The following is a 125,480-nucleotide window of genomic DNA, read 5'->3' as shown; positions in this document are numbered from 1 at the left end:
ATTTATTGATACAAACTAACATATACAAAAACAACAATGATTATATAGAAAAAAGGAATATACAAAATTGGAACCATTAAAAACAACGGTATGACATGGTAGTGATGCTTAGAAGATCTTCAGCACAGCGGCCTGTTATGGGCGGACGTCTGTGCTGGGAGCCTAGGCTGGTGACCCGGCCGATGCTCACCCGCGCGGCCGCATTCCTGCGTCGGTGGGCTCCTGCTGCATGACGCCCCCGAAGACTCTTTTTTGTGCTGTGGTGGGCGCTGTGCAGTGGGGGCTCAGGGTCCCCCCCTTTTTTGCGCCGTCGTCCTTTTTTATTGATACTTTGTATCTAATTTTCACTGTTTTCCACTGGGTGCTAACACCCACATTTAGATCGCACAGTGGCTAGGCTTGTTATCCTGCTCTTGCCCTGCTCCTGTCTGGGCGGAGTCCTCCTGGTCTTAGGCTACGCTCGCTGTTTCCCCCGCTGGGTTACGGCGGGGCGACGCTGCGAGCATTGTCACGCCGCATCATGGCTATTGTGGATACCATGGGTGACGACTCCTCCTCCCCAGGTGGTGACGTAGTGGTGCTGTGACGCCGCTCGTTTGGCGGCGACCCGTCCTATCACGCCGCCTCTCAGCCTTTTTAAATCCCTATCAGATGCATGACTTGTGTCACTGCACTGGACGGCATACCACTGGATGTCTCGAGGACCCCTACTCCTAGACTTTACCGCATTAAGGTGGGTTCTGAGTGATTTTTAGGGACTTTTCCTATTTTTTTGTAAGACTATAATCTATACTGTTAAGGTAGGTTCTTTTGTTTGGAGACATCCTCACCCTGCCTCTGTCTGCAGAACTTACTTATGTGGAAGTTGATAGTGGAAGTACTCAAAAGGGCATAGTGATTTTTCATACGCTACATTCCATATTGCGCATCCCTGGCTTGATCTCCTTTCTTCCTCTGGGATTTAATTCCATTGGGTATGACAGTATGGGGGGTATCTGATGCTTTGGGATGCTCTGGTTCATATTGTGTTTTTTTTTGTTTATCCAAATGGCTCAGTATGATTATGTGGTAATTCTATTTTCTAGATCTAATTTGATCTTTACTTGGTGGATTTACTGCCTCGGAGGGGCTCCCGGGTCAGTGCTGCTTGGGTGGACCAGTGTGGATCGGGGGGGACCACCTCGGTCTCCGTTTGGACATTTGGGGTGATGTGTGTCCGCCACCACGATTCCAGCGTTAGGACTCTTAATTTGATATGTTTGGGTATGTGTTCCCTTTATGTAATTACTATGCCGAATGCTCTGTAATGCTACAGTAACTGTTTAATGTATTTATATAATGAGTTATTTATATACTTTCTTTAATTTTGACTTCATTATACAGTGTGACTATTCTGTCTACAAATTGCCCCTGATGAAGGGACGTGTTGCTGAGTCTCAAAACGCGTAGGGCTGTGCTGAAGATCTTCTAAGCATCACTACCATGTCATACCGTTGTTTTTAATGGTTCCAATTTTTCTATATTCCTTTTTTCTATATAATCATTGTTGTTTTTGTATATGTTAGTTTGTATCAATAAATTTTTCTTTTAATGTACTGGTGTTGCCATTAAAGTCCCATTTTCTTTTGAGGGTACCTTTATTTTTTCCTTCCTAGGGATGTTGGTCTAGTTTGATGGTCTCTCTCTTTAGTCATTGAAGAAGAAAACTTACTTATTTACAAAAAATTTTAACAGAAACAAAGAAAATTTTTTTTTTTTTTTAATTTTCGGTCTTTTTTTATTTGTTGCGCAAAAAATAAAAATCGCAGAGATGATCAAATAGATCCAAAAGAAATCTCTATTTGTGGGAACAAAATGATAAAAAAATTGTTTGGGTACAGTGTAGCATGACCGCGCAATTGTCATTCAATTTGCGACAGCGCTGAAAGCTGAAAATTGGCTTGGGCAGGAAGGTGTATAAGTGCCTGGTATTGAAGTGGTTAAAAACAAACAAAAATTCCCAGCTCATATACAAGCTAGCCTGCAACAAAACTAAATTGACCCTGTCTAACAGTTCACGTTAAAAACAAGGGGTTTAGTCACACACATTTGCAAATATGTGTCAGCTGCAGTGGCCATGTTAAGGTACCCCAGTGTACTGCATTATTAACTGTATGATTTTGAGAGTTTCCCAAATCGGAGCACATATAGCAGTGGTTAGATTAAGGGCAGGTATACCTGGAGACCACCCCTTGAAAGTACAGAGATGCATGGGACACCCAGCAAGGGCACAATGGCAGCTGAAGGTATGCCGTGCGTCTCCATGCGAATTCACCTACTATGCAAACAAATGGCAACCACCCCAACCTATAACTAGCCTTTGCAGCAAGGAGCACGTGGAAGGACAATGCAAATCAAAAACAAACAAAAATTGCCAGCTCACTTACCAGCTAGCCTGCAACAAAACTGAATTGACCCTGTCTAACAGTTCATGTTAAAAACAAGGCTGGACAATGTACCTGTACATCGCCATCTTGCTTCTGGGTTTGAACATTTAGGAAAGAGTCCCACACTTTTTTAAAACAAACTACTGAGCTGGCCAGAACCAGCTTTTGAGGAAGTATATTCCACATTTCCAGAGCTCTTACTGTGAAGTAACCTTTCTGTATTTGGAGATTAAATCTCTTTTCCTCCAGACATAAAGAATACCCCCTTGTCCTCTGTGATGACCTTAAAGTGAATAACTTAACACCAACACCAAAAGAAAGCTCCATTTGTGCGAAAAAAAGAATAAAAATTTAATTTGTGCACAGCTTTGCATGACCGCACAATTGCCAGTTCAAGTAGCGCAGTGCTGAATAGCAAAAAATACTCTGGTCATTAAGGGGGTAAAACCTTCCAGAGCTTAAGTGGTAATAAAAACTTGTTTTTTGTCATATAACACCATGTGGGGCATTTTTTTTTTTTTTTTTACGCTGCACTAGATGAACTTAGGTTGTGAGTGACTAGTGCCAGGGGAAAGGGTTAACTGATAACAAAGTGCTTTTTGAGCTGAATCTGCAGGAAGGTCACATATTGTCCGGTGAGTTTGTTTGGCGCACAGGTTTTGGGCAGCTTTTTTTCTAACATAGACACGGGTGTATGAAGACATAAGTAAAAGAATTTGGATGCTTTGGGCTTTATTTTGTCTCAAGAGATCTTCATTTCGATACACGCAGGGCCGTCTTTAATATTGATTGGACCCTGGGCAAAAAGTCTCTTGCCCCCCCCTCCCCTCCATGCAATTTCACTCTCCACCTGCCTGCAAACCATGGACTGTGGTGGTGAGGGGACCCATCAATAGACAGAAAACTCCTAGGGATCAGTGGCGGCTGGTGAAGTTTTAGGATGGGGGGGCGCCAGACTCCGCCCTTCCTTTTTGACCCCTCCCACTTGGTGAAAATGGGCATGGTTTGAGCGAAATAGTAGGCGTGGCTCTAAGGTGGTGTGGTTAGCATCTGAGATGAACGAGGGATGGAGGGAGAGAGGGATGGAGGACAGCAGGCCCAGATCCTACACAACAATAGAAATATGTGTATTCTAGAAAGTTTAACAATCAGCAGATAAAGATACTCCAAACACCTGGTGTTAGCACTTCAATCATCCCGGCACCATGGTTGTTATGGTGTCAGGATGATTGAAGCGCATTATTTCTATTATTACATTGTAAAATAAAATCATTCAACTCACCATAATGCAGAATCAGTGGGAGCCCTGAGCGTGTCACTAGCCACGTCGCCTGCCACCAGATGCCATCAGGCGACCTAGCAGAGTTTGTCCTTACATCAGGTGCCCGCAGTGGAGTCCCTCCTTACATGCAGCCTGTGTCCCATCAAATGCAGCCTGTGTCCCATCAAATGCAGCCACGTCCCACCAAATGCAGCCACGCCCCACCAAATGCAGCCTGCGCCCCCCCCAATGCAGCTTCTGTCCCCCCCTAATGCAGCCTCTGTCCCCCCAAATGCAGCCTGCGTCCCCCTAATGCAGCCTGCGTCCCACCAAATGCAGCCTCTGTCCCACCAAATGCAGCCTCTGTCCCACCAAATGCAGCCTCTGTCCAATGCAGCCTCTGTCCCCCCAAATGCAGACTCTGTCTCCCCTAATGCAGAATCTGCCCCCCCAAATGCAGACTCTGTCCCCCCTAATGCAGCATCTGTCCCCCCAAATGCAGCATCTGTCCCCCCAAATGCAGACTTTGTCCCCCCAAATGCAGCCTGCCTGTGTCCCATTAAATGCAGCATCTGTCCCCCCTAATGCAGCATCTGTCCCCCCAAATACAGCCTGCCTGTGTCCCATTAAATGCAGCCTCTATTACTTCAACCCCCCCCGTCCCAGTTTATGCACAGTGGTACTTACCTTGCTGTTGTCCTCTCCTGCGGTGTCTTCTTCCACTAGCAGCGACGATGGAGCGGCATACTTCTGTTTCCTCTCTCTCGGGCGCAATGGGAGAGAGAATCAGGACGTTACATCAAACTCAGATGTCAATCAAATCTGAAGCACCGAGTAGCTTCCGCCCGTCGCCTGTAGTATATACTACTATAGGCGCCGGTCGGATGCTCCTGGGATGAGTGGCAGTGCCGGGGGGGGGGGAGGGGGTGGGGAGGGGTGTGATCAATGGCAATGCTGATTTTTTTTACCAACTACCAATATAAAGAGGAGTTTCAACCATGGCCACTAATGTAATAGGGGTTTACATTGACCACTAATGTCACAGTAACCACCAATGTAAGGAGGGATTTACACTGACCACTAATGTAAGGGGGACTTTCACACTGGCCGCTAGTGTGAATAAATGGATTGTACCCCAAGCCCCAATGTAATGAGAAGATTTACAATGACCACCAATGTAACTGTGACATTTAGTCTGCGTTCACATTTGTGTGTCGGGAAGGCATGCAAATCCGCTTTCCTGACACAACACGTCTTGCCCTTTAGCGGATACACAGCAGTGCCATTAATTGTTAATGACACCCTCACGCATCTGCTGACATGTGCTGTGCAACCGTGTGACTTTGAAAAAACATTAGGGACTTTCTTCCGCATTTCTAGCGCATAGAGCAGCCCATTGAAATAATTGGGCTGCCCTACACGCAACCTACATCTTTATCCACCCTGTCAATACACCTTTGCATCCTAAAACACCTGCTAACCTCTGCACCCCAAACCTCCCCCATTCTCTCCACTCCAAACCTCTACCCCTTTAACTCTACCTGCCTCCTCTGCTCATCTTTGCACCCATCTTCCTTATCATGTCACCTGTGCACCCAAACTGTAATTCCTTCTCAGCCTATCTCTGCACACCCCACACTACCTCCCCCCTACCAATTTGCTTACCTTTGCAGAACAGGCTGATGTTAGGTTGAATGACCACAATTGCAGGCAGGACTTTCAAGCATGCCCCTTTATCTCCCCAGTGGGCAGCATTTAGTATAGGTGATGGTGGATATGACCTCAGGGGCATGATATACATATGAATGCTGCCTCTATTTACATATGTATGCTGCCGATCCGCGGCATACATATGCCGCAGTCCACGGCATATCCGCGGTCATTTTCATAGTGGGCACCTCCCAGAGGGATCCAGAGGCACCACCCACATTAGTGGGTGGTGCCTCTGGATCCCTCTGGGAGGTGCCTTTTTGAATGCATATTGGTGCATATGTGTATATATATATATATACAGTATATATAAATATATATATATATATATATATATATATATATATATATATATATATATATATATATATATATATATATATATATATATAAAGCTGAAGGAGGCAACACTGCTGGGCTCTGAGGAAGAAGGTAATCCTTTGAAACGCGTCAGCCGGCAGTGGCCCCTGAAATCTCCTCTGTTACCATCTGGAGTCTGTTGTCATTTAGACCAATTGCTGTCATCTGGAAATTATTTGTATTGCGAGTTTTCTTCCATACGTTTGTGAGTAGTTTTTTTACTTAATTTTTAATATAATAAAATATATCCAAGGATAATGCACAAGATTAGTGCGCCCTTTTTTTTCTTTCTATTCTCTTTGATTGCTAGAATACCCCTATCCCTGAGGGCAGCAAGGCCTAAGGCATTATCCACTACAAAATTTAGTCCACCTGGTAACTCACTTGTGCGCAGGAGTGTTTGTTTTCTGCTATCAAAAATTCTGTTGGGGACTCCAGCTGCAGAGTGTGACTTTTTACCAGTGGTGCTATCGTTTAGATCTTAGCTGTTTGATGAGACAATGGTTAAATCAATTGAAGAAAGGCAGCTGAGAAGATCTTCATTGGCCAATGAAGCTTATGTTGCAATTGTAATCGACAAACTGACTCCATTGAGAGGGACAAAATGGTATCATTATTTTTTCAATTGAAGGATTTACTAGAGAAAGAGATGCTACAGTGGTGGAACATTCTGCTACTGCAAAAATATTTGGCATTTAAGCGAGTACCAAGAGGTCTAAGAATAACTAAATTATGCTCCTTGATGAAGATCTCAAAGAGAAGTGGATCTCTTGTCTGCATGCATGCAACCGATTATGGCTACAATACACCATTGCCCAGAGAGAACGTAATCTCATTGGCATTCGTGCAGACATTGGTTCCCTGCAAAAGGAATTATCCCTATTCGCAGATGTCACAACATTTGATAGTTGGGATCAGAAAACTAAAGAGCAAATGATGGAATATGAAACAAATCTCATTAGTAAAAAGTCAGGGAAATTCGAGCAAGATTGGTTGGACTACCTAAACAACTGGGAGTTCAACTGGAAAAAGTCTAAGAATCTAACCAGTAGTGCTAACGATCACAACAATTATAAACAAAAGAAAGGTTGAGGGTATCATCCCGTAGTACATCAGCCTATACATCCCTATACATCCCAGTATTCAACCCCAAGAACCCTGTCTGCCCCAGTTCCAGAGCGATCCCCAAAAGAATGGCTTTAATCAACCAAAGAATGGTAGATCTAAGAACAACTCCAAATATAGAGAGAACTATAAAGGCGGGCAAAATAGACATCGGCACCACTCCCACAGTAGAGGTCACCATGAAAATTACCACAATCCCCATCAACAACACTTCACAAAAGATAAGAGTTTGACAAAAAATTCTCAATCTTTGTCATTTAGTAATAATAACAATAAAGGTAAGAGTAGTAACAATTCATCTCAAATAAATAGAGCAGAGGAATATAAGGTCCTAGTACTAGGGATAAGGGGGATAATAGTTCACCATCTTTAGGGGGGGTCCAAGGAACATCCCTCGATGGCCCTATAGGAAACATATCTTCCCCCACGGCCGGGACTTCTATTACATCTACTGATATAAAAATAGGCTTCGAACTATCTAGTGGAGTAAAGACCCATAATCCCTTTACAATCCTTGAGAATCTAGAGTCTGATCTCAATAATGGCAGTCTAGCCGATGTTACACCTCTCCTGATTTTTTTAGAGATGGATGTTGCAAAAATAGAGGGTTCTGCAACGGAGAATGAGAATGCGAACCCTCTACTGTCCACTCCTTCAATAAAGAAAACAAGTAAAAGAGAGGAGGGACAAGACAAGGAAAAAGAAGAGGAAAGAGATGTAAAAAGAGGCAGGCTGTAGAAAGTGCCCATTCGACAATTAAAATGTATAACTTGTCCAGTTCTGTGTTTACTGACTGAATTGGACCTCCTCAGAATGGGTCTCAATTACGCTCCGCCTAGTACACCTAATTTGTTTGAGTTATTTATAGATTTTAATAAATATATAAGGAAGCTCACTATCCAACGGTACTATATACTTAAGGAAGCCGGAAATGAAACTACGGCTACTAATGGAACCGAGACATTAACGCCTATGTCTCCTGAAATTAATATGGAAGATGACTCCATCCCTAATATCCTTGAAGAACTCTATATATAGGCCCAACAAGGTGAATTGACACTGCCACAATCAAACCCTGGGTCCCTTAGTGGAAGGTAGAATTATTTCCACCTTTTATGATGTGGTCTTTGAGTCATTCAAAACCAAGTTTCATCATGGTAATAGGAACAAGTATAATAAACATCTTGACCCTCTAGCTATGTCTATTGACAGCCTGAAGCAAAACCAGGACGTCATTATAAGGAAGGCGGATAAGGGTGGGAGCTTAGTTATCCAAAACAAAAAGGACTACATAGCTGAAGCAAAAAGATTGTTGGGAGACACAGATACATACATGAAATTGGGAAGAGATCCCACGATAGAGTACACAAAAGAACGGAAAATACTCTTAGATCAAGCTCTAGTGGATGCAGTTCTCACAAAAAACGAGTATTATTTCCCCTTACAATAGACATACAGTAACCCTGCACTTTTATCACATCCCTAAAGTGCACAAAAATTAGGTAGATCCCCAGGAAGACCGATCATTGCTGGGATCGACAGTATCTCCAGCAATTTGGGATGCTATATCGACCATTTCCTGCAGGAGATGGTGATTGGCCTCCCATCATTTGTAAGAGACTCTAGCCATATGCTGGAAATTCTATTTCATTATGAATGGCAGCCCAGCTATAGATGGCTCTTTTTGGATGTGGTCTCTCTCTATACATCTATTGATCACATACATGGTTTAAGAGCAATCAACTATTATTTGTTAGAAGATGGCAAATTGAACTCTCTGCAGGCTAAATTTTTGTTGGATTGTGTTGAGTACTCCCTTACACATAACTATTTCTCTTTCCTTGGGGAACACTACCTGCAGATCAAGGGCAAGGCTATGGGGGCCAGGTTTTCCCCTAGTTATGCGAATCAGTTTATGGGTTATTGGGAGAAATCGTTCATATGGAAAAATAACCCGTTTGGGGCAAACCTGGTCCTCTTCGCTAGGTACATCGATGATATTCTTATTATTTGGGATGGGATATCCTCTCCAAGACCCACTTTAAACCAAGTGGGGGTAACTCCTTTTTGCATGCTGGAAGTAACCATCACCCTAGATGGATCAAAAATGTCCCATATGGACAGTTTTGCCGTGTGAGGCGCACATGCACCAGGAAGGAAGATTACCTTCAACAAAATGAGCTTCTTAGAAAGAAGTTCTAGGGTATGATGCCACTCTCTTAGAGACTGCTTTAATAAGTATGTAGCTCTATATGACAACCCATTAGAGTGTGCTCAACAATCAGTCTCTATTACCAACTCTGATACCAATCAAGTCTGTTTTTCCACCCAATATACAAATAAGGCCTTCGAGATACAAAGTATATTAAAGAAAACCCAGAGCATCCTTAAACATGATCCTGTGTTAAGTAGTCCCGATAGACCTAACATCATGTTTAGAAAGCCTTGCAATTTGAGGAGCCTGGTAGCCCAGAGTATGGTGAAAAAAATCTTCCAGCAAATCTATAAGCATATGGCCAACAATTTTCAACCAAAAGGGAGCTATAAGTGTAGTGTCAAAAACTGTTGCACAAGTATGTTCATGTGGCACAGGAAGAAGATTGTAGAAGGCAAAGATGGAAGGATCCACCAGTTAAAGCAATTCATTAACTGTGGAACGGAATATGTTGTGTATGGCATTATCTGTCCGTGTGGTCGTCTTTATGTAGGCCGGACATCTCATCCTATGAGAGTAAGGATAGCGAACATAAATGTGACATTACTAATACAAGAGTTAAATACCCTGTTCCTCAGCACTTCCAGGAAGCCCACCCCAACAGGGAGACCCATCAGGTATGAGGGTTTTTTGGGATAGAGTCAATTGGAGGTGACCTTGATAAAGGGAGGAGGCATCAGAAGTTATGCAAACGTGAAGCCTAGACATGTGCAATTAGTTTCGTAACAAATCGAAATTCGGCCGAATTTTGCTTCTGTCGGACATTCAGATGCATCCGAATAAAAAAATAACGAATTTCAACTAATACGAAAGAAGTTATAGCGGATATAACGAATTAATTCGACATGATTTGGTAATTCCTTAAAGATCTAATGAAGCTAAAAGTTAAATCAAAGTAAATCTTACAGTCCAATCAGCTGATTAATTTTGTGCTGGAGGTTGGATTACTGGCAAAGTGCATTCCTGAGAACTGAGTGGGAAGGGTGTTATATTGTATTTGAGCAAAAGAGAAGAGATCTTGTCATTAAGCATGTTAATAGATTCAATAAACAAACGATTTTCCAAACTACGAATCATTATCTAGAATCAATATACATACATAAATTTCAAATTTCAACTAATTTGAAAGAAATTATGTATATATAACGAATGAATTGGACATGATTTGAGATTCAGTATAACGAATATTGACACTCTACGAATAATAACGAATTATCTGAAAACGAATTAACGTAACATAATGAATATAACAGAACGAAATTATGTATTTTACGAATGAAAACGAAACTAAACAAAATTTTCTGTTGTGCACAAGTCTAGTACTGGATCTTCACCCTTAGGAGTCCTGGAGGGCTTAACGAAGATCCAGAAATACATAAAATTGGGTAATAACACGAATAAAGACTGGGGCGAAATGGTAAAAAAAAAATTTTTTTTTTTTTTCTGGGAAAAGTGTACTTCTTGTCCCTCCTTTAGTAATAAATATCATTATTCTATGTGTCACCTAGTAGTCAGGAGAGATTCCCCAACCTCCTCCCCTGAACCCCAAAGAATTTTCTTTTTCTCTCCCCCCCCCCCTTGTGGCTAAGTATGGTCACATACTCTGATACCTGCCATGGCTTAATGTATGTGTGTACATATATATTTTTTTCTCTTAACATCATCATCTCTCTAGTAATCACTAATTTTTAATGAAGATATCGCCATTATTATTATTACTTTAGATATCGATAAGATATTTATACCATTTGATTAATTTAATATTTTATCAATTTACGTGTCTTGTTTGCCTTGTTCTGCACATATTATATGTATGCACGCACGTTCTGTGTTTTTTAATGTATATACATCGATTTTTTATATGGGTCTGTGCAGCCCGTGTATTTATATTGTGCAAAATTAGTCTTGCTCCTTCGGCTACGGTTTGGGCACATGCACATAGTTTGTGCATGTGCGCATACATGTACATATATGTTCACCGCTGTGTATGCCTCTATGCCCTCCTGATCTAGATTAAGGAGTGTGCTCTGAATACTGTCTAGATGGCAGGTGGATCCCAGAGGGGCCCAGAGACCCCCTTCCTTTTGATTGCTTTACTGGGGGCAGTATGTGTTTTGACAAGGGGAACTGTGTGTTCCCTCCTCTGGCTCGTTTTCTGTGATCTATAATGGTTGAAGTGTCTGCTATTGCCCTCTATGTTATTTCTTTCAATAAAATGGCTGTGGCCGACTGCTGCCGGTGACGTCAGCGGTGTGTGACGGTGGACACGCAGGAAAGTACGTTTGGCCCGCACTTCCGGTCGTTTGGATCGCAAACAACATGGCGTGCGTTACAGACATAGGAACAGGCCACGAGCATAGCTGTTAAACAGCGACACGGAGGAGAAATCCTCCATATTCAGGGGTGTATAGAGCTGCCAACCAGCATTGTGGTGGGACAGTGCTTCTGGTCTCCCCTGGTGGTGGCGTGTGGCGGTGACCACCAATACAGTGACAGGATGAGCCTCATGCATTAATAATCAGGGAACTACTGTGACCATCTGGCCCCTTACCTTTCCACAATACAGGTCTGTACACTTACTATATATAGATGGACATATGCAGGGGGCGCTATGGGAGGGGAGAGGGGGGTCTATACTGATAGGGGGGTGTCTATACTGATGGGGGGTCTGCACTGAGGGGGGTGTGTCTATACTAATGGGAGGGTCTGCACTGAGGGGGGTGTCTATATTGATGGGGGGTCTGCACTGGGGGGTCTATACTGATGGGAGGTACTGCACTGAGGGGGGTGTCTATACTGATGGGGGGTCTGCACTGAGGGGGTGTGTCTATACTGATGGGGGATCTGCACTGAGGGGGGTGTCTATACTTCTGGGGGTCTGCACTGAGGGGGGTGTCTATACTGATGGGTGGGTCTGCACTGAGGGGAGGTGTCTATATTGATGGGGGGTCTGCACTGAGTGGGGTATCTATACTGATGGGTGGGTCCTCACTGAGGGTGGGTGTCTGTACTGAGAGGGGTGTCTATACTGATGAGGGGTCTGCACTGAGGGCGGGTGTCTATACTGATGGGGGGTCTGCACTGAGGGGGGTGTCTATACTGATGGGGGGTCTGCACTGAGGGTGTTGTCTATACTGATGGGTGGGTCTGCACTGAGGGTGAGTGTCTGTACTGAGGGGGGTTTCTATACTGATAAGGGGGTCTGCACTGAGGGGGGTGTCTATACTGATGGGGGTCTGCACTGAGGGGGGTGTCTATACTGATGGGTGGGTCTGCACTGAGGGTGGGTGTCTGTACTGAGGGGGGTGTTTATACTGATGGGGGTCTGCACTGAGGGGGGTGTCTATACTGATGGGGGGGTCTGCACTGAGGGGGTGTCTATACTGATGGGGGGGGTCTGCACTGAGGGTGGGTGTCTGTACTGAGTGGGAGGTCTATATCGAGGGGGGTCTGTACTGAGGGGGGAGGTCTATCCTGATGGGCGGTTCTGTACTGAGGGAGGGGGGTCTGTACTTAGCGGGGGGTCTATACTGAGGAAGGGGGGTCTGTACTGAGGGAGGGGCGTCTGCACTGAGGGGGGTTTCTATACTGATGGGGGGTCTGCACTGAGGGGGGTGTCTATACTGATGGGGGTCTGCACTGAGGGGGGTGTCTATACTGATGGGGGTCTGCACTGAGGGGGGTCTATACTGATGGGGGGTCTGCACTGAGAGGGGTGTCTATACTGATGGGGGTCTGGGCAGAGAGTGGGTGTCTGTACTGAGTGGAGAGGTCCCTACTGAGGGGGGTCTGTACTGAGGGGGGAGGTCTATACTGATGGGGGTTCTGTACTGAGGGAGGAGGTCTGTAATTAGCGGGTGGTCTATACTGAGGAAGGGGGGTCTGTACTTAGAAAGGGGAGTATGTACTGAGGGAGTGGGATCTGTACTTAATGGGGGGTCTACACTGAGGAAGGGGTGTCTGTACTGAGGGAGGGGGGTCTATACTGAGGAATAGGGGTCTGTACTTAGTGAGGGGGGTCATTGAGAGGAACTTGCCCTGATCTGATTAAAGTGGGGCATTGTGGGGAGTGGGCAAGAAGCTGGTAAGTCAGTGATTAAAATGGTTGTAAAGCCACTTTTCTTCCTACAACTGTCTTCCGCTGTCTCTCCTCTCCTGCCTGCCTGCCTGTCAGCTGATTGCTTTCCTCCTGCTGCAAAAAATATAGTTTTCTTTCTACAATTCCCTGTGTTATATTACAGTATGTGCCTCTGTCCCTGTGTTATTTTTTTTTAAAAATGCCGATTCATACCTAATTTCAGAGTGTCGCTTACGTGACCACCCACCGCTGAACCAACAGCTACAGCGGGCGAGGCTGAGAATGCCCGGCTGACTTCAGCCAGGAAGAGAACTGTGGGTGGTCACGTGAGCACCAATCGGTGCCAACATTATGTATGAAACTGCATTTTTTTTTAATAATAACATGCACAGGGGCACATACTGTAATATAACACTCAGGATTGTAGGAAGTAAAACTATATTTTTTGCAGCAGGAGAGAAGTGATCCGCTGACAGGCAGGCAGGGAAGAGAGACGGAGTAAGGTGACACAGCAGATAACACAGGCACATAAACTGACCACGGTGTCAGGGCTCAGCAGCCATGATAAACCATGGTCAGTTTACAGGGGGGGGCTGAACCAGGCAGGATCAGCCAGGTATTTTAGGTAATACAGAGGGGCAAATTACACAGCACAAGCACTGTGCTGTATAACATGCTTTAACCCTTTAAGGACCGCCCCACGCAGACTGCGGCAGGGCAGCCCTCCTGCGTGAAATACAGTACAGGTGCGTGATTTCCTGCACAGGGTCGTGGGCATGCATGCACGCCGCAGGCAACTTACTCCCATTGTGATTGGACACAGCAGGAGCCAATCAGTGGGTCCGGCGGAAGCGATGTCTGCCGGGACCCACCCATCGTTCTCTGGAGAGGGGAAGATGGAGATCTTGTTTTTCTGCTAAGCAGGAACACGGATCTCTGTCTTCCCCCAGTCAAAGCACCTCCCCCACAGTTAGTAAGCACTCCCTAGGAGCACACTTAACTCTTTGATAGCCCCTGATGTGAACCCCTTCCCTGCCAGTGTCATTAGTACAGTGACATTGTATATTTTTAGCACTGATCACTGTATTGCTGTGTACACACGATCGGACATTCCGACAGCGAAATCCTGAGATTTATTTCCAATGGATGTTGGCTCAAACTTGTTTTGCATACACACAGTCGCACAAATGTTGTTGGAAATTCCGATCGTCAAGAACGTGCTGACATACAACACATATGACAGCACTATAAAGAGGAAGTTCAATAGCCAGTGCGCCACCCTTTGGGCTCCTTCTGCTAATCTCGTGTTAGTAGAAGTTTGGTGAGAGACGATTCGTGCTTTTCAGCCTCGTGCTTTTCAGATCATTACTGCTCTTCAGTTTGTGCTTGTGGGTTCGTATATGGTTTTCAGTGCGTGTAGTCAGTTCGTATCTGGTTTTCAGTGCGTATTTTTATATTATGTATTTGATTCTCAGTGCGTTCTTGTCCGCTTGTTTCTGATTTTCAGCCTGCTGTTCTCAGGCCTTTCTGATTTTCAGTGCGTTCTGTTAGTTCGTTCTGACCAGCCGACCGTGTTGGGGTTCTTACTTTGACCCAAGCCCAGTCCATGAACAGGGCGAGGAGGAGTTCATGGACAAAGAATTGGTTGCTTCAGTGTGACCAATTCTCTCATATGCTTTTGTTGCGGGAGATCCGGGAGAATAATCCTGATGATTTCAGGAATTATCTCCGGATGACGGACCCTGTTTTTCATTGTTTGTTGGCTTTGCTGTCCCCTTATATTACGAAGCAGGACACCTGCATGCGGCAAGCCATCACTCCTGAACAGAGGCTAGTCACCACGCTGCGGTACTTGGCGACGGGGAGAAGTCTGCAGGACATCAAGTTCTCGACAGGCATCCCCCCCAGGCTCTGGGGATCATTATTCCAGAGACCTGTTCTGCCATCATACAGGTCCTGCAGAAGGACTATATTAAGGTAAGATTTCTCCTTTAACATCACATTCTATGTATTTAATGTTTGCTAATGTATTGTATTTCTTTCATCATCCGCTAATTACCATGATTGTAATATGCTGTGAATGTCCTCTTTATGCATGCTGGAAGTTTTTCCAGTTCCTTTTTTGTCCTTCATGCATATTTGCCTTCACTAACCTCCCCAGCATGCTATCCTGGGCCCACACACACCTAGCCTAGTCACTTAACAATGTATTTTGTCAGCTCCATAGTAGTGCTTTACCCTAAACACCCCCTAAAATGTGTACAAATGTTATTTGTGACCTTAAATTCAGGCAGAGTGCCAGAGGTCACTTGGAACCCTCCCTCCAACCGCTAAGTCAACTGATACCAATCCTCTATCTGCTGACTTTGCCAAACCCATACACACTATACCTACCTCTTTTGTGGTTATATTTATGGATGATTTCACCAAAGAATGTAGTGAAAGGGCCTGCCTGAATACTTTCAAATGGTACTGTTTAAAGTTTTATTCTCCTATTAGGTAGTTGCAGAATGTAAAAATGTGCTTCAATTTGTACAGTGTGTATTTATATTTTTGTATTATGACACTTCCTACCTGTCCAGTGGGCTGCCAATAGTGTAAGTAAGGAGGGGCTGGCCAAAATAACACACATTATTTGTGCATTCAGCTCTTCAGCTCTCAATGAAGTGGAGAGGGTTACCTGTCCAACCCCCCCCCTAAAATGTTTACAATGGGCCAGCAGAGGGGGGTGAGGAATCTAATAAGTGAACCTTAGATTTTTTTCTTTAAATACTCCTTAATATCAATGTTATACTGATGTTGGCCAAGAATGTTTGTGTCTAATCTGTTTGCAATGTTATGTGCAAAAGTACTAATTTTAATTTTCTTGTTTCACTCCACAGTTTCCTTCAACGCCACAGGAATGGCAGACTGTGGCTTCCCAATTTGCCCAGTGGTGGGACTCTCCCAACTGCGGAGGGGCAATAGATGGGAAACACGTCCACACCCCCCAACTCGGGGTCATACTATTACAACTATAAGGGGTTTAATAGCATAGTGATGTTGGCGGTGGTGTCGGCGACATATGAGTTTCTCTATGTGGACGTGGGGAAGAATGGCCGGATGTCGGATGGTGGAGTCATCGCCCAGACCGAGTTCTAGGGACGGCTCCAGAGTGGTGGCTTGGGATTGCCACCTCCAGAAGACAACGTGGCTGGTCTGCCATTCGTCTTTGTCGCTGATGAAGCGTTTGGGCTGGGTGATCACCTGATGCAGCCGTTCCCCATGAGGACCCTCACCCCAGGCCAGAGGGTTTTTAAATACCGGCTGGCCAGAGCTAGAAGAGTGGTGGAGAATGCTTTCGGGACAATGGCCAGCCGGTTCCACCTATTCCTTACGCCAATCAACATGGCGGAATATAAACGTAACCATATAATCCTTGCATTCTCCGCAACTTTTTAAGGAGAAATTCTATGAACTATGTGGCCTCAGTTGGGCCTGAGGCCGGATTTCAAGACCAAACCCTGACGGCGCTTGAAGCTGGCCGTCCTGGCTTGCCCCCCCAAAGCGCACGTGAGGTCCGTCTAAAATATATGGAGTACTTTGCGGGTAGGGGGGCCATTGATATGCCAAAAAATGTTTAACCACTTCCCGCCCAGCCTATAGCAGATTGACAGCCAGGCGGTGGTTCAGTTATCCTGACTGGGCATCATATGACGTCCTTCAAGATAACAGCCGCCGCGCGCCCGTGGTAAAGAGCCTCCATTGATCGGCTTTTCCTCACTCGCGTCTGACAGACGCGAGTAGAGGACAGCGGATCGGCGGCTCTCCTGACAGGGGGTGTCTGCGCTGATTGTTTATCAGCACAGTCCCCCCTCGGATGTCCGCACTAGATTACCAGGGAAGCCGCCAGGACCACCAGGGAAGCGGGCAACATGTGGATGGCAAGGTATGTACCCCATGGCCATCCACATGTGCCCAATGTGCCCAGTCTGTGCTCAATCTGTGCCAATCAGTGCCCACAAATGGGCACTGACTGGCACCATTATAAATCAGTGATGCCCAGCAATGCCACCCATCAATGTCATCAGTGCCACCCATCAGTGTCCATCTGTGCCACCTATCAGTGCCCATCCATGCCCATCAGTGCCCACCTATCAGTGCCCATCAGTTCCCATCTGTGCCACCTATCAGTGCCATCAGTGCCACCCATAAGTGCCCATCAGTGCCGCCTATGAGTGCCCATCAGTGCCCCCTATGAGTGCCCATCAGTGCCGCCTATGAGTGCTCATCAGTGCCGCATACCAGTGCCACCTATCAGTGCCCATCAGTACCATCTATCAGTGTCCATCAGTGCCGCCTATCAGTGCCCATCATCAGTGCCTGTCAGTGCCACCTCATCAGTGCCACCTCATTGGTGCCACCTCATAGGTGCCCATCAGTGCTGCCTTATCAGTGCCCGTCAGTGCAGCCATATCAGTGCCCATCATTGAAGAAGAAAATGTACTTATTTACAAAAAATTTTAACAGAAACAAAGAACAACTTTTTTTCAGAATTTTCGGTCTTTTTTTATTTGTTGCGCAAAAAATAAAAACCGCAGAGGTGATCAAATACCACCAAAAGAAAGCTCTATTTGTGGGAACAAAATGATAAAAAATTTGTTTGAGTACAGTGTTGTATGATCGTGCAATTGACATTCAAATTGCAACGGCGCTGAAAGCTGAAAATTGGCTTGGGCAGGAAGGTGCCTAAGTGCCTGGTATTGAAGTGATTAAGAAACATTTATTTAAAAAAATTGTATTTTAAACTGAAAAATATTTCCTTTGATTTACTGCTTATGTTTCTTTTAGCTGTCTCTTAGGTTACCCAATGGGCTTTTCTTTTTGGCAATTTTATTCAATATTGCAAACGTAATTTATTTGAGACATGAGATGACAATCTCTTCTTCAGCTAACTATTAAGTTGTGGGTCTGCTACACATACACCTTGTTTTTGTTGTTAATGTATGTAATGCATTAAGGATAAAGATATTCATCATTTTCAGCACCATGAATTAATTTTTTGGAGTGACGAAAATGGCCTGATGCAAATTCTAAAGCACCGTGGGTGTTATTTACTAAAGGAAAATCCACTTTGCACTACAAGTGCACTGCAAAAGTGCACTTGAAAGTGCAATGAAACTGCACTGAAAGTGCACTTGTAGTGCAAAGTGGATTTGCCTTTAGTAAATAACCCCCACTGTAAACATCTACTTAAGCAAAAAACTGCTATTGAGCATTGAAAGAAGAAGCCACACATTGTTGAGTTCAAACATTTTTACTCTGTGCACATTCACATGTGCGTTTAGAAAAGGGTTTTTGAACAAACCAACATATTTTTGGAATTCATTTTTTTTTTGGACAGTAGAAATATCCTTTTTTGTGGTAAACAGGCATGTTTTTAAAACCATAAAACAATACACAAATCAGGAACTTACAAAGTTCAACTTTGATAAATTGAATTCAATATCATACATTAGTATGTCCAAACTGTGTTGATATTGCCTTCATCAGATGAGGTTATGTCACCCCTGTGAAAGCCAAATTTTGAAGATGCACACAAATTGAGAGTCAAAATGGGGAGTTTCCTCCTGATCCCATGCCTAAGGTCAACATGTGCTAGCTCCCATCATGGGGGATCAATGGACGTGTTTTGGGGGTACAACCCCTTCCTCTCATCTACTTTAGTTGCGAGGAAAGGGGTTTCACCCACAAAACGCGTACATTGATATCCCGTGATGACAGATGGCACATGTTGACCCACTGTGTGCATCTTCAAAATTTGGCTTTCCAATTTTTTTAGAAAAGTTTGCTAAATAAAAACGTTGGTGTGTTTTAGATTCTGCCTAAAACATCAATGATGTTTTTCAGTCTTTTTTCCACATCATTGATGTCTTCATTGATCTTCTGTAAATCCCTATTGCACACCATGATCTCCCCGATGAGGACGTGTGCACTTGCACTTGTGAAATGTGTTTCTTCTTCCACAACATCCACATCACCTAAAATAAAAAAACACACCATGTATTATAAATAAGCAGGCATACATTTATTACCTGAAGCTGTGGTCTCAGACACTCACCTGTTGTGGTCACTATTTCGCACACTTCATAAACTTCTCCTTCCTCCACATCCTCTGGTTGTGGTGTGGGGATTTCCCCTTCTTTAGGAGGTGGGGGGTCCCTGGTGTCCTCTGATGTCCCGAGTCTTTTCTCCCCTATGTGAATAAAAAAAAGGTATACTTTGCACACAGAGATTTGAGGGCAGAAATAGTAATATGAAACATTGCTTGGAAGTGTCGTACAATTGTCTGTTTTGGCAGAGTTCCAAGCTGAAGACATGATTTTTTCCCTTTCTTCAAGCTGGAATACTTACCTTTTTTGGTAAAGTTTCACACATGGAGACACCCCTAGTATCCACTGTTTGATCTGGTGTCCCACACTAGTGCTCCTGCGTCCAGATGTGTAAACAGCTGCTTAGTGTCCTCTCCTTACACTAAATCAAGTTTGCATTTCATTCTATTTACAAACCTATCTAGACAACAATGTAATAAACTTCTTTGAATACAAACAGGCCTGAACAAATGTAGTTAACCTGTATTTGCCAAAAACATCGTATTAGTGGGCGAACGAACTATGTTTACTACGAACGATTACTGTGCTCACAAACCTGAAAGTTGCCATTTTAAAATGTACAACAGTAAAGAAAAGCTCATGGAGCAGCACTAAAGTAATAATAATAATAATAATAGGAACACACGACAACTACTTACTTTTTTGAAGAACTTTCATGATCCTTCTGTACTGATCCTGCTCCCTCAATTTCAGGTCTGACCAGCGTTTCCTCAGTTGATCCTTGGATCGTCGTACCCCAAAATTCCTGTGCAGACTTTTCACAACTTTAGGCATGATCTTGGCCTTTCTCTCATTTGGGTTTGGGTGAGGTCCATGCTTCCCACCTCTTCAAGATGTCCACCATCTCCGCCATCTCTACCATCTCTACAAAGGACAATTTTAACTTGGGCCTATACTGCTTATAGATTGAGGCCTATATTGGGACAAGATTAGGAGAGTTTAGCCTAACATTAGGGTTTTTGTCTTGTGTTATGTCTTGCAGAGAAAATGGATCTATTGAATGATCAGAACTTTATCCCCATATTTATTAATATGTACAGGGAGCTGCCCTGTCTGTGGCAGGTAAACCACCCCTTTTATACCAATCAAAGAAAGAGGAAAGCAGCGCTGGATCAATTGTTGGAATTAGTGAAGCCGCAGATCCCCACAGCAACCATCAACTATTTGAAGGCCACAATTGGTGGCATGAAGAGCACTTATAATAGGGAGCGCAAGAAGGTCCAGGATTCCCAGAGATCAGGAACAGCAGCAGATGACATTTATGTCCCCAGGCTGTGGTATTATGACAGACTGCATTTTCTGGCAGACCAGAGGGAACCCAGGCCAACACTCTCCAGTCTTCCTTTAACACTTCCTTCCACCCCAGCTGAGGCTTCCGACGTTCAACCTGGGCCTTCCAGCCAGGAAGATGTGGAGGAGCCCAGCTTGAGCCAGGTATAGCATTGTAAAACATATTTCTTGTCAAAAAATTAATGATGTTAACTAGATGTTATTATTGATCACTAATTTCTGATTTAACAAAGTGTTTTACATATCAATAGATAGTAGTAGCCACAAATGATTGGGACAAGAATGAAAAATGCTGGGGTCAGAAGGATAGTCTTTTCTATTTATTAACACTCAATTTGCAACAGTCATGAGCTGAAAATTGTGTGTGATTGATGAACGATAAACTAAAACTATGTCCCTTTTTCATACACAGGAAAGCCTCAGCCAGGAGGAGGCTGTGGAAAGTGGCAACCAGGAGGTGGTGGGGGAAAGTGGCAGCCAGGAAGTGGCGGGGGTAGGTGGCAGCCAGGAGGTGGCCGGGCCCAGTAGCCTGACCAAATCCCAGGTCCCTCCCCTCGGCCTTCAAAAAAAAAAAAAGACCCAGGAAGGGGAGGAACCTGGAGGAGGCAGCACTTGGGCTATTTCGACAGGCTACTGCAGCCCCCAGAATCCCCCCAATCTTCAAGAGGACTATGGCAGCCTGCAAAATGCTGGAAATGGAGGAGGGCCAACGCCTCTTGTGTGAGGAAGTTACCTTACAAGCCCTAAATAAGGGGTTGAGGGGCAAACTCACAAGCCAAAGCCAGGTTTGTGAGTTCGACCATCATCCTCCTCCTCCTCCACCTGCTGCCACCACTCTCACTAAATTATCGCATTTTGCCAAAGGAATAATTATCTTCGCAGGTGACATAAACATGCCACTTGACCCCACACTAGACACATCCCAGGGTCGCTCCAATATCTCATTTAAACGTCTGGCATTTGTCAAAAAGAGGCTCCTAGACCTTCATTTACTAGACGTCTGGCGCCTACTCCACCCTAAAGAAAAGGATTTCTCACATTTTACCAAAATGCATCAATCCTACTCCAGAATAGACAATATATTTTTAGATCACTTCCATCTCCCTCTCCTGCAATCTACTCATATAGGCACTGCGACTATATCAGACCATGCACCTGTATCAATGCGCTTGACCATGCCCACCTTAACACATCAAACTAATAACTGGAAACTTAATGACTCTCTTCTTTCTAACCAAACTGAGGTTTCCATGTTATCCTTCCATCTGACACAATATTTTAAGGAGAATAAACCCTCAGAGACTTCTCCCTCAATTATATGGGAAGCTCATAAAGCCACTAAGAGAGGTTGACTTATTGAACTTGGAGCGAGGAAAAAAGGAGCATGTTCAGCAGATTGAACAGGTTTTGCAACAAATAACCAACCTCGACAACACAAACTGACTCTTCATATCACACAACCTCAAAGCCCTCACACTTAAACGTGAGGAACTAAAGAACCTCCTTGATCTAGACACTAAAAGAAAATTCTAGTACTTATCACAAAAGCTTTATGAATGGGGGAATAACCAAGCAAACAACTTTCTAGATCCCTTAAGGCTAAACAGTCTAAGTCATTTATCCCTAAAATTAAACTCCCAACAGGAGAGCTTGCACATGCAACCCCACACATTGCCAAAGCTTTTAGAGAATTCTGTGCAGATCTTTACAATGCTACGAACGGTCTATCCTCTCTATCTCAAAAAGAGGAACGAAGTCGCATGCTCTCCTACCTGAAAGAAGCTAATCTACCTAAATTATCTAGATCAGTTTTTGGGGAAATGGAAGCAGATTTTTCAGTAGAAGAATTTCAGACCGCCTTGAAATCCTCTTCCTCAGGAAAAGCCCCTGGACCTGATGGGTTCACCATTTTTTTTTTTTTTCCAGACTAGTGTTTATTGTAAATAAAAGTCATGTTATACATTAGCTTTACATAATGATGATGCATAAGGAATAGTATAGTGTTTTGGTATAGAATATGCGATACAATGAGCATCTATTCAGTACTATACATTATGTTTAACTTTTATAATGATGAATAGAAATATGATATAACCATAAGTAATCAAAAACAAGTATTAAACTTTCAAACAAGGGTGTCTATGCCTAGAATCGATTTAGTGAGTATATTTTGTTGTTGGGACCCCGTTAGGTCTTCGTATGTTTTGTGGGGTATCCTATTGATGTGTTTTACTGAGCCTGTCTGGGTTACTGTGAGCTATCGTGTTTCTCAAGAAGGCACCGTTTGAATATTGTAGGTAATGAGAAGAGGCCTTCAGGTCTGATTAGGGATATGTGCAGGCTCGATCAATCGTGAGCTCAACTGATATTTATTTGTTTGGGATCTTAGAGATATCTGTGTATGTAATATTACTGGTTATTGTATGTTGCCTCTGGATGGGTTAATGTGTGTTAGGATTGCGGTCACCGGACCACTAGCAATCCTACGATTAGTTGGTCAGGAAGGTTGGAAGTTCTGTATCAAGGGGCATGGGGATCACAGATTTGGGTACAATAGGTCTAAGGAGAAGGTGTAGCGTGGGTGTGTGAGAATGGTTATGTCTTCTTCATCATCATGTAGTGTCCCTCTAGGAGGGGGAGTATAGTAAAGAAGGGTAGGACCTAAGGGGGGGCGAGAATAGATGAGTTAGATGAGTAGAATAGATTTTAACGAGTCCTCCTCCGACTAGATCTCAAATGTCAGTGTAAGACCTTAGGACAATAGACCAGCATATTCGTCTGTCGTTTGGAAATGTTGCCAGCAAGACCAAATAGTCTTGAATTTGGATGGCGTATCTTTATCTTGGTGAATCAGTTCCTCCATTTCTGCTACTTTAGTGATTCGTTTGAGCCAGTCAGCTATAGTAGGGGGCTTGGAGGACTTCCAGAGAGTCGGAATGCACATTTTTGCCACGTTTATCATGTGTAAGGCAAGAGAGCTATGGTAGTCTTTTTTTGGGATGGAGGAGTGATGTAGCAGCATTTGGGCGGGGGTGAGTTCAATCTGGTAGGTGGTAATGTTAGTGGTAATACGATGGACTTCTTTCCAGAAGGGTTGGATGAGCGGACAGGACCACCATATATGAACCAGAGAGCCTTTTCCCTCTAAGCATCTCCAACAGGTGGAGAGGATAGAAGGAGAGATTTTGTGGAGTTTAAGCGGAGTTTTGTACCATTAAGAGAAGATCTTAAAGCCATTTTCTTGTGTTGACACGTTAATTGAACCTTTGTGGATATAGGAGTATATATTTTCCCATTCTTGTTCTGATAGGTCTAGTGATAATTCTCTTTCCCATCCACGAGTGGCTATATTGGATTTGGGATTGTGTTCAGAAAAAAGGAGAGCGTATATTTCTGAGATCACATGTCTCTGTGGTTCCGTCTTGGAACACAGTACTTCAAAAGGTGTGAGTTGTCGGGAGTATTCGGGGCTCTTGTGGGGGTGGTTAAGGAAGTGACGTATTTGAATGTATGTCCATAGTGGAAAGGGCCTTCCGGACGCATGTGTGGGTAAATTAGTAATAGTTAGGAAGGTGTTTCCGGAGAAGAAATGTTCTGCGCGTAAATCAGTGTGGGGCCAGTAGTCCTCAAGAAATGTAGTGGATAGACCCCGTGGAAAATCTGGGTTATTTCGGATTGGTGTTATTGGGCCTGGGGTAGAAGAAATGTGATGTTTTTGGCACATTGATTTAAATGAGTTAAGTGTAGAGGAGATCAAGGGATGTTGTGTGCAAGTCAGAGGGATCTGTTTTGAGGAAATCCAAGGTAATTGTCGAATTGGGATCGAGGAAAATTCATTTTCAATTCGTGTCCAGGCTTTAGAGTGGGAATGGACATTCCAGTCAACGATTCTTGACAATTGGCATGCCCTGTGGTATTTGGCAATGTCTGGGAGAGCTATGCCTCCTTTTAATTTGGGTAGAGATAGTCTATCAAAGCTAAGTCTAGGGCGATTCTTGCCCATATGAATTCGTTGCATGCCCTGCGATACGATTTAAAGAAGGCTTGCGGTAATCTTATGGGGACTGTTTGCAGGACATATAGTATTCTTGGAAGGATGTTCATTTTAATTATCGATGCCCTCCCAAACCAAGAAAAGAGTCCTGATGACCAGGACTTTAGGTCTTTTTGAATTTGTTGGAGGATCAGTAGATAGTTTTTGAGGTATAGGTCAGATAGGCGGGTCGGTAGGTGGATCCCGAGGTATGTAATCACATCTCAGGTCCACTTGAAGGGGAAATTAGATTGACAGGATGCAAGGGTCTCCTTCTTTAAGGAGATGTTTAGGGCTTATTCATAGAATATTTTTTGGGAGAGTATATAGTTTCGTTTCGTTTGCTTGTTTAGAGCCTCTAGGAGGTCGTTTCTGGCTTGGAGCAGTTCTGGGAGGGATGTCAATGCTTGGGAAGATTTGTGTGCTCTTTCCAATGTTTGTATACGGGAAGTCAGTGTAGTTATGTGTTCCTGTCTGTCCTTCCTTCGTTTAGCCGAGAGTGCTATTAGTTCTCCCCGTATGGTGCTTTTGTGGGCTTCCCATCGCATCATAGGTGAGACATCAGGGGAGTCATTTTCCTTGAAGTAAAGCAAGAGGCGTTCGTGTATGGCAGACATTGTGGTTGTATCTGTGAGAAGCGAGGGGTCCAGTCGCCAAATTTGGGGTCGGGGATTGGTGCCTGTGAATACTAATGTCAAGGATATTGGGTGGTGATCCGAAAGATATATGGGGTCAATGGTGGCTGTGACTAACATCGGTAGGTCCCTTTGTGAGAGGAATAAATAATCTAGTCTAGAGTATCGATTATGGGGAGTCGAATAAAATGTGAAATCCTTCTCGTTCGGGTGAAGTGTACGCCAGGAATCATGTAACGACAGCTCCTTTAGTTGTGATTTAATTGCACGTAACGCGTTATATGGCAGGGTTGAGGTACCAGTCGAGGTATCATGTAAGGGATTCAGAGGAACGTTGAAGTCTCCTCCTAGAACAAGAAGGCCTTCTTGGAACGTAGTGAGTTTTTGTAAGGTGGACCTGAAAAAGGGGACCTGTTTCGTGTTAGGCGCGTATATGTTGGCTAGGGTGATTCGTTTTCCATGCAGCGTACCTTTGACAAAAAGTTAGCGTGCTTCTTTGTCTATGCAAGTGTCTTTAATGTGAAATGGGCAATTTTTAGCGAATAGGATAGAGACTCCTTTGGATTTTGTAGAGTTATTAGTTGCGTGAATGAAGGTTGGAAAGTGATAGTTGGAGAGTTTTGGGGTGGAGCCTGTTCTAAAATGGGTCTCTTGAAGAAAGATAATGTCCGCTTTATTTTTTTGTAAGGAAAGTAGTTATTGAGAACGTCTTTCGGGAATGTTAAGGCCCCGTACGTTTAGGGATATTACTTTGATTGTTTTGTTTTTAGTGTGTGACATTTGCGGCATATTGGGGGAGTGGTTTAGGTTTGGAGGTGCTGGCAAAGGAAGATAGGTGGTTTGTGTAGTACTATGAGTACCCGTCGGAGGAGGAGGAGGGGAGATTGACTAAGGAATTTGAAACGGTAGAGCAGAGAGTCTGTGTCTTATGGAGGGAGATGTTAGTGAAGGTTAGGGGGAGAAAGCGGGGATGGGAGTTAGGAGAATACGATACGTTTGTATTTCAAACGGGTGCGTCTTTGGGCGAAGATATTAGGAGAGCTCGTGTGAGTGTGTGATCGTTTCCGGTGAATAGCGAGAGCCTGCTCGCTAATCCGTAGAAAGTATATACCTGTATTTAGGTATGACCGGAGTGATTCAGTGGTGGAAGGTGAAGTCTGATATGTATACCAGAAGTTGTGATGTGAAACGCCACTGAGGGGAGGAGCAACTGAGGTCGGTATGAAGAGTTGAGGTTCGGAGAGAAATAGCTGTCCGCTAAACAAGGAGGAAGGAAATGTGTGCTAGATGAGGAGGTTGAAAAGGGTAACAAACTAGTGTTGAGGTGCAACCTGGAGATCGTATGATTGGGTAATTGGTATATAGATCGCGTGGGTATGAATGGGTAGTGTTAAGAGAGAGGAAGGTAATCTACGTACAGCCTGTAATTCGGAGTAAAAGGGTATTCTGTGTGTTTAGTCAGTGAACCCCTAATGTGTGGGAATATATTCAGGGTGCCTTATAGGCACTTGTTCAACTGAATATGATCTTGTATGCAAAACAAAGTGTTTAGTAACAAGGTGTAATAAAGAGTCATAAACAATCCTTAAGATTAACAAGTGACTAATAAACTATGCAATACAAAACTTGATACATCGATATCCCATACAGGTCAAGCTTTCAGCGTTGTCTTATCCATTATGGGTTGAAGTAGTTACTGCCTTGTTCATGGGATAATTGAGTCAGGGCCCTGCGACCTATCTTGCCGTGGGTCAAAAAGGTGTGTACGGTATCTGAGGCTGAGTGAGCCTTTGGTCCGGTTGATTATTGGGGAGGTAGGAGCTGGAGCCTTGAGGCATGAGGGTGTGAGTTCAACCTACCAAGTTTGCCCGGTACTTCACATGGATTGTTAATTTCAACTGGTAGGTTTAGGGGGGGCTGGTTGGAGGTCAGTTTTCTTGTTGACCATGGGGATATTAGATACTGGCAGATGGTGCTGCAGCAGTTGTCTTAAATATGCGGTGGGGTCGTCAATTTGTAATATCTACCTTTCGTAGCAATAAACACATGCCTTGCGTTGTTAAAAAGTAGCTACGTAAAGTAAGAGAGGTGTCTGGGGGGTCGCTCTGTCAGAGGAGGTGAATCTCTTATTAGAGAGGTAAGAGAAGCCCAACTCAGATGGGGTATATTTTGTATGGTGTGAACATCGAGCCCTTCAGTCACCCATGGAGAGTATTGTCCTGGGGTGAGGATCTCTAGTATAATTGGGCAATGTTCAGGAAGCTTTAGATAAACAGGGGATGATCCAGTTGTATCATAAGGGTGTATACCCATTTGCGTTTAATTAGTGTAGCGGTGAATGCGGGCACTATGTTGCACTCAGAGCGGCCCCCAGCGCGTGTGGATGTTGATATAATTGGGTAATTAAGATTCGGTATAGTAGTTAACTTAATGATTCTGAATTTTAATAGAAGGACCCCAGCAATTAAATCTCTTCACTGCAATGAGCTACATATTACCGTAGGTGGTGATGATCCGTAGGGGTCAAGCCTCTCCTATTATAAAGCAGGGAGTGGGGTGACATGAGTAGTTGTTGAGTTTAGTGAATCATTGGGGTGTATAGTCTCGCAGATCGAGAGCTGTGTGTTAGGCATCAACCATGTACCATTGGTCTGTACCTGTATTGCCAGAAATGGACATGTCTGATGGAGACGTCGGTTATAGTCTGCATATGTGTGTCAATGCTTTGTGTAATGTATTTTTATCTAGTCCCACGGATCATCACCTCCATCTGCACTGTACATTCAAGTTTAGAGCAGTGATAATAAAAAGGAAAAGAAAAAAAGTAAATAAAAGTTTTAAGACATCGGAAAAGCAACAACCGGGTATATAGATAAGAGTATACCATCGCCTCCCCTGCCCCCATTCTAATGCGAGGGGGAGTAGGGTGTTAGGACAAGGAAGGATACGTGGTTAGCTTGCTCAAATCCGTTGTACCTGACCTGTGCCTTGTAAGCGGATATGTCAGATCTTATCATCGTGTTCAGTACCTCCTGTGGTGTAGAGAGCGTTGAACCGTATCTTTTTCTCTTGTATGTCAGCGGCGTTTAGTTCTGTATCGCTCTGCAAGGGGGGAGGGCTTACCGTCCGTGCTGTGGTATCCGGTGTAGAAGAAAATAGGCAGGTTTAAAATCCTAGGGTTTAGGGGTGATTTGCTGATGATGTATGGGATAAACGAAGCATGCCATGAACCAGGAACAACTCTGAAAACAGTAGAGGGAACCAGGGGAATAAAGGGTACTGAAGAGTCAAGTTCTCCGAGTGTTACGAGATCTGTTATTGCAGCTCAGCGGTCTCGACGCGCTCTCCTGGATTGTGGGGTGTTCAGCGGGCTGGGGCCGCGGTCCGTACTTGGAGCTTGTTGACGAAGTCTGGATTCGGATGGGGAACGCTGCCTCCTGTAGCGGTGTGGTTGAGTTTCCATGGGTTCGTTGTCCGGCGGGATCTTTCTGGAAGCCGGAGGACGGAATTCCGCGTACCACTCGGGGACTTCTGTGAAAGGTATGTCCAGGGTGTCACAGAAGTAGCGCAGATCCTCTGGCACTCTGAGGAGCGCGGAGCGTCCCTGTGAGGAGGCTGACAGGCAGAAGGGGAACTTCCACCTGTATGGAATTCCCTTGGCACGCAGCACTTCCAAGAGGGGGCGCAATTCTCTGCGGCGTTGCAGTGTTATTGTAGAGAGATCTTGGAATAGGCGGATGTCCGCACCATTATGTGATATCTGTGTACTGGTGCGGGCCTTACGCAGGAGCTCTTCTTTTAGTTGGTAGTCAATAATATGACAAATCACATCCCTAGGTGGGTCTGTATCTCTCCTCCGTGGACGCAAGGCGCAGTGGATGCATTCCATTCCTATTGGAGTAGTGGGGGGCTTTTCCAGGAGGCTGTTAAATAAGCAGGACACTTCTGCCTGAAGCCTGTCTGCCGCGATTGATTCCGGCAGGCCGCGCACACGTAGATTATGGCGCCTGCCGCAGTTGAGGTCCCGTAGCTGTAGGGTGTGGGTATCTAGGACCTGACAAGTACGTCTTAGCACAGTAGAGTGGGTTGTGGTCGTCTTTTCTATTTCTTGAACCCTGCCTGCAATCGCTTGTATGTCAATCCTGAGATCCGTGATTGCGGCTGTTAGTGCTGCCGTGAGGGTGTTTTTTATATCCATTGCCACGGAATGGAGGTCTTGAAGGCTGGGTTGTGAGTGCGGTGTGAGAATTACTGCTCCATTATCTGGGGATGAGATTGTCTCTGCCGCCAGGCCTGCTGTCTGAGGAGAGCCTCGTGTGGGCGCCATGTTGCCAAAATGAGACCGGAACATTTCTGGAATATTCTGGCTAATCCTGCCAGTCAGGTCTCGGGGGGACCTGGAGCGGGATGCGGAGGAGCTGCGGGAAGAAGTCCCCATGTTTTCCAGGTGCTCAGGCGGGTAGGAAACCTCCGTTGTAGTCAGATTATCCTCTCTGTCAGCGGGAGCAAAGGAATCAAGCTGCCATCTTCTCCCGAGGTCAGGCCACGCCCCCCGGGTTCACCATTTTATATTACAAAACATTCAGTGACATTTTACTCCCCCGTCTCACAGCTTACGCCAATTCAATTTCCCATACCTCAGGTTTACGCCCAGAATCCCTCTCAGCCCACTGATGCTGAAAAAGCTTTTGATAGGGTGGATTGGGACTATCTTAAGATGACCCTATGTCACTTTGGATTAGGCCCTAAGATGTATCATCGTATTTCCTCCCTCTATTCCAATCTCACTGCACAAATTTGCATAAATGGTACGCTGAATGACCCCTTTACCCTACATAATGGTACCAGGCAGGAATGCCCCCTATCCCAATCCTCCTCTTTGCCATTACCTTAGAACCCTTCTTGGCCACAATTAGACATAATGTTAATATACATGGCATCCACATGACATTCTATTCTTTATTCAGCAACCACGCATCTCACTATTTAACTTAATGTCATCATTCTCTACCTTTCAAACGGTATCCAACTTCAAAATAAATCTCTCCAAGTCTGAAATCCTGAACATCAATCTCCTTAGATCAGAGATGGTTTAATTGAAACCCCTTTTCCGCCTTTAGATGGGAACAAAAAAACATGAAATACCTAGGTGTATATATATATATATATATATATATATATATATATATTTTACTTCTAACCTCCACTCCCTTTTCAAACATAACTACATTCCCCTATTAAACAGTGTCAGAGAAGATCTAAGAAAATGGGCTAGCCTATCACATTCCTGGTTAGGCAAAGTAAACATTATTAAAATTAACATACTGCCCCGTATTCTCTTTATTTTTCAAATGATCCCACTGGGTGTTCCTATAGGGTTCTTTACCATTCTGCAAACCATGATCTCCCGCTTTATTTGGAAGAACAGCCACCTCAGAGTATCTAGGGAGGTATTATTTAGCGCCAAATGCTCCGGGGGACTGGCCCTCCCAAATTTTAAGACTTATTTCCACGCTGTTGTATTGCCCAGATTAGCAGATTGAAAATATGCTATTGACTCTAAATTATGCGTACAAATAGAACACTCCTTCTGTGGCATAGATCTTTCGGTTGCCCCCTGGATACCCTGCTCCTGCAGGAATCTTGCCCAAACGGCTTCATCACTCACTACATCCTCCCTGGATATATGGGATGCTCTACACAAGAAATTCTCCTGGGCATATGACTCCCCCCTGATGCCTCTCCTCAATCATAATTACTTTCTACCAGGCTTAATGGATCAAGGATTTAAATCCTGGGAATCAGAAGAACCCCTTTTGCTGCATCACGTCCTCCGCGTCAATGCACTTAAGCCGCTATCTGAGATTCTTTGCTCTAAACCAATCATATTTTTGGATAAGTGGAGATTCAACCAATTGCAACACTTCCTCCAGACCCTCCCTCAACCGCTAAGAGGACTACAAGACCTAAATAGCATCAAAGAAATGTTTAACCCAAAGGACCCACCTCTGCACTGCATTTTGTTATTCTACAAAGCCCTTATCGAACTTCAAAACCCCTCACACCTGTCCTTCCTGGCTAAATGGGAAATCGACCTGGATTCTACCCTCACAAGCAATCAAAAAGATAAAGTCTTACAACTAGCTCATGACTCCTCTCTTGCTTCGAAAATGGCAGAAGTCAACTACAAGTTACTCACCAGGTGGCATTACACCCCATCCAAACTACATCAAATCTTCCCCGCCAGTTCCCCATTGTGCTGGAGGAACTATGGGAACAAAGCTACTCATGCACACATTTGGTGGACTTGCCTATTCATCCACCCCTTCTGGACCAACATCCTCAATCTAATACTACAGATTACAGATGTTAACCTCCCCAACGACCCATGGACCATCCTCTTCCACGCTACTCAAGAGCCCACTGGCACTTATCAACGCTCACTCATCCCTCATCTGCTGAACACGGCCAAGGCCCAAATACCCAATCTTTGGGGTCAACCAACAACTCCGTCCATGAAAAATTGGCTACAAAAGGTCCCCGAAGTCCATCTCATGGAAGACATTACCCACAACATCAAAGACACATCTAAAGGGTCGGGAGGGAGGAGCCGGATGTGGGCGTCCGGCTGGATACGATGCTAAGCCCGGGATGCCTCGAGATTCCCTCCCTGTGATGCCGGCTCTTGCTTAGACAGAGCTGCTGCATCCTGGTCTCCTCTCCTTTCCTTCTTCGCCCCCCCCCCGGTTTATCGCTGCTGCCTTCGCTGCTGTTTCCTCCGCCGTCCGCCCGTCTCTCCACTGTCCCTCCACCCCCCCCCCGCTCCCCCGCTGTGAGGGCTGTAGCCATGGAGAGGCTGTGCGGCACACCGGAGTAGAATAGGGTGGCTTCGTTAAGAGAAACCTGCCGTCCTTCATCCACTCGTTCACCCGTTCAGCCCTGCCCTGCCCTCCCTCCCTGCTCGGTATGGATAAGACCGCCCAAGCCTAATTGAGGTCTGAATTAACTAGCTACTAGGCATCGGGAGCTTGTGAAGTCAGGAGAAGCTAAGAAGTAAGCGGGGAGAGCCTGGAAAACGTATCTAAGGAAGGAAGGGGTAAGTGCACTACATCTGGACAGTGGAAAATTTGGAGACACTGGATGAAAAAAACAGCAAAACGGACGGACGACAGATGAAGACTGAAGACTGGCAAGTAGTATAAACTTAAAACTACTTTTTGTCTAGCATTACATGCTTATACCCCAGAATTGATGCTTGCTTGATGGGGAAGGTGAATGTACAGGGGAAGGCTTTTTTTTTTTAGAAATAGCTGCCCAATGCACCTGGGAATTTACGGTCCGCATAGCGCCAATGTGACTGGTTGCCATTTTTTTTCTTGGGTAATACCCATAGGAGAAACCTTAGGCTCTATGTAGCGACTTTATAGGCAGCAATATATGTGAAAAATAGATGGGAAAGCCCTGACAAGCAAGTGCAATTTCAGGAATTTTAAACATTGATTGTTTTGAATGAGACTTTTTGTTTATGGTAAAAGTGCCTCTTTATAAATGCAAGCTTACTAAAAGTTAAAAACCGAGCGTATTACACACCAAGGGATTTGTGAGAAGCCTCTGCCCTGAAAAGCCACCGCCATCTTAAGATCTTTTGGTTTTTCAAGTTTGTCCATTATTATAGCTGCTACTCCTGCCATGTACGGGTCATAATCATGTAGGCTGTTCGCATATCCACTTGCCACAATTAGCAAAAATAAACACAGCCAGTGGAGGCAAGTTGATTAGAGTGGGCCTTATTTGGGGGTGGTAATACTATGGGGATGTGCATCGTTATGATCAAAGTTAAACCCATGGCTTACCTTTAGTAGTACTAAAAAGCAGTGGAAAAAAGGTCTGCCGCGCCATTGCATTGATAACTGTGGGATTGAGGGACTGGTGCATGTACTGTGCGGCACCTGCTGCGGAAAGTTAGGCTACACAATATAGCACGGTTCCACGTTGTGCCACACAGACAGGCTAGCAGGCGAGTATATAAGGTACAAAAAGTACTTATCAGGGATCTGAGGGTCTTTTGCCTATGTTAATTTAACTATCTAACGCATGGAAGCCGTCCGCTAAAACACGCGGAAGCGATTTAAGTAAACTAATCACAGTGGTTCTAGGGTGTCATTAGCAGCCAGATTGGGTTCCCACCGTACAGTTAGTCACAGGTTTCCTGCTTATAAGTGGCCTAGAATCTGGACCCCCCAACCTGTCAAAAGTAGGGCCCCCCTGGAAATTCTCTGGATATCCTCCATAAGCTCCCATAAGCTCTCCCCATTAACCTCCCAAAATCTACTCCAGATGAGGTAAACTCAGAAGGAGCCTTTCTTGGGATCAAGATAGGTGGTCTTGGAGAATAAGAAGGGAGGATAAGGAAGAGTATGGTGGCGCATGCGCTCTTACCAAGTGCAACAATTAGGAAGAAGTGAGAGGTAAATCAACAAAGGGGGCGACTGCTAACCCTGCCAATCCACCCAGGACAAGTGCAAGCCCGGGAACCATCAGAAAATACATGGTGCAGGATACTGGGAAAGATAGTCCGGGCAAACAAAAAGAGACTAAAAGCAAAACCCCTGAGTGCATTCCAAGGACAGGGACGAGACGACAGATAGTCGAGGCCAATATTCACACAGGAAGCAGTGAATCATTAGAGGATACAACAATGGAACCCCAACAAAAAAAACTGCTCCCAACTAAAGGCGAAATGGCAGAAATGTTTGCGAAGCTTGAAGTAACTATAAAGGGGGAAATAGGCTCTCTCCGTGAAGACATGAATCATATCTTACAAAGAGTTGAAGAGGCAGAAACAAGGATGGATAAGCAAGAAGACGAGATAAAAGATCTCAAATCTCAGATGGAAGAGTTACAGAGAGAACAGAGAAATCTACAGTACAGATTGGAAGATCAAGAAAAATAAAAAAGGGGAGGTCCCAAGGGATGTCATTGCAAGATTCCACAATTTTAATGACAAAGAGAAGATTAAGGATAATTTGAAAAAGAACCACCCAGTGAAGTTTGGAGAGATAAACCTGCAGATCTTTCCGGACCTGGCAGCTGAGACGCTGGCCAGGAGAAGAACACTGAAACCACTATTAGAACAGTTAAAAGCATATGAAGTTCAATACTCCTGGGGCTTCCCAGCTTGCCTAATAGGACGCAAAGAAGGCCGTTCGGCTACCCTAAGATTCCCGGAAGAAACAGCAAAATTCTGTAACCGCTTAGACGTGCCTATGGTGGAAATCCCGGGTTGGTGGGAAAAGACTGGAGACATAGAAATCTCTGGGGAACAGCACGCTTGGAAACCAATATTCAAAATGAAAAGATCTTAAGCTGAGAAGAAACATGTGCTAGTGAAACATGTGCTAGTGAAACTAAAAATAAGTAGGATTTTCTGATTTATAGGATGGCGAGGGGTGGAGGGGGAGGGGGTGGAGGGGGGGATAGGCACAGGTACCCCACTATTGTAGGGGGGAGTGTTGGGTCCAGGGTCGCCCAGTCCGAGCTCAACCTCTAGGAGGACAACCGAAGGGCCGGGAGGTGTCGGAGGGGCCACGTTTTTTTTTAGGTCATAGGATGGCCTGGTTCCCTCACGGGGGATGGAGAAGGGGGGGAAGGGTGGGAGGATGGGTGGGAAGAAGGGGGAGGGAGGGAAAGGGAGGTGGGATTGGGAAGGGGTTGAAGTCCGGTAAGAATTTCCAACGAATATACTTGTGGTACAAGTGTCCTGGACACCACTCTGTTGATGGGCCTAGGAAAGTTATCCCGAAGTATAGATGAGTAATATAAAAATAATTTCATATAACGTATGTGGTATGAATTCCCCCATAAAGTGTGCCAACATCCTGCAGGAATTAAAATTCCTTGGAGCAGACGTGGTTTTTCTTCAGGAAACGCATCTTTTCCTGGGAAGAAACCAAAAAATCTTCTCCAGGGAGTTTCCAGTCTGGTTATACGGAGATTCACCCACAATACACGCAAAAGGAGTAGCCATAGGGTTTGCCAGTGGAATAAGGTTTGACTTACATGAGAGAAGGACGGACCCGGAGGGACGGTTCCTGTTCCTGAAAGGGAAATTAAACGGAACCGAATGTTCGCTGGCAAACATATATGGCCCGAATAAAAACCCAAATAGATTTATGATAGCGAGGTTGGCCGAATTTATGGAATTCAAGGAAGGCCTGGCCATAATGGCTGGCGATTTCAATCTTTGCCTGGAGCCAGGAAAGGACAAATCGTCCGATGTACGGGGGACGAGCTTGACCTGGAACAACAGGGTGAGACAGAAATTGCATCAGTCTCAATTTGTGGATGTATGGAGGGCGCAGCATGCTAATTGTATGGATTATACGTTCTACTCCCCCGTGCATGGGACTTATTCCAGACTGGATTTTTTCCTGATTGAACATCGCTGGCTAGAGGCAGCCGTTGGTTCAAATATTGGGGTAATGACCTTTTCCGATCATGCGCCTGTAAGCTTAATAGTAAACATAGGACAGATTCATAATAAAAGTACTAGCTGGAAGTTAAATGAAGAACTACTAAGCGATAAAGAGATAGGCAAGCTGATAACAAGTGAACTAGAGTTCTACTTTAAAACCAATGAAACAGCGGAGGTATTGGAGTCCATAGTGTGGGAGGCTCACAAAGCCTATATCAGGGGGATTCTGATTAAGGCAGGCGCGGAAAAAAAGAGAAAGACAAAGGAAGATAAACTCGCAATCAACAATGAAAGAGATATCTGAACTCGAGCAATTGCATAAATCAGATGGGAGGAAGGAGGTGCTCCTAAGACTCCACTATAAAAGAGAGGCCATGAGAGATTTAATAGAACAAGAAACACGTGTAGCCTACAACCTATTAATGAAAGAGAGGTACATGGGGGGAAACAAACCGGGGAAGTACTTAGCTAAGACCCTAAAAAAAAAGAAGACCAATAACTATATCGAGAAAATCAAGACTACAGATGGGGACGTGAGATATAGAACTAGTGAAATTGCCAAAACCTTCCAAAACTATTACGAAGGACTGTATTCCATCAATAACAAGATCTCAGCGAGCGAGGCAGATAAGAAAAGGGAGAGAACCAAAGTTTTTTTTCAGGAGCTGGGACTAAAAAAAATTGAAGAAGATGAATATAACTTACTAGAGACCCCTATTACAGAGGATGAAATAAAAAAACACTGAGTGAGACGTCGGTGGGGAAAAGCCCTGGGCCAGATGGTTTCACCGTACTTTAATATAAAAAATTCCAAGACTTACTAATTCCTAAATTATGTTCGTACATGAATGGAATAGGAGTAAATTGGGAGATAGGGAAAGAAGCGTTAGAAGCCATTATCACCATTATATTGAAGGAGGGCAAGGACAGCACACTCTGTTCTAGCTACAGACCCATAGCGCTCCTTAACGCAGGCACACAATTGTTTGTGAAAATATTGGCCGGAAGAGTGAAGAACATATTGAACAACATGGTCCATCCAGATCAGGTTGGGTTCACCCCCGTTAGGGAGGGACGGGATAACGGGATAAAAACACTCTTGGTAACCCAAAGGATTAGGGACAGTGGAGCCCCAGGGCTACTCCTGTCAATCGATGCTGAGAAAGCCTTTGACGTTGTAGACTGGGGCTTTATGTTCTGTATGTTGAAGGAGATAGGATTTGGGCCAAACATGATCAGATGGATAAAGGCATTATATGCCCGCCCTTCCGCAAGGGTCAAAGTCAACAGAACTCTTTCTGAGTCGTTTGTAATGACCAACGGAACTAGACAGGGGTGCCCACTTTCCCCCCTTCTGTTTGTGCTTGCGCTCGAACCACTGCTAACAAGGATAAGGCAGAACCCGGATATCATGGGAGTATTCGACGGAGATGAAGTACACAAGTTGGCTGCCTTTGCAGACGACATTCTTTTTTATATCACCAGACCTAGGATAACTCTCCCTAATCTGCTTAAAACTCTGAAAGAATACGGTGAAATTTCAAATTTTAAAATCAACCCGGCCAAATCAGAAATACTAGAAATCAATAAGATGGAAAAAAAAGATCGTATGGTCCATAAGGAGTTCCCATTTGCGTGGGGAAAAAAAGAGATAAATTACCTTGGGGTAAAGATAAACAATTTTGTGTCTGCGTTAAGGAGCGCTATGGGTCTGTAGCTAGAACAGAGTGTGCTGCCTTGCCCTCCTTCAATATAATGGTGATAATGGCTTCTAACGCTTCTTTCCCCATCTCCTAATTTACTCCTATTCCATTCATGTACGAACATAATTTAGGAATTAGTAAGTCTTGTAATTTTTTATAGTAAAGTACGGTGAAACCATCCGGCCCAGGGCTTTTTCCCACCGACGTCTCACTCACTTTTTATTTCATCCTCTGTAATAGGGGCCTCTAGTAAGTTATATTTATCTTCTTCTATTTTTTTTAGTCCCAGCTCCTGAAAAAAAACTTTGGTTCTTTCCCTTTTCTTATCTGCCTCGCTCGCTGAGATCTTGTTATTGATGGAATACAGTCCTTAGTAATAGTTTTGGAAGGTTTTGGCAATTTCACTAGTTCTATATCTCACGTCCCCATCTGTAGTCGTGATTTTCTCGATATAGTTATTGGTCTTCTTTTTTTTTAGGGTCTTAGCTAAGTACTTCCCCTGTTTGTTTCCCCCCACGTACCTCTCTATCTTTAATAGGTTGTAGGCTACACGTGTTTCTTGTTCTATTAAATCTCTCATGGCCTCTCTTTTATAGTGGATTCTTAGGAGCACCTCCTTCCTCCCATCTGATTTATGCAATTGCTCGAGTTCAGATATCTCTTTCATTGTTGATTGCGAGTTTATCTTCCTTTGTCTTTGTCTTTTTTTCCGCGCCTGCCTTAATCAGAATCCCCCTGACATAGGCTTTTTGAGCCTCCCACACTATGGGCTCCGATACCTCCGCTGTTTCATTGGTTTTAAAGTAGAACTCTAGTTCATTTGTTATGAGCTTGCCTATCTCTTTATCGCTTAGTAGTTCTTCATTTAACTTCCAGCTAGGACTTTTATTATGACTCTGTCCTATGTTTACTATTAGGCTTACAGGCACATGATCGGAAAAGATCATTACCCCAATATTTGAACGGCCGCCTCTAGCCAGCGATGTTCAAGCAGGAAAAAATCCAGTCTGGAATAAGTCCCATGCACGGGGGGTAGAACGTATAGTCCCTACAATTAGCATGCTGCGCCCTCCATACATCCACACATTGAGACTGATGCAATTTCTATCTCACCCTGTTGTTCCAGGCCAAGCTCGTCCCCCGTACATCGGACGATTTGTCCTTTCCTGGCTCCAGGCAAAAATTGAAAACGCCAGCCATTATGGCCAGGCCTTCCTTGAATTCCATAAATTCGGCCAACCTCGCTATCATAAATCTATTTGGGTTTTTATTCGGGCCATATATGTTTGCCAGCGAACATTCGGTTCCGTTTAATTTCCCTTTCAGGAACAGGAACCGTCCCTCCGGGTCCGTCCTTCTCTCATGTAAGTCAAACCTTATTCCACTGGCAAACCCTATGGCTACTCCTTTTGCGCGTATTGTGGGTGAATCTCCGTATAACCAGACTGGAAACTCCCTGGAGAAGATTTTTTGGTTTCTTCCCAGGAAAAGATGCGTTTCCTGAAGAAAAACCACGTCCGCTCCAAGGAATTTTAATTCCTGCAGGATGTTGGCACACTTTATGGGGGAATTCATACCGCGTACGTTATATGAAATTATTTTTATATTACTCATCTATACTTCAGGATAACTTTCCTAGGCCCTTCAACAGAGTGGTGTCCAGGACACTTGTACCACAAGTATATTAGTTGGAAATTCTTACCGGACTTCAACCCCTTCCCAATCCCACCTCCCTTTCCCTCCCTCCCCCTTCTTCCCACCCATCCTCCCACCCTTCTCCCCCCCTCCATCCCCCGTGAGGGAACCAGGCCATCCCATGACCTAAAAAACAACGTGGCCCCTCCGACACCTCCTGGCCCTTCGGTTGCCCCCCTAGAGGTTGAGCTTGGACTGGGCGACCCTGGACCCAACACTCCCCCCTACAATAGTGGGGTACCTGTGCCTATCCCCCCCCCCGGATTCGCCATACTATAAATCAGAAAATCCTACTTATTTTTAGTTTCACTAGCACATGTTTCACTAGCACATGTTTCTTCTCAGCTTAAGATCTTTTCATTTTGAATATTGGTTTCCAAGCGTGCTGTTCCCCAGAGATTTCTATGTCTCCAGTCTTTTCCCACCAACCCGGGATTTCCACCATAGGCACGTCTAAGCGGTTACAGAATTTTGCTGTTTCTTCCGGGAATCTTAGGGTAGCCGAACGGCCTTCTTTGCGTCCTATTAGGCAAGCTGGGAAGCCCCAGGAGTATTGAACTTCATATGCTTTTAACTGTTCTAATAGTGGTTTCAGTGTTCTTCTCCTGGCCAGCGTCTCAGCTGCCAGGTCCGGAAAGATCTGCAGGTTTATCTCTCCAAACTTCACTGGGTGGTTCTTTTTCAAATTATCCTTAATCTTCTCTTTGTCATTAAAATTGTGGAATCTTGCAATGACATCCCTTGGGACCTCCCCTTTTATTTCCACAGGTTTTCTAATCCTATGGATTCTTTCAAACTTTATTTTACTACTTGTGTCTAGGGGGTTAACCATACCGCCAAAGATTTCATCCAATTTTTTGCACCAGGCATGGAGATTTTGAGTGGGAGATGGATTCTGCAAGACGGAGCACAGCTTAAGGATGTTATGGAGAGGGGCAAACTTCGTTCATTTCAGGACTTAAAAAATAAAAGCGATCTTATAGCCATCAATAGATGGCGATACTCCCAATTAAAACACTTCATTGAAACACTTCCCCAACCTATTAGATCAGAGGATAACTTACAGCCGTTAGAGAAACTGTGTGTCAATAAGGTAGGGAAGAAGGGGATTTCTAAGATCTATAGGGTGTTGATTGATTTGAAGGGAACAGACACTCCGGTATTCATCAAAAAGTGGGAGACAGAATTAAAATCAAAACTCACAGACGTGGAAGCTACGATTTTATTAAAGTGAGCTCATAATACATCAGTTAACTATAAGGTGTCCGAGTTAAACTATAAATGTTTGGCAAGATGGTACATTACCCCAGACAGAGCATCTAAGTACCAAAGCGAAACCTTGCAATATTGCTGGAGGGGATGCAAAGAGCTGGGTACAATGGCGCACATCTGATGGCAATGCCCAGAAATGAAAAAATATTGGGGTGAGATAAGGAAAATTATTAGTGCGATAACCCAAATAGTAGTCCCTGATGATCCATGGGCATGTTTATTTCATGGCTTTAGAATGTCAACTGAGTCATATCTGGGAACACTTATACCACAATTTTTGAATGCAGCCAAAAGCCTCATAGTGAGACATTGGCAGGAAAGGAACGGTCCAACAATACAAGAATGGTTCGACAAAACAAGTGAAACCCAGAATTTAGAATATCTGAGATATACCGAGGGAGTGGAAATGGACGAGTATGAGGAAAAATGGAGGGGTTGGCAAAAATTTAAAAGTTCAATAAGATCTGCAGAGGTATTGGGAATCTAATAGGTCTAACCAAGTCAGTCCTCGTGCAGTCAGTTAGAGATCGGTAAAACGCAGTAGGAGCGGAGTCCACTAGAGGTGTTGTATTAGTTGGCTCTGAGGCCTATGGTTGAAGGAGATATAGGACTTCAGGGGGTTGGGGGGTTTCCGGGGCGGTTAGGAGGGAAAGGGAAAGGGGCTTAGATAAGTGCGGTACTAGATTTACTTTACTAGCCATTTTTTGAAGAGGGCTACTGCTGTGTTGCGGACAGTAAGCGATTGTAAATTTCATCTAAGCGACATTTGTAAAAATAGGCAAAAAGGGTAAAAAAAAAAAAAAAAAGTAATAAACACCACTATGATGTGAATAGCGAGTCGGGTAAATATTGAACCGTAAAGTTGAAATTTACTTCCCCGAAAATGAACACTGACATGGCAAAAAAAAAAAAAAGACACATCTAAACGTCATATGTTAACTTGGCCCCTTGGATAAAATTTACGTCCACTTCCTGCTATAAGGAAATCATAACACAAACCCCTTAAGAATGCCATTCAAACATTGTTAATAGACTCCTTCACCTAATAGATGAATCTTTTGCTGACTACGATTTATCTTTTTCTCACATGACCCTAAAGGTTTAGTCATAGATATTCTAAATGTGACGACATGCATGCCAACAACCCTTTCTACCCCACCATATACCCTTCCCCTAATCCCCCCCCATCCCCCCTCTTCTTTCACACCTAATCCCTCCTTACCCCCCCCCCCCCCCATTTTGTATTTCTTACTTTTCTCTCTAATTGGATAAGCTCCTTTATCTGGATTGATTCAAATGTTCACATAGTTGTATGCCTAGCTTGGCCAATTGTTATATTTGTCTGTTCTAACCCCTCCATACTTTCAGAGGTCATTGCTTGATTCCTGCTATCTCCATTACGAACGCTAGTTTTACCAGACCGAGCGCTTCCGTCTCGTACTTGATTCAGAGCATGCGTGGAATTTGGTGCGCCAGAATTGTCTACACACGCTCGGAATTTCAGAGAACGGATTTTGTTGTCGGAAAATTTGAGAACCAGCTCTCAAATTTTTGTTATCGGAAATTCCGACAAAAAATGTCCGATGGAGCCTACACACGGTCGGAATTTCCGACAACAAGCTCCCATGGAACATTTGTTGTCGCAAATACTGATTGTGTGTACGTGGCATATTAGTGTCACTGGTCCTCAAAAAGTGTCTGATTTGTCCGCTGCAATATCGCAGTCAGTCCCGCTAAAAATCACTGATTGCTGCCATTACTAGTAAAAAAAATATAATGATTTTATATAACTTTTGCTCAAATCGATCAATATACGCTTATTGCAATTTTTACCAACAGTATGTAGCAGCATACATATTGGCCTAAATTGATGGGTAAATTTTTTTTTTTTTTTACATTTTTTTATTTGGGTATGTTTTATAGTATAAAGTAAAAAAAAAATATTTTTTTTTTTAATCAAAATTGGCGTTCTTTTTTGATACCACCAAAAGAAAGCTCTATTTGTGGGAAAAAAAGGACACGAATTATACTGGAGTTTGTGGTTTCGATTTGGCCTTTTGGTGGGCGTAATTTTTTTTTTTTTCGGGGGGGCGGGGGGAGCAGCATTTTATGTTATATTCTATCTTATCTTAGACCAAGGCAGCACAATGTCTTGGGACAGTCCTGATCACATCCATGCCCATTTGGTTTCTGCCCAGCGGACACAGGTGGCCCTCTGTCAGCTCTATGGGCGGCCAGGTGTAAATGGACTCTGCTGTTTGTTTATATCATGGTACCTCTGATCTGGTCTGCAAAAGCGAAAAAGGACTTGGTCCCAGTTAGGGGAGTTAGGCCAGTGTAAATGGACATAAATTTGTTTATATCCACCTGCCCAAATGGCTCATTGACCCTTCCAATCACGTCCAACTGAGAAACTGACAGGCGGAACTGATCGAATCGCCCATGTGAAAGAGGTCTAATACACTTTTATAATCACAATTGCACAGTTTGTACACAATTAAGTTAAATAATGGATATATTTTATTGGCACATTTAAAGTTGTGAATATTTTATTTATTTATTTATTTCAGGTACTTATATAGTGCTGTTAATTTACGCAGCGCTTTACATATACATTATATATTCACATCAGTCCCTACACCCTCAAGGAGCTTACAATCTAAGGTCCCTAACTCACATTTATACATACTAGGGCCAATTTAGACAGGATCCAATTAAGCTACCAGCATGTCTTTGGAGTGTGGGAGGAAACCGGAGTACCCGGAGGACACCCACGCAGACACAGGGAGAACATGCAAACTCCAGGCAGGTAGTGTCGTGGTCGGGATTCGAACCAGCGACCCTTCTTACTGCTAGGCGAGAGTGCTACCCACTACACCACTGTGCCGCCCCACTACAGCACTGTGCCGCCATGTTATAGACACTTTTTATTATGTGCAGTGTGCCTGTATTCTATAGTCTGTTCAGCCTGAGGCAAGATACAGGCTGTGCTTGAACAGGGGGGCATGTTCAAGAGGCATGTCATGATTGGGGGGGGGGTTGGCTGAACGAACTACCTAATACAGTCATGCTGTGGGTCTGCACAGTGTACTGTACCTCTGAATGACCAGCCAAAGGACGCAAACTGACTACACAATCATAGATGAGCTTCTGTAGTTTGTGTGGTCAGTTTAGAGCAAGAATGAAAGATGACTGGCAGAATCAACCAGGAGCTTCAGGTGGAAGATGTACATGAAAATGGTAGAGGCTATTATTTATAAAATACACATATGTGAACGCACACAGATCGCTGAGTCAGCTGTCAGACCAGGCATCTGGGTGGATCCTGACCATACAGACTGGATCTTTTCAGAGCCTGGACTGTCTCAGTGACGTCAGCTGAAAATCATGTCAGAGGAGTGCAGAACTAAGTGCACTCTGGTGACCTACAGGAGAAGTACAGCCAATATAGCTTTGACTATACTTCTCCTTTAAAGCGGCACTTTGCTAGAAATTAAGTCTGCCACTTAGATGGTTCCCCTCCCCCAATCCCTGGACACTCATATTATGGTGCATGCTCAGATGTACACTATTGTGCAAAAGTTTTAGGCAGGTGTGAAAAAATGCTGTAAATTAAGAATGCTTTCAGAAATAGAAGTGTTGATAGTTTATTTTTTTTATCAAATAACAAAATGAAAAGTGAATGAACAGAGGAGAAATCCAAATCAAACCAATATTGTAACCACCCTTCAGTTCTTCTAGGTACACCTGCACACAGTTTTTGAAGGAACTCGGGTAGGGTGTTCCAAACATCTGGGAACAATTACATTTGGGGCCAATCACACGTCTACCTGATGGTATGGCATGGCATGATGGATAAGTACCTGTATTTCTCTACATTGAGGACACCATTAATCCTGACCAAATCTCCAACTCTTTTTGCAGAAATGCAGCCCCAAACTTGAAAGGAACCTCCACTATGCTTCACAGTTGCCTGCAGACACTCACAGTTGCTCTGCACCCCAAGCCCACCCTTTTTTTAAAGTCAATTAGAGCCTCAGGCTCTAGTCATGTGCGTAAAAAGCCCCCCCCAAAAAAACCCTATTGAAATCCATGCGTCCAGCGACCTGCATGCAGATTAGGGACCGGACGCATGGATAGGGAGGTGGCGCCCGTGTGCCCCCTATGGACAGGCCACCACTGCTCATTATTGTAACAATCTACAGCCCTTCAGAGAACAAACTGCCTCCTGCTACAGCCAAATATTTCACATTTTGACTCATCAGTCCAGAGCACCTGCTGCCATTTTTCTGCACCCCCAGTTTCTATGTTTTCATGCATAGTTGAGTTGCTTATCCTTGTTTCCTTGTTGGAGGTATGGCTTTTTGCCCACAATTCTTCCATGAGGACCACTTCTGGCCAGACATATCTGAACAGTAGATGGATTGAAATCTTCCAATGTCTAAAGGCATGTGTCTTTCATCTGCTGTATTAAGTTTCCTTGGCATCGACCAAGTTTATGTCGATGGTCCTTAATGTTGCCCATTTCTTTGTGCTTCTTCAAAAGAACTTGAACAGCACATCTTGAAACACGGGTCTGCTTTGAAATATTTGCCTGGGAGAGACCTTGCTGATGCAGTATAACAACTTTGTGTCTTGTTGCTATGCTTGCCATGGTGTATGACCTGTGTAATGAAATTGTCTTCCACAACCTCACCTTATTAGCAGAGTTTGGCTGTTGCACACCCAGCTTGAATCCTCCTACACGGCTGTTTCTTTCAGTTAAACTGGTTGTAAACCCTCAGAGTCAACTTAATCTTATCAGATACTAGATAACACAGGCAGCTAATCACTGCCTGTGAAAGTGCACTTACTTGTGTATTTTCCATGAAAATCGTCAGTTTATCTTCGATGACGTCATGCACGATTGTGCAGTGTGTACTTTCATTAACGGCATGTATATAGTGCCGTTTGTTTATTTCCGGCATGTCTCAAATTGACTGTGTGTGAGCCTCCCCTCTGAACGGTACAGAGGAGAAGTCTTGCGATGCAGGAATGATTCTAGTCTTCCTGATACTCCCCCTTGTGACTAAATAAACGATGCTACGGCGCATGCGCGAGATTTCGGTAGGGGTACGAACTAAAGGTGGAAATGACATCCGCATCAGCTTTGGAAAACAGAACAAAGAATGGCGCGGGCGATACCCGGAAGAGACTCCACAATCAAACAACAAAAAAGGTACTTCTAACACTTGTTTTGGAGTGATTTATATATCTCTTGATTGGCAATGTAAAAGAACATTGTAGTATTAGAAAATTAAGATTTTTTTGGCGGGGTTTATTTCCTCTTTAATGATTGTGTTTCAACCTATATATGCAACTTAAGATCAATCACACCTGCTTGGTATATATGGTTAATCATACATCTGACTTATCCTACAAAATCCCTCACTTTGTGCAAGTGCACAAAGTGTTCAAGTGTAATTGATGCTGGTTTGAAGCCGAAGAGTAGTCACATCAAATATTGATTCTTCTGTGTGCACTTTACATTTTGTAAATTGATAAAAAATAAACAATTAAAATATATATTTTAGCATTCTTACTTTACAGAATTTTTTCACACCTGCCTAAAACTTTTGCACCATACTGTACCCACAGGCTCTGCCTGGCCTTCGGGTCTTGCTAGTGCCTGTAGTTACATCTGTACATGCACAAAGACAGGAGCGTTTTCAGGCATCCCAGGTTGCAATTTTTGCTTGACTGCAGGAAACCCTGTACCTGTGCAGATACCCAGCATGTTCACAGATCTGCTGCAGGGCTCTTGGTACCCAAGCTCTATGGCACTCCCACGTGCAAGGGGCAGGGAGCAATTCTTGCCTGGGCAAGAATTGTGGAGGTGCTGCTTTGCAGCGCAAATGAAGCCGTTTAAAAAAATAATTAGGAGAGGGTGGCAGGTCAGCCCAATTTGCCCTTTAGGGTGAAGAGCCACTTTAAATCGATGGGTGTAGTTGCACTTTAAAGTGGTTGTAAAGTCAGAAGGTTTTTATCTTAATGCATTCTATGCATTAGGATAAAAAGCCTTCTGTGTGCAGCAGCCCCCTAACACTCACCTGAGGTCCCTCTCTGTCCAACGATGCCCACAAGCTTCTCAGCTATCCGAGATTCTCTCTCCTGATTGGCTGAGACACAGCTGCGGTGCCTTTGGCTGCCGCTGCTGTCAATCGAAGTCTGCTGGCCAATCAGGGGAGAGAGGGGGCCGAGTCAGGGCTCCATGTCTGAATGGACACAGGGAGCTGTGACTCCACTCGAATGCCCCCACAGCAAGCTGCTTGCTGTAGTGGCACTGAACAGGATGGAGAGGCCAGGTTCACAGAGGAGGGAATTGAGAAGGAGGAGGATCTGGGCTGCTCTGTGCAAATCCACCGCAACAGAGCAGGTAAGTATAAAATGTTTGTTATTTTTTTAGGGAAAAAAATGAGACTTTACAATCACTTTAAGATAAAAAGCCTTTGACCCCTGTAATACTTACCTGAGCCCCCTCTCTGTCCAGCGATGTCCACGAGTGTCTCGGCCGCCTGGGACTCTCCCTCCTTATTTGCTGAAACACAGCAGTGCTGCCATTGGCTCCCACTGCTGTCAATCAAAGTCAGTTAGCCAATCAGGAGAGAGAATGGTGGGGCTGAACCGCAGCTCCGTGTCTGAAGGGATACACGGAGGTGCAGCGCGGCTCGGGTGTCCCCATAGTAAGCTGCTTGCTGTGGGGGTATTCAACAGGAGGGAGGGGCCAGGAGCACAGACATCGGGCGGCTCTGTGCAAATCCCTTTCAACAGAGCAGGTAAGTACACGCAGGGGCGGGACCAGCTCACAGAGGTACATGGATAGGGAGGACATGGGGCTGGGAGGCGGTGTCATTGTAAGCAAGAGAACGGCCCCTTAGCAGATGACCTGCCTCCTGTTCCAACGGCACCTGTGTGCAGGGAAGGGGAGTGGTCTGTTCTATAACATACTGACCTCCTCATGTGAGCCCACTGCCCACACACAGCAGCATAAAACATAATGTAAGAGGGAGCCACACGGCCCCCTGAAGCATGGATGGGGTTGCAGTTGCGACTCCTGACACTATGCCTATAGGTAAGTATAACATGTTTATTATTTTTATAGTAAAATAAATGAGACTTTACAATCACTTTAACTGAACATGCTGGAGAAACTGATTAGTTATTCTGCATATCTGCTCCAGATGTAGTAGATCAGATTTGTAGTTCCATATTAATGAGAGTACAATGTTCTCCCTATCTCCGGGACCGTATCACATGCAGCCCAAAGGATGCAAAGCTCAGCATACTCATGGTGACATGTAAACATTGACGGTGTCATGGAAGGCTCGCTCGTCATCTGACACGAATTGCCCCTTTAAAAGCAGGCAGGCAGGCCACGGAATGACATCACTGTTCCCATCATGTGACAGCCCGGCCCCGCCTCCACAATGACGTCAGTGCATGACTGTGTTTTTATGAATGAAAGGAATCCGTGAGTGAGTAATTCCAGGAAACTGTAACATTACAACTCAGCAGATCTGAGCGCTCCGTGCGGCCAGCGGCACCCGCCATTCCCCCGGGCCCCCCTACAGTCAGCAAAGCAGGTAAGGGGCCCCTCGGCGCCCATGTGCGTGCCCTTCCTCACCCTGGGTGGGACCGCGATCACTCTGACAACAAGGAAATCGAGCGCGGATCGCCCGACTGGAGGGAGGGAACGGGGAAGATCGCTGGGCGGAGGACACCCGGTGTACGATCGCAATTGTTATCACAGCCGGAGGGATCGCTGCCACCTGCCCGGGGACGGTGATGGGCTGTGGGTGGTCTGTGGGGGGTTATCAGAGGCCCCCCGGGGTGGAACTTCCTCCTCCGGACAGTGCGATCAGTGTGTGTGTACATGGGGGGGGGGGGGGGGTGTCCATACTCGGTGCTGATTGCTCCCAGATGAAGTCATGTTGTTGGTTTCCTCTCCGAGCGGAGAGTGTGTAACATTCCTTACGTAACATCGCCGCTGTGCCCTGGGTGTTGTCTGCGTAAAACTGACAGGAGGGAGGAACATGGAGGAGAAAGAGGAAGGAGAGAGCTCTATGGTGTGTGTGTGTACATGGAGGGCACCGCCATGGTGTGTGTGTGTGTGTGTACATGGAGGGCACCGCCATGGTGTGTGTGTGTGTGTGTGTACATGGAGGGCACCGCCATGGTGTGTGTGTGTGTGTACACATGGAGGGCACCACTATGGTGTGTGTGTGTGTACACATGGAGGGCACCACTATGGTGTGTGTGTGTGTGTGTACACATGGAGGGCACCACTATGGTGTGTGTGTTGTGTGTACATGGAGGGCACCACTATGGTGTGTGTGTGTGTACACATGGAGGGCACCGCCATGGTGTGTGTGTGTGTGTGTGTGTACACATGGAGGGCACCGCCATGGTGTGTGTGTGTGTACACATGGAGGGCACCACTATGGTGTGTGTGTGTACACATGGAGGGCACCACTATGGTGTGTGTGTGTGTGTGTGTGTACATGGAGGGCACCGCCATTGTGTGTGTGTGTGTACATGGAGGGCACCGCCATGGTGTGTGTGTGTGTACATGGAGGGCACCGCCATGGTGTGTGTGTGTGTACATGGAGGGCACCGCCATGGTGTGTGTGTGTGTACATGGAGGGCACCGCCATGGTGTGTGTGTGTACATGGAGGGCACCGCCATGGTGTGTGTGTGTGTACATGGAGGGCACCGCCATGGTGTGTGTGTGTACATGGAGGGCACCGCCATGGTGTGTGTGTGTACATGGAGGGCACCGCTATGGTGTGTGTGTTTGTGTGTACATGGAGGGCACCGCTATGGTGTGTGTGTTTGTGTGTACATGGAGGGCACCGCTATGGTGTGTGTGTTTGTGTGTACATGGAGGGCACCGCTATGGTGTGTGTGTTTGTGTGTACATGGAGGGCACCGCTATGGTGTGTGTGTTTGTGTGTACATGGAGGGCACCGCTATGGTGTGTGTGTTTGTGTGTACATGGAGGGCACCGCTATGGTGTGTGTGTTTGTGTGTACATGGAGGGCACCGCTATGGTGTGTGTGTTTGTGTGTACATGGAGGGCACCGCTATGGTGTGTGTGTTTGTGTGTACATGGAGGGCACCGCTATGGTGTGTGTGTGTGTACATGGAGGGCACCACTATGGTGTGTGTGTGTGTACATGGAGGGCACCACTATGGTGTGTGTGTGTGTGTGTACATGGAGGGCACCACTATGGTGTGTGTGTTTGTGTGTACATGGAGGGCACCACTATGGTGTGTGTGTGTGTGTGTACATGGAGGGCACCACTATGGTGTGTGTGTGTGTGTGTACATGGAGGGCACCACTATGGTGTGTGTGTACATGGAGGGCACCACTATGGTGTGTGTGTGTGTGTGTGTGTGTGTACATGGAGGGCACCACTATGGTGTGTGTGTGTGTGTGTGTGTACATGGAGGGCACCACTATGGTGTGTGTGTGTGTGTGTGTGTGTACATGGAGGGCACCACTATGGTGTGTGTGTGTGTGTGTATACATGGAGGGCACCACTATGGGGTGTGTGTGTGTGTGTGTGTACGTACATACATGGAGGGCACCACTATGGTGTGTGTGTGTGTGTGTGTGTACATGGAGGGCACCACTATGGTGTGTGTGTACATGGAGGGCACCGCCATGGTGTGTGTGTGTGTACATGGAGGGCACCGCCATGGTGTGTGTGTGTGTGTGTACATGGAGGGCACCGCCATGGTGTGTGTGTGTACATGGAGGGCACCGCCATGGTGTGTGTGTGTGTGTACATGGAGGGCACCGCCATGGTGTGTGTGTGTGTGTACATGGAGGGCACCGCCATGGTGTGTGTGTGTGTGTACATGGAGGGCACCGCCATGGTGTGTGTGTGTGTACATGGAGGGCACCGCCATGGTGTGTGTGTGTGTGTACATGGAGGGCACCACTATGGTGTGTGTGTGTGTGTACATGGAGGGCACCACTATGGTGTGTGTGTGTGTGTGTACATGGAGGGCACCGCCATGGTGTGTGTGTGTGTGTGTGTGTACATGGAGGGCACCGCCATGGTGTGTGTGTGTACATGGAGGGCACCGCCATGGTGTGTGTGTGTGTACATGGAGGGCACCACTATGGGGTGTGTGTGTGTGTGTACATGGAGGGCACCACTATGGGGTGTGTGTGTACATGGAGGGCACCACTATGGTGTGTGTGTGTGTGTACATGGAGGGCACCACTATGGTGTGTGTGTGTGTGTGTGTGTGTACATGGAGGGCACCACTATGGTGTGTGTGTTTGTGTACATGGAGGGCACCACTATGGTGTGTGTGTTTGTGTACATGGAGGGCACCACTATGGTGTGTGTGTGTGTGTACATGGAGGGCACCACCATGGTGTGTGTGTGTGTGTGTACATGGAGGGCACCACTATGGTGTGTGTGTGTACATGGAGGGCACCGCCATGGTGTGTGTGTGTGTGTGTGTGTACATGGAGGGCACCACTATGGTGTGTGTGTGTGTACATGTACATGGAGGGCACCACTATGGTGTGTGTGTGTGTGTACATGGAGGGCACCGCTATGGTGTGTGTGTGTGTGTACATGGAGGGCACCGCCATGGTGTGTGTGTGTGTACATGGAGGGCACCGCCATGGTGTGTGTGTGTGTACATGGAGGGCACCGCCATGGTGTGTGTGTGTACATGGAGGGCACCACTATGGGGTGTGTGTGTGTGTGTACATGGAGGGCACCACTATGGTGTGTGTGTGTGTGTGTGTGTGTGTACATGGAGGGCACCACTATGGGGTGTGTGTGTGTGTGTACATGGAGGGCACCACTATGGTGTGTGTGTTTGTGTACATGGAGGGCACCACTATGGTGTGTGTTTGTGTACATGGAGGGCACCACTATGGTGTGTGTGTGTGTGTACATGGAGGGCACCACCATGGTGTGTGTGTGTACATGGAGGGCACCACTATGGTGTGTGTGTGTGTACATGGAGGGCACCACTATGGTGTGTGTGTGTGTGTACATGGAGGGCACCGCCATTGTGTGTGTGTGTGTACATGGAGGGCACCGCCATGGTGTGTGTGTGTGTACATGGAGGGCACCGCCATGGTGTGTGTGTGTACATGGAGGGCACCGCTATGGTGTGTGTGTGTGTACATGGAGGGCACCACTATGGTGTATGTGTGTACATGGAGGGCACCACTATGGTGTGTGTGTACATGGAGGGCACCACTATGGTGTGTGTGTACATGGAGGGCACCACTATGGTGTGTGTGTGTGTGTGTGTGTGTGTGTGTACATGGAGGGCACCACTATGGTGTGTGTGTGTGTGTGTGTGTGTGTGTACATGGAGGGCACCACTATGGTGTGTGTGTGTGTGTACATGGAGGGCACCACTATGGTGTGTGTGTGTGTGTGTACATGGAGGGCACCACTATGGTGTGTGTGTGTGTGTACACATGGAGGGCACCACTATGGTGTGTGTGTGTGTACACATGGAGGGCACCACTATGGTGTGTGTGTGTGTGTGTACACATGGAGGGCACCACTATGGTGTGTGTGTGTGTGTGTACACATGGAGGGCACCACTATGGTGTGTGTTGTGTGTACACATGGAGGGCACCACTATGGTGTGTGTTGTGTGTACACATGGAGGGCACCACTATGGTGTGTGTTGTGTGTGTGTACGTGTGTGTGTACGTGTATACATGGAGGGCACCACTATGGTGTGTGTGTGTGTATACATGGAAGGCACCACTATGGTGTGTGTGTGTGTGTGTGTGTGTGTACATGGAGGGCACCACTATGGTGTGTGTGTGTACACATGGAGGGCACCACTATGGTGTGTGTGTGTGTGTACACACATGGAGGGCACCACTATGGTGTGTGTGTGTGTGTGTGTACACACATGGAGGGCACCACTATGGTGTGTGTTGTGTGTACACATGGAGGGCACCACTATGGTGTGTGTACACATGGAGGGCACCACTATGGTGTGTGTACACATGGAGGGCACCACTATGGTGTGTGTACACATGGAGGGCACCACTATGGTGTGTGTGTACACATGGAGGGCACCACTATGGTGTGTGTGTACACATGGAGGGCACCACTATGGTGTGTGTGTACACATGGAAGGCACCACTATGGTGTGTGTACACATGGAGGGCAGCACTATGGTGTGTGTACACATGGAGGGCACCACTATGGTGTGTGTACACATGGAGGGCACCACTATGGTGTGTGTACACATGGAGGGCACCACTATGGTGTGTGTACACATGGAGGGCACCACTATGGTGTGTGTACACATGGAGGGCACCACTATGGTGTGTGTACACATGGAGGGCACCACTATGGTGTGTGTACACATGGAGGGCACCACTATGGTGTGTGTACACATGGAGGGCACCACTATGGTGTGTGTACACATGGAGGGCACCACTATGGTGTGTGTACACATGGAGGGCACCACTATGGTGTGTGTACACATGGAGGGCACCACTATGGTGTGTGTACACATGGAGGGCACCACTATGGTGTGTGTACACATGGAGGGCACCACTATGGTGTGTGTACACATGGAGGGCACCACTATGGTGTGTGTACACATGGAGGGCACCACTATGGTGTGTGTACACATGGAGGGCACCACTATGGTGTGTGTACACATGGAGGGCACCACTATGGTGTGTGTACACATGGAGGGCACCACTATGGTGTGTGTACACATGGAGGGCACCACTATGGTGTGTGTACACATGGAGGGCACCACTATGGTGTGTGTTGTGTGTACACATGGAGGGCACCACTATGGTGTGTGTTGTGTGTACACATGGAGGGCACCGCCATGGTGTGTGTGTGTACATGGAGGGCACCGCTATGGTGTGTGTGTGTGTGTGTGTGTGTGTGTACACATGGAGGGCACCACTATGGTGTGTGTTGTGTGTGTGTGTGTGTACGTGTGTGTGTGTACGTGTATACATGGAGGGCACCACTATGGTGTGTGTACATGGAGGGCACCACTATGGTGTGTGTGTGTGTGTGTGTGTGTACACATGGAGGGCACCACTATGGTGTGTGTGTGTGTGTACACATGGAGGGCACCACTATGGTGTGTGTGTGTGTGTGTGTGTACACACATGGAGGGCACCACTATGGTGTGTGTGTGTGTGTGTGTGTGTACACACGTGGAGGGCACCACTATGGTGTGTGTTGTGTACACACGTGGAGGGCACCACTATGGTGTGTGTTGTGTGTACACGTGGAGGGCACCACTATGGTGTGTGTACACGTGGAGGGCACCACTATGGTGTGTGTACACGTGGAGGGCACCACTATGGTGTGTGTACACGTGGAGGGCACCACTATGGTGTGTGTACACGTGGAGGGCACCACTATGGTGTGTGTACACGTGGAGGGCACCACTATGGTGTGTGTACACGTGGAGGGCACCACTATGGTGTGTGTACACGTGGAGGGCACCACTATGGTGTGTGTACACGTGGAGGGCACCACTATGGTGTGTGTACACGTGGAGGGCACCACTATGGTGTGTGTACACGTGGAGGGCACCACTATGGTGTGTGTACACGTGGAGGGCACCACTATGGTGTGTGTACACGTGGAGGGCACCACTATGGTGTGTGTACACGTGGAGGGCACCACTATGGTGTGTGTTGTGTGTACACGTGGAGGGCACCACTATGGTGTGTGTGTGTGTGTGTGTGTGTATACATGGAGGGCACCACTATGGCGTGTGTGTGTGTATATGGAGGGCACCACTATGGTGTGTGTGTGTGTGTGTGTGTGTACATGGAGGGCACCGCTATGGTGTGTGTGTACATGGAGGGCACCACTATGGTGTGTGTACACAGCACACGGAGGGCTATCCAGGCAGCACACTGGTCTTTATACAGTCCTGTGTACCCAACACATAGAGGGCTCTCTGGGCACCACTACGGTCTGTGTCCATGGCACACGGAGGGCTCTCTGGGCACCACTATGTTTTGTGTACACGGCACATGGAGGGCTCTCTGGGCACCACTATGGTCTGTATACAGTCCTGTGTACCCAGCACATGGAGGGCTCTCTGGGCACCACTATGGTCTGTGTACACTGCACATAGAGGGCTCTCCGGGCACCACTCTGGTCTGTATACAGTCCTGTGTACACTGCACATGAAGGGCTCTCCGGGCACCACTCTGGCCTGTGTACACGACGCATGGAGGGCTCACTGGGCACCACTATAGTCTGTATGCAGTCCTGTGTACACGGCACATAGAGGGCTCTCTGGGCATCACTATGGTCTGTATTCAGTCCTGTGTACCCAACATATGTAGGGCTCTCCGGGCACCACTCTGGTCAGTATATAGTCCTGTGTCCACGGCACACGGAGGGCTCTCTGGGCACCACTATGTTCTGTGTACATGGCACATGAAGGGCTCTCTGGGCACAACTCTGGTCTGCATACAGTCCTGTGTACAGGGCACATGGAGGGCTCTCCGGGCACCTCTCTGGTCAGTATACAGTCCTGTATATATTATTTTAAAGCAGAGGCCCTATAGTATAAAATGCCGGGTGTTGCAATTTTTTATGTCACACGGTATTTGCGCAGCATTTTTTCAAAAGCAACTGTTTTGAAAAAAGATACACTTTTAAAATTGTAATGCAAAAAAAAAAACAAAAACGCAACCCAATTTGTTGGTAGAATATAAAAGATGATGTTACACTGAGTAAATAGATACCAAACATGTCACGCTTTAAATTGCGCATGCCCATGCTGCAGCGACAAACATAAATTTTACTATCCATAAATTAAATCCATCCAATTTAAAAATGTCTTTACAGATTACCACTTTAGATTTACAGAGGAGATCTGGTGCTCGAGTTACTGCCTATGATCTGACGTTCGCCGTGATACCTCACATGTGTGGGATGATCACTGTTTGCATACTTTATCTTTATTTTTACACTGTCGCTTTACATTTTTATTTATTTTTTGATCGCTTTTATTGCTGACGTAAGAGATGTGACAGCAATAGGAATGTGACCGGTACTCATAATAGAGAGATCTGGGGTCTAAAAGACCCCAGATCCCTGCTCTTCCCCTAAAAGCATTTGATCACACCAAGATCGGTGTGTTCGAATGCTTTGATTTCTGAAAATGGCACAGTTTACAAACCGGAAGTGATGTCAGGTCATCGCTTCCAAGTTACCAGAGCCAAACAAAGCCGATCCGGTCTTTGTTCGACTCTTCGATCAACCAGGGGAAGCACCGGCTGGTTGATTGGGACTCCCGGTGGGACGGTAGATCCTGGTAAAGCCACGGGGGGTCGTCGCCTCCCTCTGCTTGTAAAAGCAATCCAGCGGCTAGTTGGCTGCTAGGATCACTTACTCCAAGCGTCTTCCAGGACAGCCCATGAGACCTTGGGCTCCTCCTACCAGGACAGGAAACACGTCACCCCCACCAGATAAAAGGGCGGTCCTCCAGGCCCATGTCAGTTATTTGTGTTTCCTCCGGACGGGGGGTAACATGTTCATGGAACCTGCTCCCATAGGCCTTATAAGCAGGGGCTTTGTATGGCTTTTTTCTGGGGCATATCACTTACCTCTTCCTCTGCCAGAAGCAGCACACCGCTGGGGAGGTTGGCTGTGTTGCTGTTCTCTGTCCTCAGTGCCTGGAGAGGGCCAGGACCGGTGTGAGGTCGTGCACCTAGCGCAGTGCATTGCACTCTAGCTCAGCTGAGCTTCGGTTGTCCTTCCCTGCCGACAGCCTGGCTGATCTGAGCAAGGAATGGAGGAAGCCGCAGCGTTCGAGGGGGCGGAGCTATTGCGCTCCAAGCTGGCCCACAGGAAATGCCTGGAGAGGGTTACTTCCGGGGCATATGACATCATCATCGGGCGCCGGAGACGAGGTTCCAGTCTTCATAAACGGCGCGAACAGAGAACGCTGGCTGCTGGTGTTTCTTGGTGTTAAGCAGCCAGGCTGTGGATGACCAAGAGGGGCAGAATGGATCCTCCTGCAGTACCTGCACAGGCAGCGGATGCAGTTCCCAACACAAGCACCTCACAGGTAAGCCTGGGGTGTTCTGTCACCACCTTACTATCCCTGTGAGTGTTCCCTCCCCCTCCCCCCTCTGTAGTAGTGGGTGTAAGGGGACACATTTCCTCCCTCCTGCACGTGGTGTTACGGAGTGATTGTGTGGCTTTAATTACATTGTGGGTCATTTATTTTGTCTTGCAGACCAAGACTCAGGACAAGGCCCAAGCGCAGCCACTTAAAAGGAAATGTGCGGTTTGCACAAACAAATTGAGCTCCTCATGGAGCAAAGCAGTTTGTCGCACCTGTATAGAAGGCCTAGTAAAGGATGACCCGGTTGCCTCCTGCCAGAAGATGCTTACTTCTGTTAGGGATGAGCTTGCGTCCACCTTCAGTTCCTTTAGAACGCTTATTGACAAGCTCCAGACTCCAGCAGAGAGTCCGTCTTCACTGAAGGCGTCAGTAAGCACTCCGCAGCAGGCAGAGAGTGAAGACTCTGAGGCTGAGGTCAGATCTACCCGTTCTTCTCTGGAAGAATCAGGGTCAGATACAGAGCCCAGAGATAGAGAATCCACTCGAGGCTCAAGATTTAAGTTATCTGTTGAGGATGTAGATGACTTATTAAAGGCTATCTATACTACCCTTGAATTAAAAGAGGAAGAGGTTCAGTTATCCAAACATGATCTTATGTATAAAGGATTACATAAGAGAAAATCAAGAGTGTTTCCAGTTCATAGTTCTTTGGTTGATACTATTAAACTGGAATGGGATAATCCTGAGCGAAAACCATTCTTCTCTAGTAACCTAAAAAGGAGGTTTCCTTTTGATGAGGACACTGCGCAGCCATGGAATAAGAATCCCAAGTTAGACGCACCTCTTTCAAAAGTTTCTAAAAACTCGGACCTGGCGTTTGATGATATGGGTACGCTTAAGGATCCGATGGACAAGAGGGGGGATATCCTTCTCCACAGAGCCTGGGACTCAGCAGTTGGAAACCTGAAACCAGCTTTGGCTTCCACTTGTGTGGCCAGAAATCTGGAGGTTTGGTTGACTCAGATTCAGTCACATCTGTCAGCAGGTACCCCCAGAGAGCAAATTTTAAAGTCTTTTCCTCTCCTATTTCAGGCAGTGGGTTTTTTGGCAGATTCTTCCGCTGAGTCGGTAAGAATGTCAGCCAGGACTTCGGTTCTAGTGAACTCGGCCAGGAGAAGCCTTTGGCTTAAGACCTGGTCAGGGGACTCGGCCTCCAAGTTGCGCCTTTGTGGCCTTCCTTTAACTGGCGATCATTTATTTGGCCCAGGTCTACAGGAGGCACTGGAACGCACGGCTGATAAGAAAAAGGTGTTTCCAGAGAGAAAGAGAGTTCAGACAGGCAGAAAATTTTTTCGTGGCCAAAACAGGCAACAGAGTCCTAGAGAAAAGGACAGCAGGCCGAAAAAGCATTGGACTGGGCGCAAAGGGGGAGTGCTATTTAACCCTCCTCAACAGCCCGCCAAGCCGCAGTGACTTGTGTTCCCCGGTGGGAGGGAGATTGAGGGCCTTCATCCCACAGTGGGCAGCAGTCACTCTGAGCCCCTTCGTCCTGGACCTAGTGACCAACGGGTACAGGCTGGAGTTTGTTCACCAACCACCAGAACGTTTGTTGGTCACATTTCCTCCACAAGATCGGGAGAAAGCGAGGGCTCTGGGTCTCCAGATCGGAGACTTATTAGATCAAAAAGTCCTGATTCCTGTTCCTCGATCGGAGCGGGGCAAGGGATTCTATTCCCATGTATTTGTGGTCAGAAAGCCGGCAGGAAAGTTTTGACTTATCCTGAATCTCCGGACCTTAAACAAGTCCATCAGATACAAGCATTTCCGTATGGAGACGGTTTTTACAATCAAAAACCTACTATACCCAAACTGCTTTATGGCCACGTTGGACTTAAGGGATGCTTATCTTCACATCCCTATCCATCCAGCCTTCCAAAAGTTTTTGTGATTGGCAGTGAAGACGGGTATGGGGACCCGACATTTTCAATTTCAGGCCCTCCCCTTCGGTCTTTCCTCAGCCCCACGCATCTTTACGAAGGTGTTGGGGGAAGTGCTGGCTCCTCTAAGATTAAAGGCAATAACGGTTATCCCTTACTTAGACGACCTCCTGATAGTGGCAAAATCATACCAAAGACTGTTGGAAGATCTCCAGGCTGTACAGGACTTCTTACAGTCCCTAGGCTGGCTAATAAACAAAGAAAAATCATCCTTGATTCCGGCCCAGAAAGTAACTTATCTGGGTTACGATTTTTGCTCCGTGAACCAAAGAGTTTTTCTTCCTCAGGAGAAGATTACCAAAGTGTTCCAGACTATGTCAACATTGCAGACCAACCAGTCGGTCTCTCTGAGACAGGTGTCGAGGGCAGTGGGTCTTATGACCTCATGTTTTCCCGCAGTACCATGGGCGAGACTCCGTCAGCGTCCGTTACAAAGGTTTCTTTTAAGAAACTGGGACGGGGACGTAAGGTCCCTGGAGTCAAGGATCTGGCTTCCCGACAGGATAAAAAGAAGCCTGTGGTGGTGGAGAGCTGGTCAGCACCTAGCAGGAGGTCTCCCATGGTCCTTTCCCATTTCCCGAAGGATTACCACGGATGCGAGTTCCTGGGGATGGGGGGCCCACCTCAGCAATGCAGTAGCACAAGGAGAGTGGTCCCCAGAGGAGGCAAGGGCTGCTTGCAGTCCAGAGAGCCCTCCAGTCTTTTCAGATGGAGGTCAGGGGTCACAATCTCCAAATCCTGTCAGACAATATAGCGACAGTCGCATATATCAGCAAGCAGGGAGGCACGAGAAGCCGGAGGCTTCAGTCCATTGCCCAGGAGATCCTTTCATGGGCAGAGGGGAATCTAGCCTCCATTTCTGCTGTGCACCTGAAGGGGAAAAACAATTGCCTGGCAGATTATCTCAGCCGTCACAGGATAGACCGAGACAACTGGTCCCTTCATCCCGAAGTCTTTGCAGATCTCACCAAGAGATGGGGTTATCCGGTAGCAGATTTGTTCGCAAACCGAAACAACCGCAAGACGGAGATATTCTTTTTCATGAACCCGGCAGACCAAGCCTTGGGGATCGATGCTCTGGCAAACCCGTGGCCTCCAGGCCTATGTTATGCCTTTCCGCCAATCAGGCTGATTCCAGAAGTCCTCCGGAAGTTTCGGCTGGAAGAGACAGATCTGATTCTAATTGCCCCGTTTTGGCCCAAGAGGCCATGGTTTTCCCTGCTACAGTCTCTGGTTTCAGAGCCTCCGTGGAGTCTTCCGAAAAGGGAAGACCTATTATTGCAGGATCTGTCCCTAGTACTTCAAACTCTGGTAGAATTTCCGTTTGAACCTCTGGCAAGTATGTCAGTTAAGTTACTTACATTAAAAACTGTGTTCCTTTATAGCTGTTACCTCAGCTCGTAGGGTAAGTGAGTTGCAGGCCCTATCAGTTAGGGAGCCCTTCCTCACGATTTTTGAGGATCGAGTTGTGTTACGAACCGATCCAGGTTTTTTGCCCAAGGTGGCAAGTACATTCCACCGATCTCAGAACATTGTATTGCCAACCTTTTGTAGTTCGCCACAGGGCGACTTAGAAAGAAAATTTAGTTTCCTAGATGCAAGAAGGATTCTCTTGGTCTATCTTGAGGTCACGAAGACCTTTAGGAAAACTGATGCCTTGTTTGTCCTCTTTTCTGGAGTTCACAAGGGGAATAGTGCATCTAAAGCCACATTGGCTAGATGGATAAAGCAAGCCATCTTGGAAGCTTACAAAATTAGGGAGGTCCCTACACCTTTTGTTACTGCGCACTCAACTAGAGCCTTGTCTACGTCTTGGGCTGAGAGGGCTGGTGCCTCACCGGAACAAATTTGCAGGGCTGCCACTTGGTCCGGTTACTCGACCTTCATTAAACATTATCGCCTGGATCTCCTATCAGCTCAGGAGCAGGCGTTTGGTCGTAAGGTCCTTCAGGCAGTTGTCCCTCCCTAGACTGGTAAGTTCTGGCTCATCGTCTCATGGGCTGTCCTGGAAGACGCTTGGAGAAAAGCTGAGTTAGACTTACTGGTAACTCCTTTTCTGAGAGTCTTCCAGGACAGCCGGATTCCCACCCGGTATTGTCTGAAGTTATGTGTATTATGCATATGTTTTGCAGGGTCCTACGGTTCTTGAGAATACTGACATGGGCCTGGAGGACCGCCCTTTTATCTGGTGGGGGTGACGTGTTTCCTGTCCTGGTAGGAGGAGCCCAAGGTCTCATGGGCTGTCCTGGAAGACTCTCAGAAAAGGAGTTACCGGTAAGTCTAACTCAGCTTTTTACAAGAGAGCCATCCTCCACCTCTTAAAAAAAAAAAAAAACCTGCAGCTGCGGGCATCATGCCAGGATAACCACTTGAAGTCCAGAGACGACGCGGGTCGGCAAGTAGTTAAATAATGCACAATGTGTTTTTGGTGCATTTCCCTCCACTATATTGGAAGGTGCATTTTTATTGGCTATAATGGAAGGTGCGCTTTTGGTGCATTTTTCAAACAGGGCTCTAAAGATGCAGCAGTCATGATTTTTCAAAAACGCAGCACACTGCATAAAACCGAGCACAGATGTGAACAGTTAGGGTTTAAAAGGACTAGCTTTCAATCTCGTTTGCATTAAAGTGGTTGTAAACCCATACATATACCCAGTGAAGTGACTGGCCTCAGGTGATGCACATTAACCAATTCTTCTACTTAAGTTGTACCTGTTTATCTGATGTATTCTCTACTCTACATCCATTTAAAGTCAAGAATTTATAAAGCTTATAAATTTAATAGTGATCAGAGCAACTTCCTATAATTGGATAACATACACTGAAATGATAACTGTGACAAAATCCATCAAAAAATGCGCTGATCACTATTACATTTATACCCATTTTTTTTGTGCACTGTGTACACTAAAGGTCTAGCAGCAATTTTCACACATATTCTATTCACTTATATTTAATTATATTCTATTCACTTATATTTGATTTTATTTGTTTGTTCACTTAGTGGCGTGAGGGATTACACTATTTTCATTTAATTTATAAAGCTTGTCTGAGCTGCGAGGGGGGGAAAAAAAGGCAGAGAGCTGAAATTACGCACTGCAGAGCTCAGCGAGGAAAGCTCTGAGAGCTGATTGGAGGGAAGAGACACACCCCCACAAAAAAGTGCTGAGGTTTTCAATAAGCTGGAGATCCCTCCTCTGTCGCCTTTTTTCTCTTGGTGCCAGGAAGACTTGTCAGAAGTGATTCAAGCTGGTAGCAAAGGAACGAAGCAGCAGACAGAAATTACATTAGTGCTCTGGATTGAGACACGATGGAGGGATATGCTTTGTTCATATTTCATGTCTGAGGTTTACAACCACTTTCATTTTTTGGGGGGGCTTTTTTTTTCCCTTTATTTTCACCTGGCGATCTGCCTACTTCTGTTGTTATTTTATCAACTTCCTTTTTAACAGACAAAACTTTTCAGCAAAAGTGCTAGTTAAAGGATTGAGACAAACCATTTAACACTGACAGGAGTGCTTACAAGACCTATTGCTTTAGTTGCTTGAAAAAATGTTACCTTGAGTCCAACTTTGATTTGTACTCGGAGTCAGTCTGTGGATAATGTGGGAAAGGAACAAAGAGCAACAGAGAACATAGACCTGAAGTGTGCCTGGGTCACGTGGTCAGTATGCCTAAAAGGGGGCATACCCAAGTATGAAATTAAAGTAAATGAAAAAGAAAAAAGGGAATGGGTGGGTGGGACACGAGATCCAACGACCACAAGGAAGGAGGCAAAGGAGGGCAGGCTTTATGCAGCCTGACTACTCCTACAATTACAAGCTGACCTGCGGTCAGCCTTACACTTGTGCTCTGAGTCAATCTGTGGATAGTGTGGGAAAGGACCCAAATGCAACAGAGAACATAGACCTGAAGTGTGCCTGGGTCACGTGGTCAGTATGCCTAAAAGGGGGCAAAAATAAACCCAGTAGGATGAAAGCTTAACAACCAGATTTATTACCCACTGAATTAACGTACAATCTGCCAAATCGACAACCGCTTGTGGCATCTCAAAAGTTGTTGAAAAAGAAGAAAAAAGATTCCTCCATCTGCATAAACTAAGTGGATGGAGGAATCCCTTCCCCCAACCAGATATCAGTATTTTGTATTCTGACAGTGGCACCCGCAGCTCTCAGAATACACTGGTCAGAGACTGCAGCTGATTGGATGCTGCCGCTGATCAACGGAAACTTTTTCTACATGTCCCTTTTGACAGAAGATCACTTCTGTCGAGTGGGGACTGCCACACACTAATAGACATTCAGCCATTATCTGCTGAGCTGGCCAATTTTCTATCAATGTATGGCCAGCTTAACACTACCCTCTCTCCATACTAAGGATGAGCTCTGGCGTGTTGGCACACCCCACATGGAGAGCCCGCCAGGAAGTCAGCGCTGCGCTAATCACAGGCAGTGAGACATTGTCCCGATGTGCGGCTGCAGAGATCGGTAAATGTCTCACTGCCTGTGATCAGCGCAGTGCCGACTTCCTGGCGGGCTCTCCACGTGGGCTGTGCGAACACGCCGGAGCTCATCCTTGGTCCATACTAACAATGCTGTTGTCCTAAGGTGTCTCCATTGCTCCTCCATCCAGAGTGGAGACATCCTAAGCTGCAGTGTTTTGTAGTATGAAGCTTAGGCCTGGTTCACATTAGTGTAATAGACTTCAAGGGGAGCCCCTCAAAACTTCTGAAAAGGAGTGTTCTTTTTCTGTTTAATAATGCTGCCTGCTCATGTCGATATACCAAGAGCTGTAGCATAGTAATTATTGGAAGGGGTTCCCCGAGATCCCAAAGTTATTTTATGGGTTCTTCTATGTTAAAAAGGTTGTAGACTGTAAAGTGCTGCAGGATAAGTAATTATGGATTAACAATAATAATAGATGTCCTCTGCTATCCAATTGATATTACGATCTGTGTCTAAAAATAATAAACCGTACAAAGGGAAATACCCAACACTAAAAAGAAACAGAAATATTGTTGTCGCACACTGTAGTGCAGTAGAGCTAGCATTTATATGTCAGCATAAATGCGAAGTGTGAAGCAAGGCTCCGAAGTTTCTCCTTTTAGAAAGTTCAAGCTCAGCACTTTTTTGTCTGCTGTGTAGCAGTGACCCGTCAAGTCAGTCACTAACATAGTAACCCATTGTCAACTTTTTTTATTTTTTTGGGTCATAGTTTGTTAATAGGTTTTAGAAAATCATTTGTTTTACAGCTACAAAAGAATGTCCTTGTTTGCCACACCAGCTATCTAGACCTATGCCTAGGGCACTGCGCTACAAGGGGGGGTCTCCTCTCATTCTATTCAGGATAACTGCTCCTCAAGGTGAGAATGGCAATTGGCTGCTAGTCAATGAGCTAAACTTTAAAAATCTGAAATTATGAAAATAAGGTTTCTTTATTTAGTATGTCTCATTTAGGTTTTTACAACAAGAGACCTTATAGACCCTTTTGTGACCAGAGTGTGTGTTGTGTTTTTTTTTTTAAAAGGTTTTATGCCCAGACCAAGTTTAGCAGTGTCCAGTATGCAACCATTAAAGCGGAAGTAAACCCACTAATTTTAACTGTTTCCCAAAACTGTTAATTTCAAGGCATGCCTATGGTGATAACTGTCACGTTTACTAGTTTGCTTACGTTGGCTCCTAACTGAAGTTAACCCCCCAAATGACAGGTGTCACAGCCAATCACTTGTAAAGCACCAATGGCATCTGCAGATCAAACAGAGGCTAAGATGGTGCCGTCCTGGGCTGTAAAGAATGTGAGGGTTTAGTTCCACTTTTCTAAATTCCTTATTTTATTTAGTTTTTTTTTAAATATACATAAGAAGGTGGCTAAGAGAATGGTATAAGGACCAAGGGAATGGTATCATGTAAAATTGTCTGACATTGAAGCACATCATAGTATAGATCTCTAATTCCATCCTCTAAAGCAGGGGTCTCAAACTGGTGGCCCTCCAGCTACAAGTCCCATGAGGCATTGCAAGCCTGACCGTTACAAGCATGACTCCCACAGACAGGGGCATCATGGGACTTGTAGTTTTGCAACAGCTGGAAGGCCGCCAGTTTGAGACCCCTGCTCTAAAGTGATTGTAAAGTCTTGTGTGTGTGTGGTGTTTTTTTTTTTTTTTTTTTTTTTTTTTAAATTAATTTATTTTAAATAACAAACCTGTTATATTTTCCTGCTCTGTTGCAGTGGATTTGCACAGAGCAGCCTGGATCCTTCTCTTCTCGGGTGCCTCTTCACTGGTCCTAGCCCCTCCCTCCTGTAGAGTGCCCCCACAGTAAGCCGCTTGCTGTGGGGGCACCCGAGCTGAGCTGCAGCTCCGTGTGTCCATTCAGACAGGGGCTACCAATCGCCCCCTCTCCCCTGATTGGCTAACTGACTTTGACTGAGAGCCTCGTAAGCCAATAGCGCCACTGCTGTCTCAGCCAATCAGGAGGGAGAGAGAGAATATAATCAGGAGGAGAAATTGGTATAAAGAAGCCATTAAGTCTTCCATGGTTTTGATTTCCTGGACCTTAGAGATCTGCATACGTTATGGTTGGAAGAGATGATGACTTCCATCTTTTTTATAGGTAAACAGACCATTACAGTCTTTATCAAATGTATGAGAAGAGTATGTTTGCTTCTTGTTGTTGGGATCCAGGTCAAATGGAGGAGGAAGGTGCTCCGTTTATTATGAAGTTCTGTATTGGTTCATTTCAACACAATGGGGATTACTTCATCCTAAAATGGCTTAAGGATGGGGAAATTCCCAAAACTGTGAAGGAGCATGTCAGTGCTTTGGTACAACGCCAACACAAGGCAGAGCTTTGGGGTAAAATTATCTATTGATCAAGGGTCCATCAAATATTTGGGTCCTTTTCTCCCTTCATCAGGTAGGTGGGGGTGAACCCTTCTGGTGGCCTTATTACAAGGGCATAAGTAGTTGATAGACCATGTTGCATTGGTTTGCTCCAGGCAAAGTTGTTAGAAAGCTGAGAGTTGGTGGTTTATCAGTTGGTCATGAAAATACTATGAAGAATGCTGTGGAGCTCCTTAGGGATAAGGGTGGTGTTATCACTCATTGGATATCTTTAACCGGTTTCCAGCCTGTGTGATCTATAATGTTTCATATACCAAACATGAGGAAACGGCATCAGAAAAAAAAGATCAGTGGCAGTAAGTCAAAGCTTTCCCATGGAAATAGATGGACAGATAGCATGGCAGTTACTAAATGCCACACAAGCACAGCATACAAAATTGCCAGCGAATTACCTCTGCTACCTGCTTTTACCAAACCACTATCCTATACCCAAAGCAAAAATGTAAAGTGATAATATATCCTAATCTGTGCTGTGACCCTGATATTAAATATAAATAAATATATATATATATATATATATATATATATATATATATAAATTTTTTTTTTTTTTGTGCTAGCCTAGCGTTTAACCCATATTCTCTTTTTGAGTTCTAACACTCAACCCAACTCTTTAAGAACTCTGGGAATTTTTTTTTCCCATGCATTGGGGCTGTGACTGCACTGCATTGGTTAACTGCTTGTTTTTGCCTAGAGCTGAGGAGAGCGGAGATATACTTGCGTAATACGCCAATCCTCTGAGCGCAAGACAGATCCCTGATGCTCTGGCCCCCCTGAACCCTAGCGGGCTTGTGCATGAACTATTTCTGATCTCATCATGCTCACAAACTGACTGTGGATGCGAGGACAGCAGGAACAGTCCACTGCTGGACATAGGGGAGTTCTGTTTTCCGGAGAATGAAATGCTCTGGTAAATATAGTCTTGCGGTGCGCCCCTGGACAAAACAAGCAGTTAAACCATGCAGAGGGCGCACTTTTTTTCCCCCAGAGTTCTTCTTTTCTCTTTTTTTTTATTTTAATACAAAATAAATAGTTTTATTAATAGAATAAAGTAACAGGTATAAAAATAAAACTTTTTCCATTCCAGCATACCATGAAACATATACAGTCGGGTCCATAAATATTGGGACATCGACACAATTCTAATTTTTTTGGGCTCTATACACCACCACAATGGATTTGAAACGAACAAGATGTGCTTTAACTGCAGACTTTTAGCTTTAATTTGAGGGTATTTACATCCAAATCAGGTGAACAGTGAAGGAATTACAACAGTTTGTATATGTGCCTCCCACTTTTTAAGGGACCAAAAGTAATAGGACAGATTAACAATCATCCATCAAACTTTCACTTGGTTGCAAACCCTTTGCAGTCAATTACAGCCTGAAGTCTGGAACGCATAGACATCACCAGACACTGGGTTTCATCCCTGGTGATGCTCTGCCAGGCCTCTACTGCAACTGTCTTCAGTTCCTGCTTGTTCTTGGGGCATTTTCCCTTCAGTTTTGTCTTCAGTAAGTGAAATGCATGCTCAATCAGATTCAGGTCAGGTGATTGACTTGGCCATTGCATAACATTCCACTTCTTTCCCTTAAACTCTTTGGTTGCTTTCGCAGTATGCTTTGGGTCATTGTCCATCTGCACTGTGAAGCGCCATCCAATGAGTTCTGAAGCATTTTGCTGAATATGAGCAGATAATATTGCCCGAAACACTTCAGAATTCATCCTGCTGCTTTTGTCAGCAGTCACATCATCAATAAATGCAAGAGAACCATAGGATGTTGTTCCAGAACTGTGAAGGCTTTTTTAGATGTTGTTTGGCAAACTCTAATCTGGCCTTCCTGTTTTTGAGGCTCACCAATGGTTTACATCTTGTGGTGAACCCTCTGTATTCACTCTGGTGAAGTCTTCTCTCGATTGTTGACTTTGACACACCTACACCTACCTCCTGGAGAGTGTTCTTGATCTGGCCAACTGTTGTGAAGGGTGTTTTCTTCACCAGGGAAAGAATTCTTCGGTCATCCACCACAGTGGTTTTCTGTGGTCTTCCGGGTCTTTTGGTGTTGCTGAGCTCACAGGTGCGTTTTTTTTCTTTTTAAGGATGTTCCAAACAGTTGATTTGGCCACACCTAATGTTTTTGCTATCTCTCTGATGGGTTTGTTTTGTTTTTTCCACCTAATGATGGCTTACTTCACTGATAGTGACAGCTCTTTGGATCTCATATTGAGAGTTGTCAGCAACAGATTCCAAATGCAAATAGCACACTTGAAATGAACTCTGGACCTTTTTATCTGCTCCTTTTAAATGGGATAATGAGGGAATAACACACACCTAGCCATGGAACAGCTGAGCAGCCAATTGTCCCATTACTTTTGGTCCCTTAAAAAGTGGGAGGCACACATACAAACTATTGTAATTCCTACACCGTTCATCTGATTTGAATGTAAATACCCTCAAATTAAAGCTGAAAGTCTGCAGTTAAAGCACATCTTGTTAGTTTCATTTCAAATCCATTGTGGTGGTGTATAGAGCCAAAAAGATTAGAATTGTGCCGATGTCCCAATATTTATGGACCTGACTGTATACAGGCAGTCCCCAAGTTACAAACGGCCTCAAAAGCAGGCCACTTGTGCTCCACGCTGGTCCTGGATACCTCCGGACACATCCCATACTGCAGTACTACATGTACTGCATGGCCAGAAGAGCCCCAGATAACATAACAAGCGCCCGGAACGTCCCACATCCCACATGCACAGGCGGACGTTACACTTACGAATGCAGTGTTCCGACCGGAAGTTACACCTACAAATGCAGTGTTGCGACTTACGAACAAACCTACAGTCCCTATTGTGTTTGTAACTCGGGGACTTCCTGTATATGAACAACTCACAGTTTAAGCACCACTGGTGCATTAGCAGGTTACATTTACATCACACAGGATTAAGTACATCACCTCCCCAAAAACTTTTCCCATCCACACACTTAGATGAATGGGTGTATGGTGATCATTACCATATTCTTAGGATTTTCCCCCAGAATACACTCAGCCTGCGGGACAGTGCAGCACCCTCATCAGAACAAGCTCCGTAGGGGTTAGCCCAGGTATATTAAGCCACGTAGACCACAGTTTTTCATGTTTGTTGAGGCAACTCCCATGCTGATATATGTATCTCTCTAAAAGTCACCCATGTTTTTACAGAAGGGGGGGATTGTGGATTTCCAGCCTAATAAAATTACTTTTGTGGCCTGGAAAAGGCCACTAGTCGCTTCCTAAGGTATCACCTCCTCAAGAATTCCCAATAGGCAATGAATAGGGTCTAAGGGGACAGTCACCTGGAATACACTGTTAAGCATGGAGAGGACCTCGCTCCAATAGCGATGTAACTTCGAGTTTCGCCAGAGGAGGTGGATAAGATCCCCAGGTGTTCATTTGCATCTACCACATAGTGAGTCAGGGTGTATACCCATTTTGTGAAGTTTCACTGGGGTGTAATGCACCCTGAGTAAAATGTACAGTTGTGACACCTTTTGTGAGATATTAAGGGAACACTGATTGGCTGACTGAAAAGCTTCCTCCCACTGATCCCCCGTCAAAGCTCCTACATCTTCCTCCCATTGCTGCGTGACCCTGGAGGGGTAGGCCCCCAAATACTCCTTTAGGAGCATACAATAACTGTGGGATATAAAACCTTTTGTTTCAGTTGCAGATTGGATTAGAATATGGGAGTAGGGGAGAGCAACCAGTCTGTCGCCCTGGGACTTGACTGCATGAGATAGTTGCGTGTGTGTATAGTAATAAAAAATTCAGTCCGGTAGGTCAAAATTACGTTGAAGGTCCGCAAAGGACATCAATCTCCCCAGGTGAAATACATGAAAAAGAAGGATGAAACCCCCCCCCCCAGGCACGCCATCTGGGCCCTTGTTGGATTTTGGCTAGTTCAGCTTAATCGCGGTTGCCCCCAAAGCAGACTGTATGCAGTGTAGCCAGTAACACGCTGCAGTTTTGATTTATTCCAAACTTTCTGAATTAATGCATAGGTAGGCTTTTGCTTATTGGGTTTCTGGAATGCTTATGCCTCCAATCCCTCTCTGATCCCTGGGATCTGCACCAGGGAACCAGCACGGGGGTATTATGGAGAAGATATAGAAGTTGGGGCATGAGTATCATTTTAATTAAATTTGTTTTCCCTGCCAGGGACATTTCGAGTTCCAAATATTAATTTTATCTCTAAACCTAACCATCAGGGGGCGTATATTAAGATTTCAATAGTCCGTGATGATGGGGGAGATTTGGATACCCAGGTATCTGAAAGAAGTCGCTAAAGGGATAAAGCAAGGAATAGATGCTGCCTGTCCGTGCGCGTTGTCTAACAGCATTAATGCTGACTTGGTCCAGTTAATAGTGAGGCCAGAGAACCGCCCAAACTCTTTTTGGACATAGCACTGGTCAATGATGAGGAAGTGTCTCCTAGAAAAAACAACAAATCGTTGGCGTATAGAATTATCTTTTCATGCAGCTCGCCATACTGGAGTCTGGTGATGTGTGGGCTGTTATGCACCAAAGTGGCCAGTGGCTCGATCGCTATGGCAAAGAGCAGGGGTGATGGACATCCCTGCCTGGTTCCCCTGCCCAGTCTATCAGACACTCTAATCGCTGCTTGTGAGTTACTGTATAGGAGACGTACCCAAGTGATGAAGCGATCACCGAATCCAAACTTGGATAATAGAGAAGATAAGGCCAACTGATACTGTCAAACGCCTTATTTGCGTCTAGTGAAAGGAGTGTCCTCTGTCCCATATTATCTGCCTGCGTCTGCATATTCAGGGACGATTGCCTAAGGTTGGTGGCTGTGGATTTTTGGGGCATGAACCCTGCTTGGTCTGATTGTATAATAGACAGGATAAACTTATTTACCCTCAATGCTAAGACCTTGGCCAGACTCTTCACATCACATTGTAGTAGTGATATGGGCCTATAGGAACTAGGGTTCAGGGGAACCTTTCCTAGTTTGAGCAATAGTACAACATTAGCCCTATACATGGAAACGGGCAGGGAGCCCACCTCAACAGGCATTAGAAACCTCCAGCAACCTGGTCAGGACCCCCCCCTATAGGTGGTGTACACCCCCATGGTAAGACCATCATCCCCAGGAGCTTTACATGTGGGAAAGGAACAGGCTGCCCTCTGAAGAGCCTCAAGAGTAAGTGGGGTATTCAATTCCAAGCGGGCCGCAGAAGATGAAGTGGGCATACAGGTCCACAAGGTAGTTTGCCAGAGTCTCAGGAGAGTAGACGTCCCGAGAACTATAGAGGTCAGAGTTAAATGATGATAGCTCCATGACAATTTGATCTGGATCATTAACTACCCATCCAGTAGGGAGCGAACTGACTGCTAGGGACTAGGGACTGCTGTAACCTGGCAATTTTTGCCAACAGGCCCTCTTCATAAAACGCTATGTCCGTGAAAAACTTTTCCATTCCTCAGCGGAGGAGCTTAGGCAGTCCAGACGATCCTGAGCCAACATCCATGTCTCCCTCTTGGAATCGGATGGGTCCAGCACATATGACAATTCCAACTGTCGAACCTGGCCTTCCACCTGCTCAAGGAGGATAAATGAGTTGTGTTTAACCACATTAAATTCGGCTATGAAGGTGCCCCTAAGGCATGCCTTGAAAGTTTCCCACCTCAGCAGGACATTCAATTTGCTGGGATATTCGTTCATGAGAAGGAAAGAGCTGAAACCAGAAGGCATTTAGCCTCCATGGGGCCTTACACATAATGGATGGAGGCCTGGTAGTCAGCCATATCACCAAGGGGGAGTGATCGGACAACCCACGGGGGAAGTATTCTACATTATGAGTGTAATTGGGTATGTGAGCCGTGCCCTAGCAGAGGTCTATGCTCGAGAGCGATCCATGCATCTTGGAAAAGCAGGAGAACTGTTAAGTATTAGAATTTCGAAGACGCCAGATGTCAAGCCAGCCCACCTGCGCCAAGAGACGACTAAGAGTAGTACCCCTCCCCCGACAGTAACATTTGCAAGATTTACCTAGAGAATGGAGGAGGAATATAAACATAAGCCAGGACTAACGTTAACGTGTACAGTTTACGATATAGAAAAACAAAACAACCCAAAGAGTCTACCAAGGAGTCTTATTCCTGGAATCCCAGGGCTTTGTGCACCAATACACTCACCCCACAAGAATAGGCAGAGTAAGTGGAGTGGTACTCCCTACCAACCCAGGAATAAGGCAAACAGCTGTTTCTCGTGTTAGGTGTGTCTCTTGGAGACCTATAATCGCAGGGCGGAACTTCCGGGTGCAGGAAGCAATCATGGTGTGCTTCAATGGGTCATTGACACCTCTAACGTTCCAGGAGACCAAAGGGGTAGCTGTCACATTGGCCATTGTAAAAAGTCAGTGTGGTTGTGGCCCTCCTTGACAACCAGATCATGATAGGTTGACCTCGGTGGGGGCAGGAGGTCAATGGGGGGGTAGCAAACTGTAACGCTGCATGAAAGGCAAGTCCAGTGATGAGTTGCGTTCACTTAAGGTACCTGGTAATAGCCAACTTGTGTCAAAAGTTAATCCATAGAAACAGGGCACAGAGGGAGTAACGTGGCTAGAATCACCATTGGTAAGATAAGGATCAGTCCCTTTTGGAACCAAAGAAACTGTAGGTGGTGGGATTGTTGTGTGCCAAACGGGCACAGAAACAGATGCCACTCTAACCGTGGCTGGTGATTAAGTACATGGTGCATTCTGAGAGTGTGTACACACATGTATCCAACTCAAAGCACAAACAAAGTAGGGGCAACCACTAGCTTTCTTTCAGCTGGGTGTAGGAAAGGAATACCGTCTCTCATTCAGAAAAAACATTGCCTTAGGGTAGGCGTAAAGGTGCCATACCAACCTGAGGAGATGTCATCACAAGGATCATTCTCTATTGCCATCTTGTCGCCTACGTTGAGATCCTGTTTATGTTGGTTAAGCCAGAAGGCCACATCAGGAGCGGTTTCGAAGAATTGAGCCTGACCTGCTGTGACCTGCAACCTGGCAGGGTAGAGCATAGTATATTTTAGTTGAAGGCGCTGTAGCCTCTTTTTCACATCAGCATATTTGGATCGCATGCGTTGGACCTCGGCAGAGAAGTCAGGGAAAAACTATATCCTGGTTCCATTATATTGGACTGTAACCTTCTCACGGGCTAGGCGCAAGATCTCTTGATCCTTATAGTTGAGCAAGCATGGAGCACCGTGGACCATCCGGAGGGAGGGGGGTCAAGGGGGTGTGCGGTATGCCCCTTCCACTGCAAATAAGGGGGTGAAGGCCTCCTTGCTGAACAGTTCTTGCGGCCATCTCTCCACAGATTCAGTGGGGTCACGGCCTGCAACCTTTTTCGGGGCGCCCAACTATCCGGACAGTGTTTCGGTGAAGGTAATTGCGCCCACCCCCCCCGAGAGTCATAATCTGTTCTGGGGCGAGGCGGCTACAGGTCCAGGTGGCTCCAGGAGATGAAAGGCAGCAGTTGTGGGCAATATGGAGTGGGTGAGATGGCGTGGGGAAGATCAAAGAAGGATTAACTGCGGGAGCGCTGTGATGAGTGTCCTCTCGCATGCCGCTGCAGGCCACACCCCCAAAGTTCTTCTTTAATATTTAAAAGTTTTATCTAGCATTAGATAGGTTTGCTTTAACAATGAAAACATTTATTCCTTTCACTAAAAATCGCATCCACATACAGCTCTGTATGCTGATATGTAATCATCTTGCATTTATTAAAGTGGACCTTCAGTCCTTCTTCTTTTTTCCAACTTTTCATCTATTTAATTGGCTTTTTTAATTGGCTTTTGCATTCCCATACAATTCCCAATGTCAAGCTTGTGAGAATGCAAATCCTGCTTTATGCAGGTATGGCTAATTTTTCATCTATTAAATCCTCTGCCCTTGTTTTTAACTTTGGATAGTAAAATATATATATAATTATAATTTTTTTTTTTTTTTTGCCAAGTAAATACCTTTTTATACAGCCCACTTCCTGTTACTTGCCTAGGCTTATAACATCATGCCTCTCTCTCGAAGATGTTTTTTTATTACAACTTATGTGAACAGACTGCAGTTCCTCTTTAAGCATTGTTTGCTTTTACTTTGTTACTGTTTTTCTACTTCCTGGTTGAGTGAAGTGCCTTGCTCTGCAGATGATGTGCACTGTCACAGAGCTCCACGACATACAGGGACATGTATTCATGTGGCCTTGCTGAAAAGAGCCACGTGAGACAAATGGGGGGGAAAAGAAAATTAAGCTATGCAAAGAATACAAAAACCTGCAATTATCTAGAAGGATCTGTTTGTAGATTGCCATTACTAAACAATTCTAAAGGTGCTTTTTTTTGTATTTTTTAAGAATAGGGGGAAGTTCCTCTTTAAATACATGTATACTAAAGTCATGTGTAGGTATCAAATCTGTCATTTATTATCATTCACAGAGATCATAGTACTTCACCTGTCAATTTGCTACATCTGTTGCTTATGTCAACAGGCTTTAATTCACTTTTTAATTGGCTTTTGCATTCCCATACAATTCCCAATGTCAAGCTTGTGAGAATGCAAATCCTGCTTTATGCAGGTACAGGGGGTCCCCTAGTTACAAACATCCGACTTACAAACGACTCCTACTTACAAACGGAGGCAGACAACAGGAAGTGAGAGGAAATCTACCCCTAGGAAGGGAAATTCTCTCCTGTAAGAGCTATTTTGGGGAAAAGGTACCTCCACTGATGCTTTATCACCAAGGCTTGTTTCCACAACAACCCAAAATTTTCAAAATCCAATTGTCATTGGGACAGAAAGTGAGGTGAAATTTTCTGAACAGAGGCACAGACAGCAAAACAAACCTTACAGCGGTGTTGACCCTTCCCTATGCTATCCAAAAAGCTTAAAAATAGTTTTTTTGGCTGGAGCTACACTTAAAAATTGTACCTGTTCCGACTTACAAACAGATTCGACTTAAGAACAAACCTCTATAGTCCCTAACTTGTTTGTAACCCGGGGACCCCCTGTATGGCTAATTTTGCATAGGCACATTGATCCAGCTTGGAGCATTGTAACTATGCATATGTCCTACCTGTCCAATACCCCTGGAAGCTGGAAATCATTGTAATGGGCACAACTATGACAGTGACTGTTGTTGGTATCCAGGTCCCATGCTGAGCAGCAGCCTTGTTGCTTGGTGAACACAGGAGGTCTGTGAACAATTTAGAGCAGAATGTCACTTTTGTGACATCCATGTCTGTTTTCTTACTGCAGGAGCTTTCTGGACCCAAGTTAGATATATGGGTGGCCCAATGTAAATAGACTTGCATACATTATAGACGTATAGGTCCGGGAAAAAAAGAAAAAGATGCAGACCTTTTTCCATTTTGTTTTTCCCAACCTGGATGGATTTTGAAATAATTGGATATAAATGGACACCTGTCTGTTTAAATCTGCCTGCCCAGAGATTAACCTAGAGCTTCGATCCGGTCCACCTGAAAATCTGACAGGTGGACCTAATCGGACTGCCTGTGTGAGAGGCTCAAGACAAAACTTTTAGATTAACATGCAAGCATTTTATTAATGTGGGCAAAGAGTTCGTTCTTCCATTTTTATAACAAATTAGCAATTGTTCTGTAAAAAAGGACACTCCCTACCAGGCTGCTGCAGCAACCTTCAAAGAGATCCAGGATCTTTTTGTGGCTCCTGAGGAACCGATTGATGGACCAGTGGACATGATAATCCATGATAATCAGAAATCCATTTTCGTTATTTTGCTGCTTGTAACTTGATGAAAGCAGATTTAGGATTGGTTGGGCTTTAGTGCACATTGGTGTGCTCTTTGTAGCGCTTACAAAAATAAAGGACATTCAAATTACAAGCGTCAGAACATTTCTTTTTTTAAATTGCACTTCCACATATTCCAGGGTAGAATGTTTATTTCATTTCTTCCTCTGGTCAAGTAACTTCCTTTTATGAAAGAACTTTGACTGCTGTGTGTGAACGTTAATGCTTAACCATGGATAGTTGACCATTGTAAATAATCCTTTATTTTGTTTTGAGAGGAGGCTGTTAATTCAAGTTGACTATACAGGTAGTAAATGATCTAACTTCAGCATTCGTAAAACTGAAGGGACAGAGAGATGGTATAGAAGGGGTACAAATGAGGACATCTCCTATTATGGTGCTGTTTTTATACAAATGTCATGCATGTGTTTTGTAGAGTAATGACATCATTATTGTGGTATTTATTAAAGCCTTTCCTTAAAGGTAACTGTTAAATCACTTCTATGATAAAGAACTAGAATTTGGTGATTCTGTATAGTTTTTGGAAGCTCCTGATGTATGTGGGACATTGTGAAAAGCAAAAGGATATCCATCACAGAGTGGCCTCATGACTGTATAAGGACATGAAGGCTCAGGAGGAGAGCATTTATACTGTCTGTTGAACTTGGGATTCAGAAATCCTCTTTTACTACAGTAGTGAACAAAGAATTGTTAATGCATGCAGACACTACCAAGAACATACCCAGAGTTTTATGGGTATGCTCATCACTGACCATTAGTTCATAGCCTGGCTATTAGACGCTATGGGCCGTTAAAGTTGAACTTCATGTTTTGTTGTGGGGGGGACTCTCTGTGTGTGTGTGTGTGTGTGTGTGTGTGTGTGTGTGTATCCTCTTAAAAGTAAGAGCTGTTGCAAGCACTTAAAGTGGAACTGAACTAAAAAACAGAAGTTTTACTATGTCATAGAGATGATTTTGAAATATTAATTATACCCAAGCAGTATCCTGAGAAAAATTTACACTCCTCCTTTTTTTTTTTTTTTTATTTTTTTTATTCTTCCTGAAATTCCTTTTGATAAATAGCAGTGTACTTCCTGGTATGTGAGGGTGCCTAGAGCCTCATAGCTGTATACTGTATCTGTAGCGTAAGTTTAAGGCCTCATGCACTCTGGACATTTTTACGGCTGCTATGTTTGGCTTCAGGGTTTTTTTTTTCTGCAGCCAGTAAACTCCCCAGCATGTTAATCTATGTGTCCATAGGCTGTTATCGGCAGTTTTTGGCAGGGGTGTTTTCTAGCTGGGGGGGGAAGAAAAAAAAAAAAAAACAGTGGGTTTTAACCACTTAAGGACCAGGCCTATTTTTTCAAACTTGTTTACAAGTTAAAATAATTTTTTTGCTAGAATTAAAAAAAAAAAAAAAAATTGTGTGTTTGTAATATATATATATTGTTTACGCAAACAAATTGAGCTCCTCGTGGAGCAAAGCCGTTTGTCGCAGCTGTATAGATGGCCTTGTAAAGGATGACCCGGTTGCCTCTTGTCAGAAAATGCTAACCTCTGTTAGGGATGAGCTTGCGTCCACCTTTAGTTCTTTTAGAACACTTATTGACAAGCTCCAGACCCCAGCTGAGGGTCCGTCCACATAGAGCTTCAGTCAGCACTCCGCAGCAGGCAGAGAGTGAAGACTCTGAGGCTGAGGTCAGATCTACCCGTTCTTCCCCTGAAGAATCGGGGTCAGATATTAGAGCCCAGGGATAGAGAATCCACTCGAGGCTCAAGATTTAAGTTATCTGTAGAGGATGTGGATGACTTGTTAAAGGCTATCTATACCACCCTTGAATTGAAAGAGGAGGAGGTTCAGTTATCCAAACACGATCTTATGTATAAGGGATTGCAGAAGAAAAAAACCTAGAGTTTTTCCAGTCCATAGTTCATTGGTTGATACTGTTAAACTGGAATGGGATAACCCGGAGAGAAAACCATTCTTCTCTAGTAACCTAAAAAGAAGGTTCCCTTTTGATGAGGACACTGCGCAGCCGTGGAATAAAAAACCGAAGCTGGACGCACCTCTTTCAAAGGTTTCAAAAAATTCGGACCTAGCGTTCGATGATATGGGCACGCTTAAGGATCCAATGGACAAGAGGGGGGGATATCCTTCTCCACAGAGCCTGGGACTCAGCGGTTGGGAACCTGAAACCAGCTCTAGCCTCCACTTGTGTGGCCAGAAATCTGGAGGTTTGGTTGACTCCGATTCAGTCACACCTGTCAGCGGGTACCTTGAGAGAGCAGATTTTGAAGTCCTTTCCTCTCCTCTTTCAGGCTGTAGGTTTTTTGGCAGATTCTTCCGCAGAGTCGGTAAGAATGTCGGCCAGGACTTCGGCTTTAGTGAACTCGGCCAGGAGAAGCATCTGGGTTAAAACCTGGTCAGGGGACCCAGCCTCCAAATTACGCCTTTTGTGGGCTTCCCTTAACAGGCGATCATTTATTTGGCCCAGGACTGCAGGAGGCTCTGGAACGCACAGCTGATAAGAAAAGAAAAAGGCGTTTCCAGAGAAAAGGAGAATCCCGACAGCCAGAAAAAAATTTCGTGGCCAAGGCAGGCAACAGAGTCCTAGAGAAAAGGACAGAAGGCCGAAAAAACACTGGACTGGGCACAAAGGCAGAGGCAAAGGGGGAGTGCTATTTAACCCTCCTCAACAGCTCGCCAAGCCACAGTGACTTGTGTTCCCCGGTGGAAGGAAGATTGAGGGCCTTCATCCCACAGTGGGCAGCAGTCACTTCGAGCCCCTTCATCCTGGACCTAGTGACCAATGGGTACAGGCTGGAGTTTGTTCACCAACCATCAGAACGATTGTTGGTCACCTTTCCTCCACAAGATCGAGAGAGAAAGCGAGGGCTCTGGGTCTCCAGATCGGAGACTTATTGGATCAAAAAGTCCTGATTCCTGTTCCACGGTCAGAGCAGGGCAAGGGATTCTATACCCATGTATTTGTGGTCAAAAAGCCGTCGGGGAAAGTTTCGACTTATCCTGAATCTCCGGACCTTAAACAAGTCCATCAGATACAAGCATTTCCGTATGGAGACGGTTTTTACAATCAAAAACCTACTATACTCAAACTGCTTTTATGGCCACGTTGGACTTAAGGGATGCCTATCTTCATATCCCTATGCATCCAGCCTTCCAAAAGTTTTTGAGATTGGCAGTGAAGACGAGTATGGGGACCCGATATTTTCAATTTCAAGCCCTCCCTTTCGGTCTTTCCTCAGCCCCAAGCATCTTTACGAAGGTGTTGGGGGAAGCGCTGGCTCCACTAAGGTTAAAGGCGATAACTGTTATCCCTTACTTGGTCGACCTCCTGATAGTGGCAAAATCATACCAGAGGCTGTTGGAGGATCTCCAGGCTGTACAGGACTTCTTACAGTCCCTAGGCTGGCTGATAAACAAAGAAAAATCGTCCTTGATCCCGGCCCAGAAAGTAACTTATCTGGGTTATGATTTTTGCTCAGTGAACCAAAGAGTTTTGCTTCCTCGGGAGAAGATTACCAAAGTGTTCCAGATTATGTCAGCATTGCAGACCAACCAGTCGGTCTCTCTGAGACAGGTGTCGAGGGCAGTGGGTCTTATGACCTCATGTTTTCCCGCAGTACCATGGGCGAGACTCCGTCAGTGTCCGTTACAAATGTTTCTATTAAGAAACTGGGACGGGGACATAAGGTCCCTGGAGTCAAGTATCCGGCTTCCCGCCAGGATAAAAAAAAGAAGCCTGTGGTGGTGGAGAGCTGGCCAGCACCTAGCAGGAGGTCTCCCATGGTCCTTTCCCATATCCCGAAGAATTACCACGGATGCGAGTTCCTGGGGATGGGGGGGCCCACCTCAGCAATTCAGTAGCACAGGGAGAGTGGTCCTCGAGGGTGGCAAGGGCCTCATCCAATCAAAGGGAGCTGCTAGCAGTCCAGAGAGCCCTGCAGTCTTTTCATATGGAGAGCAAAGGTCACAACCTCCAAATTCTGTCAGACAATATCGCGACAGTCACGTATATGAACAAACAGGGAGGCACGAGAAGCCGGATGCTTCAGTCCATTGCCCAGGAGATCCTTTCATGGGCAGAGGGGAATCAAGCTTCAATATCGGCTGTACACCTGAAGGGGACAAACAGTTGCCTGGCAGATTATCTCAGCCGTCACAGGATAGACCGAGACAACTGGTCCCTTCATCCCGAAGTCTTTGCAGACCTCACCAGGAGATGGGGTTATCCCATAGCGGATTTGTTCGCAAACCGAAACAACCGCAAGATGGAGATATTCTTTTTAATGAACCCGCAGACCAAGCCTTGGGGATCGATGCTCTGGCAAACCCGTGGCATCCAGGCCTATGCTATGCCTTCCCGCCAATCAGACTGATTCCAGAAGTCCTCCGGAAGTTTTTGCTAGAGGAGACGGATCTCATTCTAATTACCCCATTTTGGCCCAAGAGGCCATGGTTTTCCCGGCTACAATCTCTGGTTTCGGAGACTCCGTGGAGTCTTCTGAAAAGAGAAGACTTATTATTGCAGGGTCCAGTATCACACCCACAGGTGGTTTCCTTAAACTTGACGGCCTGGTATCTGAAGAAAAGATACTGAGCGCCTAGGGGTTCTCTGACAAGGTAGTCAAGACTCTCGTAAATTGTAGGAAGCCGGTCACTAGAGCCATTTATTCCAAAGTTTGGAAAAAGTTTAATTCGTGGTTATCTGAAAATGAAAGATTAACTCATGATATTCCATCTATTTTGGAATTTTTCCAAGACGGTGTCGACAAAGGTCTTTCAGTTAGTACCTTTTTAAAGGTACAGGCGGCAGCTATTAGTGTGTTCCTCCAGTTTTCTCTCCTGGAAAATGCCACTATAGCCAGATTTTTCAAATCTGTCTCTAGGGCCAGACCAGTAGTGGTGAGAAATTGTCCAACTTGGGACCTGTCCCTAGTACTTCAAACTCTGGTAGAATTTCCGTTTGAGCCTCTGGGAAGTATGTCAGTTAAGTTACTTACACTAAAGACTGTGTTCCTTATAGCTGTTACCTCAGCTCGTAGGGTAAGTGAGTTGCAGGCCCTATCAGTAAGGGAGCCCTTCCTCACGATTTTTGAGGATCGAGTTGTTTTACGAACCGATACAGGTTTTTTTGCCCAAGGTGGCAAGTACATTCCACCGATCTCAGGACATTGTACTGCCAACCTTTTGTAGTTTGCCACAGGGTGACCTAGAAAGAAAATGTAGTTTTCTAGATGTAAGAAGTATTCTCTTATGCCCCGTACACACGGTCGGATTTTCCGATGGAAAATGTGTGATATGACCTTGTTGTCGGAAATTCTGACCGTGTGTAGGCTCCATCACACATTTTCCATCGGATTTTGAGAGCAGGATATAAAATTTTCCGACAACAAAATCCATTGTCGGAAATTCCGATCGTGTGTACACAAATCCGGCGGACAAAGTGCCATGCATGCTCAGAATAAATAAAGAGATGAAAGCTATTGGCCACTGCCCCATTTATAGTCCCGACGTATGTGTTTTACTTCACCACGTTTAGAACGATCGGATTTTCCGACAACTTTGTGTGACCGTGTGTATGCAAGACAAGTTTGAGCCAACATCCGTCGGAAAAAATCCTAGGATTTTGTTGTCGGAATGTCCGAACAAAGTCCGACCGTGTGTACGGGGCATTAGTCTAGTCTATCTTGAGGTCACCAAGACCTTTAGGAAAACTGATGCCTTGTTTGTCCTCTTTTCTGGAGTTCACAAGGGGAATAGTGCATCTAAAGCCACATTGGCTAGATGGATAAAGCAAGCCATCTCTGAACCTTACAAAATTAGGGAGGTTCCTACACCTTTTGTTACTGCGCACTCAACTAGAGCCTTGTCTACGTCTTGGGCTGAGAGGGCTGGTGCCTCACCGGAACAAATTTGCAGGGCTGCCACGTGGTCCAGTTACTCGAGCTTCATTAAACATTATCACCTGGATCTCCTATCAGCTCAGGAGCAGGTGTTTGGTCGTAAGGTCCTTCAGGCAGTTGTCCCTCCCTAGACTGGTAAGTTCTGGCTCATCATCTCATGGGCTGTCCTGGAAGACGCTTGGAGAAAAGCTGAGTTAGACTTACCGGTAACTCCTTTTCTGAGAGTCTTCCAGGACAGCCAGATTCCCACCTGGTTCTGTCTGAAGTTATGTGTATTATGCATATGTTTTGCAGGGTCCTACGGTTCTTGAGAAGACTGACATGGGCCTGGAGGACCGCCCTTGTATCTGGTGGGTGTAACGTGTTTCCTGTCCTGGTAGGAGGAGCCCAAGGTCTCATGGGCTGTCCTGGAAGACTCTCAGAAAAGGAGTTACCGGTAAGTCTAACTCAGCTTTTCCCATCACTTCTTCTTGATTGGAAGCTCTAACGAGCAGGGCCCTCTGATCCCTCCTGTATTGATTTGTATTGTAAGTGTACTGTCTGCCCTCATGTTGTAAAGTGCTGCACAAACTGTTAGCGCTATATAAATCCTGTATAATAATGCTCAACTACACTGCAGAGTCCATTCGTATCATGGGAAACGTAGTTCCAAAACATCTGAGGTGTCACGGTTTGCCAACACTGCCCCAGAGAATAAAATGTCGGTCGTTGCAATACTTTGTCACACCGTATTTGCGCAGTGGTCTTACAAGCGCATTTTTTTTATCTTTTGTTTATTTTACTTTTTTATCTTATCGTTTTATTTTTACATAAAAAAAAAAAAAAAATTGTTATGTAATTGTCCATTTAAAAAAAAAAAAAAAAAAAAGCGTCACTTTTATTCCTATTACAAGGAACGTAAACATCCCTTTTATAATGGGGGGGGGGGGAAGCATGACAGGACCTCTTTAATGTGAGATCTGGGGTCAAAAAGACCTCAGATCTCACATTTACACCTAAATGCAATAAAAAAAAAAATTCCCCTTTTTAAGACCATTGGCGTCACTTCCGTCATCCAATGGTATGGAGCTGAGTGAGGGACATCTTTCCCTTACTTGACTCCATGCCTGGCAGGGGAAAGGACCCGATGATCTCCGCCGCTACCGACCGGTGGCGGGAGGGGCACCTCTCCCGCCGCCGATTTAAAAGTGATCTTCCGGCAATTGTCATTCCGTCACACTTTGACATTTGCGCAGTCATGCTACACTGTACTCAAATGAAAGTTTTTTTTTTTTTTTTTTTTTTTTTTTTTTTTCCACACAAGTGGAGCTTTCTTTTGGTGGTATTTAATCACCACTTGGGTTTTTATTTTTTGCTAAACAAGCAAAAAAAAAAAAAAAAAAAAAAAAAATTGTTTCATAGTTTATAAAACTTTGCAAACAGGTAATTTTTTTTTTCTCCTTCATTGATATTCGCTGATGAGGCTGCACTGATGGGCCCTGATAGGTGGCACTGATGGGTATTGGTAGGTGGTGATGAGGCTGGTGACATTTATAGGTGGCGCTGGTGGGCACAGAAGCCTCTCCAGAGGCTCTCCACAATTGGGACTGATGTCCCTCTCGCAGACGCCGGTGATTGGATCTGTTTACATCACATGATGAGCTGTCATTGGATGACAGCTGATCACATGGTAAGGGGTTGGGATCGACCACTTACTGCGATCTGTGATCAGCCGAGTCTGACTTGCTGATCACAGAGCGTGCCCTGCAGGGGGCGCCCAGGCAGCTCGAGCACGGGAGGACGTCTATGGACGCCCTCCCGGCAAATTAGTTCCGCGCTGTAGCGGTCTTTGGGCTATAGCGTGGATGGGAGGTGGTTAAGAATATACTGGGGTTATGGCCGCTATATGCTGCCATAACAGTATTCTACATCAAAGTACTGATGTACAACGACGGCAGGCGGTCCGGATGTGGTTAAGAGGAGTTTGTCCAGCTGTAAAAATGCTCTAACTCTGATAAAAGCTGAAAAACTTAATGATTCTTCGTTTATCAGCGTTTTTGAGCCATAAGCTTTTGTAGGAGCATAGTTTTGCTAGAAAAACGCTACTGTCAAGTGTGCATGAGACCTTAAAGCGGGGTTCCACTCAAATTTTTAACTTAATCTTACCCCCTTCAGTTAATTGCATAGATGTTCAAATGCCGCATGAAATTTTTTTTTTCATCGCTGTAATTACCTTTTATATTGTACTTTATTGTGGCACTTCCTGTCTCTCCTCCCATGGGAGTAGGCGTGTTTATTGCCTTTCCACGGTGCCGCACTGTCTCCCGGGAGCTTAGTGTCAGGCTTCCCAAGATTCAGTGCGGAAACAATGATCATGCGTGTGAACAAGCTGTGAATGAACAGCATTCACCACATCCAGGAAATCAATGCTTGTGGGCTTCACATGCCCACAAGCAAGATGGAAACAGCCAGCATCACATTTTTTAAGTTATTCTTTAGTACGAAAACAGACAGAGGCGGAAATATTACACCCAAACCGTGAGTATTATTTTGGGGTTAGCAAAGTGTCTCAATGACCTAAAAAAAAAAAAAAAAAAAAAAAAAAATGGTCGCCGGACTCCCGCTTTAAAGTGGTTGTGAACTTCAGACATTTAAATAAGAAAAAAGCACATCCTTCTATACTGTTTATTTGTCACTCCAAAGTGACTATCTGAAGCTGAACTCTGTCCAGGTGCATACTTCTCTTCTTGAGGGTTTCAGACGCCTGCTCTGCATACATCCCTGGTGCAAACAACATCTAGTAAAGCACTACCTGCACGTCAATGCCCCAAATATTTGTATAGAATGTCGCTTCAACAGTATCAGTATGCCTCATTCAAGTGTATTGGATGTTGCTGTGCAGCCATGAGAAACGCCCTGTTAGATTTTGCCAGCCAGGCTGAAAATGTGAGAGGATGACGCTGTGAGAAGGTAAGGCCGCATTCGCACATGTGTGGCTACGGGTTCGTGGCTGGGGTCCGGTACGTTCCTGTACATCGGCTCAGGTGCAATTCAGGCCTAACTTTTAGCCTGAGTTTGCACCTGAACCGGACCCAAAGACGCACCGGACCCTTTTTCAATACGGACTGTAGCCACTCCAGACATGTGTGAACCGGCTCCATTGAGAGCCGGTCACACTTGCCTGTCATACGATTTGAATACGGAGAAACACACATCCACTTTGCATATGTGTGAAGTTAGGGGGCTGGGGGGTTTGGGTTAAAAGTGAGCTTTTTCTTTTAGTGCTCCTGCTGTAAACTTTCTGTTATTGAACTACGGAGGTTAGTCAGGGCTTGTTTTGAAGCCCTTTTTTTTTTTTTTTTTTTTTTTTTTTTTACAGATAACATGGTTTTTATTTGAGAAGAGTACATGTTTACAGGGTATTGACATTGGTATTACAGTCAGTAAACAAACTAACGTAAAGCAAAAGAGATGACATACACTGGAGAACTCATGAAGGTCTATTGTCTTTGCACAAACACAATATTCTGATCTGTAATCGTGGGTATTCCAACTTACAAGGTACATTATAAGGAGAGATTGTTCAACATGCGGTTTATTCAAAATAAGGAGGATTATTCGGCTATCTCATTGCATGTGGATGCAGTGTCTAACCAATTATCCCAGATCTTCCCATATTTGGCTGGGCATCCCCTGTGGGTGTAAAGTTCTTTTTTTATAGGGCAGAACACTATTCACTGCAGAAATCCATTCTTGAAGTGTTGGTGGTAGTGCCCTGAGCCATTTACGCGCTATGAGCAGTCTAACTGTAAATAATGTTTCTTGTAAAAATATATAGTGAAATGTGTCTGGTTCTGGTAATACTCCCAGTAATCCTTGTTTAGGGCATAATGTAAGGGGAGACCCCATCTTGTCATGTATGAATTTCACTGTGGGACCAGTAATCTTGTATTATTGGGCAGGACCAAATGATAATTGTGTAAGACGGTCTGAGAGCTTGGGAGACACTTTTTTTACACATATCTAATGCATCCTCCCATTCGTCATCCTCCATCTCCCCCACGTCCCCAGTCTAACGATCTTTCAGTCGATAGGCGAGTGTTGTAGCGTGCGGGCGGAGGAGAGAATTCTAAAATATTGAGATAAGTTTTGGAGATTCCGGCCCAGTTATTACATTTAGAATGTCCAATTGTTCTAGGTTGGGCGGGGGGGGGGTTTTGTCATGAAATCGAGTCTGTAAGGTGTGGCGGAGCTGGAGGTAACGTGCATAGAATTAGGGAGACTAAATTCATCTTTGAGTTGAAACGATTTCAGGATATTACCACAAAATACATCCGATAGGCTCATCACAGAGTGAGTGATCCAAAGATTGTGGTCTGGTATTGTTAGTAATTCTTTTAGGCCTGAGTTGTCCCAGAGCAGTGTCTGCGAGTGCGTAAGGGGGGGTCTTGAGCTTGCGTCTCACCACTTCCCATATTTTACAGTGATTATAAAGTAGTCCCTTTCGGCTTCCCAAAACCCAAGGATCTACCGGGTCTCTGAGGAGAAGCTGGAAGGGGTGTGTATGTATACGTGTGTATGGGGAGCAAACATGGGCCAAATAACGGTCCTTATCGTTTTTATCCAGATAGAAGAAGTGGGACAATTGCGTTGCCAAATAATACAAATTAAAATCTGGTAGTGCTGTGCCCCCTAATTCTTTGGGGTTCTTCAGCACCTGCCAAGACAGTTTGTGTCGGGTTTTGTCCCACACAAAGGAATTTAGAATGGCTTCTATAGATTTGAAAATCCTCAGGGGTAGGTACAGTGGGGACGGAAAGTATTCAGACCACCTTAAATTTTTCACTCTTTGTTATGTTGCAGCCATTTGCTAAAATCAAAGTTCATTTTTTTTCCTCATTAATATACACACAGCACCCCATATTGACAGAAAAACACAGAATTGTTGACATTTTTGCAGATTTATTAAAAAAGAAAAACTGAAATCTCACATGGTCCTAAGTATTCAGACCCTTTGCTCAGTATTTAGTAGAAGCACCCTTTTGATCGAATACAGCCATGAGTCTTTTTGGGAAAGATGCAACAAGTTTTTCACACCTGGATTTGGGGATCCTCTGCCATTCCTCCTTGCAGATCCTCTCCAGTTCTGTCAGGTTGGATGGTAAACGTTGGTGGACAGCCATTTTTAGGTCTCTCCAGAGATGCTCAATTGGGTTTAAGTCAGGGCTCTGGCTGGGCCATTCAAGAACAGTCACGGAGTTGTTGTGAAGCCACTCCTTCGTTATTTTAGCTGTGTGCTTAGGGTCATTGTGTTGTTGGAAGGTAAACCTTCGTCCCAGTTCTGAGGTCCTGAGCACTCTGGAGAAGGTTTTCGTCCAGGATATCCCTGTACTTGGCCGCATTCATCTTTCCCTCGATTGCAACCAGTCGTCCTGTCCCTGCAGCTGAAAAACGCCCCCACAGCATGATGCTGCTGCCACCATGCTTCACTGTTGGGACTGTATTGGACAGGTGATGAGCAATGCCTGGTTTTCACCACACATACCGCTTAGAATTAAGGCCAAAAAGTTCTATCTTGGTCTCATCAGACCAGAGAATCTTATTTCTCACCATCTTGGAGTCCTTCAGGTGTTTTTTAGCAAACTCCATGCGGGCTGTCATGTGTCTTGCACTGAGGAGAGGTTTCCGTCGGGCCACTCTGCCATAAGGCCCCGACTGGTGGAGGGCTGCAGTGATGGTTGACTTTCTACAACTTTCTCCCATCTCCTGACTGCATCTCTGGAGCTCAGCCACAGTGATCTTTGGGTTCTTCTTTACCTCTCTCACCAAGGCTCTTCTCCCCCGATAGCTCAGTTTGGCCACATGGCCAGCTCTAGGAAGGGTTCTGGTCATCCCAATCATCTTCCATTTAAGGATTATGGAGGCCACTGTGCTCTGAGGAACCTTAAGTGCAGCAGAAATTTTTTTGTAACCTTGGCCAGATCTGTGCCTTGCCACAATTCTGTCTCTGAGCTCCTCAGGCAGTTCCTTTTGTCCTCATGATTCTCATTTGCTCTGACATGCACTGTGAGCTGTAAGGTCTTGTATAGACAGGTGTGTGGCTTTCCTAATCAAGTCCAATCAGTATAATCAAACACAGCTGGACTCAAATGAAGGTGTAGAACCATCTCAAGGATGATCAGAAGAAATGGACAGCACCTGAGTTAAATATGAGTGTCACAGCAAAGGGTCTGAATACTTAGGACCATGTGATATTTTAGTTTTTCTTTTTTAATAAATCTGCAAAAATGTCAACAATTCTGTGTTTTTCTGTCAATAGGGGGTGCTGTGTGTGTATATTAATGAGGAAAAAAAAAGAACTTAAATGATTTTAGCAAATGGCTGCAATATAACAAAGAGTGAAAAATTTAAGGGGGTCTGAATACTTTCTGTCCCCACTGTACACCAGAGCATGCCACAGTAAGTATAGGAACTTGGGAAGTAATACCATTTTGATTAGGTTTATGCGGCCTATTACTCCCAAGGGAAGTTTGGCCCACATCTGTGTCTTGGTTTTTAGGGTCACGAACAGGGGATCTATGTTCAGCTTGACATATTCCTCCAGGGAGCGGGTGGTTGTTATGCCAAGGTATTTCATGGAACTAACTCGAATAAGGGGGGAGGAGGATTGGGTCTCCGTGGGGGCACCAATATCAAGGGGAACGACCGGGGATTTGTCCCAATTGATTTTCAGACCAGAGTATTTTCCGAATTTTTGTATTACTTCTAGGGCTGTCGTTAAGGAAGGGCCAGCATCTTCTAAGTAAAGTAACTAACATGTCGTCTGCGTATAGACTCACTGTCTCCGTCAAGTGTCCGCATTGCAGACCCTTGATTCCTGAGTGTTTTCGTAATGAGGATCCCAAAGGTTCCACTGCCAAGGCATATAACAGGGGGGACAAAGGGCAACCCTGACGTGTGCCCCTGGAAAGGGGGAGGGCGCCAGAGACCCTCCCATTGACCAGCACCCTGGCGCTAGGATCTTGGTAGAGGAGTTGGATTCACTTGGTAAAGTTGGGCCCGAATCCAAACCGTGCCAGACACTCCCAGAGATGGTCCCACTCTACAGAATCGAATGCCTTTGCAGCATCTAAAGACAGCACAACTCTGGACCCTATCTGGTCATGTCTGGCCTGCAGGTTCATATATAGCCTGCGCAGGTTAAATGCCGTGTTTTTTGCAGGCATAAACCCAGTCTGGTCCGGTTGGATTAGGGAGAGGATCACTTTATTCAATCGTAGCGCCAGGACTTTGGCCAAGATCTTGATGTTGAATTGAAGGAGGGATACTGGGTGATATGATTTGGGGGAATTCCAGATTTTTGCCAGGTTTGGGTATAAGTACTATAAAGGCTTGATTCATCGATTTAGGTAAGGAGCCGGAATTTAAATATATGGGGGAATCATTTGTATAGTTTGGGGACCAAGGTTTCGCTGTAGCTTGTGTAAGATTCAAGGGGAAGACCATCTGAGCCAGGAGCCTTCGATGGGTTAAGGTAGGACATCGCCTCCACGATGTCCTCCTTAGAAATGGGAGCTTCCAGCATTTCAGTCTGGGGTTGGGACAGTGTAGGGAGGGCAATATTGGCTAACAGTGACACCACTTCCTCCCTGGGGTTGTTGGCAGTAGATGAGTATAGGGATGTGAAGAAAGAGAGTGGAACTCCCCAGCCACCCTGTCAGGGTTAGTGATCAAAACATCAGCAGCATTTCGTAAGACCACAGTAGGTGGTCTGTGTTCCAGATGTGCTAGGTAGGCTAGTAAACGCCCTGCCCGTTCTCCGCATTCGTACATCCTCTGTTTTTACTGTAGAAGATTTTCCCCTCTGCCTTTTCTTTTTTTTTTTTTTTTTTTAAATTCCTTTATTTTATTTTCAATAATGCATGTTACAGTGTGATGTACAAGATCTATAACATTTAATGAGTAATAAAAAAACAGAAGTAGGGAGAGGACTTTAACAGAAACTACCGTCGACTAAAGATGTAACACATATACATTCCTCTTGTTTACACAATCTGTATAGTGAAGGCGGAGCCTGGGTGCATGGGAGAGTCTAATGTAATGATTATCATAGTGTCCATTTGCAAGCAGTTCCCTGAGATATGCCTTGTGTAAACTGATGACTCGTGTAATTATCCTTTATCGACAGGTATAAGAGTAAACCAAGATAACAAAGAGAGGCTCTCTACTGACCGGGGGTGGAGATATTCCTTGCCGATCAGTAGAGTCTGGCAAGGGGCAACTAACGTAGAGTAGTGTATACCATGATATTCAATATATCTGATCAGATCTTCCCTTAGCCGGAAAAGTATAGGGGGTTGTGTGAGAACCTAGGGAGAGTGGGGGAAGGGGGGGGGGAGGGGAAGGGAGGGGGGAAAAAGCAGGAGACAATAGGGAGGGAGGGGCAAGAAAGATGGAGAGGAGAAATGGAGAGGGAGGGGAAGTAGTAGAGAGAAAAAAAGGGGGGAAGAGAGAGGTAAAGAGAAGAGGGTGGTGGTGTCACCCTCCAGCCAAGCGGGGCCCTCGTGTCAAGGAGTGTCCGCATTAAGTTATCTCTCGGAGGTAGGCCTCGGAGTAGATGAAGTGTTGCCAGGGGCGCCAGGTCTCCCGAAAGGCTTCCTCCCTGTCATGCAGGGTGGCCGTAAGATCTTCCATGTCCCGCAGTTCGTTGACCCTGGCATACCACTGATTCTTCGTTGGTGGGATTTCTGATCTCCAAAATAGAGGGATGCAGGCCTTAGCCGCATTAAGTAGTTGTATGGTGAGCGAAGCTTTATACTTCTTAATTGAACTTCTAGATAGGTGCAGTAGACAGGCCCCGGGGTCTCCCCCCAGTGCGACACCCGTCAAACGCTCGACCGTATCTGTCACCTCTTTCCAGAACGGCTTAATCTTGGGACAGTCCCAGAAAATGTGCAACATTGTTCCCTCTCCTGCTCCACAACGCCAACATAGACTTGGTACCTGCGGGAGGAACCTGTGAAGAGTGGATGGTACTCTGTACCATCTGGTCACAATCTTGTAGCATGTCTCCTGGACCCTTGTGGCTAGAGAAGATTTTTGGGCAAAGTGTAAGATCTTTTCCCTTTGTGTTTCATCAAAATGCGCTCCTAATTCTGTCTCCCATTTAGTAAGGAAGGGGGGCACAAAACCTTCAGCCGGGGCGATCAGAGAGAGGTAGATCAGGGATAAAGAGTGGCGTATGGGCTCTCTGCGGTGGCAGATACGTTCCAATTCCGTGAGTGGGCGTGGGGGACCTAGAGATCGGGCGCTTCGGCGTAAAAAGTTACGCAGTTGGAGACCGCTCAGGAAGTCCAATGGCATGTCCAGGTCTTCTATTCCCGCGGTCGTCCTGAGTTGGCCACCGGAATCCAGGAAGTGGTGGAGGTGTGGCCATCTATCTCCCGCTGATAAGGCTCTAAAAATCGGCCCCTGGCAGCCCGGCAAGAAGTCAGGGTTGCCCAGGATCGGCACCATAGGGGAAGGAATAGGTAATATCTGGGTTTTACGAAAGGTTTCTCTGACCACTCTCAATGTGTTTCCCAGAGTTGGGTGTTCGGCGATGGACTTCGGGATCGGAGTGGAAAGCCACGGCCAACTCCTGGCCGTACCGTCGGAGTCCTCTATCTCCATAGTGACCCATTGTTTGGCCTCTGAGTGGCAGTACCAGTCTATTAGTCTGGTAAGATGTGTTGCCCTGTAGTAGGCTTTTACGTCTGGTAGACCCACCCCTCCCCTGCGTTTTGCCATATAAAGTAGTTGTAATTTGATGCGTGGCTGCCTGTGCGACCAGACAAATTCTCGGAGGAGGGCGTCGATTCGCTTGAAAAAGGAGGGCGGGAGATGTATGGGGAGGGCCTGTAGAAGATAGAGTATCCTCGGGAGGGCTGTCATCTTGATGGCATTACAGCGTCCAAACCACGTTAAAGTGAGGGCGTGCCAATGCTGCAGGTCTGTTTTAAGTCTGTGTAGAAGAGTGGCAAAATTTGCTTGGTAAAGGTCGGCGGGGTCCGCGGTGATGGCCACTCCTAGGTACGGAATGGTATCAGTTGCCCAGTGGAACTGGTAGTTCAGGCGCAATTGTCGGATATTTTGCGAGCTCAGTGTGATATTGAGCATGGAGGATTTAGACATGTTTATTTTAAATAGAGACAGAGCCCCGTATTCCCTCAGAGAATGGAGCAAGACGGGGAGAGAGGCAGTGGGGTCAGCCAGGAAGAAGATAAGGTCATCTGCGAAGGCGGCGACCTTGTGGGCTCCAGATGTTTTACGGAAGCCCTCTATGTGGGGGTTGGCCTGTATCTTACAGAGCAGGGGTTCTAAGGTAAGAATAAAGATTAGGGGAGACAGGGGACAGCCCTGTCTGGTACCATTCCGAATGTCAAAATAACCCGACCTAGTTTCGTTGACCCTAACCGCCGCTGTGGGGTTAGAGTAGAGTGATAAAATCCAGCTGAGCATCGACGACCGAAGGCCAATGTGTTCGAGAGTAGCTCTAACAAACGTCCAATCTACACGGTCGAAAGCCTTCTCTGCGTCAGTTGACAGCAGGAGAAGGGGTCGTCGCGTGGTCCTAGCGGCATGTATGAGGTTCAGCACCCTAATTGTGTTGTCACGTGGTTCCCGTTGGGGGACAAAGCCCGCTTGGTCTTTGTGAATTAGGTTTGGTATGTGTGAGAGCAATCTGTTCGCCAGAATCTTGGCAAATAGTTTCAAGTCGGTGTTTAGCAAAGCTATCGGTCGATAGTTTCCACACCGAAGTAGGTCCTTTCCCTCTTTAGGGATGAGAGAAATGTAAGTCCTAAGGGAGTCTATGGGGAAGGAGTTACCTTTCGTGATTGAGTTAAGTGCAGCCACTAACGGTTTGGAGAGCGTCTCAAAGAATGTTTTGAAATAGATTGGAGTGAGGCCATCAGGGCCTGGGGCTTTCTTAGGCTTGGAACTCGTCAGTGCTACCCCCAGCTCCTCCACCGTGATGGGGTCCTCCAATTCTTCCACGGTATCGGCCGGTAGAGATGGCATGCCAGAGGAGGCTAGATATTCATGTGGGGTGGATCCCCCAGTAGGGTTATGGGCATCGGGAGAGGGCCTCTCTAGGTTATAGAGACCGCTGTAAAATGAACGGAATTCTTCTGCCATTTCTGTTGAGGTAGAGACCCTCCGACCCGAAGGGGACAGAATATGGGGGATGAAAGTTTTGGTGCGGGGACCGCGTAAAGCTCTGGCTAGGAGAGAGCCAGGTTTGTTAGAGAATTCATACATGGTACGACGTGACCATGCTAGCCTCTCTTTGGTTTTATGCAACAGAAGCGAGCGAAGCTCCTCACGTGCTTTAAGTAACTCCTGGTATACGGAGCGTGCTAGGCTAGCCTTATGTGTGCATTCAAGGGTCTTAATCTGAAGTAGAAGTTCTTCAGTTCTACGGATTCTTTCCCTCTTGAAATGTGCCCCAATGCCTATCAAAATGCCCCTGATAACTGGCTTGTGTGCCTCCCACATCACCAAGGGGTTGGGGACCGAGGCTTCATTAAGTGCAAAGTATTCCTGCAGTTTGGCTTGGATCTCCGCGCGAATCTCTGCAGATTGAAGCAGTGATTCGTTCAGTCTCCACGAAGGTGGAGATTTAGACATTGGTCCCATTTGGAGCGTCAGGTGTATTGGGGCATGGTCAGAAAAGGAGATGACATCTATGAATGAGTCCACCACCCTTGGCAGGTCCTTATGGGAAAGGAGCAGGTAATCTAGTCTTGAGTACGAATGATGAACTTGTGAAAAGTACGAGTAATCCCTGTCCCTGGGGTGTAAGAGGCGCCAGGGGTCCACCAAACGAAGTGAGTGAAGATCAGATTTAATTCGTTTAAGGCGAGCGTAGGAGAGATGAGAGGCACCCCGTGAGGTGTCCAACAGGGGGTCCATCGCAAAGTTCATATCGCCCCCAAAAATGAGCATCCCCTCCGTAAACTCAAGCAGTATGGGTATCAGCCCACGCAGGAACCGTGCGTGGTCGGCATTGGGGAAATAAATATTGGCAAGAGTGACCTGAACGTCCGACACCCTGCCCTTAATCAGGAGAAAGCGGCCCTGGGGGTCCGCCCGCTGCGCCCCGAACTCCCAAGGTACAGACTTTGCCACTAAAATGCTAACCCCCTTAGATTTGGAGATAGGTGAGATACTGTGGTATGCCGTCGGGAAGAGATTGTTAGTCAGTTTAGGAATATGCTCACCATGAAAGTGGGTTTCCTGTAGAAAGGCAATTTGGGTTTTAGTTCTGCGTAGGTCAGCTAGGAGCTGGGAACGCCTTTCCGGGATATTGAGACCCCGTACATTAAGGGAGGTCACCTTTAGGAGAGCCATTGTGGCAGCCAGGGCGCTGAGAATCGTTGACAGGATGAGGAGGACAATCACCTCTGATTTAAGTTCACGTCCCCACCCAACTAGAGAGCAACAGCACCGGAGAATAGAGAGGGATAAAGAAGGGGAAGACAGGATCAGAGAGGGAGGAGGAGAGGGTAAGTAAGGGGGGGAGGAAGGGGAAGGGGGGAGGGAGCAATCTAAGTTAGTCAAGTGACTACTCTAAGAGCTCCCGGCCGAGACACAAAAGGAATTGTGCAGCAACCGGGAGGTCGCCCTAAGGGGGGGTGGTCGATGCGTCGAAGTGCGCAACAAAAAGTTTTTGCTATCACCTAAATAAGCAAGACAAGCAATATAAGAAGGTACTTTTGGGAGTGGTAGGGAGATGCACTGAGTGGAGGGCCTTCAGAATCAGAAACATTGAGAAAAAACAATACATTAACCATCGTAAATAAGGTGTGATTTACCATAAATCTGGGCATAACATCCCTAAACGTAACTGTGTTTAAGGCTAGTACGTGCAACTAAGTAAACCTCTAACATCCATGACCTACTGGCGTTGACGCATTGCAGAGGCGGCCGAGGACTGAGGACCCCGGAGGTCAACTCGTCCTTCTCCTGGACAGGGCCAGGAGGGAACCCCCACCGCCCGGCTGTCAGTGTGCCAAGGCAGCCTGACCAAATGTGGCTCAAGTGAAAAATGTATGCACCTCCTCCTCAGCGTCTACGTTCACATCAGATAGGCTCGGATGGAGTGCATGAAGTCTAGCCTGCAGCAAAAATGCAACATTTATAACAGTTATAACAATGCGTCCCCCCTCCCTCTTCCCCTGTCCATAATTAAGAGTTAACCCATGGGAAAAAAGGAGGCACCTTCTGGAAAACAAGGATAAAAATGGTGTAAAAAAAAAAAAGGGGGGGGGAGAGTCCTGGTGCATGGGTTTAAATGTTCCTGGAAGGATCGCCATAGAGGGGGGAAGGAGCGGGGCACCTGCCCATAGGAGGTACTGAAAGTCTTACCAAGAACCAAAAGGTGGTGAGCGTTTAGTCCTCGGATGATGTTGGATGGGCTCTTCTGCCTTTTCGGTTTGGCGGGCGGGATCTTGGGCGTCGAGACCTCTGTCTGGGTGGTGCTGAACCTTGTGAGTCCTGGGAAAGCAGATAGTCAAACCAGTTGGGCACCTCAATCACTGGCCTGGAGATGAAATGAAAGAGGGCAGGGAGTTGGTCTGGCGTGCGGAGGAAGAATTCCGCCCCCTGCCTCCTGACGATAAGATGGAAGGGGTGACCCCATCGGTAGGTGGCATCAGCCTCGCGGATAACTTCCAGTAGGGGTCGCATGAGCCCACGCATGGTGCGTGTTTGTCTGGAAATGTCAGGGAAAATCCTGATGGGAGCCCCGTTAAAGTCTATTGGGCCCTTTTCCCAGGCAAGGCGAAGAATGTCCTCCTTGATAGTGAAAAAATGCACCCTGCATAGTACATCACGTGGAGAGTCCAGTTCGGATGATGATCTCTGTGCGGAGGGTGGGGGTCTGGGGCCTGGGATACGGTGCACCCTGTCCAGTTCCAGGTCAGCTGTCGGTGGTTTGCCCAGAACCTGGTTTAGGATGGCGGCCACTGTGGATCGGAGGTCTGGGCCCATGGTGGCTTCTGGGATCCCCCTTAGGCGCAGATTGTTCCGCCTGCTCCTATTCTCGCCGTCGTCCAGGCGTAGCTGGACGTCGACAAGATGGCGGCGGAAGGCCCCATACTCCGACTCAAGTGTAGTGAGGCGCGCTTCTGTGGTAGATTGGGAGGCTTCGATCGTGGTGACTCTCTCCTCGACAACATCCACTTGCTGTTTTAGGTCATGCAGTTCTCTGGTTAGTGCGTTGACAATAGAGGTGGCCATAGCATTTAAGTCCTGTTTGGTGGGGAGGCCTGACACTATGTCTCTTAGAGAGCATTCAACTAGGCCGCTTAGGTCACCAGCGTTATCTGGAGGCAATGGTATGTCAGCGGTTATGAGAGCCGGGGACACTATAGGAGAGGGTACTCTGTGTGACAAGGGGGGAAAGTCCTCCTCCGCTGCAGAGGTAGTTGCAGGAGCGCCCTTCTTACTTGAAGGTGTAGCGCCCGCCGTGCTGACTCGAGGCGGCGCCATCTTGCTCTGTCCCGCCGGCGAGGAAGCCTGTTGTTGCCGCAGAAAGTAGTGTGAGATTTCGGGTCCCCTCCGTTCCTCAGTGACCGGTGGGCGCCTGCGGCCTCCTGGCATGAATGGATGGCTTAGCTGATCGGTGCTACGGGTGATTCACGGCCCGTTTCAGTGCAGAGCTCCCGACGACGCGTCCTCACGTTTCCATAGCTAGGTCACGTCTCCCTCTTGTAATATGTTTTGCGCTGAAGTTTCTGCGCCTCATTCAGGTGTTAGGGGGCCCAAGCCAGGCAGTAGTGAGCAAGCGAGTGATGGAGCCTGTCTGCAGGGTCAGGGGTAGTCAAGCAGTAGGTATGGTACAGTGTGTGACCCTTTTTGATGAATATAGTATTGGAGAGGACTCAGGCAGGGCACAGGCTTTGAAAACTGCGGTTATGTCACCCCCAACAACAGAACCTTGTTGTAGAATCTGCAGACTGTTCTTTAGGTCACAGGCTAGGAGGGAGAGGGGAGAACGGCTCTGTGAATTCACAATGTCCTTTACCCTCTGCCTTTTCAAAATGGAGACTGTTGACCACCCGAGCCTGCAGTTTCAACTGGTCAGCCGTGTCAGGTGATGGGTTGTTAGAGAAAATTTTCTCTATATCTGTTGTGCCTTAAGATATGATAGTGCCGCATTTCTTTTTAGCTTGGCTCTAATACCACGCACATTCCAGGTAATACATTTTAAATTAGGCATAACACATCAGTCAGACTATTGGTGTCCGCGCCGGCCCATAGCTGCACCTAACAGCACGATTCCACCCCACAAGCGTAAGGACGCAAGGTGTCATCCAGGGGGCCCAGGGCGGTGAGGACATGGTATATGTACGCGATCCATCAGGGCCCGAGGAGCACAACAGCAAATAGGGCCCCAGTGCATTGCCTATACATGATGATACCGAAATTTATAACTCTTCTTCACACTTATTTGCAGAATGGTCAACCAACAGTAAAACTTTAAGTAAACTTGAACTAACACTCTGACATGTCTGGACTTGAGTTGCAAAACAGACATCACAGTTCGCAAATAAAACCGCGGGGTCTGTTAGGACTCCCGTAACTAGGGGGGGGGGGGGCGATTATCTGCTGAAGAACGTGCAGCAGCGTGAGGAGTGAGACTCCCGGCGCAGGGCTTCCGGGATAATATGCATGGGGGATACAAAAGGATGTGGGGTTGTGGATCCATGTTCCAGGCATCGCATCGGGCGATAGCTTGTGATAAACGAATGTTCAGGGTGTCAATCGTCTCCTACCATCAGGAGACCATGAAGAGGGAGGGGGGGTATAGTGAGCAGCAGATGTGTCCGGGGGGGGGGGGATGGGGGGGGTGTGATATGGGTGTTTTGGGGAAGAACAGTGAACACAGGGAGTCATAAGTGGCTTTGGGCAGGGGGTAAGGATTACAGTGCCTTGTAGGGGGGAGTCAAAGACATCCGGATATAGTTGGCGTTCAGCATGTCGTCCATTGTGGCAGAGTCCGGACATGTAGTGATGTAGGCTAGCTGTGTCTTATGCAGGAGCTTGATTGGGTGTCGCTCTGTCCTCCAGCCAGGCAAAAACAGCTTCTGGGGTGTCAAAGAAAGAAGAAAGTCTGGCGGGGAAGAGCATGGCGTATGAGTAGTGTCGGATCCGATGTTGTCGATTGGCCTCAGTAAAGTGCGCCCTCTTTTTCTGAACTTTCACGGAAAAGTCAGGAAATACCCTGATCCCACCATTCTTGAAGGGGATGTTGCCCTTCACTCTGGTGAGGCGGAGGACTGCATCACCCGTCTCTGAAGTTCAATAGCTTTGCAATAAAGGTCCGGGGAGGTGCACCTTGGGGAGGGGGTCTGGCAGCCAGTCTGTGAGCTCTCTCCACTCAGATCTCCCAAATGTGGAAATGAGCAGACTTTCCAGAAATAAGGGGGAGGCGGTTCCCTCCCCTCCCACGGGCAGCCCCACAAATCGCAGGTTACACCTGCGAAGCCTGTTTTCCATGTCGTCTTGCTTGGGTAGTACTGTGTTGAGATGATGTTGTAGCTGTTCATATGCAATCTGCAATGGCGGTACCTCATCCTCCACGCAGCTGATGCGGGTTTCCGTCTCTCTGTGACTCCGAGCTTCTGTAGGTCTTGGTGGATCAGGGACACATCAATTTTAACTTCCTCGATTTTGCACGTCAGGGTGCTTTTGCAGTCTGATATCGCCTCAAGCACAAGTGCAGTGTCTTCCATGGCGGAGGCGTGTCGGCGCCATTTTACCCCACGGCCCCCTTCTCCTTAAGACGGTACTTATCCAACTTTGCGATCGTGTCCGTCACTTTTTTTGGTGGTGACATGATCACTGAGGGTGTGTGAAGATGGTGGCCATGTTTGTGGGGCAGGGAGATCGATATTAGCCCAAGGATTTGCGGTAACAGTTTGTACAAGCGGAGCTCCCGATCAGCACTGCTCACACCATGCCGGTCCAGGCCACGCCCCCTGTTTTGAAGCCTTTTACGGCTTGTTAGGAATAATCAAATATATAAATTCCCACACTTCTAAAAGAATAGCGGCTGTAGAAGGGTGCTGGGCAGCAGGGAAAGACGCAGGCCTGCAGACAGGTGCTGTATGCTGTTGAATGCTCATAAACTTTGTTCCTGTAAGACATAAATTCACATATTCGGATATCCATAGTCAGTGGATGAGAGCTGAAATGAACAGAGTAAAATCCTATGGCCATCCTCAGGGGAGGGTTTAGAGCAGGGGTAGGCAACCTTGAAGAGGTGGAGATCTACCTGAACAACATGGGAAGAGTCAAAGATCACCAGGCACAGTGTCGTCTCCTCACACCTGATTTAAACCTCTATCGTACTACCGTGGCGCAATCTCGTGCATTGCACGGCAATCACAAGTTTAAATCGGGTTGTGAGGAGGCAACATATCGCCTCCTCACCACCTGTCAAACGCACTCTGATTGCTTTTCACTCTTCTTTCCTGCTGCTGGCACCACTCTGGAGACCACTAGCTGGGGTAAGAGGTGGAGTGCAGTTGTTATCGCTAAAAGGAGGCATCGGCTTATGTGGCTCTTGCTCCCTACTACAGGTCCAACTTTACAAGTAGTCCCTCTGCATTGCACCCTGTGTTTGATGCTCTGGGATTGCGGGTCAGCAAGCCCAGACTGCGATCTACCAGTCACCTGTCTGCGATCTACAGGTTGCTGACCCCCGGTTTAGAGTGTGTTTGTTTGTGTGTTTTTTTTTTTGTTTTTTTTTTGGCTGCTGATCTTTTGTTTGCCTGAAAGCACAGTGGAACTTGGATTGCCACAGAAAAAAAAAATTGTTTGGTGGATAGAGAATCTGACTGGTCATTTACTGTTGGCAGCCAATTTTTCAGCAGACCATACAATAGCAGATCTAATCTATTGCTATAAGGGACTTTTTAGCTTTTTTTTAAAAGTCATATGATGGTAATATATGGGCGGCACAGTGGTGTGGTGGTAGCACTCTCACCTAGCAGTAAGAAGGGTCGCTGGTTCGAATCCCAACCACGACACTACCTGCCTGGAGTTTGCATGTTCTCCCTGTGCCTGCGTGGGTTTCCTCCGGGTACTCCGGTTTCCTCCCACACTCCAAAGACATGCTGGTAGGTTAATTGGATCCTGTCTAAATTGTCCCTAGTATGTATGAATATGAGTTAGGGACCTTAGATTGTAAGCTCCTTGAGGGTAGGGACTGATGTGAATGTACAATGTATATGTAAAGCGCTGCGTAAATTGACGGCGCTATATAAGTACCTGAAATAAATAAATAAATAATATATGTGCACCCCTGCTAATACAAACAAAGCTACCTTTTCTAATGAAATCACTCCTTCCCTTCCTTGCTAGCTGTTCCTTTAAAATGATGAAGTGCTACAATGCTTTGCTGCAGGAAAGTGACACCCTAAGCCCTCTTGGGTATGGGGGTCTACTGCATTGGAAGATTAGAATTTTACTCAGAGTTACTGATAAGGATGACACCTATTTCTTCAAGCCAAACCCGAACACTTTAGCGGCGACATTTTTTTTTTTTTTGGAGTTTACGCTGTAAGATTGTAAAAGACCTGGGACACTTTTTTGGTGGCCTGAAAGAGTAGTAATGTGGCGCACGTAGCATGCCGTGGTGAACAGTGCATGTGGCCGAATTGTGAGTGTTCTGCACAAAATGCAAGGGGGGGGGGGGGTCAGAAATATTTAATGCAGGGGTCAGATATGTGCTGGGGAGAGGGCTAGTGCTAGCAGGGGGGTGGGGGGAGTTAGAAATGTGCTGGGGTCATGCTTGAGAGGGAGAGAGAGAGAGACTTGGTGGTGCTTCGGGAGAGGAGAGGGCTAGTGCTGGGGGGGGGATGCTTTTGAGAGTGGTAGTGCTAGAAGGGGTTGTCAAATCCAACCTAATCCTCTTAACCACCCCAATCGCTATGCATTTTTTAGGTTGCTCTCCTTCCCAGTCACTCAACCACCAACACCCCAACCCCCCCCCCCCCATCCCCCCCCCCCATCTACAGTGCATTGAAACTTTATACATACCTCGATCAGTGTGTCCCTGCTCCCCCCCGTGTGTGTGTGTGCTGCCATCAGAGAGGCAAGCAGACTTCTCACTCTCGGTGCAGTCTGGTGTGAATATCCGGGTCTGAGGAAGATGAAAACCTGGACACATCATTCAAAAGCTGGACTGTCCAGGAGAAAACCGGACAGGTAGTAACCCTAGCTACTGGTTGCTTGGCCCTAAATTTTAGTTCCCTTTCAACAGAGATCATGTGACCAGCTATGGGCATAGGATTCTTACTAGGCTGTAAAATTGTTCCTATAAGCTTATGTGTGCACATTTTAAGCACATTTAGGGTGCAATCATTAAATCCTTGAAAAAGGTGTACTTTGCAGTATAATGTATTTTATGTATCTTATTTAACTGTGAAAGCCTTCCTTGTGTAGACATGTAAAAGTCATGAGACTGCTGCTGGGAGCTGCCATCTTGGAAGTAATGTCTGCAGACCCAAACCTGTCACTCATAATATTTCCCTTACCTCCACCTACAATTATGTTAAAGGAAGGAAGGTAAAGAGAAGGAGGGAGGAGCTTGGCCAGCACACTACCAAAATAGGCTATGACATGCAAGGAGGGTGGAGAGCCATGCTAGAGAATTGACTACTCAGTTTTCTGTGTGTGCTTTTACCTGCGTTTTTAAGCTGGTAACAGGGCCTCTTTAACTATTGTAGCACTTCCTTTCTTATTTTAGGCGTTGTGGTATGATATGAATGTGTTGATGGAGTTATTTGTTCACCCTGATCTGCTATAACATGGGTGCATGTACTCACTATGTCACTGAAACACACGTGTGTGCGCGTGTGTGCGTGCGTGTGCGTGTGCGCGTGCGTGTGTGTGTGTGTGTAAATTGTTGCTTGGAGCTGGCCACAGAAACTCCAGCTTCAGCATATGCTCCATTTATCTAATACAGCTGCTGAGTGTGTTATGTCAGAGGTTTGGAGATGCATAGACAAGTAAAAAAGCCACTATAGTGGCAGCCAGCTGCTAAAAGTAGAAAAATCGCAGGAGATTTTTATGTGACATAATTTGGTGCAAAGTTGCTTCTGTGACATGATCTTTTCTTAAATTATTTTGCAAATAGTTATTATTGTTATTTCATTGTGTTTTACAGGAAAAAAAAAGCGTTTAGTAAGCAACAATGTCATCAGATGGACTGTCGTCTAAGGCCCTAAAGGTATTTTTATTTGATCAGTTTTCCCCATTCACAAAGTATGTACTGCACAATATTTTACCCATCTATGTTTAAATATTGTTTAACCACTTGCCGACCAGATGCCGTCATTATACTGCGGCAAGGTGGCACGATCCCGCAAATCACAGTGGGTGTACGCCGGCTTGGGAACTTGCTTTTGTGGGGGGCGTGCAGTGTCCGATCTGTCTGCCGCAATGTCGCAGTCCTGATAAAAATCACTGATCACCGCTATTACTAGTAAAAATAAAATAATAAAAATGACAAATCTATCCCCTATTTTGTTGACGAGATAATTTTTGCGCAAACCAGTATTTATTTTTATATTGAATATTGATACGCTTATTAGTGAGAACTTTTTTTTTTTTCCCAAAATTTGTCACTTTTTTGTTTATAGCGTAAAAAATAAAAACCGGTGAGATGATCAAATGCCACCAAAAGAAAGCTCTATTTGTGGGGGAAAAAAGGACATCGATTTTGTCTGGGTACAGCGTCGCATGACCGCACAATTGTCAGTTAAAGTGAAGCAGTGCCATATCTCAAAAAATGGCCTGCTCAGGAAGTGGGTAATTCCTTCCGGGGCTGAAGTGGTTAAAGGCAACTATATCAACCATATTTATTTACTTATTTATTATTACAGGCAATTGTATAGCCTCTAATATTCATTCACATTAGTCCGTGCCCTCAAGGAGCTTACAATCTAAGGTCTCTAACTCATATTCATACATACATACATACATACATACATACATACATACATACATACACTGGGGCCAATTAATCTGTGTTAATGTCTTTAGCGTGTGGGAGGAAACCGAATGTAACCAGAGAAAACCCACGCAGGCACAGGGAGAACATGCAAACTCCAGACAGGTAGTACTGTCGTTCAGATTCAAACCGACGACCCTAGTGCTGCAAGGCAGAAGTGCTAACCATATAGCCACAGTGCTGCCCATATGTGCATTTTATTTGGCATTGCATGTGAGAAAGCATGCTTCTTAACCTCTTGCTTCCCATGTAAGGCATATGTGTGGTGGTAAAGAGGATAGGCTTTAACCTCCACACACACCACATATACAGTATGCGTCCAACGGTGGCAGAAGTTTCTGTGCTGAGCTCACTCACGCTGCATGCTTCTAGCACAGAGAGCGAGCTATCCTAGAAAGCTTCTGTTCTTTAGTGCCGATCAAGAGCCAGTGAGACAGGTGCTTGATCTTGTGACCACTTTGTCAGTCAATCACAGTGCTTATGTGATCAGGCAGATCTTCCCTCCCCGACTGGGCAAGATGGGGTTGAAAGGACTATGCTCTGCTACGCTGGACACAATGCCAACATGCGGCATACAGACACAAGGTGGGGGGGAGGGCCACCAGGATCAGTCTGGTCACTGACCTGCGTTACAACAGAGACAAGATATACCTGTGCTTATATCCCTATAGTTTGTACGTGTAAAGGGGTGTGACCATATTTTAACACTACAAATTCTGGATGAACCCTCTGCACACTGCTATACACATAAATGGGGCATTGGAGTGAGCCCCCATAGCAAGCAGCTTGCTATGTGGGCGCTAAGAGTGCCAGCGGAGGACCTGAGAAGATCGGGGCTCCTCTGTGCAAAACCATTACCCAGACCAAATAAGTATAAAATGGTTGTTATTTTATTTAAAAAAAAAAAAAAAAAAAAAAAGGAAGCTCTACTATCACTTTAAATAAATTGGACTGTGTAGCTTAGTAATCTAGCACTGTCTATGTTCACTACATCCCCCAAGAACAGCCTGGTATTATCACTGTACAGTCAGGCAGATTGTTTTACAGGTGAAACATGAGACTATCCCTCTGACAGTAATTAAAGGGGCGTGAATCATCTGGGGGTGCATAGTAGCTGTGGTTGTGTTTTGAGGGCAGATCCCTTCAGATCAGTTTAGTTTTTATTACAACACAAATATCTTTTGAGTTATTTAACTTTAACTTTTTCAGTCTATCTTTAGATACATTGTCTGGAAGGGGTGCCTTGATCACAAGACTGGCTAAATAAAAACAGACTAAACTCAACTAAATCTTCTTCTTAACCTAAACATAACTCCTAGCCTTAAAGTGGTTGTAAACCCACTTAAAAAAACAAAACAACTAACACCTGCAAGACAAATGCATATGTAATACTCACTCATTTGAGATCGAAGCCTTCGCCGCAGTGCCTGTACACAGCTCCATCGGCTGACATCACTCCCAGGGGTTACTTCCGGGTATCGTAATTGTGATTGGCCGGAGCTGCGATGTCACTCCCGCGCATGCGCGCGGTAACGGCACATACGTGCCATTGCTTCAGTTTGTGTCAGTGCACATGTGCCGATGACGTCGACACATGCAAATACAGGGGATATCTACTGAAGCGTGCAGGTTTAGGAGATATCCTGGGTAGCTACAGGTAAGCCTTATTATAGTCTTACCTGTAGCACAAAGTGGTCTGTAAGGGTTTACAACCACTTTTAAACCTTATCTTAAACCTTAGACAGTTGCTATGTATTTTAACTAATTTATGTTATGCTGCTTGGTATGGTGTTCCACTTTAATGAAAATGTTCTGCGGGACAGAATTTAACTTGGGACATTCATCATTCTTGTGAATCTTTGGCTTGGCTGTAAAAGCTGCTGGCTATTATTCAGTTCTTCTACACTGAGCAAAACGATAAATACAACACTTTTGTGTTTGCCCCTATTTATCATGAGCGGAACTGAAAGATCTACAGCTTTTTCTATGTACACAAAAGGCCTATTTGTCTCAAATATTGTTCACTAATCTGTCTAAATCTGTGTTAGTGAGCACTTCTCCTTTGCTGAGATAATCCATCCACCTCACAGGTGTGGCATATCAAGATACTGATTAGACAGCATGATTATTGCACAGTTGTGTCTTAGGCTGGCCACAAAAAAAGGCCACTCTAAAATGTGCACTTTTATCACACTGCACAATGCCACAGATGTCGCAAGTTTTATGGGAGCGTGCACTTGGCATGCTGACTGCAGGAATGTCCACCCGAGCTGTTGCCCTTGAATTGAATGTTCGTTTCTCTACCATAAGCCATCTCCAAAGGCGTTTCAGAGAATTTTCCAGTACATCCAACCGGTCTCACAACCGCACCGCACACCACGTGTAACAACACCAGCCCAGGATCTTCACATCCAGCATCTTCACCTCCCAAGATCGTCTTAGGCCAGCCACCTAGACAGCTGCTGCAACAATCGGTTTGAATAACCAAAGAATTTCTGCACAAACTGTCAGAAACTGTCTCAGGGAAGCTCATCTGTATGCTCGTCGTCCTCACCGGGGTCTCAACCTGACTGCTGTTCGTTGTCGTAACCGACTTGAGTGGGCAAATGCTCACATTCAATGGTATCTGGCACTTTGGAGAGGTGTTCTCTTCCCAGGTGAATCCCAGTTTTCACTGTACAGGACAGATGGCAGACAGCGTGTATGGCATTGTGCGGGTGAGCGGTTTGCTGATGTCAATGTTGTGGATCGAGTGGCTCATGGTGGCGGTGGGGTTATAGTATGGGCAGGCGTATGCTATGGACAATAACACAGGTGTATTTTATTGATGGCATTTTAAATTTGCACAGAGATACCTTGACGAGATCCTGAGGCCCATTGTTGTGCCTTTCATCCATGACCATCACCTCATGTTGCAGCGTGATAATGCATGGCCCTATGTTGCAAGGATCTGTACACAATTCCTGGAAGCTGAAAACATCCCAGTTCTTGCATGGCCAGCATACTCACCGGACATGTCACCCATGCAGCATGTGTGGGATGCTTTGAATCGGCGTATACAACAGCATGTTCCAGTTCCTGCCAATATCCAGCAACTTCACACAGCCATTGAAGAGGAATGGACCAACATTCCACAGGCCACAATCGACAACCTGATCAGCTCTATGTGAAGAAGACGTGCTGCACTGCGTGAGGCAAACGGTGGTCACACCAGATACTGACTGGTTTTCAGACACCCCCCCCAATACAGTAAAACCGCATTTTAGAGTGGCCTTTTATTGTGGCCAGCCTAAGGCACACCTGTGCAATAATCATGCTGTCTAATCAGCATCTTGATATGCCACACTGTGAGGTGGATGGATTATCTCAGCAAAGGAGAAGTGCTCACTAACACAGATTTAGACAGATTAGTTCAGCTCATGATAAATAGGGGCAAACACAAAAGTGTTGCATTTATAATTTTGCTCAGTGTATTTACATAGCACTGACACATTAAGCTGTGCTTTACAGAGTGCATAGAACTATTCTCCATACCCCAAATAAACTACCAATGTCCTTATTACAAAAAAGAATTGTGTTAGGACCAGTTTTGGAGTAAGGTGTCCGTTTATGAAGCAGTGAAATCTATTCACTGCTTCGTTCTCCGGCATTCACAGTGAAGATCTTTCTCCTCTGTGTGCCTGTTTATGAAGCTTTGTAGATCGCTTCACCTTCGGAGGAGTGAAGAGATCTACAAATGCTTCAAACAGTGGAGAACGGCCCCTGATACTGGAATCTCGTGAGACTTTACGAGATTACAGCACCAGAAATACAGAGATGTCAGTTTATTAAGCGGTGATAAATTATCACCGCTCAATACACGGACGATTAATGTTAATAAAATAATGAGTCCCCCTACATTATATACATATGTATACACACACACACACACACACATTATATATACATGTATATACACACACAATAAATATATATATATATAGATATATATAGATAGATATAGATATATATCTATCTCTATCTCTCTCTCTATCTCTCTCTCTCTCTCTCTCTCTCTCTCTCTCTCTCTCTCTCTCTCTCTCTCTCTCTCTCTCTCTCTCTCTCTCTCTCTCTCTCTCTCTCTCTCTCTCTCTCTCTCTCTCTCTCTCTCTCTCTCTCTCTCTCTCTCTCTCTCTCTCTCTCTCTCTCTCTCTCTCTCTCCACATTATATGTATATATATGTATACACATAAATATGACAGGGGGACATGCTAACAGTGTTGGGGGGTCTGAACGAGGCATAAGGAAGTTAAAAATCTTCCTCCTTCCCCCTCAGATCCCCCCAGATTTCCTCTTCACTCCCCGATTCACCACCTCTGAGCTGGTGAACCTGGGAGTGTGAATTCTGACACAGATCGCCAGTGAAGCGGTGAGATCACCACTTCATAAACTGGCCCTACTGTGTCATTCATGAGAATTCTCTGCGTGTAGAGATAATCGGCGGGAGAACAAGTTCAAACATGTTCTCCCCCGATTATCACTGTTTCATAAACTGTTTATGGACTGTGATCAGCGGTGATCCTCGGGATCACCGCTGATCACTGCTTCATAAACGGGCACCATAGCCAGTTAACCTACCACTATTAGATTGTGTGAGTAAACAGTAGAGGTTGTTGGTTGAACTAGATGGACTTGTGACTTTTTTTGACATTTTTTTTTTTTTATTTTTTAACCAGGTTAACTATGTAAGGCTGGGTTCCCGCTTGCTGCAGCTCACAGCAGGGGGTCCGATGCGTCCCCTCTACACTGATTCAAGTCCGAAATTCTGCCTGAATTTGTAACTGATTCTGAGCCAAAGACACACAACACAGGACCCTTCAATGCAGACCGCAGCTGCTCCGGAGGTGTGTGAACTGGCTTCATTGAGAGCCCGTCACACTCTCCTGTCATGTGAATTGGATGCGGGGAAACCTGTGGGGATAAGTGTGAACCCAGCCTAAGACTACGTAAGGATATTCACACAAACTCCATGTAGATGGTGGCATGCATTAGACTCGTACGCAGGACCCAAAGCTGCAAGGAAAGCGCAAAACATTCTGTTATATTATGGAAGTGCTGCCAAAAATATAGATCTATACTGTTTAGTTAGTGGGCTGGGTGAGAGCGATGACTTAAAAAGCAGCATCCATTTTTCAGTCACCCATCAGATGGATGAGTATTACTGTGATTTCAGGGAGAGATGTTTTGAACTGTTGCAGCTATACTTGTGAGGTAGGACATCCTGCATATTATTTGGGGCATAAAATTGAGTTCCCTAGATTTTCGCCTGAAGTTCTGTTTTTAAATAGGCTTCTAGCCACAAGCTTTAGCAACTGATCATATGCACTGTCAGCACCCTAGCCGAGGACAGCAAGTCTCACACATGACAGAGAGGAAGAAGAAGCTTGTGTTTATCTCCTCACTTTATTGCAGTCTCTGGATCAGCTGATCATACAGCCACTGAAGTTTTCCCTCTTTAATGGAGGACCTGCAAACAGTGCACATAATTATATAGTTAGTCAAGTTGAAAAAAATCCTTCTAGTTCAACCAATGGAAATAAATGAATAGAAAACTTTTGTACAGAACCCTATATTCAGTTGATCCGAAGGAAGGCAAAAAAAAAACTTTATATAACCAATAAATTCCTTCCTGATCCTCCAGAAGGAATCAGATATGCCTTCATCAACAATCCCTGGTGCTAGTAATTAAGATTGGGAATATCCACTTAAATTTTGTGTATTTGGGAATGCATCCAGGCCTAGTCTAGTGAGCTGGCCAGAACTAGTTCATGAGAGAACCTATTTTACGTTTTTACATCTCAAACTGTGAAGACGCCTTTCTGTATGTGGAGGTTAAATCTCTTTTCCTCCTGATGTAAAAAGTATCCCCTTGTCCTTTATGATGACCTTAAAGTGAATAACGCTACACCAAGTTCACTGTATAAACCACTTATGCATTTATACATGGTGATCATATCCCCCTTTTAATCTCTTCTCAAGAAAATACAGATCATCTTTCCTCACAGCAGAGTTCCTCCATTCCTCTTATCAATTTGGTTGCTCTTCTCTGCAAATATCCCTTTTTTTTTTTTTTTTCTTTTTTTCTGGTGCCCAAAACTGCATGTTCTGGATGAGGTGAGATGAGAAACTGGTCCTTTTTTTTTCCCTCCGATAATATATCAATCCATATAGCCTTCCTGACTCCATACAAAGGGTCCACATGTTCTGGTAAGAGTCCTTTTTGTCTGTGGTGAAGGTTCAGTGCCTTGAAAAAGTATTCATACCCCTTGAAATTTTGTCATGTTACAACCAAAAACATGAATGTACTTTATTGGGATTTTATGTGATAGACCAACACAAAGTGGCACCTAATTGTGAAGTGGAAGGAAAATGATAAATGGTTTTCAAAATGTATTACAAATATCTCAAAAGTGTGGCGTGCATTTGTATGCAGCCCCCTTTACTCTGATAACCCTAACTAAAATCTAATGGAACCAACTGCCTTCAGAAGTCACCTAATTAATACCTGTGTGTAATTTAATCTCCGCATAAATACAGCTGTTCTGTGAAGCCCTCAGATTTGTTAGAGAACCTTTAGTGAACAAACAGCATCATGAAGGCCAAGAAACACACCAGACATGTCAGGGATAAAGTTGTGGAGAAGTATAAAGCAGGGTTAGGTTATAAAAAAAAAAAAAAAAAAAATATCCCAACATTTTAACATCTCACAGAACACTATTCAATCCATCTGAAAATGGAAAGAGTATGGCACAACTGCATACCTGCCAAGACACGGCCGTCCACCTAAACGGACAGGCCGGGTAAGGAGCGCATTAATCAGAGAAGCAGCCAAGAGGCCCATGGTAACTCTGGAGAACTTGCAGAGATCCACAGCTCAGGTGAATCTGTCCACAGGACAGCTATTAGTCATGCACTCCACAAATCTGGCCTTTATAAAAGAGTGGCAAGAAGAAAGCCATTGTTGAAAGAAAGCCATAAGAAGTCCCATTTGCAGTTTGCAAGAAGCCATATGGGGGACACAGCAAACCTGTGGAAGAAGGTGCTCTGGTCAGATGAGATCAAAATTTTACTTTTTGGTCTAAAAGCAAAACACTATGTGTAGCGGAAAACTAACACTGCACCTCACCCTGAACTCATCATCCCCACTGTGAAACATGGTGGTGGCAGCATCATGTTGTGGGGATGCTTTACTTCAGCAGGGACAGGGAAGCTGATCAGAGTTGATGGAAAGATGGATGGAGCCACAAATACAGGGCAATCTTAGAAGAAAACTTTTTAGTCTGCAAAAGACTTGAGACTGGGGCAGAAGTTCATCTTCCAGCAGGACAACAACCCTAAACATACAGCCAGAGCTACAATGGAATGGTTTGGATCAAAGCATATTCGTGTGTTAGACTGGCCCAGTCAAAGTCCAGTCCTAAATCCAATTAAGAATCTGTGGAAAGACTTGAAAATTGCTGTCCACAGATGCTCTCCATCCAATCTGACAGAGGTTGAGCTATTTTGCAAAGAAGAATGGGCAAAAATGTCACTCTAGATGTGCAAAGCTGGTAGAGACATACCCCAAAAAGACTTGCAGCTGTAATTTCAGCGAAAGGTGGTTCTACAAAGTATTGACTCAGGGGGGCTGAATACAAATACACTCCACACTTTTCACATATTTATTTTCGTTAAAAAAATTTGAAAACAATTTATCATTTTTCCTTCCACTTCACAATTATGTGCCACTTTGTGTTGGTCTATCGCATTAAATCCCCCAAAAAATCCTTTAAGTTTTTGGTTGTAACATGACAAAATGTGTTTTATTTTCAAGGGGTGTGGATACTTTTTTAAGGCACTGTACACCTGGGTGTCATGCAGTTTCGGATTGGCAAGATCCTACTACATCCAGTTTCTTCACAAATTTGGACTCATTTGGAGCTATTATTTATTTTTTATTTGTATACTTGCCTTTTCTTTTATTTACTATGTTGCACTTGTTTTGAACAACACTGGTCACCTTTTAGTATGGCGAGCCTGTTCTATACATTAGTTCACAGGAAACTGTGAATGAATGACGTGTTGGAGGAGCCCCTTACGGCTGCACCCTTTTTGAAAAGGGACAGTGGGTGTGGGGAGAAAATTCCCCACCCACTTTCACGCTGAGGGGGGATCGGAGGAACTTGCGTCGGTAGCTGGAACATGTTTCATGTTTCATGTTCCACCCTAAATGCAGGTAACCTGTTCTAAAAGGTGGACTTGGCCTTTAAAATTTGATTTGCTTTTAACATTCGATTTTGGAATTAATGTAGTTTCTCAAATGAAAACCACATACACCGTTAGAAATTTGTAGAAATTTCTCATCCTGTTCCTTTTTGAAATTTCTTATCACTGTGGTCGAAATTGAACATATATTTGACCCCATTAACGATTAGGAAATCTAAAGAACAATCTAAAGAACAAGGCTGTTCTTAACCACTTCCGGACCGCCGCACGACGATGTACGTCCAAACTTTGAAGGGGGATACCGTTGTTGTGGCAGCAGCGGCGGCCGGCTTTCTGATAAAAGTGGTCCCTGCGGCGGATTCGCCACAAGATCACTTTTATCTGTGGCGGGAGAGGCCACCCCTCCCACCGCGATCCGGTGCCCTCCGCCGCTTACCGGAGCCGTTGGTAGCGGCGGAGGCGATCACATCCGTCTCCGTCCTGTGCCTGGAGAGTGAGGCTAAGATGGCGCCCACTCGTCTCCATGACACTGCTGGGTGGAAGCGACGTCAAAACGTCACTTCCGCCCACGCATCTTAAAGGCATATTTTTTTTAAATGTCATTTTTTTTAAATTACATTTTTTTTATTGCATTTTAGTGTAAATATGAGATCTGAGGTCTTTTTGACCCCAGATCTCATATTTAAGAGGTCCTGTCATGCTTTTTTCTATTACAAGGGATGTTTACATTCCTTGTAATAGGAATAAAAGTGACACAATTTTTATTTTAAAACAGTATAAAATAATGTAAAATAAATAATAAAAAAAAAAATTTTTTTTAAACCCCCCCCCCCGTCCCGATGAGCTCGCGCACAGAAGCGAACGTATAAGCGAGTAGCGCCCGCATATGAAAACGGTGGTCAAACCAAACATGTGAGGTATCCCCGCGACCGGTAGAGCGAGAGCAATAATTCTAGCCCTAGATCTCCTCTGTAACGCAAAACATGCAACCTGTAGAATTTTTTAAACATTGCCTATGGAGATTTTTGAGGGTAAAAGTTTGACGCCATTCCATGAGCGGGCGCAATTTTGAAGCGTGACATGTTGGGTATCAATTTACTTGGTGTAACATTATATTTCACAATATGAAAAAAATTGGGCTAACTTTACTGTTGTCTTATTTTTTTTTTTTTTATTCAAAAAAGTTAATTTTTTTCCAAAAAAAGTGCGCTTATAAGACCGCTGCGCAAATACGGTGCAAAAAAAAGTATTGCAACGACCGCAATTTTATTCTCTAGGGTGTTAGAAAAAAAAAAAAAACATATATAATGTTTGGGGGTTCTAAGTAATTTTCTAGCAAAAAAAAATGTTTTAAACATGTAAACACCTAAAAGTCAAAACGAGGCTGGTCCTTAAGTGGTTAAAACCAAAAAAAATTCCAGCACGATTCTACTAGGGTATAGCCAGCATTAGACCATTCAGAGTTCGAATCATTAAAGACCAAGTTCACCTTTTGGTAAAAAATAAATGCACATGATTTAGCAGATAAAAAAACATGCATTTATTTTACACTGGAGCCTGCAATGCATTGCACCCGTGATCAGCTCTCTGACCATAACTCTATATGAGCAGACTGTTACTTAGCTGCAGGAAGTGTCAGTGAACTGCAAGGGCCCTGATAGTGGATTGAGAACTACAAGCTGTTTGTCACGGTGGCAGATGGGATGTGTAGTGAATTTGTTCAGATTCCTGTGAAGGAATAATATGACTGTGTGTGCAGAACCCCATACAACTGCGCAGAGTTTAAGCTGTGAATGGGGAACTTTGTCAAAATTATACAGTATACTATATCCACAGCAACCCCTTTTTGTCTAAGTTTTTGCTTACTTCCCTATTCTATACTTCCTAATTGGGCAGATTTCATTTGAGAACTTTGATCTTCTTTTTTAGATGTGTTTTTTAAAAGTAAACATTTTTTTTTTTTTTTGCTAGAAAATTACTTAGAACCCCCAAACACTATACATTTTTTTTTTGTTTGTTTAACAATACCCTAGAGAATAAAATGGCGGTTGTTGCAATACTTTCTGTCACACTGTATTTGCGCAGCAGTCTTACAAGCACACTTTTTTTTTTTTTTTTAAAATACACTTTTTTTTTAATTTAAAAAATAAGACAACAGTAAAGTTAGCTCAATTTTTATTTTTTTTTTTATATTGTGAAAGATAATGTTACGCCGAGTAAATTGATACCCAACATGTCGTGCTTCAAAATTGCGCCTGCTCGTGGAATGGCGACAAACTTTTACCCTTAAAAACCTCCATAGGCGATGTTTAAAAAAAGCTACAGGTTGCATGTTTTAAGTTAGAGGAGGTCTAAGGCTATAATTATTGCTCTCACTCTACCGATCGCGGCGATACCTCACATGTGTGGTTTGAACACCGTTTTCATATGCGGGCGCTACTCACGTATGCGTTCGCTTCTGCACGCGAGCTCGGCGGGATGGGGACGCATTTAAAAACTTTTTTTTTTTTCTTATTTTACTTTTTATTTTTACACTATTTAAAAAAAAAAAAAAAAAAGTGTCACTTTTATTCCTATTGCAAGGAATGTAAACATCCCTTGTAATAGAAAAAAAGCATGACAGGACCTCTTAAATATGAGATCTGGGATCAAAAAGACCTCAGATCTCATATTTACACAAATGCAATAAAAAAAAAGATTGTCATTTAAAAAAAAAAAAGGCCCTTTTAAGAGTTGTGGCTGGAAGTGATGTTTTGCATTGTTATGGAGACGGGTGGGGGCCATCTTCCCCTCACTCGTCTCCATGCCCAGCCAGGGTGAAGATCCGATTGCCTCTGCTGCTGCCGACAGATCTAGTAAGCGGTGGAGGGCACCGGAGCGCGGTGGGAGGGGGCCCCCTCTCCCGCCGCCGATGAAAGTGATTTTGCAGCGAACGCTGCAGAGACCACTCTTATCAGAAACCGGACTGCCGGCCAAACACAAGGATACTGGGGTTATGGCAGCTAGCCGCTGCCATAACAACGATATCCCCCTTCAAAGTAAGGACGTATATCGGCGTGCGGCGGTCCGGAAATGGTTAAAATATAATTTTCCAGCAAAACCTTTTTTATATGTGGTCTCTTATCAAACTCTAAAGTACCTTCCCAACAATACAGGTTAAACTAACGAGTCTGTAGTTACTAATTTTTATTTTAATTTATTTATTTATTTATTTTTTGGGAACCACACCATCTTGTGACAATTTTTTTTTTTTTTTTTTGTGTCATTAAATAGTCTCTAAAAATTAGTAACAAATTTTGAAGTAGGGTTGCAACTAACAATTATTTTCATAATCGATTAGTTTAGTTGTTTCGATTAACCGGTTAGTAAACTTTTTTTAAATAAAAAAAAAAAAAAAAAAAGAAAAAGTGTGGTGTATAATTTAATTTAGTTTATATATAAAGTTTTAAAAAAGGCAATAATTTTCTTGTAAAAAAAAAAAAAAAAGGGCAATTTATTCTTAACTATCTCTATGCGCAGTGGTAAATATTAATAACCAACTATATGGTTAGGGAGTAAAATCTTTAATCCACTCTGAGAACAACAGACAGAAGAGATATTATATATACTATTAGAGGTTGAATCTGGTAAATCTCATCACATTCAGATCAAATTTTTTTTATTTAAAAGAAAAAAAAAAAGTTTAGAGCGTTTTGCAGATTTTCAAATAGAACTGTAATAGATTATATGCTGGCCATACAAAAACAAAGTCTTCCTTCAAAAAAAAAATGTCATTTTAAGAATGCTTGTTCGATTTTTCTTATCGTAAGTGCGGTCAAATCTTTGTTTGTTTTCAACCACAGTGACGGGAAAATTTAGAAATAATAGAAAACCTCCTGGTGAAAGGAATTTTCAGACTGTGTATGTGGTTTTCGTTCAGAAATTACATTAATTTTAAAACAGAATGTTAAAAGCAAGGGAAAATTTCAAAAAACATTCTTTCATTCAGCGAATGTACAACGATTTTTCATATGAATACTCTCGTCAAAATTGATCCATGTGGCCAGCATAAGACTCGGTGCACACCAATGCACTTTGCTTTTAATCTGTTTCTGCAGTGCTTTTTGCTGTGCGTGTGTTTTTTTTTTTTTTTTTTTTTTTTTTTTTTTCGGCGGATGTGATTTTGCTGCGATTTGCGTTCGTGTTTTTTTTTTTTTTTTTTTGAGCAATTTGTTGGGCAGATTAAAAAACACAAATTGCTGCAAAAACGCATTTCATGCTTTTCTGCAGCTTCTCCATTTGAAGTATATTGAACCAAAAAACAGTTTTACGTTGAAAAAAAGTCCTGGACCCTTTCCAAATACTCAGCAGCTGAAAAAAGCATAGCTGTGAACGTTAAATGAACTGTGGTGCGTTTCTGCAAAAAGCACCAAAAAAATGCACAGGTGTGAACAAGGCCTAAGACGTTTAGTAACATATAATGGGGTTTAAAAAAAAAAAGAAAAGAATTTAGCCCTTTTATAGTACAAAAAGAGCAAATAACTGCTACTGTAAGGGGTTAATTATTTTTTTTTTTACTGTGCAACAGTGAAAGTAATATTTACAGTAGCGATTATTTACTGTTTTTGTACTCTAAAGGGCTAATTTTGAGTTTGTTTAACCCCCATTATGTTGCTGGCCGATTTAATCGATTATGAAAATAGTAATCGATTAATTTCGTAATCGATTCGTTGTTTCGGCCCTACTTTGAAGTAACACAGCTCCACTCTTCAAGGACCCAAGGGTGTAAGCAGTCTGGTCCAGGCACTTTATCCACCTTTTATTTAGTACACCTTTAGGCTCCATGCACACTGGATCTCATAAACGGACGTTGTTTGGAGCTTGGGCGTTTTTTTTTTTTTTTTAAAAGCCCATAAACTCCACTCTGTTATCCTATGTGTCCATGCACACATGGACGTTTTTAGACGTTTATCAGCAGTGGAGTTTATGGGCTGTTTTCTGAACATGATGGGACTGTGACGTCATCACCCGGTAACCACGCCCCATGCCAATGTAAGTCGTTGTGCACCGCGCACACGGCATTACAGCGGGAGAGAGCGTCGTGTCAACATCAGAAGAAGAGCAGAGGGAAGAAGATGACGGAGAAGACCGGGCCAACGCTAGCAAAAGAGCAGGAGATAGCGGAGGAGCCCGGCAGAAGACACCGGAGAGCGGGAGAAGAGGCCGGAGAGTGCGGAGATGAAGGACGAGACCCCCGAAGTCAGAAGAGACCCTGCTGCCTAATAAACTAATTTAAAAACCTGTGTAGTGTTTTATTTTTGACACTTTTTCCAGATGAATGGGTAGGGGTACGATGTACCCCATACTCATTCACATAGGGTGGGGGGCCGGGATCTGGGGGCCCCCTTATTAAAGGGGGCTCCCGGATTCCGATAAGCCCCCCCACCCGCAGACCCCGACAACCAACGGCCAGGGTTGTCGGGAAGAGGCCCTTGTCCTCATCAACATGGGGACAAGGTGCTTTGGGCTGGCCCCAAAGCACCAACTCCCCCCTAACCCCCCCTCCATGTTGAGGGCATGCGGCCTGGTATGGTTCAGGAGGGGTGGGGCACTCGCTCATCCCCACCCCCTTTCCTGACCGGCCGGGCTGCGTGCTCGGATAAGGGTTTGTTATGGATTTTGGGGGACCCCCACGACGGCGAAGGGGAGTTCCCCTTAAAATCCATACCAGACCGAAGGGCCTGGTATTGTCTGAGGGGGGAACCCCATGCCAATTTTTTTTTTTTTTTTTTTTCATTTTGGAGGGGTTCCCCTTCATCCTCAGCACAGAAGACGCATCGCAAGTCGGATCATGATGATCTGACTTCTGGTGCGACTTCTTTTCAAATCAGTGAGCTCTCATAGGGAACCATTGATTTTTAATAGAGGCAGAGAAACGCGGTTAAAAGCTAGCGCCACAAAACGTGCATTAACGGCAATGCAAAACGCTGATAAAATCGTGTTTTTAAAGCAGTAATTTTCCTGCCAGCAATCCGACGTTCAGAACGGCCGTTTATGAGCTCCAGTGTGCATGGAGCCTTATGTAGCTAACACTTACTAAGCAGTTACAGCAATTGTTTTTTTAATTCTGTTACATAAATTTAAATCTGACCATTTTAAGCACCCCTGTCAGTGTTAAATGGTTTGTCTCAACTCTCGAATTACTACTTCTGCTGGGCAGCTTGGTCTATTAAAGGACACTGAATAATTAATAATTACAGACTTGCTGGTCGGATTACCAGGTCATAAACTATGCTATGGGGGGGACTCCAATAAACAAAGGCTGCTGTGTTAGTACTACTAACATACTGCATCATATACAGTATGTCAATTTTTACTTTGACCACTTTAGGGTAGCCGATTCCTATTATTGTTCATATTTGCAAGTGACAAATGGTTCTATCACATTTGCTTCCTGCTGCCACCTACAGTGACCAGGTCACCATTGAACCTCTCTTGCTATTTAGTGGATTTTAACCGTGGTATAAGAAGATGGCTTTTACTTGACGTCCTCAGTTGAGTTTCCTCTGTTAAACAGTGCAACATGTTGGATTCCAAGTACAATGGGAGTAGTCTAGCTGAATTGGGCCTTTCCAGCTCATGATCCACTAATGCTTCTGGGGCAGCTTGAAGTGTCCCTCCACAGGGTCCTAACACAGACATCCTTGCAATTGTCTCATGCTTGAATCAATACACTCCTTTCCTTACAGTCTACTTTTTAGCTATGTCAGCTGTGGCCTCCTCCTTCTCTGCCTTATCCAGAGGCGTTTTTCTGCAGGCATACTTGATTATATGGGCCAAATTGAATCTGTTTACTGATTGGGGCATAGAGGCTGCAAGCGTACTTCTAGGCTTTCTCTTTCAGAATCTGTCAGATGTGCCTGCAGCTGTGGTAGCCTCCAAGCCTTCTGTTGTGGAGCCTTTGTCCGTCTTTATTATTTAATTTTCTTCCTGAGGACCCATAACCAGCTGCCATAGCCTCCAGGCTTAACAATACCATTTGTTTTCTTCTTAATATGGTGTATGCCACCTTAAAATTAGAATAACATATAGCTGTTACTAGACTGGGATCCCTGAAAGGCCCCTAGACCAGTGATGGCGAACCTTGGCACCCCAGATGTTTTGGAACTACATTTCCCATGATGCCCAACTACACTCCAGAGTGTATGAGCATCATGGGAAATGTAGTTCCAAAACATCTGGGGTGCCAAGGTTCGCCATCACTGCCCTAGACTATCAAAACTTTTCTGGTACACTCCTTACTTGAACCTGTTAGGTATGGTGACTGGAAAACTCCTAATACATTGTAAACCATTCAATCCTCCTAATCACTTTACAAACCAATACACGCTTGAGAAGGCATTTATCAAGAAATGTGGTGTTCCTACTGTAGAACCAGTGATTAAGAAAATACTGATTATACCTGTCTGATGCAGCAGTATTTAAGGATTCTATTACAAATGTTTGGAAACCCTTTGCAAAGCATGGTTTTCATTTGCAGGTCTTGCTGTGCAAACTGCCACAGATTTAAAGGAGAAGTAGGCCAAAACTTTTTTTGGTTTCCCTCTCTTATGGATCACGGGAAGGCAGTTTGTTCTGCACCCCTGTCATCCATTTTCAGCTGACAGCGGTCAGAATCTCACTGTTGGCTGAAGTCCTAGAGTTGGTCCAGGCTCTGAAGATATCCCAACCATATGGTCGGTATCCGCACAGAAGCCTGGATCGGTATGTGGCTCAGCCTCTCAGTGACCCGCTAAGAGTCTGAGTCGGCCCCTCCACAGCCCAGTGCTTCAGTGAGCGCCAGAGGAGAGAGCTGCTGACAGTCATGGCTCTCTGCTCAGAGCGGAGGGGGAGAACTGAGTGATCCATGCTGTTTGATCGCTCAGTTTTCACTACAGAGCCAGTGGGAGACAGGTACAGCATCAGATCGATGCTGCAACCCCCTAGGTGAGTATGTTTGGTTTTTATTAAAACCCAGAACTTCTCTTTTTTTTTTTTTAATGACTATGTCAAAATCTGGGGGAATGGACTAAATGGATGTCCATACATCCAGCTATTATCCTTGTTGATGCAATGCTTGTAGAGCACTTAGGGCTTATGCCTACAGCCCTACACCAAATTGATTTGACTTGGATTAGTCTACATTTCCATCTTCTTTTTCGAATGAGTCTAGTAATGGTAAATAAGCAAAGAACTCTTTTTAGCTGAAATATTGGTCTGTGGAACTTCAATGTAAAAAGTGCTTGTTATGCATGCCCTTTATGGTAAACGTTCCAGAACACCCTTATTAAAGACATGACGTCATCGGTGGTAAGAGTACTAATTTTCCCCAGCAAAAGAAGTCCAAACTATAAAGACTGATTACCCCTTTGACGCTAAGAAGGGTTCCATTTGTTACACCCAGGTTTCAACCTCTAAAATCAGACCCAAGCAAGGGGTCAAGTTTCATCATAAACCCTGGCTTCCTAAATCTCCCAAATCTTCAGACAAAATGAAGGAAGGCCTATTGGCCTGTGCAGACTGCCTCCCCTCCCCGCCAAGTGCATGCTATCCAACCTGTCTCTGTCCCCACACAGACTAGCAGACCTCATGCAGAGTTGCGTTGTTTGTCAGTGATTGAAGTCCAGTATTGATGTAATGTGCAGGGAGAAGCATGTTTACAGTGCATGCAAACTTTGTTTTGGTAAAAAGCACTACACGGCTACCTTTTTTTTTTTTTTTTTTTTTTTTTTTTTTTTTTTTTAAAGCAAATCAGTCCCATAGTTTAAGGTTAAAGGCACAGGTCCATCCAGTTCAGTCTGTAAGTGTGCTAATTCAGTATTGTAAATTAATTAAATTCTGCTGATATGTATGACTTTTCCACTAACAAACTCTAATTCTTATTTTGTAGGTGAAAAGAGAGACCGGGGAGAACACTCCAGTCCTCTCAGATGATGAATTAATGTCAATGTCTGTGCGGGAGCTTAACCACCACTTGCGTGGTTTGTCAAAGGAAGATGTGGTGCGGCTCAAACAAAGGAGAAGGACCCTAAAGAACAGAGGCTATGCCGCCAGCTGCCGTGTAAAGCGTGTTTCCCAAAAGGAAGAACTAGAGAAACAGAAGAATGACCTCCAGCATGAAGTGGATAAGCTAGCACAGGAGAATTCTACCATAAAACTGGAGCTGGATGCCCTAAGGGCCAAATATGAGGCTCTGCAGAACTTTGCGCACTCTGTGTCCTTAGGGCCTATCACTCCAGCAAAAGTTGCTGCCACCAGTGTGATCACCATTGTGAAATCCTCTGGGAACTCTTACTCTTAACAAATGCAAAATGTCTTTCCTTGTGCATCCAGTCCCATCTCACACCACCAACAGCTATCAGCCACACTTCAGACTGCAGCTTTCAAAAGATGTGGCTAGCAACCAGTATAAGACTTCCATAATTGGTCATCAAATTTGTTTTCGTTTTGTTTTTTTACATTTCCACTAGGCTTGTCCCTATATGCGTTGTGTTATGAACTACAGTAATTTTACAGGGTACATCCATGTTTCAGTTTTGCGTGAAAGCCAATGGTTTGAAAGGTCCACCAGCTTCTTATATTGCAAGGAGAGCTCTTGCCGTAAGATCTCATCACCTGTGTCAGTAATTCTATTCTCCTGCTGCAGCCATTGAGGGGATCCTTCACTCTTCTTTGTTATCTTGACCTGATGGTGAACGTGTCAAAAGGAGACATTACAGTGCCTACTGTGGGGAAACAAGAGCTTTTGGGGGCAAATCTGGCAAAGGGATACAAAAATACTAATTCAAAAACACCCGTGCCAATCCAAAACTCATATCTAAACTACAGAATTCCATTCACAGCACATTGAGGCTGTGGAACTCAGAACTAGTATGCTTCTACATGTTGGATAGTGCTTTAGAAAAGCATTGGATTTTCTTAAAGTAAGCCTGTCACAAAATATTATAGTCCTTTATATCAAAGTTTATTTTTATGCTGTTTTGGCGCTTTAGCCATCACACAATGTATCCTTCCTATGTTATAATAGTGCTAGAAGTAAAAATAATCTTCACTCGTATTGTTCGGGGAAAAATCAAAATGCAGAGATTGAAATCCATATGGATGTCTATTTTGTGATTTCACATTTTATTATTTTTAATATATTTTATTTATTTTAACAATATTTATTGTGATGGGCAGAAAATTGCATACTTGGCAGGTTCACTTTAAAAAAAAAAAGTGTTTGCATGTATCTTTTCTAATGTAGAGTAACATTCTACCATTTGCTAGAGATGACCCATACCATGCAGTGCTGGGACAGTGTATGGTTATACAAGCTTCAGTGCAGCCTCATGGGGGTTTGTTTCATTTTGTCTGGTTCATAGGATTTTGGTCCAGAAAAATGTATGCAGTGTGGGGGACAGGTAATATAGCCAACAGTTATAAAAGTAACCTGTCATGTGAAGATGGGGGAATAGGAAGTTGACGACTAAGGTGGAGAACAGGAGGTTGTTAGTGGAGTAGAGCTTTAAGAAAGAGTAAGTGATTTAGAAGAGGTATATTTACATATGTAATATTCGCTTCAGTACACGGCAGCCACATTAGATCTTTTTGGCAGTTTAAAAAATTCCTGGCTGCAGATCAAAAAGAAAAGGTCTTTTTATAAAAACATGTCATTTCAAAATGGCCAATGTGGAGTGTCGGCTCCATTACTGTCTTGAATTAGATTTGTGGGTGCTGTCTACAGCTAGAAAGTGCTTCAGGTAGGAAATTCAATCCCTCCTTCTAAGGCTCGGTTCACACTGGGGCGACCTGTCAGGTGACTTGGCAGCCTGACAAGTCACGCTCTATTCAGTGCAATGGAATGGTTCTAATTGGAGCACTCAAGTTGCTCTGACTTAGAAAGAGGTTCCTGTACTACTTGGGGGCGACTCCGGAGCTGCTTGCATTGACTTCTATTACAGAAGTTGTTTGCAAGGTGAGCTGTGTGGCATGGCTTGCAGAGTCAGATGACTTTGAAGTTGCCTCAGTGTTAACTGAGACTAAGGGCTCAACTGTAGTTGAATTTTTTTTTTGTGTGCAAATATTTAACTTATTTGTTGCCTTTTGAAATTTCAATATTTTTTGCAAATGAAGCACTGGTCCAAAATGGATTAAATATCCTGGTCCCAAGCATTTTTACCTCTCATACAGAGCTGCACCCTTAGCCTTATGTGCTGCTCCCAGTCATAAGAGACTAACTTGATGCATTCATATATACTGCTGTAGCAGTCACATTACCAATGTGAAATAAGCATACTGAAGCTGGCCATGAAGTTGTTAAATAGTGCAAGGATGAAGAGAAATGTACTGATAGAAAATTCACAGAACAGTGTATGCATATTACATTATGCAGATTTAAGGAAAGACTAGCATGTATAAAAGATAGAAGGTAGACCTTAATTCCTTCTGGACTCAATTGACACCAACCTTCATGAGGCGCCCCAGATTGATATTACCAAGTGCTTGATTGGGTATGTGTAGCTGCCATTGTCCTGGCACAGGAAGTCCTATTGTTGTACACTGATACTGGTGCACGGTACTTTAATGTGTCCTTGAGACATCACTATATAATATTACTGTAACTTTTAAAGCTGAAGTGGCCAGTTAGGGCATATGACAAGTACCCCACTCCCTTGTATACCATTACTTATGGTGAGCTGGGTCCGCTCCTTCTCTGTGGAGACACTCTAAAATAACTTCATTAGCTGCTTTAGGAAGAATCAATTTGACAAGCCATGGGACAGAGAATTCTCATTGCTGTGGGGTGTGATGTCGCTGACCTCAATATTCCAGGCCATTTTTCTCTGATTATCTCTGTTGCCATTATGTGCTTTCTTATTTATGTTTGAGACGTTTTATTTTTCTGTATATTTATATATTTTTATTTTAAAAATAATAGGGTTAAGGGTGGGAAAGTCTTATTTTAATTGTCGTGTTTTTTTTTTTTTTTTTTGTTTTTTTTTAATGGTTATTGACAAAAAAGCATTATTACTTGAGATTAGAGTTAGCTGCATTCAGGAATTTTAATTACAGATGAAAAATTTGAAACAACAAAAATATATAATGATAACTCTTATTTATATATATATATTATATTATTTAGTCTCTATACCTGTTATTTGGATTGGGCAACTGGTTATTATGTTGGGATTGTCATATAGACCAGCAACAGCCAGAGAGCCTGACATTGCCCCAGCATGCAGCATATTCTTTTTCTTTACTTTTAAAAGGGGGTTTCCACCTTTTTAGAAATGTTGAATTTTTATGTCTAATGGCAGAGTCAGCATTTACCAAGTAAAATAATGCTGTGTTTTTGAGCCCCTTCTGTATTTCCCATATCTGTATATGGGGAAATACAGATACATATATGTATATCCCATATGCCGTACCTTTATGGCTGCTTGACAGAGTTGCTTACTCATTGCCTTTTGATATACCACAGCTTAGCTTGGCCTTGTGCCTGTGTATACAGCATTATACACATATATAGACCACAGCTGCCTTATTACAGAGCAACATAGACCACTTACCTGGACAGATGAAATATAATCTTTGGGGGGGGGACTCAGATATTGATAAATCAAAACACAGATCAGTGTGCTGTGCTAACGTAAATGGTATTCATGTACAATCTAAATTCGGTTCATATATTAGGCCTGGTTCACACTGGTGCGATTTCAAATGCTACTTGAGTTGCACTGAATCGCATGACAATGGAAATCACATTGCATCGATGTGAAAGGACACCATTGAAAACAATGAAACTTAGGGGAAGGGACCTGTGCTACTTTGCGATGCAGTGCATTTTGTATTTTTTTTTGTGCCCTATAGACTCCAGTGGAACCGCATCAAAAAACACCTCTACACGCGTTTTTAATGCGAATTCCTGTGCGTCCCCCCCAGCTCCAGAAGGCGCAGTAGTAGGGAAATCACGTCAAAAAGACACCAGGTAGTACTGCAGTTGTACTACCTGATCGCATTGGAAATTGGATGAAATCACAGTTGCACTAGTGTGAACCAGGCCTTAAGGTAAATTCTAGAAGTATTCTGTTACAATCTGTACATACACTTTTTATGTATTACTGTTTTTGCAATACCAGCTTAAACACTCACACTGATATTGAAGAAAGAATACAAGAGCATCTGTCTTTTAAGGCTTGGTTCACACTTGCAGGCACGGCAGCCCATTCATTAGAAAGAGCTACTCTGGCCCACAAAAACTGAGTATTAAAGATAGACCTATTGCTATGGCTTTTCTAAACATCTTCGAGAAAGAAAGCTGACATTTTTTTTGCTTAGACAAAGCTTTTCTTTCAAGTTTTGCTTTAGCTTGCTATTGGCTGGAAGTGGAAACCCTCTAAAGAATTTACTTGTTAAATTTGTATGTAGTTAGTATAGCTCTTTCAGAGTGTGATCCTGCTGCTTTACGTCTGCCAATTAGAAGGATCCATTTCTGATTTGATCACGTGTTTAGGCTTCAGATTTACCCTATATAATTTTAGACCAATTCACCAAAAAAATAAAATAAAAATAAAGGACATAGAGGTCCATAGCAGTCATCTCTATCTATAGATGCCCTATTCTGTAATATCCTTTTGCTGTGGTCCAACTTCCCAGTATTTGCACTTTTTATATGGCAGTTTATAAATGGATCATTATGTACAACCCACTATAAAAAGACTGGCATACCTGCTAATCAGCATCTTGTAAACATCCAAAATCATTTTATGGTCCTGCTCTAAATGATTTAATTAAAAACCCTTTTTATTCCTTTTTATTTTGATGGCCAAATTTATATGTCTAGAACAGACTGCTCATTCAGGTGGAAGGTGTTAATCTTCCTGTCCCTCCACTTAAGTCCAATATGTATTAATTTCTCAATGCCGAAGCTTGGGAGTACAATGAGGGCTTTTTTGACTTGCACACAACATACTCTGACATATTACAATTAATTTTGCAGCAATGCTTTCATACTGTGGCTTCCACTAGTGGTGACTTCATTGACAGAAGGAAGGTTACATTTTAATCATTATCTTTATTTATTCCCCCTAACCTTCTTTCTGGCAGTGAACCACCACCCTCTCTGCTGCAGACTATGGCGTATAATGCCAGCTGGGGTGTGAGTCCTATTTCAGGTGTAGTATCTGTGTGTTCATCAGACACAAGTGCACAGTACTTATTCTGCATTAAAATCTCATGTATTGAACATTTTTCATCTAATAATATATATGTGTGTAAATAAATATAGTGAATGGTATTTATTTTTCTGAACATTTTAAAGTCCTTTCTAAGTGTATTTTATATTGTTTGAATAAAGCATTTTCATGTAAATGGTGTATTGGTTTCCTAACTAGAACTATGAAAAATAGTTAGTGTATGTCCAGAAAAAGCTTTTGTTTTCAGTTTTGAATAGAGCGGGAAAGGGTTGGAACACCAATGGGGTTTTTACTGCTATTTGGAACTCTTGTTAGAGATATTAAAGTGGAAGTAAAGTCTTGTTTTTTACTTGTACCTACAGGTAAGCTTACGATAAGGCTTACTTGTAGATACAGTGAATATCTCCTAAACTTGCACAGTTTAGGAGATATTCAGAGTGCATGCAGCTGGTGACGTCATCGGCGCATGCGCTCTGAGGGTCCAGCTTACCGTGCCGGACCTTCAGAGCCTGTGCCGCAAACGGCGGCTCGTGCTCGGGAGTGACATCACGGCTTCAGCCACTCACAGCGCCAGGGCTTGCGAACCCGGAAGAAACACCGGGGAAGATGTCAGCAGTGTGTGGGCGCCGTGCCATGCATACTAGCTCATTTATGCCTTTTTGTCTTGCGTGGTGTTTTTTTTTTTTTTTTTTTTTTTTTTTCTTAACCAGGGTTTACAGCCGCTTTTTAAGGTTGCGTTGGCAACAGTTTAACTACACAGGAAGCGAAGGGCAATCTATCATCGGGCATAGATGGCAATAAAAT

The 125,480-nt window shown here is 44.9% G+C and overlaps 1 protein-coding gene across 4 annotated transcripts; it reads left to right on the top strand.

Annotated features, from left to right (window-relative positions):
- The first annotated feature begins 47,865 nt into the window (after positions 1–47,865).
- Positions 47,866–124,851, top strand: MAFF (MAF bZIP transcription factor F). Of its 4 annotated transcripts, none has more exons than XM_073592593.1 (3): positions 47,866–48,051; positions 101,392–101,454; positions 119,390–124,851. In XM_073592593.1, the coding sequence occupies exons 2-3, from the start codon at positions 101,419–101,421 to the stop codon at positions 119,798–119,800; spliced, it is 447 nt and encodes a 148-aa protein (XP_073448694.1). In that variant the 5' UTR covers positions 47,866–48,051; positions 101,392–101,418; the 3' UTR covers positions 119,801–124,851. The 4 variants fall into 4 exon arrangements, with proteins under 4 accessions (XP_073448694.1, XP_073448697.1, XP_073448696.1 ...); XM_073592596.1 differs by having other exon boundaries at positions 47,920–47,943; XM_073592595.1 differs by lacking the exon at positions 47,866–48,051 and adding an exon at positions 48,124–48,194.
- Positions 124,852–125,480: the final 629 nt, after the last annotated feature.

The sequence above is a fragment of the Aquarana catesbeiana genome, linkage group LG07 (assembly GCF_042186555.1).
Source record: "Aquarana catesbeiana isolate 2022-GZ linkage group LG07, ASM4218655v1, whole genome shotgun sequence".
Classification (NCBI taxonomy): domain Eukaryota; kingdom Metazoa; phylum Chordata; class Amphibia; order Anura; family Ranidae; genus Aquarana; species Aquarana catesbeiana.
Note: the sequence above shows the minus strand (reverse complement) of the source record. Positions and strands in the feature narration are given on the sequence as shown.

What these genes read in the sequence shown, in the direction of transcription:
- MAFF (XM_073592593.1), top strand. Translation starts at nt 101,419, where the DNA reads ATGTCATCAGATGGACTGTCGTCTAAGGCCCTAAAG. An exon ending in TGTCGTCTAAGGCCCTAAAG is followed by an intron (nt 101,455 to 119,389) that starts GTATTTTTATTT and finishes CTTATTTTGTAG; the next exon opens with GTGAAAAGAGAGACCGGGGA.